At 37.0% G+C, this 111,638-nt stretch overlaps 1 protein-coding gene across 1 annotated transcript; it reads right to left on the bottom strand.

Annotated features, from left to right (window-relative positions):
* Window positions 1-10,383: 10,383 nt before the first annotated feature.
* BMT2 (base methyltransferase of 25S rRNA 2 homolog) lies at window positions 10,384-85,437 on the bottom strand. Its single transcript, XM_065939900.1, has 5 exons — window positions 85,148-85,437; window positions 69,549-69,690; window positions 55,008-55,178; window positions 21,676-21,790; window positions 10,384-13,613 (listed from the first exon to the last, which is right to left on the bottom strand). Exons 1-5 carry the CDS (start codon window positions 85,305-85,307, stop codon window positions 12,984-12,986), a joined length of 1,218 nt encoding a protein of 405 aa, XP_065795972.1. The 5' UTR covers window positions 85,308-85,437; the 3' UTR covers window positions 10,384-12,983.
* Window positions 85,438-111,638: the final 26,201 nt, after the last annotated feature.

Genomic DNA, 111,638 nt, shown 5'->3' with positions numbered 1-111,638 from the left:
GCGGACCTAGAGTGGACGGGGCACTGGTACCTGGAAGACCACGGAGGATCGGCCGCGTCCGTCAAGCTTCTAGGCCGCCGCCTCGGGTTGGACCGAAACTGGGGCAGGATGGGCAGGCCGACTACCCAAGGACAGTAACTACCGTAGGCGGCGTTGCTGCTCTTTAGTGTATATCGCATAATATATGGCTTTGTGTCCATGAGCGGCTACAAGCCCAAGCTCCTTAGTCTCGCCTTCAAAGCCCTTCTGGCTTCATTTTCTAATTAAAGCCTCCCTTTAGTCCACCGTCTCGGTCTTTATTCCGCCAACAACGCTGAGCTCCCCAGTCCTGGCCTGCCCCATTCCCCTTCTTCCCCAGTCTCTTACACGTTCACCCGCCCCACAGCCCGAGGGTCCTTCAGAGTGCAGGGCTGACTCTCTTTTGTATCTGAACTCTGAATAAACCTAAGGGGATAGTACTCAGAGGCAGCGTTTCACAACAGCTGTGGAGCTGATGATTTGCATTCTGGTTTTTCCTATTCGTGTGTGCGACCTCGGCTTTTCCATCTAAAAAATATTGTGAATATTCAGGGAAACTTTTTCCCCCTGGAATCATAAGGTACTCAGAAAGTATAAATCCCCCTCCCTTTCCAAGAAGCACTTCCTGTTTGTCAGTCTTCTGCCCCTACTATTATTTTCTACTGTTTATAGCTCTTGGTGGTGGCAGTTTAGTCGCTAAGTTCGTGTCGGACTCTTGAGACACCACGGACTGTAGCCTGCCAGGCTCCTCTGTTCACGGGCTTCTCCAGGGAGAGGTAACTATTTAACTTTAATCAGCACACTCCAGGGTGGGTAATTAGCATTTGAAAGATTAATCAGAACTCTTCAAAGTTGGAAGCACAAGTGCCTACAAAGCTCCTGCTGCTGCTAAGTGGCTTCAGCCGGGTCCGACTCTGTGCGACCCCATAGACGGCAGCCCACCAGGCTCCGCCTTCCCTGGGATTCTCCAGGCAAGAACACCGGAGTGGGTTGCCATTTCCTTCTCTAATGCATGAAAGTGAAGTCGCTCAGTCGTGTCCAACTCTTAGCGACCCCATAGACTGCAGCCTACCAGGTTCATCTGTCCATGGGGTTTTCCAGGCAAGAGTACTGGAGTGGGGTGCCATTGCCTTCTCCGAGTGCCTACAGTATCAGTAAGTAAATCTTCCCTAGAGGTGTGTTAATTAGAATAAAAGATTAGAATTTTTCATTGTGGAAAGAACTGATGGTCAGGATATGTGGCCGGCTAGACTATCGTACAGGCACTTCTGTCTTTGCATAAATGTGATATGTCTGTTGAGTCTAGCAGAGGGACACCCATCAGAGCGGCTCCTTTGGAGTCTAGACTTCTGTTTTGTACTTTGTCACAAAATATTGTCTGTGTGCTGTTATTTTGTGTGCCTGCTTGTTGATAAATATTTGTGTAGTACTATTCTGTCTGAGACTTGCTTTCATTGTAGGACACTATCTAGGGCCAAGGGAGGATATGAGTACCTCTCACCCATCTTCAGTTGTTGAAACCTGCCAGCATTTACTAAAAGGACCCGACGATTGTGAAGGCCAAGTGCTGCTTATATTCTTTCACCATATTTCTTTCATTTATCATTTCCTATCAACTTGCACTGCCACTCTCTGAGCTGAGGTATTGACCCTGAATTACTTTAGTAAACTTCAATGCTGGTCACCTCCCTGTCAGCCTCACCACAGCCTAACCCACCACACGGGGCCCCTGACAGATATACTTTGCAGACACTCTGTGCCACTTCTTGGATTAAAATCAATGAGTTATATAAACTAGAAAAATTAAGTCCAAACTTCCTAATCTGGCACCTGAGGCCCTGAGGGGTTTGTTCTAAGCCCCAACCCCTTGCCTGGTGCCATTTATCTTGAAACTACAAGTATTAGGGTCAGTTCTTGGACGTCTGCCACATGGATAGCCAAACACCTGGATATGAAACAGTCACCTGGGAACTATTTCAGTGACAGAATTCAAGCTGCAGTTACTGATGACAGTGTAATGATCCTAACTGGGACATCCATTCTTCCAACACTTGCTTCTCTGCAGGCAAGATCTGTGTGCTCCAGGCCAGGAATTTCACCAGAGGAGATACTTCAGATTAAGAACACCTGTTGAAAATAGAATCATAATTTTAAAAAAAAAGAGGAGGGGGCAGCACCTATGGCAGGGGAAATGTATGATCTTACCATTTCAGTCCTGTGTAGAAAGGGGGTCACAGATAGTTCCTACATTATTTCTAAGTTCTCTCTTATTTTTCTCCTACTTCTTTCAATTCTTCAATCCTGTTCTAGGGCTAAATCAACTCAGGTTTTCCATAAGCAATCTTCTTGGCCTGATTCTTTTTTATTTCTATGTATTACTTTGAGATTACAGTTATTTCACCTCAAACATATAATCAAATCTTTACAAAAACACAAGGATGTAAATCTTTTCATCACCATTCTATAGATAAAGTATCCAAGGTCCAGAGAAACTACACTGTCCCAGAGAAGGAACTTAAACCTCGGTCTTTGGGCTTGAAGTCCTAGGCCATCAAGTACAACTTTCTACCATTCCCCTCTACAGGAAACACAGTCTCATCGTTGCTGTTCAGATTAAGCAGGGAAGGATCACAGTGTTCAGTCCTGGTACACTTTCTGTAATCATCTGGAAGCTCTTTAGCCTACATACCCGTACGGTGCAGATCAATTAGGGTCACCTCTGCAGTGAGTCCCAGGTAGTGCGTTTTAAAAGACCCTCCCTTTCACCTCCCCAGTGATTCTAAAGTGAAGCATGAGTTGAGAACCACTGAGTTATTAATTCTGTTAGTGTAGTGATTCTCCAAGTGTTAGAAATGCAGATTATCAGGACCTACCCCCCAGGTCAACTGAATCAGAAACCCAAAGCGTAGAGCCCAGATTTCTGGATTATGTTCAGATGTATGTATGAGAAAGCTCATAACTAACTTCATAAGTAGGTGTTCCAGAGCAGATGTGGTGCTCCTCAGTGGTAAAGTTCCTGATTCCTTCCCCCTTGTTGCTCTTCTATTCAGGGCATAGCTCCCTCCTCAGTTCAAGATGGTTGCTTAATTTCCATCTCTCACTTCTGAATTCTCATCAACAAGAAGAAGGAAGTACAAGAGGCAAGGGTATTCCCCCTCACCCCTACTATAACGACACTTCTTGGAAGCTGTATAAGACACTTCGGCTTATGTCACACTGACCAGTATTTAGCATTTATAGAGTCTGGAAAATGTGCCATGTCTTTGAGTGGCCACATCCCTATCCAAAAACCAGAGTTGCCTTTCTGAGAAATAAGGGAGAAAAAATAATAGATGACAAGAAGCAGTCTTTTCCAGAGCTTAGCTAACTTAACTAACTTTGCATCGCCTGCCTCTCCTGCATTGCAGGCAAATTCTTTACCACTGAGTCACCAGGGAAGCCCTCTCTACTGTATCAATGATGGCAGATTTTTGATCATGTGCTTGAACCATGATTTAGTGAACATTTTCCTTAGTTTTAAAAGTTGAGGATGCATTTACTTTTTACTATTGAAAATATTACAATGGTTAGCACTTAAGCTCATTGCACTTGTGATATTATTACATTTCTGATTATTATTTTGAGATAGATTCCTAGATGTGTTAGAGAATATGAATGTTTTTAGGACTCTTAATTAATTCTGCTGATTTTCTTGCCAGAAAGGAATCATTTCTGTGCTACCGCTGCCAACGAACTATATTTTCAGCTGCAGAATGTTTTGTCTTTGAAAGTTTTTTGGGGGGGCTAATTTTCCTTTGACATTTAAAAAAAGTTATTTTATTTTTGTCTGTACTGGGTATTCATTGCTGCATGGGCTTTCTAATTTTGATAAGCAGGGGCTACTCTCTAGTTTTGGTGCGTGAGCTTCTCATTGCAGTGGCTTCTCATTGCAGAGCACAGGCTGTAGGGATTGCGGGCTTCAGTAATTGTGGCGCACAGTCTTAGTTGCTCTGCGACTTGTGGGATCTTCCTGGATCAGGGATCAAAACTTTGTCTCTTGCATTGGCAGATAAATTCTTTACCATTGAACCACAAGGGAAGCCACTTCTTTGACATTTTGGAAATAATGCAGGGACGGGCATCACTTACATTTGGTACTTCCATGATGAGAGATACCCATATTTAGGTAAATTGCATCTAAACTGGTTATGAACAGTGTGCCAGAATTTCATGAACAGATTTCATTGATATGTACCACTAGATGCAACAGTGCCAGGATATGCTATTCTTCAATTTTAAAATGTTTCTTTAAAGTTTTTCTTGCTTTATATTAATGCTAATGAATTTCTTTTCTTCAGTTACATTATCAGTCCTAAAGAGCACAGATATTTATTCCTTACAGTACTTACTCTAGTGTAATAGTGTAGTAATGAAGCTTCAATTGATGAATCAAGCAAGGCTAAGGAGAATGTTTGACATTCTAACTCCTATTATGTAGCTCATTCCAGTTGGCACCATTCTTCAGGTCACCGGGGTCCCTCCTACCTTGATAATATTTCTACTTACACAAGCTCAAGATCTTTTCCTCTCCATCAAAATATTATCTTCTTAACTTTCAAATTCCTGACTTCCTACTTTCCAAGTAACCTCCACTCTGGTACTTTGATCTGTACTCATATTTCAATGAAACTAAAAAACATGTAAGTTCCTTTTTACAATCAAGCCATTAGCCCCTCTGTCTTAAGACTGTTTCCTAAGCATCTTTCTACTTATAGGCAGGCTCCAGGGATTTAGCCTGCTTACTTCTCTTCTTTCCAGCAATCATGAATTTTTACTTCTAGGCCTGCTTTGGGAAACATGTTATCTACTAGATTCCTAGTGAAAAGCCCTGGGGTGATTTAAAAACTATAATTATTTCTGAATTACTTCATCTTTCCTACATGTTTCAGCATGTCTGGGCAAACTCACATCCAAACAGGGGACAGAAGTTTGAGGGAGAACTAAATTAATAATGGCCATGGCCATGTTTGTATTCTTTTTCCTTGGGAGAAGAGAATGGGAATAGCTAAAGTGACATTAGTTAACTGTAAGAAAGATTTGTAGGTCTAGGGTATAAATGTAAATAACTTAAATGGAGATCTGTAATAGCCTCAAGTGGAATATATCTCTGTGACAAGTCATTCTCCTCAATATCTGATTCTCCCCACACCAGCTCAAAGGTATATGGAAAAAATTCATAAGGAGACTATACTGATTTACTTGGTTGTGACTGCCCCTTCAACATGTTAGATATACATGCAATTCAAAGATGTATGTGTATTATCCTGGCTTTTCTCTGTGAAGAGTTGTAAATAGGCTGAGAGCCAAAAAACACTTTCAGGCATTGTATTGTCTTTTGGGTAGTGTTTCCTATTACTATTATGGTTTACATGGGCATTTGAATCCAACAATGAAAACAAATTTATGTTTTACAGTCTTCTAACTATTAATGACAAATTCAAGAGACAGTCCTGCAAGTCATCTGTTTTTGTTCAATGGCTCAGTCGTGTCCAACTCTTTGCGATCCCATGGACTGTAGCACTCCAAGCTTCCCTGTCCTTCACCATCTCCCAGAGTTTGCTAAAACTTAATTCCATTGAGTCACCGATGCCATCCAACCATCTCATCCTTTGTCGTCTCCTTCTCCTCCTGCCTTCAATCTTTCCCAGCATCAGGGTCTTTCCAATAAGTTGGCTCTTTGTATCAGGTGGCCAAAGTATTAGAGTTTCATTCAGCTTCAGCATCAGTCCTTCCAATGAATATTCAGGGTTGATTTCCTTTAGGATTGACTGGTTTGTTCTCCATGCAGTCCAAGGAACTTTTAAGAGTCTTCTCTGGCACCACAGTTTGAAGGCATCAGTTCTTCGTGCTCAGCCTTTTTATTGTCCATCTCTCACATTCATACATAACTACTGGAAAAATCAGACCTTTGACTATAGACCTTTGTAGGCAGAGTAACATCTCTGCTTTTTAATATGCTGTGTAGGTTTGTCATTGCTTTTCTTCCAAGTAGCAAGCATCTTTTAATTTCATGGCTTCAGTCACAATCTGCAGTGATTTTGGAACCCAAGAAAATAAAGTGTCACTGTTTCCATTGTTTTTCCATCTATTTGCCATGATCTTAGTTTTTTTGAATGTTGGGTTTTAAGCCAGCTTTTTCACTCTTCTCTTTCACCTTTATCCAGAGGCTCTTAAGTTCCTCTTCACTTTCTGCTATAAAGGTGGTGTCATCTGCATATCTGAGGTTATTGATATTTCTCCCTGCAATCTTGATTCCAGCTTGTGCTTCATCCAGTCCGAAATTTCGCATGATGTATTCTGCATATAAGCTTATGGCCTAATTCTTCATATTTTCTTTTAACTTCAAAAACAGGTTTCATTTTTGGTACTGCTGATAGGCCCAATCTTAGAAATTGTTAAAATATAATGCCTCCCCAGTGGCTCAGATAATAAAGAGTCTGCCTGCAATGCAGGAGACCCAGGTTCAATCCCTGGGTTGGGAAAATCTCCTGGAGAAGAAATTGGCAACCCATTCCAGTATTCTTGCCTGGAGAATTCCATGGACAGAGGAGCCTGGTGGGCTACAGACCCTAGGGTTACATATAGTCAGACACTACTGAGTGACTCACACACACACACACACACACGATGGAAAACAGTTACCAATATATTCAATTATTAAAGACAACCAGTGACATTAATAATAAATGTTTTATATTATTGCAAAAAGTGGAATAGCTTTCTATTAATTGAGCAAAGGTGTTATGTTTAAAAAGAAAATTCACAGTTGAACACTGCTTATATAGACTCAAAATTACTACTTAGTAGTGATTTTGTAACAAAATTCTTATTTGAAAAATACATGCTAAACTACCAAGCTCATTCTAAAACAAATCTGGGATGAACACACATTTAAATCCGACTTTAAAATAAATTGATTCCAATTGTTATTCCAATTGAATTTCTCTAAGACAAAATAATTCAAGGAATTAGATCTGGTAGACAGAGTGCCTGAAGAACTATGGACAGAGGTTTGTGACATTGTACAGAAGGCAGGGATCAAGACGATCCCCAAGGAAAAAAAATGCAAAAAGGCAAAATGGTTGTCTGAGGTGGCCTTACAAATAGCTGGGAAAAGAAGAGGAGTGAAAGGCAAAGGAGAAAAGGAAAGATATACCCATTTGAATGCAGAGTTCCAAAGAATAGCAAGGAGAGATAAGAAAACCTTCCTCAGTGATCAATGCAAAGAAATAAGGGAAAACAATAGAGTGGGAAAGACAGAGGTCTCTTCAAGAAAATTAGGGATACAAAAGGAACACTTCATGAAAAGATGGGCACAATAAAGGACAGAAATGGTATGGACCTAACAGAAGCAGACGATGTTAAGAAGAGATGGCAAGAATACACAGAACTATGCAAAAAAGATCTTCATGACCCAGATAATCAGAATGTTGTGATCCGTCACCTAGAGCCAGACATCCTGGAATGGTAAGTCAAGTGGGCCTTAGGAAGGACCACTAGGAACAAAGCTATTAGGGGTGATGGAATTCCAGTTGAACTATTTCAAATCTTGAAAGATGATGCTGTGAAAGTGCTGCACTCAATATGCTAGCAAATTTGGAAAACTCAGCAGTGGCCACAGGACTGGAAAAGGTCAGTTTTCATTCCAATCCCTAAGAAAGCAATGCTAAAGAATGCTCAAACTACCGCGCAATTGCTCTCTCACACGCTAGTAAAGTAATGCTCAAAATTGTCTAAGCCAGGCTTCAACAGTACGTGAATCATGAACTTGAACAGTTCAAGTTGGATTTAGAAAAGGCAGAGGAACCAGAGATCAAGTTGCCAACATTTGCTGGATCATCGAAAAAGCAAGAGATTTCCAGAAAAACATTTACTTCTACTTTATTGACTACATCAAAGCCTTTGACTGTGTGGATCACAACAAACTGGAAAGTCCTTCAAGAGATAGGAATACCAGATCACCTGACCTGCCTCTTGAGAAATCTATATGCAGGTCAGGAAGCAACAGTTAGAACTGCAGATGGACCAACAGACTGGTTCCCAATCGAGAAAGGAGTATGTCAAGGCTGTATATTGTCACCCTGCTTATTTAACTTATATGCAGAGTACATCATGAGAAATGCTGGGCTGGAAGAAGCACAAGCTGCAATCAAGATTGCCAGGAGAAATATCAATAAACTCAGATATGCAGATGACACCACCCTTATAGCAGAAAGTGAAGAACTAAAGAGCCTCTTGATGAAAGTGAAAGAGAATGAAAAAAATTGGCTTAAAACTCAACATTCAGAAAACTAAGATCATGGCATCTGGTCCCATCACTTCATGGCAAATAGATGGGGAAACAGTGGAAACAGTGACAGCCTCTTTTTTGGGGCTCCAAAATCACTGCAGATGGTGATTGCAGCCATGAAATTAAAAGACACTTGTTCCTTGGAAGAAAAGCTATGACCAAACTAGACAGCATATTAAAAAGCAGAAACATTACTTTGCCAACAAAGGCCTGTCTAGTGAAAGCTATGGGTTTTACAGTGGTCATGTATGGATGTGAGAGTTGGACCATAAAGAAAGCTGAGTGCTGAAGAATTGATGCTTCTGTGATATAGAACTGTGATGTAGAAGACTCTTTAAAGTCCCTTGGACAGCAAGAAGATCCAACCAGTTCATCCTAAATATCAGTCCTGAATATTCATTGGAAGGACTAATGTTGAAGCTGAAACTCCCAATACTGTGGCTACCTGATGAGAAGAACTGACTCATTTGAAAAGACCCTGATAAGATTGAAGGTGGGAGGAGAAGATGACAGAGGATGAGATGGTTCGATGGCATCACCGACTCAATGGACATGAGTTTGAATAAACTCCGGAAGTTGGTGATGGACAGGGAGGCCTGGCGTGCTGCAGTCCATAAGGCTGCAAAAAGTCAGACATGACTTGAGTGACTGAACTGAACTGAAGACAAAATAGGGTTTAGAAAACCTAATTATTTTTCTCCCTTGGTAATATCTAGAGGCCCTTAACTAAAATGTTAGCTATTGTAGCATGGTAGTTTGTTGGGGATTATGTAATTTGTGTATGTGTGGAGTGCTCACTCTCATCCGACTCTTGCAACCACATGGGCCACCACTAATAATCTTGGGGAGCTTTGTGTTCAGTGGATCGTGGATTTGAAGTTTTATTGTAAACTTTTATGGACGTTCTGGTTTTGAGGAAGAATAAAATTATCATGATACCAACATTCTTTGTAATAAACATTTGTATTATGCTTTTTTGGACTAGTCATTTAGAGGAATGTTTTTCACCTTTAAGTATGTTATTCGCTCAGTTGTGTCCAACTCTTTGTCCAACTATTGCCATCAGGCTCCTTTGTCCATAGAATTCTCCAGGCAAGAATACTAGAATGTGTTGCCATTCCCCTCTCCAGGGGGTCTTCCCAACCCAGGGATCAAACTAAGTCTCCTGCATTATAGGCAGTCTTTACCATCTGAGTCATTTGCTAATAATTTCCAACACCAAGAAGGACCCAAATCTTAAGTCTACATTTCTCTTACCTAGCATGTAAACTCTTGAAGAGGAATAGCATTGCAGCCCTGTGCTCAGAAAAGTGTGGGAAAATGGAGCAAAAACTCTGTTCTATCTTTTTCTTGCCTTTTACAATCAGAATTTTAGTTTGCACTCTTCTAGAGCGATGATGTTTGTGATTTGTTAAACCATTTTTCTTTTGTTTTACAACTTTTTTTTTAACCTTTTCAATTGTTATGAAACAAATTAATGGAGTTAAGCAGGGGCAAAGGTATAGGAGCAGTAGGCAATCATTCCTAGATACCGATATCAACTCCATGTAGAATGCCTGTCATCTTCATTAGATCATGTTCCATGAAAGCAGGGGGCTGTGAGCATACCAAGCCCTGCTGTTTCCCCAGCATACTGTACATGGTAGAATTCAAATGTTTCTTTCGTGAATAAAGAATTCCTTCACATCGTGAGAAACCCATCTGCTGCCCTAAAATAACTGATATACTTAGGTAATTTATCTTGGATGTAATTTTCAAGGAAAGTAGGATATGATATAGTTGACAAACAATGAACAAGAATTTATGTTGGTTGTTGTCCTCGCTCTTCGGTCCTTGCTCTATGACAATAGGGAGGTCACTTGAGCTCTCTGAATCTTGGTGAAGGAATTTATGAAATTAAGGGACTGGACTAGATGAAACCAGCTAGAAAAGTCTAAGTCATTTAAGTTTCAAATTGCTCCCTAAATCTGAAATCGCTTAGTGAGATTACGTCAAGACCACAAAACTTTCAATTTGTAAATAATAGACAATGAATATTAGAAAATTTAAAATTTTTAATAAATGTGCTTTGTTCACAAAATGTGAAAAAATACAACAAACACAAACATACATTTTCAGGTAAGCCACCTCCCACCACTTGGCAACTACCATATAAACCACTTGATCTAGTCATAATTCTGAAGAAACCAAGCAAATGACCATTTGTTTTTGAAACATCAAATTGTTTTGGAGAATACTGTTGTGAATGTGACAGGAGGCCCCTTAAATTTATATCCAAATGAAATCATTTTCAAGAGTACCCATACAGTATTAGAAGGCTCTATGGACTTCTCTTGTCATTATATAGAGAATCTGGCTCCAAGCCACAGGAATGCTTACATTTTAACATTTATATGTTAAATTGACTTTGGTGGATATTAATACATAGTAGTTTAAATCCTGCGCCAACCTAATTTTGAAGATGAATTTACAGTAACAAATGAGATTTATATATCCAAACTTATACTAAATCAGAGTATAGGTTTTTATAAAGAGATATTTCTTTAAAGTACTATTTAAAATACACCATGCACACTTTGGAGCATAAGCAGAATCAACATCTGTAAACAATCAGAAGATTTTATAGCACCAACATTTTAGCTGTAACACAAAGGCTAAATCCAAGGTCAAATACTTATACCAGCCTCTCAAAAGTATGGTTTTCATTTACTTTCAAAGCACTTTCGTTTCGTATGTTGTTTTTTTGCCCTTAAGATGGCATTTAGCCCAATCACAGAAAATGACTGTATGGTAAAGGGGGTACTACCAACACACATTTCTATGTTACCCTGAACACAGTACTTTTCTCCCCCTCCTTCTTTCAGGTGAATAAGATTTGACCTGTAGTGCTTAACTGGAAAGAAAGTCCTAATTTTTCTTTATAATTAACTAATCTTATGTTATTGAAAGTAAATGCAAAACTTCAAGTTACTTCTGGCACATTTGAGAAACCAATATTTATTGCATTTACTCAACTGACTTTTAGGTTAATTACAATCTTGTTACTTTCATTAATTTAGAATTTGAAATTTACTTTGAAATATTGGGTACACACACTTAGCCATTTATATCTTACAGGGTAAATTTTGTATTTCTAAATAAAGTTTGACATTCAAAGTTAACTACAGCAATTCACAATAAGCACAAAAACACTTTTACCAGAGTAAAGAAGTGCAGTTTATGAATTTAGGATCAACTATTGAAAATGCAAGTTTCCTTTAAAAACACACACACACAACATTAACCATGAAATCTGAAACTGTGATATTTCAGTGCAAAAACCTCAGTATGAGGTAATTTTAATGTAATAACCACTTGAAAAAAAAATCCACACAGTGGCACTCTTAAAAATGACAGTTTACATGACAATTGCTGGCTGACAAGACAACGTGGACTAAATGTTCTTAGCCATTTAAACATTTAAACTGATCTTGTCTTGTTGGACATATATTTCTCCTTAGTCATTTGCTTCTGATTCAGAAACACAGAAAGGCATTTATCAATGTGGAAAGGGAAAATTCCCACAGCCAACTAATGTTTATATATTCAAAGACAAATTTCTGCTAGGGCTTTAGATAGAAACTAGAATACCGAAAGGTCAAAACCATTTTATGAGATTACCAGCAGAGGGTTAATTTAAAAATTTTCTATATAGTTTCCAGACTTGTAGTGCAGCACCTCCTTAACAGAAAGGTGAGGACCCTACTAAGGTTGGTCTAGGTAGAACGTAAGCTCTCTTACAAGTGCAAACCCTTTCACAAAGGTGTGTTAGGTCAGTATCGAGTATTATATTGTTCCTTGCTTAAATAGAGAATTCTGTAATGAAACCTAAATTTAAAAAAGTAAAAGTGAATTCTCACAGTTAAATATACTCACCACCAATGCCCAAATCAAAAAGAAGGATATGGAAACTCTATTTTGGCAATGGTGTTTACTGTACTGTGCTAATCAAATTAGAATCCATACGTTGGGGGAAACAGATCCCCAATGTCTGATGTTGCCAAATGAGCAAGAAAGAAAAAGAGTCAGCATCAATTCCAAAAGGTCTAGGGAATGCTGAATCATCAGACAAAACTGAGCCAAAATGGCTTTCTATAACAGGTAACAATTTAGTTAGAAAAAAGGAATAAGATAAGTGCATCACAAAACTACTAAACCAATCTATCTCTCTCTGTCACATTTAACTTGTGAGTCATCAAAGTGCAATCTACAGCTTTCTACATACATATTTTAGTTTCTCATCGCAATGGTTTAAAGTCAACACTGAGAAGATGAAAACAAAAATACATAGCAAATTATGCTTCATTTTTCACAATAGCACTAAAGAGAAAAAGGTACCTTTCTATAATATCTTAGTGCTAAATGCTAAGTAACAGTGGTTTCTGCTAGGACAGGAGTCACTCTGCATGAAACATTAAGCTTTCTCTATAAGAATAAATTTTAAAATCCAGAAGTAGAAAAAAATAGCAAACTCTGTAAACCTTTGCATTTCTTCTATGCAAACCAGGTTTTAAGTACTGAGTTCATGTTAGTATTTCTAATTAGTGTAAGCAATTAAGTTTAGGAGTCTGGATTGAAAGGGTCTTTTGCTTTTACATTAACTTAAAAGTAATATGGGGTCTTCTAGCTCATAGAAAGGAATAGAGCTGGCTTGACTTTCTCCAGAATCTGAGTCATATGGAGCATCAGGGAGCTCTGTGAAACCACATGCTAGTTGTTCATCTTCTATATCTGATCGAACGTAGCAGGAAGGGTTAGAATATTCCTCATCTTCTATACTGTTGAAATCTTGAGGAATATATAACATCCCTGGGTAGTTCCTACTAACCAAGTCACTTGTGGTTTTTAGGGAGGTTTTTCTAAATGCCATCAGATGCATATGTGAAAATTTTGAATACTTGAAACGTTTAAAGCCCAGGGACTCTATAGCAATCTTCCAGCTTTTCATCATCATAGCATGACGGTTCTGATGGGAAGAATCAGGTGTGATGATAAGCAATAAACCATTTAACACTAACAGTTCATGGGCTTTTTTGCAGCAAATCCATCGCTGGTAAGGTGATGGAAAATAAGAAAGAAGAAGAGAGAAAACAACCACATGGAAAAGTTCTCCGGGAAGAGAATCAATAGGGTTTTTCAGCTGCTTCAAAAAGGCATCTATAGCATCTTGTGCAAGCTGGAGTGGTTGCTGAAGCTGCAAGTTCAAGAAGTCACATTTATATACACTCTGCAAAAAGGAAAAAACAAGGCATACTGAGAATTTTAAGATTACTTCCATCGAACTACACAAATTTTAAACCAAACTATTTCACAGCATTTCTATATAATTCAAGTTTTAAGTATGTACCTTTCATTTCTAAATTTTTCCACTTACAGAGACTTATTCAACCAAAACTTTTACTCAGAAAAGTCTCAGAGTAATTAAGGCTAGAGAATTTCTAGTCATCATTTTTAAAAAATGTATTTCTGAGAAACAATTAAAAATACTTTAAAAAATATATTTTTTAAAATATTAAGGCTTTGTTTGAAATTTAACTTGGATAAGAACTTATAGGGATGATTTATTTCTACACTTAGTCATACTTATGTTCATGTAAACATTTATAGTTACCTAAAACAGGCTAGTATAAAAATAACTTTAAACAAGAAACACTATGAAATGAAGATGAACCAAAGAAGTCAGAGGACAATGAAAGTGGATTTATAAATTCGTAAAAAAGCAAAATACCAAATCTTTTTAAAGTCATGTAAAGCATCTTTTCAATCCTTAACTTTAACTATCTCAAAAGTAGTTTTAATAATATATCTATTGAAATAAACTACATATTAAATTTAACTAACTGAGCCAAGTGACCGTGAGGTACACTACAAGTAAAGAAACAGCACTGCATCATTTGCTGAATATTAAAATTGTATGAAAATAATCCAGAGTAAGAAAGCAGTTTTAAAACTAGATAAAAGTAGCTATCCTTATATAAGACAATAGTTAATTGATTATCAAAGATATGAGCTAATACCTTAGTCCCTCATTAGTGTGTAGACAAGCTGGTCACATAAGCATCTGGACTATCTATCAAGAAAAGCAATACATAAAGTTCTATTATATGGGAAAAGATTGTTTTTCTTTTTTTGTTCCTTTTGGAGGGAAGACAGAGATAGCTCTATTGAAGTATAACTGACATACAACCTAAAGTAATAGCCGACACACATTTAAAGTGTACATTTTTAATAAGTTGTAATGTTTATACACTTTTGAAACCACTACTGTAATCAAATTAAGAACAGATCCAACACTCCCTAAAGTCTTCTTGTGCCCCTTACATAGCCCTTCCTTTTATCCTCCCTTCTTCCCTGTCACTAGGCAATCACGGATGTGATTTCTATCACTACAGATCAAGTGTGTATTTTCTAGAATTTAACATAAGTGGAATAGTATAGAATAATGTACTCTTATTTTGCCTGGCTTCCTTCATACAGCACAATTATTTTGAGATTCATTCTTTTTTTTTTGCATGTATTGATAGTTTATTCCTTTTTAATAGCTGAGGTATGATACCATATAAAAGATATACCACGGTTTGTTTTCCCATATACCTCTCATAGATAACTTGGTTGTTTCTAATTTTTGGCAGTAACAACTACAGCTGCTATGAGCATTCCTGTCTTTGCACAGACATGTTTTCTCTTTGAATGGACATGCTTCAATTGTCCTGGCAAGTATCAAGGAGAGTGGTGGCTGGATCATATAGCATGTGCATGTTTAACTTTTAAAGAAACTCCAAAACTATTTTCAAAAGTGCTTACACTGAATTTTACATTTCTACCAGGAGTTTATGGGAGTTCCAGTTTCTCCACCTCCTCCTCAACACTTGGAATGGCCAGCCTTTTAAATTTTAATCATAGTCATAGGTGTGTATTAGTATACTGAGGTTTGAATTTGGCTTTTCCTAGTAAGTAGTGATGTTTACCTGGGTATCTTCTTTGGTGAAGTATCTGTTCAACTTTTTACATGCTGAAAAATAACTGGGTTGTTAAAAACCTATTTTCTTATTGAATTTTGAGAGTTCTTTGTTATAGATCCAAGTTCTTAATCAGATATATTGCTTGAAAATATTTCTCTCAGATTATGTCTTTTCATTCGCTTAACAATGTATTTTTTCTTTTTTAGTTGTAGTATTATTGATTTACAATATTTTATTATTAGTAGTTTCAGATGTTTAGCATAGTGATTCAGTATTTTTATAGATTATATCCCATTAAAAGTTATTACAAAATAATAGTTATATTCCAGAATGTTGTACAATATAGTCTTGTTGCTTATCAATTTTATATATAGTAGTTTATATTTCCTCATCATATACTCTTATATTGCCCTTGTTCCCTTCCCTCTTCCCCAATGGTAACCACAAGTTTGTTTTCTATATCTGTGAGTTTATTTCTGTTTTACTATATACATTCATTTATCTTTTAGATTCTATATATGTGATAACATATAATATTTGTCTTTCTCTGTCTCACTGCTTCACTTAATCTGATAATCTCTAGGTCCATCCATGTTGCAACAAATGGCATTATTTCATTCTTTGTTACGGCTAAGAAATATTCCCATTGTGCATACATATATACCACATCTTCTTTATCCATTCATCTTGTTGATGGATGCTGAGGTTGCTTCCATATAAAGATATGGAAGTTGTAATAATACTGTTATGAACATTGGGGTGCATGTATGTTCTCTAATTAGAGTTTTCTCCAAATTCATGCCCCAGAGTGGGATTGCAGGGTCATACGGTAAGTCTAGTCTTAAGCCTTTTAAGGAACCTCCAACAGAGTAGGTGGGTTCCCTTTTTTCACACCCTCTCCCTCATTTATTTCTTGTAGACTTTTTAATAATGGCCATTCTGACTGGTGGGAGGAGATAGCTCATTGTAGTTTTGATTTGCATTTCTCTAATAATTAGTGATACTGAACATCTTTCCATGTGCCTGTTGGCCATCAGTATGTCTTCTTTGGAACAATGTCTATTTAGGTCTTCTGCTCATTTTCTGATTGGGTTTCTTAAAAAATATATAAAGTTGCATGAACTGTTTGTGTATTTTGGAAATTAATCCCTTTTCAGTAGAACTGTTTCCAAATATTTTCTCCCAGTCAGTAAGTTCTCTTTTGTTTCATTTATGGTTTCCTTTGCTGTGCAGAAGCTTTTAAGCTTAATTAGGTCCCATTTGTTTACTTTTGTTTCTATTTCCATTATTCTAGGAGATGGATTAAAAAAAAATTGTGATTTATGTCAGAGTGTTCTACCTATGTTTTTCTCTAGGAGTTTTATAATATCTGGTCTTGTATTTAGGTCTTTAATCCATTTTGAGTAGATTTTGTGTAAATGTTAGAGACTGAGCATTTTTTTGGACATTAAACCAGTCTTACACTCCTGGAATATGTCAAACTTTGCCATAAAGTATTATCCTTTTTGAAATATTGTTGGGTTCAATATGCTAAAATTTTGTGGAGAACTTTTGTGTTTATGTTCATGATGGATATGACCTATAGGTTTTTGTTGTTCTGTAATGTCTCTGGTTTTGGTATTGGGGTAGTGGCCTCACAGAATACGTTGGGAAGTGAAGTCATTTGAGCCTAGAATCTTCTTTATGGGGAAGTTTTAACTGCCAATTAAAATGTACTTAATACATTGTGAGCTATTAAGGTTATCTATTTCTTCATGAGTGAGCTCTGGTAGTATGTATCTTCCAATGAATTTGTCCATTTAATTTGTGGAATTTATTGGCATAAATTTTTTTTGCAATATTTATTATCCTTTAATATTAGTAAAATATGTAAGATGTCACATGTTTCTCTTTATTTCCTAATTGGTATGCATAGTGATTTAATAAATTTTATTGTTCTTCTCAAGCAGCATTTGCTTTCAATTTTTTCCCTACTATATTTCTAAAAGTTTTTTAATTCATTGATTTCTGCTATAATCTTATTATTTTCTTTCTTGTATTTTGGATTTAGTACGGGCTTTTTGTTTTTTTCTAGTTGAAAATTGATGTCATTGCTTTGAGACGTTTCTCATTTTATAATAAAGGTGTTTAGTATTGTGTAATTTCCTTTAAGTACAGTACTACTTTATTTTTAAATTTATTTTTTGGTTGCGCCACATGGCATGTGGGGTCAGTTCTCTGACCAGGGGTTGAACCCACACACCCTGGATTGGAATCATGGAGTCTTAACTGCTGGACTGCCAGGGGAGTCTCTCTAAGTACAGTTCAGTGATTTTAGAGGCATCCTATGCATACCTATGCTTTTGATAGCTTATGTTTTTATTTATCTTCATTCCAAAATATCTAATTTTTTTGGTGAGTTCTTCTTTCACTGATGTTCTAATTATTCCATCAGTTATTGAGAGAAAGTTGATTAAATCTTCAACTATAATTTTATAAATGTCTGTAATTGCTACTTTATCAGTTTTTGGCTTATGTATTTTGAAGCTTTTATTAGATGCATAAATGTTGAAGACTGTTTTGTACTCTTGATGAACTGATCTTTTATCATGATGAAATAAGCATCTTTATTGCTAGTGATATATTTTACTCTAACATCTACTTTGTCTGATTTTAATAGGGCCATTCTAAGCCTTTTGACCATCCTACTTGTGTGTATATAATTGAAGTGCATTTCCTATAGGCAATATATACTTGAGTCCTGTTTTTTAATCCAGTCTGACAATTTCTACCTTTTAATTGGGTATTTAAGCCATGTCTATTTAATGTGATTATTGGTAAACTTAAGTTTAAAGGTACAATCTTGCTACTTATTTTCTGTTTCCCATCTGTTCACTGTTTCCTCTTCTCTATATGCCATCTTTTGGATTAAAGAAATTTAATCCAATTTGATCCTATTTTATCTCCTTTGCTAACTTATTAGCTTTAACTCTTTATTTTACTAGTTGCTTTAGAATTTATAGTCTACATCTTTTACCTATCATAATATCTTACATCATTTTACCTTCACATAATACCTTACCACTTAATATGTAGCATAAAAACCTATTACTATACATATAGTATATTTCCCTTTTTCCCCTCTTGTGCTATTGTTATCATACATTTTTATATAAACTCCATTTTACAGTTGACTCTTGAACAAACACCATTAGTTTTCACTGCACAGGTCCAATCATACATGGATTTACTTTTAAGAAATATATAGTCAGTTCTCTGTATCTGTGGACACAGAACCCAGGGATATGAAGACCTGACTCTACAGGCCTGAGCATCCAGATTTTGACATCTGCGGCAGTGGTGGGGTGTCCAGAACCATTCCCCTGGGATGCTCAAGGCCAGTTCTTCTATTAGCTTTTATCAAATTTGGAAGAATTCTGACCATTATTTTATTTCTTTTATTCTCTTCTCCCCTTTTTGAGGGAACTCCAATTGTGCTTATATTTGGCCACTTGAAATTGACTCACTGTTTGCTGATGCTCTTCCATTAAAAAAAAAAAGTCTTTAATTTTGGGTAGTTTCAATTGTTATGTCTTCAGTTTAACTTCTGTAGTATCTAGTGTACTATTAATCCCATTTAGCACATGTTTCATATCATACATCATAGTATCAACCTTCAGAAGTTATATTTGGCTATTTTTAATTATCTCTCATGGCTCTACTTTTTATGCATATAGAATGTAGTTATAACATTCCCATCTTAATGTCCTTGTTTCCTAATTTTAACGTCTGTGTCAGTTCACAGTTGCTTTCTGTTGGAAGACTGATCTCATTGTGGGTCCTACTCTCTTGCTTACTTGGCTGATTACTTTTTTACTGGATATCAGGTATGGTGAATTTTACTTTGCTGTATACTGGATTACTCTATACTGTTATAAATATTCTAACTTTGTTCTGGGATGTATTAGTAGTTAAATTATCTGGAGACAGTTTGATTTTTTTGGTTCTTGTTTCAAGATTTGTTTCGTGGGACTAGAGCAGCCTTCAGTCGAAGGTTATTCTTCACTACCGAGGCAATTATTAATTATTCTCCACTACTGGGCTTCCCTTGTAGCTCAGTTGTTAAAGAATCTGCCTGCAATGCAGGAGACCTGGGTTCAATTCCTGAGTCAGGAAGACCCCCTGGAGAAGGACATGGCAACCCACTCCAGTATTCTTGCGGGGAGAATCCCATGAATGAGGAGCCTGGCAGGCTACAGTCTACGAGGTCGCAAAGAGTCGGACACAACTTAGCGACTAACCACCACCACTGAGGTAAGGCAGTTTTGTGTACTGTACCCAATGCACTGTGATTCCTGCGGTTTTTAGAGTGGCTGGTGGGAACAGGTACTGCTTTTCAGCCTGTGTGAGTGCACCAGACAACATAACGTAGACCTCTGAAGTGGTACTCCCCCAGGTTCATACAGTTTTCTCACAGAAATGTACTGATAAGTACTCAGTTGAGTACTCAAGAAGAATTCTTTGCAGACCCCTGGAATTTTCTCTTTGTGCAGCTCTCCCATCTTTGGTACTTTGTCCATGAACCGTAGCTGTCTTGATATCCCAGGTCTTTTATCTCTGCCTCCAGAATTCAGAGTTATCAGCTGTGCTCTGCTTGGGACCCCCTGTTTGTGCCACATACTGGAAACTCTCTGAAGGCTACATGCTGGTAAAACTGTATGCCTCATTTGTTTTTCCATTTCTTGGGAATCACTGTCCTTCATTACCTGATGTACAGTCTCTTGTATATTATTCTGAATATTTTGTCAACTTTTTAGTTGCTGCAGGAAGGAGGAAAGAGAATTAGACTGGTCCCTGTCACTCTATCTTGCTTGGAAGTATGTCTCTTCCTTTAGTTTTAAAATTAGTTATAGGGTTTGGGGAACTATAAAAGTCTGATTCTACTACTAAACTTATGTTCTTCTGCCTTCCTTAATGGCTTTACAGTTGAAAATTTACAGCCCTATCTATAAACAATTTAATATTTTAAGAATAAAATTTAAGCTTGAGATTTAGATTAAATGGTCCTCATGTCTTAGCAGTCACTGAAGGATATCTCTAATGTGTATCTTGAGGAAGGAAGGGGAGAGAATCCATGTGTAAATCCATCTGCACTTTAAACTATAGCTCTGGGACTTCCTCTGTGGTCCAGTGGCTAAGATTCCATGCTCCCAATACAGGGGGCCCAGGGAACTAGATCCCATGTGCTGCACGAAGACCTGGCACAGCCAAAAAAATAAATATTTAAAAGAAAATAAAATAAGACTAAAGCTTCTGATGGCACAGGAATTCTCTGCAAAGTATTTGTCTACCTTTAGAAAGTAGAGATAATAGTAAAGGTTTTTAGCATTTTCTTATTTGTCAATGTTAGTCATAAAGACTGTCAAGCTCATTAAAATTAAAGAATAAATTTATTTAAAAGTTGACGCTTCAGGCAGAATTTTTCAATTATAACAGCAAACATTTCTTCAGCACTTACTATATAACAGGCCCTTTGCTAGGTGCTTTAAGTACTTTTTCTCAAGTAAACATGATAATCTTATAGGTATGGTCCATTACAAACCTCAGACAGACAAAGTGAGGTTCAGACAGACAAAGTGAGGTTGAAAGCAAGATTACTTTCTCTTATTAAAGTACTTATTGAGTAATTAATAAGCCAGGTACTCTTCTAGATCCTGGGAGCGTAACAGTGGAGATAAAAAAAATCTCTGACCCTTAGAGTTTATACTCTTAACACATAATCTCTTTATAGCAATAAAAATTAGTAAAAAAATTCTTGTGCCTGGTGCCATATCAAAAGTTAAAACTGCAAAGTTATGAATTTATGTCACTGAGGGAAATAAATCTAATTTTAAAAGCAGAGGAAACATTCTTCATAAAGTTAAAGTAGTTTTATCTACTAAGTACAAATTTGGCAGTCTCCAAGACCCTGCTCTTTACTATTCCATAATAGCTCTACATCACAGTACATTTCAGAAAGAGATGCATTAAGAAAATCAAAATAAAAAATAAAAAGTCAAAATATTAAAACTATCTGGAAGCTTTGCAACCTACTACAATTTTTTGACTCCAACGACAGATGATAAACAAGAAACAAAATGACAAATATGGTATTGGTCAAATTGATATTAAAGAAATGCTCAAATTTTCATAGACTATACATTTATTTTTTAATAGAAAGAGCCTCTTATCAACTTGTATACAGGAAATATATTTGCTATTTTAGGAATGTAAAGATAGTGCTTTCCTTTGTATATATATATGTAAAATATTCAAGTCTCAGAACAAAACAAACAGAACTATGCATACCTCTACAGCAGGTACAATGTCTATGCCAACAGTTAGAAATTCTTCAAACTTCAGAAATGGGTTAAAGCAGCTGCCAACGTCAAGTAATCTGATCTTTCCTGAGGTTTGTAGCAACCTAAAAATAGATTATTTTCAGTATGCCTTTTATAATATAAGAAGTTGTAAGATAAATAAAATATATGAAAAATTCAAACGTTTGAGAATAAAAAAGACTGGCTTTTTGGTCTCAGGATCCCTTTACATGTTTAAAAATTACTGAGGGCCTTGAAGAACTCTTTCATTTATGCAGGTTACATCTACCAATAATACCATGTTTAAAACTAAAACTCAATGGTTTAAAAACATTAATTCATAATGAAAATCTAAATTAGAAAGGGAGTAAAAGTGAGTTATTGTTTTATATTTTTTCAAGTCTCTTTAATGCCTGGCTTAACAGAAGACGAATGGATTCTCTTTTATCTGCTTTTCACTCAAGCTGTTGTAATAGGACATGTCATGAAATTTCTAGAAAACTCAACCCTAGATTCAAGAGAGACTGAAAGTAGAAAAGGCAAATGACATTTTAGTATTATTATGAAAATAATTTCCTCCCCAAAGAGACCCTGGAAGGCTCTCAGATTCCTAGATTGCATTTTGAAAACTATAGATGAAAGAATTCATTCACAAATTAATTCTCAGTCGCCAATATAATGATGTCAATGACTTAAGGACGAAGAGAAAAGTTGTTACAGTATTTTTTAAGTAATGAAAAAATTTTACTTTGTGTGGGAGCATGCCTTATTTACAAAAGTAGTAGGAAAAAAGAAGGTAACCAAACTATACATGGTCATTAGTCAAATGCAGCTAATATGGGTCTGAAGAAGTGAAGTGAAGTTAAAGTCGCTCAGTCATGTCCAACTCTTTGCGACCCCATGGGCAGTCCATGGAATTCTCTAGGCCAGAATACTGGAGTGGATAGCCTTTCCCTTCTCCAGGGGATCTTCCCAACCCAGGTCTCCCACACTGCAGGTGGGTTCTTTGCCAGCTGAGCCACAAGGGAACCTCAATATGGATCTACATAGCAGCAAATAAGGATGAAGGAAAACAGTAGAATTTTGTTGGTCTGAAGCCCAGAGTTCTAGTTTTCAGATGGTAGAACAATAATGAAAACCAACTTCAGACATAAGCATTTTCACTGATATTTAGAAAATGTTTCTGAAAAAATTATGACTAGATACTGGAAACTTAAAGGAAAGAAATATAATGAAATAACTGAGTAAATAAATGGAATTATGGGTTCTTTAAAGTCTTTGGGCACAAAAAAATCTGCCCAGCTTCTGTTCCTTATACCTTGGCTAGTATACTGCCATAGGATCCATTAGAGAGGTGTTAATCTATACTAAGTTAAGCTCCTAGAAAAGGCACTGTAAGTCAAAATAATATAGAGTTTTTCTTCATAAAGGAATGCAATAAATAGGGGTATGTTTTTAACCAAGAGCCTGATGTCCTAACATTTTATAGAAATGACCATAATCACCATCTGATCATAAATAAACTGTATACCGGATCAGTCTGGTATAGGACATGGCAGGTTATAGTACTGTAAAAACAATATGAACAAATTAAAATATTTTTGTCAATAAAAGTTTATTTAAAAACTCATCTAAAGAGGGGGTTATGAGGGTATGAAGAAATAAAAGAATTAGCACTCTCAGCAAAAAGAGCTGCTCCTCGGGCTTTTCTTGTGTCGATTATTGTGTAGTCCGAGTGACATGTGTAACAATCATCTGTAAAGCTGAATTAAATTTAGTGATACTTGAAATATCACAATACACTAGCTCCAAGAAAGAGGGCGACAAATGAACTTCTGTGATATAGGTTGCAAGCTGTCAAATGGAGCAAAAGACTGAGTGGATAGAAACCATGGAAATGCCTGGCATATAGTTGACATTTACTGCTGAATTAACAAATATGAATACTCAAATCATAACCAGTTAGACTAAATGAGAACCTGTAACAATATGTAATGCTAAATACATCACTATATTGCCATTCCAATCCTTACTTGGGGCTATGGTTAAGAACAGGAGTTCTGGAATCAGAGAGACTTAAAAACTTGATCCACACAGTGAACAACAATGACAGTCACACTTAAAGAGTTGTTGCCAGGGTTAAATGAGATAATGCATTTATAATGTTTGACCTCGTATGTGGTACATGGTAAATGCTCCAAAAAGTGGTAGATATTGTTAGCTATTAATATCCTGTTATATTATAAAATCCTATGTGGTTTGTCCACTAATGATCTTCCTAAACATAGTAAAGCAGAATTTGCCTCACACTATTCTGATAGATCCTAGTAAACTGGGTAGAAAAAAGTTTCTAATAGTCTTTTAAAAGGTGCTTATAAACTTTCTACCTGAATAGAGTATTCTGAATCATTTAAGTTGATTCAACATTAAATGTGAAAGTGAAAGTCACTCAGTCATGTCAGATTCTTTGCTACCCCATGGACTATACAATCCATAGAATTCTCCAGGCCAGAATACTGGAGTGGGTAGACCTTCCCTTCTCCAGGGGATCTTCCCAACCCAGGGATCGAATCCAGGTCTCATGCATTGCAGGCGGTTTCTTTACCAGCTGAGCCACAAGAGGGGTTTCCCTGGTGGCTCCCAGTTGTGGTCAGTGCCCATGACACTGCGATAGACCACGAACAACCCACATCTCCACCAGAGACTCCTGGACACTCACGGGCAAGTCTGGCTCAGTCTCCTGTGGGGTCACTGCTCCCCTCTCCTGGGTCCTGGTGCACACAAGGTTTTGTCTGTGCCCTCCAAGTCTCTGTTTCCCTAGTCCTGTGTAAGTTCTGTGATCAGATCCCACTGGCCTTCAAGTTCCTTGGGGGTTCTGTCTCTGTGCCAAATCCTCAGGTTGGGAAGTCTGTGTGGAGCCTAGAACTTTCGCAGCAATAAGAGAACTTCTTTGGTATAATTGTTCTCCAGTTTGTCTCTTGCCCACCCAGTGGCTCTTCCCAGATAGTGGATGGTGCTAGTGGTAAAGGACCTGCTGACACAGGAGTCGTGGGTTCAATTCCTAGGTTGGGAAGATCCCCAGGAGAAGGAAATGGCAACCCAATCCAGAATTCTTGCCTTGTCCAAAATTCCATGGACAGAGTAGCCTGGCGGGCTGCAGTCCATGAAGCTGCAAAGAGACACTTTTTAATATAATTTAATATAATGGAATAACTTAATAACATTGTTGTACAGTTGTTAAGTCATGTCTGACTCTTTGTAACCCCATGGACTGCAACATGCCAGGCTTCCCTGTCCTTCACTGAGACAGTTCTCTTGGGAGTTTGCTCAAATTCATGTCCATTGAGTTGGTGATGCTACATAACCTTCTCATCCTTTGCTGCCCTTTTCTCCTTTCGCTTTCAATCTTTCCCAGCATCAGGGTCTTTTCCAGTGAGTTGTCTCTTCGCATCAGGTGGCCCAAGTATTGGAGCTTCAGCTTCAGAGTCAGTCCTTCCAAAGAATATTCAGGGTTGATTTCCTTTAGCACTGACTGGCTGGATCTCCTTGCAGTCCAAGGGACTCTCAAGAGTCTTCTCCAACACCACAATTTGAAAGCATCAGTTCTTCAGTGCTCAGCCTTCTTTATGGTTCAAATCTGTACCTGACTATTGGAAAAACCATAGCTTTGACTGTACAGATCTTTGTTGGCAAAGTGATGTCTTTGCTTTTTAATATGCTGTCTAGGTTTGTCAAAGCTTTCCTTCCAAAGAGCAAGAGTCTTTTAATTTCATGGCTACAGTCATTGTTTGCTGTGATCGTGGAGCCCAAGGTAAAAAAAACCCATCACTGCTTCTATTTTTTCTCCTTCTATTTGCCATGAAGTGATGAGACCAGATATCATATTCTTAAATTTTCTGAATGTTGAGTTTTAAGCCAGCTTTTTCACTCTCCTCTTTCACCCTCATCTAGAGGCTCTTTAGTTGCTCTTCACTTCCTGCTATTAGCATCTGCATATCTGAAGTTGTTGGTCTCAGTAATACACTTCATCCTTTTCAAATTTGTTTGGTTTAGCTCTGCAATTTTTTCTTTTTTTACATCAAACATATATTTACAGATTAAACACTAATTACACAGGGAAGAGAACATCCAAAGAAATACTACCCAGGGCAAGAAATAACACGCTGCATCCTAGAAACACAATCCTCCCTGACGACATCCCCTACCCATTCTGTAAAGGCAGCCACTGTCCTGATTTTAGTGATAAACATTCCCTTGATTTCCTTTTATAGTCTTCCCACCATGAACGTTTTCTGAGTAATACAGTTTCACACTACAAATTTGCTTTTGGGACTTTCTTCTTTCACTTAATATAAATTTGTGAAGGTCATCTGTGTTTGTATAATTTAATTCAGATTCATTACTGTGTGGTAGTACCTTTTACACAACACATCCCATTGTGATTTTGATGAAAATGGCACTGATCATTTGGGAAGAATTAACATCTTTACAATATCAAGTTTTCTAATGCATGGACATGCTATTGTTCTCCATCTACTTAGGTTTCTTTCATTGTCTCCAAATAGCTTTAACAATTTCTCTTAAAGGTCCCACATATATCTTATTGGGTTTATATTTCTTGTTAGCTCAATAAATTTCTTGTTAGCACCATTTTTTGATGCTATTACTGCATCCCCCCCTATGGATAAACCCTCTTATTTTTTTAAAATTTAATTTTTCATTGTTGGTTACAGAAATGCAACTCATTTTGTATAATGATTTGTATCCAGCAGCTTGACAAAGTTTCTGTTATCTCAACTGCTAATCTGTATATTATTTTGAGTATTCTAATCTAGGTACACAGTTATATGAAATCTGTGAAAAACAACATTTATTTTTTATTTTCTTGTCTATCCATCCACCCACCCACCCATCCATCTACTTTTTGCCTCATTGCTTTTCCCAGGACTTCTGTTGGTGTTCAGCTGCTAAGTCATGTCTGACTCTTTGTGACCCCATGGACTACAGCACACCAGGCTTTCCTGTCCTTCACTATCTCCCAGAGTTTGCTCAAACTTCAGGCTTCTAATACAGTACTAAACAGGACTAATACAAGCAGTTACTATTTTGTTTTCAGTCTCAGAAGAGACATTAAGTATAATGTTCACCATTAATATATAATTCACTATTAAACACAATGACTGCTGCAGGTTTTATATAGAAACCTTGATAAAGCTAAAGAAGCTCCTCTTATACTTTGCTAGTTCCTTTTGTAAAAAAACATTTTCACAGAAATACATGTTGGATTTTATGAAATGCACTTTACTCAGTAGCTTGTTTATGTGGTACAGTACACTCAATTCTGTAGTGTCAAATTAAGCCTGCCATTATTGGGAATAATCTGACTTGGTTTTGATAAATTATTCTTTTTATAAATTAAAGGATTTGTTTTATATATGTATATATAGCTGGTTCTGTCTGTGGTGGTTCTGGTCTATAAAGTCATCACAATCACTGAACCATGCTCTTAAGGGAAACAGAAAATTAGGCCTCTGATTACAATACTTTAATTATCAGATCAACATATAACTTGGATTTATGTGTATTTCTGTTTAAAAAGTGAAATCAATAAAAAGCGCAAAATATGTACTCTAGATAGACTGAAAAAAGGACATTTTTATACTTGAGAATTGAACAATAAGGAAGAGCTTCCCTTGCTCAACTTCAGCTAGGAAGGTGTATGTCAGATGACTTAAATTTTTTGCCACACTGAGCATGTCCACAAATGAGGCTGAAAATACCAAGGGTACTGATCTTGGAATTAAATTTTATTGATTAGGTGAATTTGAGGATAGGGAATTTTTGAATAATGAAGATAAACAGTGTACACACACACACACACACACACACACACACACACATTTGCATCTATGTTCTTAAGTGAGACCAGACTGATTAGGTGAATTTGAGGATAGGGAATTTTTGAATAATGAAGATAAACAGTGTACACACACACACACACACACACACACACACACACACACACACACTTGCATCTATGTTCTTAAGTGAGACCAGACTGATTAGGTGAATTTGAGGATAGGGAATTTTTGAATAATGAAGATAAACAGTGTACACACACACACACACACACACACACACACACACACACACACACTTGCATCTATGTTCTTAAGTGAGACCAGACTGATTAGGTGAATTTGAGGATAGGGAATTTTTGAATAATGAAGATAAACAGTGTACACACACACACACACACACACACACACACACACACACACACATTTGCATCTATGTTCTTAAGTGAGACCAGACTATATTTTGAATAATGAAGATAAACAGTGTACACACACACACACACACACACACACACACACACACACATTTGCATCTATGTTCTTAAGTGAGACCAGACTATAATTTTCCACTCTTGTACTGTCCACAGAGAGTTATCATGTCAAGGTTATGCTAGACTCTTTAGGGTGAGTGCAGGAGAATTCTTTTCATTCTATTTTTAAGAGTATGTGTAAGAATAGACTTCATTTTCCCTTTAATGCTTATTAGAACTTGCTGGTAAACCCATTTAGGCCTAGTCTTATTTATGAAAAGATTTTTAACCAGTAATTTAATTTCTTTAATATTATTAACATCCACAAAGTTATTCAGTATCCTTCTACTATCTTTTAAAAGTCTTCAGTATGTATTGCTATATTCACTCTTTTCAATATTGAGTGCCAAAGAATTGATGCTTTTGAACTGTGGTGTTGGAGAAGACTCTTGAGAGCCCCTTGGACTGCAAGGAGATCCAACCAGTCCATCCTAAAGGAGATCAGTCCTGGGTGTTCATTGGAAGGACTGATGCTAAAGCTGAAACTCCAATACTTTGGCCACCTCATGCGAAGAATTGACTCACTGGAAAAGACCCTGATGCTGGGAGGGATTGGGGGCAGGAGGAGAAGGGGACGACAGAGGATGAGATGGCTGGATGGCATCACTGACTTGATGAACTGTGAGTTTGAGTAAACTCCGGGAGTTGGTGATGAACAGGGAGGCCAGGCGTGCTGTGATTCATGGGGTCGCAAAGAGTCAGACACGACTGACTAAACTGAACTGAATACTGAAACCGGTTATTTGTGATTTTTGTTTTTTGGGATGTACCTCACCCAGAGATTTCCAATTTTAATGGTCATTATAAAATTCCAGCTTTTATATTTGTTGACTTTTTCTATCTTCCTGCTATTTACTTTTTTCACTTTTTTGGTGGGGAAGGAGCTTATTTTCTAAGTTATCTTTGACTTTTTTTTTTAACTCTTTAAAAATAATTTTATTTATTCACTTTTGGCTGTGCTGGGTCTTCACTGCTTTGCAGGCTTTTCTCTAGTTGCAGTGAGTAAGGGATCCTCTCTAGTTGTAGTATGCAGGATTCTCATTGTGGTAGCTTCTCTTGCGGCAGAGCATGGACTCTAGGTTGTGTGGGCTTCAGTAGTTGCAGCTCTTGGGGTATAGAGCACAGGCTCAATAGTCGTGGCTCATGAGCTTAGTTACTCTGTGGCATGTGGGATCTTCCCAGACCAGGGATCAGACCCGTGTTTTCTGCACTGGCAGGAGGATTCTTTACCACTGAGCCACCAGGGAAGCCCATCTTTAACTTCTTGAGATAGACTCTTAATTCATTAGTTTTCAGTTTTTCTTTACACTATATGCATTTAAGCTATACATTTTCGTTTCAGTGATGCTATAGCTATACCCAAAAGTTTTAATAAAAAGCATTTTTGTGACATTTTTTGACAAAAAATTCTTCACAAAAAATATTATTTAGTTGAAAATATTTTCTACTTTTTATTATAATTTTTCAGCTCATGAGTTTTTTGGAGAAGGTTATTTACTAATTTCTAAACCTTTGGGTACTTTCTAATTCCCATTTGGTACCAATTTCTTGCTTAATAGCATTGTCTGTATAATTCAACCCTTTGAGTCTTACTGCCATTTGCCTTATAAATTTTTATAAATTAATAACATTTTAAATATTTACTATAATTTTTAAATAACATTTTTGGTATATGTTAACTGTATAGCATAGTTGAAATGAATTATTTTGTAGTTTTGGGGTACACTATTCTATATATGGCTGTTAGGTTGTTAACTATGTTGTTCAAATATTCTACTTGCTCTCTGTTATTGAGAAGGTGTGTTAAAAATCTTAGAATTTTTTAAAGAAGCAGAAAAAATCTCTATAAATTGATAAAACAGCACCACCTTCATAGTGTATAAAGATTAAATGAGTTAACTACATACTATACATGAGGACAAGGAGTAAAGAAGGAATAATTACCAAAAGTTTGGTACAGTTAAAAAAGAAAAAAAAGGCTCTGGAGAGAGATAATCAATAGAACTCTATCTTTACTGGTACTTTACTACCAAGTGACCTTAGAAATTTTACTTACCCATTTTGTGTCTGTTTCCTCATCTGTAAAATGAAAGGTCATTCTAATTCTAATATCCTAGATCAGTTCTTGATAGAATAAAATATTACCCTCTTACTTATTTGAAATGTCTATATCAATATCTTGCTGAAAATAATCAAATAAACATAAGACTTAAAAAAATTACTACCTAGTGAATTTTCCTGAGGTCCAAATTTCATGAAAATCTATTCTGTCAGATTGTTAATGGACATCTAACAGCAGCAAAGCTCTAAGGGGCACTTTTTTCGATGTGTCATACATAGAATAAAAACTGGCTTAGTTATGGCACTCTGTCAGATACAATTCTTATGAACCAAAGTCTTTCACTGGAGGTAGAATGGAAAGGGACTCTTGTCACTTAGGATACCTCTGCTTGAGACTCTCTACCAGTAGTTCTTAATTTTGGGGGTAATGTACCTCTTTGAGTATCTGATGAAATTTATGGCCATTTCCCCCTAGAAAACAATACATATATGATACATAAGTCACACTTTGCTATTATTTAGGGTGGTTCACAGACTCTGCTTGGATTATTTGAGTTTCCACGTATAGGCAGTGATGATGAAGACAGGTTATATACAATCACTGTCTTGGTCTGGTACAGTTTAGTGGCAAGGAACAGAAACCACTTAAACTAGCTTAAGTAAAAGGCAAATTTATCTTAAATATGAAAAGATACCTCATGGAATTCAACTTCAAGAAGCACAGTTGGTCTTCATGGGAACAGAAAGGGTATCAAGGAGATACTTTTCTGTCTCCTCTTTCTTTTCAGAAAACTGCCTTAGTTGTCTACAAAACATTTCTGGACGTTGATGATTAAAATAGACATGGTTCTGTTAGGTAGTCAGAATAGGAAACAGGAGTCCTATTTTAGCTAAAAGACAACGGTGGCTAAAAGACAACAAAGGGAAAAGCCCGAGAAAATAGAACAAAGGAAGGTCCAAGGACCAGAGTGAGGACCTCAGGTAGAACAAACAGCACTCCTGGCTAGCCCAATTTACATAGGGCAGGCCTAGGGGGAGGGAAAAACATGTAAAAAGAGAAGCCAAAGGGCCGGGGCACCCTCCTTTCTTCTCTTCGTGTTTTTGGGTCGGCATGCCCTTGCACCTCGAGGATATTTTCCTGCTGCTGCTAAGTCGCTTCAGTCGTGTCCAACTCTGTGCGAACCCATAGACGGCAGCCCACCAGACTCCGCCGTCCCTCGTCCCTGGGATTCTCCAGGCAAGAAAACTGGAGTGGGTTTCCATTTCCTTCTCCAATGCGTGAAAGTGAAACGTGAAAGTGAAGTCGCTCAGTCATGTCCGACTCTTTGCGACCCCATGGTCTGCAGCCCACCAGGCTCCTCCGGCCATGGGATTTTCCAGGCAAGAGTACTGGAGTGGGGTGCCATTGCCTTCTCTGATTTTCCTGCTATTTTCTAAATAAAATTCAGCTGTAACATGGAACTGTAACACTGATCTGTTTAAGAGCTATAACACGGTCTGTCTGAGGCCTGAGAGCTATGACACACGGAGGGCTCTAACGTCCGTGGCTTCAAATTTTTGTTGACACAAGACAGAACCGAGGAGAATACACTCACGTGACAGTTCTGTACCCCTGAACTATACTACTAAAGTATAACTATCCTTCATTTCAGTTTAGAGTACCTAGTATTTATATACACAGTCAGGCTATGGGCTAGATTAATAAACAGCATCTGTGAACTACTCTCTGAGTTAATATTTAGCGTTCTTTGTTAGGATGTGCTCTTAAATTTCCTTCCAAGACACCTATGACTCTGAGATAGCCTTTCTCAGGTTATACTTTTCATGCTTTCTCTCTCTTTCCATTGCAACCTAGGACTTATTACAGCTATATCACTTTCTACTGAAACATCTCTCTGAAAATATACATCAAACTCAACCACAATATGCAATTTGCCACCATTAAGAATGTTGAAAGGAAATGTGATGTAGGCTCTGTAACTTCATTAAACAGTTGTAATCAATTCTGTGGTCTACAGCAGCACTGCTGGAATGTGTTAGTGTTCTCTGGAGACTACTCTGAGGCATTTGAACACATTTTTCCAAATGTAAACTAGGTTGTAGGAAGCAAGCCTTTTTTAGACACGCCAAATGTTATTCCAAAGAGACTGAGGAAAAACACAGTCATTATACCTTATGAGAAACAAAACAGAAAGAAATGGCTGAATTTACTAATGTTGGTAAGGTAAATATTTAGAAGATATTAGTTTTATCTGACCAGGAAAATCTATAGAACAGATCAACAGTCTGATGAGTCAGGAAATAACTGGTTTTCTACAGGACAGCTAATTGAAACACAGTTAGACCGGTTCCTAATTTCAATATATAGGAACCCTCTTCATTTACATTCTGTGAAGTGATAAAACAGTGATTAAAAGACAAAGTTTGGTTACAAAGTTTGTTATGGTTCCTCCACATTTTATCGCCTCTTTCAAATGTTCATTTACTCTCCTCAGTAAATTTTCACTTTGCTTTAGATAGATTTATGCAGAGAACCTTCAAACTGTATTATTTGGAAACATTTTTAAAATTTAAGAATTCAGTCTTCAACTTCACTTACAGTTTCTCAAAAGTGTTAAGTAAAAATCTTGCATGTAAAAATGTATAGGCTATTCATATGATAACTTTCTATTTAAATTTCTTTCCTATGTTGATTTTTACTCCATACTGCCTTTGTTCTCTTTTCTAAACCAGTTATAGTAAAAGACTGTATTTCTTTACTCCTGTCTGCCTAGGCTGTTCAAATGATAACTTTCTATTTAAATTTCCTATGTTGGGTTTTACTCAATATTACCTTTGTTCTCTTTTTCAAAACAGTTATAGTAAAAGATCATATTTCTTTATTCCCTCCCCCTCAACTCCCATCTTGTTGGTTAAGGAGCTTTATAAGGAAATACAGGATTTTATTTCCTACAAAATTTTCTATCTGGCATGCTGCCAGTGTCAACAACAGAATCTTGAATGCCTCAAGACATTTGAAGAGGGAGCTATAAACTCTAAGTAAAATGTTTTCCTTGCTGCATAAGAAAACCTGGCAATATTTACCCAAGTATACAGTTTAAAGCAGGTTCTCAAAGTGCTCTCTTCAAAGCCGTAGGTATTTTCCAGAGTTCATTCAAGGGTCAACAAAGGCAGACATGGGAGATATTGGGTGGTGACAACTTCTATACCCTTGGCCTGTACCACAGAATGTTTCCTCTGAAGAAAATATTCTGTGGCTAAAATGTTGAAATCAATAATCCAGGCCTTACTTATTACCCTACTGGTTTGATATAGAGGAATGGGAAATTAGATTTCCATATAGTATCTTCTTCAGGAGAAACAAAAGAAGAAAACGCCCTATTGAGAGTCAGTATGTAAAACAGCACTGTCACTCTGAATTCATGACAGTCATATATATGACAAATTTTTTTACAATCCAACTTTTAGGGGTGATAGATAACAAATAAGTGGGCAAAATTTATTACTAGATACCCTGGATCACAATAATAATTTAGTTCCACCCATCTTCCAGTCATAAGAATTTCTTCATGGAATAGCAGAAAAAATAGCTAAACAGAAAACTTCTGATTCTGATAGATGGTGTGGTTTATTATCATTTATTCCTATTGAGAGAATACCCAAACCAAGGACTGAACCTGGGTCTTCCACATTGCAGGCAGATTCTTTACAATCTAAGCTACCAGGGAAGTCCGGCATTTAGCAACTTGCTCTTAGGATTTCATATCAGTTCAGTTCAGTCGTTCAGTCATTCAGTCATGTCCGACTCAGTGACCCCATGAATCACAGCACACCAGGCCTCCCTATACATCACCAATTCCTGGAGTTTACTCAAACTCACGTTCATCGAGCCTGTGATGCCATCCAGCCATCTCATCCTCTGTCATCCCCTTCTCTTCCTGCCCTCAATACCTCCCAGCATCAGGGTCTTTTCCAATGAGTGCACTCTTCGCATGAGGTGGCCACAAAGTATTGGAGTTTCAGCTTCAGCATCAGTCCTTTCAATGAACACCCAGGACTGATCTCCTTTAGGATGGACTGGTTGGATCTCCTTGCAGTCCAAGGGACTCTCAAGAGTCTTCTCCAACACCATAGTTCAAAAGCATCAATTTTTCGGTGCTCAGCTTTCTTCACAGTTCAACTCTCGCATCCATACATGACCACTGAAAAAACCATAGCCTTGACTACACAGACCTTTGTTGGCAAAAATAATGTCTCTGCTTTTTAATATGCTGTCTAGGTTGGTCATAACTTTCCTTCCAAGGAGTAAGCATCTTTTAATTTCATGGCTGCAATCACCATCTGCAGTGATTTTGGAGCCCGCAAAAATAAAGTCTGACACTGTTTTCACTGTTTCCCCATCTATTTTCCATGAAGTATTGGGACCAGATGCCATGATCTTAGTTTTCTGAATGCTAAGATTTAAGCCAACTTTTTCACTCTCCTCTTTCACTTTCATCAAGAGGCTTTTGGTTCCTCTTCACTTTATGCCATAAGGGTGGTGTCATCTGCATATCTGAGCTTATTGATATTTCTCCCGGCAATCTTGATTTCAGCTAGTGCTTCTTCCAGCCCAGCGTTTCTCATGATGTACTCTGCATATAAGTTAAATAAGCAGGGTGATGATATACAGCCTTGACGTACTTCTTTTCCTATGTGGAACCAGTTTGTTGTTCCATGTCCAGTTCTAATTGTTGCTTCCTGACCTGCATACAGGTTTCTCAAGAGGTGGGTCAGGTGGTCTGGTATTCCCATCTCTTTCAGAATTTTCCACAGTTTATTGTGACCAACACAGTCAAAGGCTGTGGTATAGTCAATAAAACAGAAATAGATGTTTTTCTGGAACTCTCTTGCTTTTTCAATGATCCAGCGGATGTTGGCAATTTGATCTCTGGTTCCTCTGCCTTTTCTAAAACCAGCTTGAACATCTGGAAGTTCACAGTTCACATATTGCTGAAGCCTGGCTTGGAGAATTTTGAGCATTACTTAACTAGCGTGTGAGATGAGAGCAATTGTGTGGTAGTTTGAGCATTCTTTGGCATTGCCTTTCTTTGGGATTGGAATGAAAACTGACCTTTTCCAGTCCTGTGGCCACTGCTGAGTTTTCCAAATTTGCTGGCATATTGAGTGCAGCACTTTCACAGCATCATCTTTCAGGACTTGAAATAGCTCAACTGGAATTCCATCACCTCCACTAGCTTTGTTTGTAGTGATGCTTCCTAAGCCCACCTGACTTCACATTCCAGGATGTCTGGCTCTAGGTGAGTGATCACACTATCGTGATTATCTGGGTCATGAAGATCTTTTTTGTACAGTTCTTCTGTGTATTCTTGCCACCTCTTCTTAATATTTTCTCCTTCTGTTAGGTCCATACCATTTCTGTCCTTTATCAAAACCATTTTTGCATGAAATGTTTCCTTGGTATCTCTAACTTTCTTGAAGAGATCTCTAGTCGTTCCCAATCTCTTGTTTTCCTCTCTATTTATTTGCATTGGTCGCTGAGGAAGGCTTTCTTATCTCTCCTGGCTATTCTTTGGAACTCTACATTCAAATGGGAATATCTTTCCTTTTCACTTCTCTTCTTTTCACAGCTATTTGTAAGGCCTCCTCAGACAATCATTTTGCGTTTTCGCATTTCTTTTCCATGGGTATGGTCTTGATCCCTGTCTCCTGTACAACGTCACAAACCTCTGTCCACAGTTCATCAGGCACTCTGTCTATCAGATCTAGTCCCTTAAATCTATTTCTCACTTCTACTGTATATTCACAAGGGATTTGATTTAGGTAATACCTGAATGGTCTAGTGGTTTTCCCCACTTTCTTCAATTTAAGTCTGAATTTGGCAATAAGGAGTTCATGATCTGAACCACAGTCAGCTCCCGGTCTTGTTTTTGCTGACTGTATTGAGCTTCTCCATGTTTGGCTGCAAAGAAGATAATCAATCTGATTTTGGTGTTGACCACCTGGTGATGTCCATGTGTAGAGTCTTCTCTTGTGTTGTTGGAAGAGGGTGTTTGTATGACCAGTGCGTTCCCTTGGCAAAACTCTATTAGCCTTTGCCCTGCTTCATTCCGTACTCCAAGGCCAAATTTGCCTGTTACTCCGGGTGTTTCTTGACTTCCTACTTTTGCATTCCAGTGTCCTATAATGAAAAGGACATCTTTTTTGGGTGTTAGTTCTAAAAGGTCTTGTAGGTCTTCATAGAACTGTTCAACTGCAGCTTCTTCAGTGTTACTGGTTGGGGCATAGGCTTGGATTACTGTGATATGAATGGTTTGCCTTGGAAGCAAACAGAGATCATTCTGTCATTTTTGAGATTGCATCCAAGTATTGCATTTTGGACTGTTTTGTTGACCATGATGGTCACTCCATTTCTTCTAAGGGATTCTTGCCCACAGTAGTAGATATAATGGTCATCTGAGTTAAATTCACCCATTTCAGTCCATTTTAGTTAGCTGATTCCTAGAATGTCAACATTCACTCTTGCCATCTCCTGTTTGATCAGTTCCAATTTGCCTTGATTCGTGGACCTAACATTCCAGATTCCTATGCAATATTGCTCTTTACAGCATTGGACCTTGCTTCTATCACCAGTCCCATCCACAACTGGGTGTTGTTTTTGCTTTGGCTCCATCCCTTCATTTTTTCTGGAGTTATTTCTCTACTGATCTCCAGTAGCAATATTGGGCACCTACCGACCTGGGGAGTTCCTCTCTCAGTATCCTATCATTTTGCCTTCTCATACTGTTCATGGGGTTCTCAAGGTAAGAATACTGAAGTGGTTTGCCATTCCCTTCTCCAGTGGAGCACATTCTGTCAGCTTGATATAGTCTATTTCATTCCTATATGTATCATAAATCCTTGAAATGATTCTTAAACATTACTGATTTTGATGGCAATATATAAAGCCAGACAATAGCTTCTGCTTCACATTTTGGTAGTAAGAACAAAAAAATGTACTAGAAGGAGATTAAGTGTGTGAGCAAAGGTTTTTTATGGGCTACACAATCTGCACTATGTAGATGAAATCAGGCTTTAATAAAGATAAGTGTTAGCTCAGGGAGTTAATGATTTATATCTGAAGGACAGTTTTTCCCAAAGTGCATTTCACAAAATAGTTTTAGAAGATGCTTCTTTGTTGATAGGACAAATGAAAATATAGTCTCTTTTTTGAAGAGTTACAGCCATGTAACCATATAATAGCTCTCTAATTAAAAAACTCAACTTTAATGTCCAAATTTATTTTGTTGACAAACCCATTTTTAAATTATGTCTTACTCATTTTACAGAATTTGTCAGGGAAACAAAATTTTGAGACTGGCGATAAGGAATTCGTAAGAAAGGCGTGGATATCTAGTTTTTAAGGAAAACATATGAAAAAAACTGAAAGGATAACCCAGAAAATCCACATATAGAAATCACAGGCTTATGAAGAAGTGAAAAGATCTTAGCCATGGCTTCACATGAATGCCCAGATTGCTGCTTTTATTGACAACATTTTTTGTGTTGCATCATGGTGATCACTGTCATAACAATGGCCAGTATATCAGCAATGTAAAATTCTTATGAGTAGGTACTATTACTCTTATGTTACAGATGAGGGAATGTGGCTTAGAGAGGTTAAATACATGTTGAAGGTCATTTGCTAGTTAATGACTAGCAAACGGAATTAAAATGGAATTAAAATCTGACCTGTAGTCTGAGTTTTTAACAGTTATGCTCACTGTGTCTCCCACAGAAGGAAGTACCAGTTTGGATACAACTTAACAGTTGTCCATGCATAAAATAAACATGCTATGGAAATATTTACTATAAATGTAGGTCTGCATTCTAAAACCAAGTTAATCATATGTATTAGTTTTTATTATTATGTAATAGACTACCACAAAGTATCTCATCTGTGAAGAGATACCCACGTCCAAGGTAAGAGAAACCCAAGTAAGATGGTTGGTGTTGCGAGAGGGCATCAGAGGGCAGACACACTGAAACCATAATCACAGAAAACTAGCCAATCTGATCACAGGACCACACACTTGTCTAACTCAATGAAACTAGGCTATGCCATGTGGGGCCACCCAAGACGGTCGGGTCATGGTGGAGAGGTCTGACAGAATGTGGTCCACTGGAGAAGGGAATGGCAAACCACTTCAGTATTCTTGCCTTGAGAACCTCATGAACAGTAATGAGAAGGCAAAATGATAGGATACTGAGAGAGGAACTCCCCAGGTCGGTAGGTGCCCAATATTGCTACTGGAGATCAGTGGAGAAATAACTCCAGAAAAAATGAAGGGATGGAGCCAAAGCAAAAACAACACCCAGTTGTGGATGGGACTGGTGATAGAAGCAAGGTCCAATGCTGTAAAGAGCAATATTGCATAGGAATCTGGAATGTTAGGTCCACGAATCAAGGCAAATTGGAACTGATCAAACAGGAGATGGCAAGAGTGAATGTTGACATTCTAGGAATCAGCTAACTAAAATGGACTGAAATGGGTGAATTTAACTCAGATGACCATTATATCTACTACTGTGGGCAAGAATCCCTTAGAAGAAATGGAGTAGCCATCATGGTCAACAAAACAGTCCAAAATGCAATACTTGGATGCAATCTCAAAAATGACAGAATGATCTGTTTGCTTCCAAGGCAAACCATTCATATCACAGTAATCCAAGCCTATGCCCCAACCAGTAACACTGAAGAAGCTGCAGTTGAACAGTTCTATGAAGACCTACAAGAACTTTTAGAACTAACACCCAAAAAAGATGTCCTTTTCATTATAGGACACTGGAATGCAAAAGTAGGAAGTCAAGAAACACCCGGAGTAACAGGCAAATTTGGCCTTGGAGTACGGAATGAAGCAGGGCAAAGGCTAATAGAGTTTTGCCAAGAGAACGCACTGGTCATACAAACACCCTCTTCCAACAACACAAGAGAAGACTCTACACATGGACATCACCAGGTGGTCAACACCAAAATCAGATTGATTATCTTCTTTGCAGCCAAACATGGAGAAGCTCAATACAGTCAGCAAAAACAAGACCGGGAGCTGACTGTGGTTCAGATCATGAACTCCTTATTGCCAAATTCAGACTTAAATTGAAGAAAGTGGGGAAAACCACTAGACCATTCAGGTATTACCTAAATCAAATCCCTTGTGAATATACAGTAGAAGTGAGAAATAGATTTAAGGGACTAGATCTGATAGACAGAGTGCCTGATGAACTGTGGACGGAGGTTTGTGACGTTGTACAGGAGACAGGGATCAAGACCATACCCATGGAAAAGAAATGCAAAAAGGCAAAATGGTTGTCTGAGAAGACCTTAAAAATAGCTGTGAAATGAAGAAAAGCAAAAAGCAAAGTGAAAGATATTCCCATTTGAATGTAGAGTTCCAAAGAATAGCCAGGAGAGATAAGAAAGCCTTCCTCACTGATCAATACAAAGAAATAGAGGAAAACAGTAGAAAGGGAAAGAATAGAGTTATCTTCAAGAAAATTGGAGATACCAAGGGAACATTTCATGCAAAAATGGGCTCAATAAAGGACAGAAATGGTATGAACCTAACAGAAGCAGAACATATTAAGAAGAGGTGGCAAGAATACACAGAAGAACTGTACAAAAAAGATCTTCATGACCCAGATAATCACAATGGTGTGATTGCTCACCTAGAGCCAGACATCCTGGAATGTGAATTCAAGTGGGCCTTAGAAAGCATCACTATGAACAAAGCTAGCTAGTGGAGGTGATGGAATTCCAGTTGAGCTATTTCAAGTCCTGAAAGATGATGCTGTGAAAGTGCTGCACTCAATATGCCAGCAAATTTGGAAAACTCAGCAGTGGCCACAGGACTGGAAAAGGTCAGTTTTCATTTCAATCCCTAAGAAAGGCAATCCCAAAGAATGCTGAAACTACCGAAAAATTACACTCATCTCACACGCTAGTTAAGTAATGCTCAAAATTCTCCAAGCCAGGCTTCAGCAATATGTGAACCGAGAACTTCCAGATGTTCAAGCTGGTTTTGGAAAAGGCAGAGGAACCAGAGATCAAATTGCCAATATCCGCTGGATCATCGAAAAAGCAAGAGAGTTCCAGAAAAACATCTATTTCTGTTTTATTGACTACCCCAAAGCCTTTGACTGTGTGGATCACAATAAACTGTGGAAAATTCTGAAAGAGATGGGAATACCAGACCACCTGACCCACCTCTTGAGAAACCTGTATGCAGGTCAGGAAGCAACAATTAGAACTGGACATGGAACAACAAACTGGTTCCAAATAGGAAAAGGAGTACATCCAAGCTGTATATCATCACCCTACTTATTTAACTTATATGCAGAGTACATCATGAGAAACGCTGGGCTGGAAGAAGCACAAGCTGGAATCAAGATTGCCGGGAGAAATATCAATAAGCTCAGATATGCAGATGACACCACCCTTATGGCAGAAAGTGAAGAGGAACTAAAAAGCCTCTTGATGAAAATGAAAGAGGAGAGTGGAAAAGTTGGCTTAAATCTTAACATTCAGAAAACTAAGATCATGGCATCTGGTCCCATTACCTCATGGGAAATAGGTGGGGAGACATTTCAAACAGTGTCAGACTTTATTTTCTTGGGCTCCAAAATCACTGTAGATGGTGATTGCAGCCATGAAATTAAAAGACACTTAACTCCTTGGAAGGAAAGTTATGACCAACCTAGATAGCATATTAAAAAGCAGAGACATTACTTTGCCAACTAAGGTCCATCTAGTCAAGGCTATGGTTTTTCCAGTGGTCATAGATGATGTGAGAGTTGGACTGTGAAGAAAACTGAGCACTGAAACATTTATGCTTTTGAACTGTGGTGTTGGAGAAGACTCTTGAGAATCCCTTGGACTGCAAGGAGATCCAACCAGTCCATCCTAAAGGAGATAAGTCCTGGGTGTTCATTGGAAGGACTGATGCTGAAGCTGAAACTCCAATACTTCGGCCACCTCATGTGAAGAACTGACTCACTGGAAAAGTCCCTGATGCTGTGAGGGATTGAGGGCAGGAGGAGAAGGGGACAACAGAGGATGAAATGGCTGAATGGCACCACCGACTTGATGGGCATGAGTTTGAGTAGACTCTGGGAGTTTGTGATGGACAGGGAGGCCTGGTGTGCTGCGATTTTGGAGTCACAAAGAGTTGGACATGACTGAGCGACTGAACTAAACTGAACTGAACTGAAAGGCTTAGAGATTGTGTGAGGCAGACAATGTCATTCTGAAATACCTTACTACTCTACACTCATATTTATAGTTTAAAAGCTCTATGCTGTGACCTCTACTGCTAGGGGTTTAGATTAAAGTTAACATAGGTAACAATGTTTCTTTGAAGGCTAGAAACCACTGCATTGGCAAACTGAGGTAGAAAAGAATCCAGTTGGTTAAGGTTCTTCAAGAACTTACATATTTCAAAGAAGGCTTCCATCGGAGGTTCATATTATATCTATGGTCATGTTCTTAAGGCCACACTTTTAATTTTAAAATATTCTCCAGAAGTAAAGCAATTACTTTCATACTTTCTATATCATATTACTCAATTGTTTCCATATTTTTCTTTCACTTACTCAAATATATACTGCGTAATTACTGTATGCCAGGTATTCCATAGGTACTGATGATATAGTTATAAGGCAAAGTTACTGACCTTAAATTTACACAGCAGGAATATAATTTAGCTAACTGCTTATTAATAAAATATCACGAATTATTTTCACATACCTTTCTATAAGTAAAGTTGAACTGAGAATGGGAAATACACACAATATAATAAATATATAGTACTACATGAGGACTATCGCTTCAAAAAACATTATAAATAATATAAGATTTGGGAACTGAGGTATCTGTTTACTCCTCCATATACTGTTCTCAATATGACTAATTTGGCTATTATCAGTATAGTATGAATAAGCATAGTAACAATGTGTTATTAAATTTGGTACAGGGAAACATTCAGAACTCTGTGCAACCCTGGGACTAATCTAAAGATTCCAGCTGTCTATGGCAGATCCACGAGTAGGCAGTTTCCATGGGCCAAGTGAAGCAAGGAAATGGGTGAGAATCAGGGAAAACCTCTAGTGACCAGCAGCCTGTGGCTACAATAGCTATTGCCTGGTGAAACAGAAGTGGTCCGGCAGGACTGGGCTGAAACTCAAGAAGGCAGTTGTTTATTGATTACAGGGTTTCAGCTCCTATTTTATCTCTTTTAAACAGCAGCTTCCCCATAAGCTTCATGGTAGAAGGTTTAGAAAGTCAAAGACACTAACCCTCTTCTTCACCACAAATCCTGTCTAGGCCTAAGTACTAGATCTCAGAAGAATTTTATATTTCCTTTGTTTCACTTAATTAACAGCAGTCTTCCAATGTACCCATATTGTTTCCCCCTCTTAAATATGCTTTCAAACAATATTACAGCTATACTTTCTCCAAAGAATGAGAGTGTAAGCAAAGTAGGGAAACTGTTAAATAACACAAGATGAAGGTATTTAAAAATTGGGATTCATGTTTTTCCCTGCACATGCCATTATCAGTTATACCACTTATTGCACTATCTATTGTATTCATGAAAATAACTGAAAAATTAAAATAATACTGTGATAAGGAGCTTAGTTATCAGTCTTAGTACAATGGAGACAAAGATAAAATTCATTAAACCTGCTTAAAGCTGTGAATTTTCAACCTCCCAGTTTCATACTTAACTGGGTATGCAACAGAAAAGCTAAAATTAAACTGTGTACTCAATTTTATAATTATTAAAGAACATGTAAAACATACTGGAAATATATTATCACCAATGCTGATTAAAACATGAGGTATAATTATCTTATCTTTTAAGGGAATGGAAATGAAAGATCTCTTACAACTTTCCAACTTTCTCATATGAATCCACTTGACTCTTTTGAAAAGGAATTACCTGCCCACAAAGAGTTTATAAGTGTCTGCAGGTCCAATGCCATTGAGCACACTGAGAGTCTAAGTGAAATTAAATCTGTCCCACCTCTTTTCCCTTGCTCCTGTGTATTATTTTAATGTACCAAAACTTTGAAAAAAAATTAACACTCCTCCTTGGATAAATCATAAACAGGGTATACTGATTCTGAAAAGCACAGTATCTGTTTTTCTTATACTCAGCAAAAAAAGAACTGAATTTAAATTAAAATGCTAATAAGCCAACTACTGTGGTGATTTCATACTGTTAATATTTAAAAATAAGATATGAAAAACAAGTTGCTCTGGGAACACCCTATACTTTCTAACTACCAAGTAAACAACCAAGAGTAATAAATACAGAAATATGAAGTTGAAGAAGTAAACTAAGCCACCTACTACTTTTACATAGATTTACCTCCCTTGGTATTATGCTATGTTTTTTAAAACCTTACTTTTCCAAGTTATCTAGCACTGAGTTAGACATACAGTAGCATTTAATAAATATTACTTTTTTGAATAACTGAAAATATACCTGCTTAAGTGTTCTGGTTGCTGGGGCTACTTTATACTTCACCCTACTGGTCACTAGTTTTACCTTTCAAATACAGACTTTCTGACTGTGTGTAACAAAGTAAAAATTACAGTGCAAATTGAAGGTCAAACATTCCACCAGTTAAAATTTGTCTTAACTGACTTTCCCTCTTAATTACTGGCTATGATGCTTCTAAATAAGACAATGAAGAATCCAGCTATGTTCAATACACCTTATCATGAACTGTACTTTACTTTATCTGAAATCTCTGAAAATCACTATTATATGTTTAACAGTTAAAATCTGCAGAGTACTCTCCATGACTTACCACAGAAATATTTTGACATTTTCATATCAAAATGCTATGACAAAGAATGAGTTACACTTATAAAAATGCAAGTGATTTAAAAATGGCAAAGAAAACATAAGTACCATCACCCTCCAACACTCCATATAAAATTATTAAATAAAAAAAAAAATTAGTAAATGTTTTCTAAGATTTGATGCCAAAAGAGCAAGTCATTCTAATTTACTAGAAAAGATGGCATTAACCAATGAAAAATCCATTCTCTGAGTGTAATCAGTGATTTTAAAAATTTTGGACCAGAAAGACATATCTACAAAAGGAGGGGGGATAAGAACAAAGCTTTGAAGTAAAGCATTTCATCTGGAGATGAATGGAGGGGAGACTATAGAGGGGATTTTTATTAAGAAAGTGATTCTCCTGGAGATAAAGGGTAATGATTTAAAACTGAAGCAGAAACCACACAATTTACTCTTCAACCCACTCAATTCTATATATATACATATGCCTTCTGTTCCATAACTTTAGCCAATTGCCAGCATCTCTCCATTCTCTAATTTAGTTAATGCTGTTGTATTAGCATTAAAAATAAATTCAGTTAAATTCTATTTAGGTGATTCAAGATAATAAAAAAAAATTATAGACTTAACAAATACAAAATAATACATGTGTTGTAGTCATTTGGGAAAACTGAATTTCCTGAAAGACTCCTTATCCTATCTTAACCTTTTCACTTGCTACCATGGTTCTCTTAAGAGAAGAACATCTTCTCAATCTGTGTCCAATTAATGATTATCTTTAATGGGATAATCCATACTGAACTATTATGTTCATAATAGTTTTCTTTTCATCCCTATTATACATAAGCACTATCTAAAGTTCCATAACTAAGGTTTCTTTCTTTCTCTCCTACTTTACAGTTTTTCTCCAGACTGATTCAGGTGATATTCTGTATATTCAGATGATATCATGTACTTCCAACAGTCAAAATAATCCCAGATGCAGATTATATTTCTATATCTATTTTCTGGTTTTAAAAATTTTTATTAGCCTCAGACTCACATTTTCAATAATATGCAAGATAATAATAATAAATATATGCTGCTGAATTCATTTATTTAACTTAACAGATATCTATTGAGGACCTTATATGTGTTGGCACTATGCTAGGAGCTGAGTTGCAAGGCAGATGTGGACCTTACCTTCACAGGGTTTACAAAGTGGCCTAAGAGGCAAGATAAACCATAAATAGAATAAAAAAAAAATACAATGCATTGGAGCAGGGGTTTTCAAACTTTTTGGTCTCAAAATCCCTTTCCACTCTTAAGAGTTACTAAAGATCTCAAAGAACTTTTGTTCATACAGGTTATAGAAACAAGCTGAGAAAAAACATTTTTATTTAAAAAACAGCAAAAATAAAAATCATCATAGGTTAACATACATAGTATTTTTGAAAAAAAATTCTACTTTCTAAAATAAAAATGTTAATAAGAAAAGTGACATTGTTTAACATTTTTTATTGTTGTTGTTGCAAATCTGGCTAAACAGATAATAGCTTAACCATGCCATGATGTTTTAGTTTGCCTTTTGTACACTTCCCATTTCATCATATGACATAACAGAAAGATAATTACTCAAGAGTTAAGTTAAATACAATTTATAATTTTTATTATCTCATCACCAACAATCTTAAATTGAAATTGGCCTTTTTTTAAAAAAAATTGTGGGTCCATGATGAGGAATACAATGACTATTAATATAACTTGGTTTCACTGCCTTGATAATGCTTAGATGCCAGAAACTTTATCTACCACTGCTTCTGAACTATCAGTACAAAAGCAACATAGTAAAAAAGGCAAATAATATTTTAATATTAATATGAAATACTTTGAACTCACAGACCTCTCCAAAAGGACCTCAAAGACTCCCAGAGATTCATGGATCATACTTTGAGATCTGCTGTTAGAGAAGTATGTGGCTTTGTAGATGATACTGAACCTAGAGTAAAGGAAGTTCTTCCTCGAGTGTTGAATGTTTAAGACTATGTAAGGATTAAAAGGAAATTATGTAGGTGAAGGGGTTGAATGCTGGCTTGTGAGAGGGATGTTCTAGGCAGGAGGAAAAACACCAGGCAGAAGCGAGAATTTTATATGAATAAAAGGAAGATCAGTATTATTGAGTCGTATAGTTAAAAAGAAAAGGTACTAAGCAAATGAGGGACGCAAAGGTCAATAATGAAGGATTTTTTTATGTCATGCTAAGGAACCTGCATTTTATCTTAGAGCAAAAGAAAATCCCTGAATGGTTAGGAGAGTTTGCCAAGTGAGCATCAGGTTTATGTTTCAGATAAAATTCTCAGGTTGAACTGCGGAAAATGAATTGCAGTAAAACTGGAAATGGGAGTCTATTGTAATTGCCCTGGTGGGAGAAGACGACACAGAGGGGTAGGCAGACTGAAATGATATTGATAACTTGGAAACGATAATAGGACTTGGTGATAAACTAGATGTGGGAAGTGAGACAGGGAAGGAGTCAAGAATAAATCTTTAAGTTTCGACCTTTGGCATACAGAAGCATTTAGTGAAAAAGGGAACACTGGAAGAGGAACAAATTTTGGTGATTCAGTAGTAAAGGGGAAACTATTAGCTTGCTCATGATACAAAGGTATCTCACAGGTTTTGTTACAACAATAGGTAAATAACTCCATTGAAGTAACTCATTGATACAGTGAACTGTTGTTAAACTTGCACTGTGCTGTGCTTAGTCGCTCAGTCGTGTACAACTCTTTGTGACCCCATGGACTGCAGCCCACCAGGCTCCTCTGTCCATGCAGATTCTCCAGGCAAGAATACCAGAGTGGTTTGCCCTGTCCTCCTCCAGGGGATTTTCCCCACCCAGGAATCGAACCAGGGTCTCCTGCACTGCAGGCAGAATCTTTACCAGCTGAGCTACCAGGGAAGCCTTGAGATAGTGAAGGAGTCAAGAAAAAAATCTTTACGTTTCTCGCTTAGGCATATAAACACATTTAATGAACCAGGGAATACTGGAAGAGGAACAAATTTGGGTGATTCAGTAGAAAAGGGGAGAATATTAGCTTGCTCATGATGTAAAGGTATCTCACAGGCAAAAACACAACCAGAGAAGTTTACCAGGCACCTAGATATGTGAAGATCAGATCAGAGCTCTGAACTGGAAATACAGATTTGGTATCATCAGCATATACATGGTAACCAAAATCATGGAAATAAATTAAGCTGCCAAGGGATGATATGAAAATGAAGAGTAGAGAATACAGGAACCACATTTAAGAGGGAAAAAAGGGGATGCACTGCTATTAGGTTGGTGAAAAAGTAATTGTGCTTTCGGATGAAAAAGTAATTGTGCTTTTTGGACTTTGGATTTTAGATCATTATAACTAGGCTCAAACACATCTTTATTAATCAAAATAGGAACAATTACAGTCAACTAATTTTTGCCAATGAGAAATAAGTTTATTCCAACAGCATAAAAATCTGTCCTCTGGGATTCAATGAACTCTTAGAAAGCATTTTTGGGCTCCTGCTGGTTCTGGAAGCATGTTCCCTGAAAAAAGTTGTCAAAATGACTGAAGAAGTGGTAGTCAGCTGATGAGAGATCAGGTGAATATGGAGGATGAGGCTGAAATTTTCTTCACAGCCCCATTTGTTCAACTTTTGAAGCACTGGTTGTTGTCAGGCGGTTGGGCATGGTCATGGAGAAGAATGAGGCCCTTTTTGTTGACCAAAGCTGGCTGCAAGCTTTGCAGTTTTTGGTGCATCTCATTGATTTCCTGAACAACTTCTCAGATGTAATTGTTTCGCCGGGATTCAGAAAGCTGCGGTGAGTCAGAGGGGCAGGAGACCACTACACAATGACCCTGATCTTTTTTTGGTGCAAGTTTAGCTTTGGGAAGGGATTTGGAGCTTCTCGGTCTGATGACTGAGCTGGTTGTTGCCGGTTGTATAAAATCCACTTTTCATTGCACGTCACAATCCGATATTTGTTGCTGCACAGAATAAGAGAAGATGACACTTCAAAATGACAACTTTTTTGATTTGCAGTCAGCTCATGAGGCACCCACTTATCAAGCTTTTTCACATTTCCAATTTGCTTCAAATGAGGAATGACTCTAGAAAGATTGACGCTGAGTTCTTGGGCAACTTCTCATGTAGTTGTAAGATCAGCTTCGATGATCCTCTCAATTGGTTGTTGTCAATTTCCAGTAGATGACTACTACGCTTCTCATCTTCAAGGCTGTCATCTCCTTTGCAAAACTTCTTGAACCACCACTGCACTATATGTTTATTCGTTAGCAGTTTCTGGGCCAAATGTGCTGTTGATGTTAGGAGTTGTCTCCACTGCTTTACAACCCATTTTGAATTCTAATAAGAAAATCACTGGAATTTGCTTTTTGTCTAACATCATTTCCCTAGTCTAAAATAAATATAAAATAGACAGCAAGTAATAAGTCATTAGCAAAAAAACATAAAATGAGAAATGTGAACTAAAATGACATATAACACAATCACATTTATTTAAGAATGTATTCCAATATCACACAGCAAAGTTCAACAATGCAAAACCACAATTACTTTTGCACCAATCTAATATTAAGAATGGACAAGAAATGGACTGATAAAAGGACATGTCCTTATATAGTACATGTATTAAGATGAAGACTTTTTTTTAAAAGATAAAGAGAAGAAATGGAAGAAGTTGATTGTTCAGTTCAATTTAGTTCGGTAGCTCAGTTGTGTCCGACTCATTGCGATCCCATGAATCACAGCATGCCAGGCCTCCCTGTCCACCACCAACTCCTAGAGTTTACTCAAACTCATGCCCATCGAGTCGGTGATGCCATCCAGCCATCTCATCCTCTGTCGTCTCTTCTCCTCCTGCCCCCAACCCCTCCCAGCATCAGGGTCTTTTCCAATGAGTCAAGTCTTCGCATGAGGTGGCCAAAGTACTGGAGTTTCAGCTTCAGCATCAGTCCTTCCAATGAACACCTAGGACTTATCTCCTTTAGGATGGACTGGTTGGATCTTCTTGCAATCTAAGGGACTCTCAAGAGTCTTCTCCAACACCACAGTTGATTGTTAATAACCACTAAATTATCATTAAGAATTATAAAACAGGTAATAGGACATGCCTCTGCCACCCCCATAAAATGAATAACATTCACGGATATTTTAGGATGAGTTTTACTAGGTTTTCAGGTAACTCACTAGAAAATGGTAAATTGTTAGTTAAAATACCAAAGACCCTATTTTCTAAATTACTTTTCTGTAATTCGACATACGTCTAACTAGCTTTATATTTTTATTAGATCAAATTAGATTAAATTCTAATTACTAAGATAATAAAGAAATTGTTTTAGATAGTAAATTTTTAATTTACTATCTATTGAGGGCATAATATACAGAACTATAATAAAAATCTTATAAACTGAGTTTAACAGAATTTGGGGGGAATGCTTTATATCTTACCAACAGCACATTTAGTTGAAGAAGCCCTCCAAAAAGAATTTTTGGTCATCATTTTTATATATACAGTCATATCTATTTCATCTAAGTTATCAAATTTGTGGGCATAGTTATTTATAATATTTCTATATTATCCTTTAACTGTCCATGGTATCAGTAGTGATAGCTTTCTTTCATTTTTAATATTAGTAATTTGTCTTTTGTTTCTTGGTTAGTTTGACCAGAGGTTTATCAGTTTTACTGCCCTTCAAAGAACCAGCTTTCAGTTCCACTGATTTTCTCTGTGGTTTCCCTGTTTTCAGATTTCATTAATTTCTGTTCTAATTTTCATTATTTCTTTTCCTCTTACTTTAGATCTAATTTGGTCTTGTTTTCCTAGTTTCCTAAGATAGAAGCTTACACTACTGATTTTACATCTTTATTCTTTTCTAATATATGCATTCAATGTTAAAAATTTCCCTCTAAGCCTGCTTTCACTACAGCTCTTCAATTGTGATAAGAAGCATTTTCATTTAATCCAAAGTATCAATATTTAAAAATTTCTACTGTGACTTTTTATTTGACACATATGCTAATTAGATAGTCTACAAACATTTTGGGCCCTTCTAGCTCTCATTGTTATTGATTTATAGTTTAATTCTATTGTGGTCTGAGAGAATACCTTTAATAACTCAAATCTTTCTAAATTTGTTAAGGTGTGCTTTATAGCCCAGAATATGGTTTATTTGGTAAATGTTTTGAAAAAAACAACCAAACTTTTTAAAAGGCAACAAAGTACTTATTACATATCATTTACAAGTATATATGTACAAGATGAAGGAGGGTTGGGACACAGCTATCTTACTATTAGAAGGAACGGCAGTAATTGAGGCTTGGGATAAAATTCAAAAAGTAACATCTCAATTCTGAGCTATAGATGCTATTTTAAAAGTGACTCTAGCAATAATAAATTTTTGGTCTTCATAAAATGTAAGTGAAAAAAGATCAAAGGTATTTTTGCTATGTGAGAACTTATCTGAACCCAGAAATCAAAATGACTTTATTCTGGGATAAGACCGGGAAAAAGATAATCTTTGCTATCTACATTTGCAAGTAGCACAGTGATAAAGAGTCCACCTACTAATGCAGGAGACACAAGGGATGCGGGTTCAAGCCCTGGGTGGGGAAAATCCCTAGCAGGAGAAAATCCCAACCCATTCCAGTATTCTTGTCTGGAAAATTCCATGGACAGAGGAGCCTGGCTATAATCCATGGGGTCACAAAGAATCAGACACGACTGAGCACATCTACGCTTGCTATGAAAAATCACAAGTCAAACAGATTCAGATAGCAATAAATGCATATCATCCTACAATAATATCTATAAATAGAGTAAACATCTGATCTTTGACTATTTCATCTACCTCTCTGAAAGTGTTATGTATAAAAGAGCAGAGATTCTCTTTGGGAAAACTGAGTATTATTTTGTACTGAGTATCACTTTACATTTAGATGCATACAGTGGTAGATTATGATAAAATATAATGCAGAATGATTGTTTCAATAGCATAGGAAGAGCAGTTTACATAAAAATTTTTATACTATATGGTCTCTATTGTGTAAGAAATGAGGCCTATTAAAAGGACTGGAAAGAAATATAACCTAAATGTAACCAGAATTGAGTAATAATTTTTCCACATTTTCATACTGTGATCTTATTTCATTTGTAGTCAGAAAAATATACAATAATTACTTTAATTCAACCTGATACGTACTGCAATAGAGCTATAAAAAGGTTTGCTATTGGTACCAGAGTATCAATTCTTTTGAGAAGTTCAAGTTAAATTCTGAAATGGAAGATATTTCAAATATATCCTAATGCAATATAGCAATAGTTGATCAGAAAAAGGATACACTGCACTTGCAACTGCCAGTGAGACCAAGCATATACCACTAGGGAAATTTAAATAGTTCCATAATACTAGAATACAGGCTGCAATAAGAGTAAGAGGAATAGGAAGAATAAGTATAGTTGAACATACTGGGGCCAGATGCTGTATGAAATAGTTTCTAGAATGAAGAAAATCTAAACCTAGCCATCTTAGGCTAAGATGTTTCAATGCTTAACTTCAATAGTTAATCAATAGTTAAACAATGACATTAATAGTTAAACAAGGACGTATAAACAATCATATTTCTTTTGAATACTTAAAACTATTTTTTTTCCTTTAAAATTAAACCAGAGACTGAAATTTGACTATAGCAAGGGAGAGGCTGGCAAATATACTCTTCAAGAAACAACTATAACAAAGAACACAATCATGAAAAACAACCACTTGAGGGCTCAAACATACACAAACGTGTTGCTAAGTGTTAATTCATGAAAACTACCTGAATCTTGGTTAACAACAGTGGGGATTTGTAGTGCCTTTGCCTGAAGCCACTCTCATTACCTTCACCTTTTGCTCAGTTGGTATGGAAATTCTCTGAGGATAGGGCTGGCTGTGAAAAAGAGCAACTTCACTTCTGGAAGGGGTTAAAGGGGTTTTGAGTGAAGAGTGAAAAACACACACAGAATTAAGTATCAGACTTGGTAAGGAACAAACAGGGAATGTAAGCAGCTATGCTAGCTTCAGGTTGCAGTTTTGGTTGGCCTGAACTGTAGCCTGGAAGGCTGGTCAGAAATTCAGAAATTCCACAAAGGCTCTGGAAATGAGAGAGACACAGAAGGGCTACAGAAACTCTTCACATAGTCTTGGCTGGTTGGGAGGCTAGATGAACATATACGGGAGACCCATGACGGCCTGACGGAAAGCAAAAGGTGAGGCAGATTTGAAAACTGCTATAATTTTAAATGTACTCCCAAATCAACACACATTCACTGGCAAAGGCTGGAGGCCTCACAGGTTTAGAGAGGTGTTTGAGCACAACTTCTGACTTACCATCGACCCCTAATCTGTCTAGACACAGTTGAAACCCTAGCAAACCAGCCTAAAAAATTAAAAATAGTAATGTACAAACTACCAGGGAAACAGATCCCACAAACTAAGTGCAGGCAGACTACCAGAAAAACCATCACTACCCATCTTCCTTGAGGGAAAAATCCAAACAAGAGTTCCTATAACAAATTATCAAAAATATATTGGACAGTTTTCAACAAGACGTGATGAGACATGCAGGAAAAATAGGAAAGTGTAATCCAAATTCTAGAATAATGGCAGTAAATAGAAAGATTCTGAGTGAGCCCAAATGCTGTATTTAGCCAAGACCTCAAATCAGCTATTATAGAAATGCTCAAAAAATTCAAAGAAACCATGTTTAAAGAATTAAAGGAAAATATGACAACCATGTAACAAACAGGGTTATCTCAACAATGAAACAGAGCCTGTAATAAAGAACCATATAAAAATGCTAAGATTCATATTTTCCATATGTACCTGTTTTTTGGTAGTCATGTAACTATATAATTTCTCTCTCTCTCTTTTTTTTTTTGCCACATCATGTGGAATATGGGATCTTAGTTTCCCAACGAGGGATTGAACCCATGTCCCTTGTGTAGGAAGCATAAAGACTTAACCACTGGACCATGAGGAAGTCCCTATAATTTCTTATACTGGTCAATATTTTTCAAAATACTTAAGAATGAATACCTGAGGTACAAGCTGTTTAGCAACTCATTATGCTTTGTAAGCTTTGTAGTAACCTCTGAATAAAGGTAAAGATCTTTTCCTACAGAATTAATCAAACATATGTTAATTTTTTAGCGAAATTGTTTATACCTAACTGGGCTTTCCTGGTGGCTCAGATGGTAAAGAATTCACCTGCAGTGTGGGAGACCTGGGTCCAATCCCTGAGTTGAGAAGATCCCCTGGAGAAGGGCACAGCAACTCACTCCAGTATTCTTGTCTGGAGAATCACCATGGACAGACGAGCCTGGTGGGCTATAGTCCATGGGACTGCAAAGAATCACACGACTGAGCGACTAAGCAAAAAAAAAAACCCCAACTATATAATATTTCAACATGGTATAAAATCAAAATAACCAAAGGAAATGTTATGTTGATAATCACAGGTGTGTAACTGTTTTAAGAGGCTAATTTAATTTCCATGGTTAGCCTCCAGTGTCTGTCAGGAATGTTTCTAGAATTATTTTAAGGGAGTAATAAAATATTACTTGATTCCACAAACTTATTCTGATACTACAATATATAAATAATTTTAATATTATTAGTAATTAATTGTATTGAATACACAGTGAAATACTATTTAGCCATAAAAAAGGTGGGGGGATCTTGCCATTTTCAAGAATACAGATGGACCTTGGTCATTACACTAAGTGAAGTCAGACATGAAAAGATAAATACTATATGATCTTCTATGTAGAATCAAAGAAAATCAAGCTCATAGGAACAGAAATCAGATTTGTGATTGTCAAAGCTAAGGATTTGAAGGTAGGAGATTGGGTGAAAGGTATTTCCAATTAAGTTCTGGAGATATAATGTCCAGCATGGTGACTAACTGAATTAATGAAAGTTCTCATAAGGAAAAAAGGGTAATTAGGTGAGATAAGGTATGGTTAACTAAACTCACTGTGGTAATCCTTTTACATTATATACATATTAAATCATTTTGTTGTATGTCTTAAACAATGTTACATGTCGACTGGTGGTGGTGGTTTAGTTGCTAAGTCTTGTCTTGACTCTTGCAACCTCATGGACTGTAGCCTGTCAGGCTCCTCTGTCCGTGGGGTTTCCCAGGCAAAAATACTGGAGTTAGTTTGTCTATCCTTCTCCAGGGGATCTCCCAGACCCAGGGGTTGAACCCACATTTCTCCTGCATTGCAGGCGGATTCTTTACCATTGAGTCACCACAGAAGACCCTATGTGTTGATTATATCTCAATAAAACTGGGAAAATACTCATGTATTTATTAAGTAAAATTTGTGCCTATATGCATATATATTACCAGCAGGCAGGTTTTTATATTGACAATAAAATAATGGCAATTAATTCTATTAATAATCTATCTGTTAGTCACTCAATCATGTCCAACTCTTTGCAACCCCATGGACTGTGGCCTGCCAGGCTCTCCTGTCCATGGACTTCTCCAGGCAAGAATAATGGAGTGGGTAGACATTCCCTTCTCCAGGGCATCTTCCCAACCTAGGAATCGAACCTGGGTCTCTTGCATTGTAGGCAGATTCTTTACCAGCTGAACCAGCACAGAAGCCCAATCATCATCATCATCTATCAATTCTTTATTTGTGATTTCTTTGTACTGGACAGCCACTTTAAATTTAACTGGATTTTGCTGTTTTGATATTTCCTATTACCATAAAAATAATTATTATAACATTTAATGAATGATTCTTTCTCATTTTTAGTAAGACCAGTCTATGCTATGGAACTATTAGTTTTCCAGATGTCCCTTCAAAGTTTACGCTACTTTCCTATGTAACAGTATTACAAGTTTACATTTCTCAAGCTAACACTACCAGAGAAGCAAACTGCCCACTGCTTGCTGTAAACCATTATCTCACATTATTAGCACAGAGGTACTTACTCAGTTATAAACTCAGGGTTTGTAAAGCTGAGGTTGGTTAAAGGACCTTCAAGTTTAGAAGATTCGTGCGTGTTTAAGGCTGGAGTGGTCTTGGTGCTGAGTACAGCTCTTTTCTCATCTTTTTCAAGTGCTTTTCTCTTCCCACCATTTTGGAAATATTCTCTGCACACACTACAAAATAAAGTTATATTTTAAACAATAGGTATGGATGTAAAATTAAAATGGACAAATATTACCCTTTATTAATAAAAATGGGAAATTTTAAAATTATAGGTTCATATTTTTAAAATGTCACACAAAGGTTAAGTTTGAGTACCTGTAGCATTTTCAAATTTTTTAAATTACCATACAACAAAGCATGATCATAGATTATGTTTAATAAATTAGAAGTGTTTACCCAGAAGCATAATACCTATATGTTTTGCTGAACTTTATTCTTAGCTAAAACATAAGTTCCTCCAGAAAAGCTTAGATAACTCTGCTATACAATGACACATTCAAAAAGAACAGTAGTCACAGTTAATTCTGAACCAGCTCTGCTGGTAGCACAGCTGTTTTTCAGATCCCTCCTAGTTTATAAAAACAAAGTCACAAAATCAGGTTGCCAACATAGAAAGAAGAGCATAAAAATCTAGGTCAGGTAAAAATAGCATCATATTATAAAGGTATGCATTCAGAAAGATCAAAGGTTTGAATATAATAGTGATTTTTATAATACCTGGAAATTATTCCTACCCATCAAGAGACCATTACTGTTTGTCCCAATTTTTATAATATAAATGAATATTAAAATGCAGATTTTCCAAGATATATTGGAAAATATAAGCCCATTATCAGGTTGTTATCTAGAATCAGACACTAATGACTGGTATTAACATTAAATATTAAATGATTTTCTTCATACCTAATACAATTTTGGAGAAGGAAATGGCAACCCACTCCAGTATTCTTGCTTGGAGAATCCCGTGGACAGAGGAGCGTGGTGGGCTACTGTCCATGGGGTCGTAAAGAGTTAGACACGACTGAGTGACTAATACACAATACAATTTTAGTATGAATATAGTAGGGTACCATGCCTGGGTATGTAACAGGGCAATAAATATGAACCACAGAATCAACTCAAGATATTCACTAGCTATTAAAGACAAGAAACTTAAAGGAAAAAAAGACTGCTGTGATCTGCCTCTGGCCCTTGAGCTTATTACATGACAGGAGACACACAATTAAACAATTAACTGATATACTTATCAAAGTTTAAAGTGAATGTGAATGGAAGCTAAACAAATCTTTCTTTACAGAGTCTTAAAGGTGGCTCAGATGGTAAAGCATCTGCCTACAATGCTGGAGACCGGGGTTCAATCCCTGGGTCGGGAAGATCCCCTGGAGAAGGCAATGGCAACCCACTCCAGTATTCTTGCCTGGAAAATCCCATGGATGGAGGAGCCTGACAGGCTACAGTCCATGGGGTTGCAAAGAGTCAGACACGACTGAGCAACTTCATTTCACTTCACTTCAAACCATTATTACTCCATATAGTTCATTCTCTGAGCAAAGATGGACTATTTTTCTCCACAGACACTACCTGGTACAGTTCCATAAACACATGGCTAGAGAAGAACTGAAAAAGTACTTTAAAACTAATTTTTGCAAGTACAACTATGTTGTCTAAGGAAACAGTGCCCATTTCTCCTCACACTTAAAAAAATACTATTAACTCAATTTCGGTTTGCCTAAATATCTACTAAAGACGTCTTTAACTGATCCTATGGAGATTTAATTTTAACTCAAATTATATACAAGAGGTGAAACTCATTTATCATCAAACATTTATTAACTACCTATCATGTGCCAGGCACACAGGTGATGGGAAAGCAAATTGAAGAAGACATTGCTGCTTTCAAGGAGCTCAAACTAGTCAAGGAGACAGTTATATAATAAAGAAAATACAATTTATAAATACCTATCATTCAGTCTAAAATCAGTAGTATAAAAGCTGATTTTAGGAAGATGAGTAGGAATAAATCAGGCTAGGAAGAACGTTAGTTAAGGAGGAAAGTCCTTTCCTGGTAGAGAACAGCATGAGCAAAGTCAAGGAAGAGAAAAGCATCATGGATTCTGCAGAGACAGACATCACTTCAAGGCATGTGAAATTTAAAATGCCAGGCAGAAAATGCACTGATGGGACTCATAAATGAAAAGGCCAAAGAGAGCAATGATAGCCAGGTGACACGTGGAGAGATAAGCAAACTTCAGATCATGAAAGACTGACAGGCCAATGTAGGAATGTAGCCTTTAGAAATCTAACCTAATGACGGAAGTGATTTACTGGTTTCTTGGAGTGGGGGGTGAGGCTGACTACAAAGGTATATATTAGAGCATTTTAGAGTGATGGAAAAGTTTTATATCTTGACATGGTGGTGGTACATAAGTGTAAACAACTATCAGTACTCACTGAACTGTACACTAAAATGGGTGTATTTTATTGTATGTTAATTAAACCTCTGTAGGGCTAATTAAATGCAGCCTTAAAACCTTGGAATTAGTACTAAAAATAATACCTTTATCATATACACAAGGGTAAAAAGATTGCTTACCTTTCTATCAGGTGGAACCATACAGAATTGCTGATATTCAATAGTTCTTGATCCACAAACACTGCAAAACTGAACCAAATTTATATGGCTCAATCTCATAATTACCTAGAAGCTGGACTGCAAAATACTTAAAGGGCTAGGATTCCAGATGCTCACAGGATAATAACCACTGTCTAAATATCAGTCTCCATACACAAGTTCCAAAAAATATACAAATCATTAGGATAAGAGCACACACAGCTCATGCCTATGGCATAACTAGGAAATAGGAATAGTACCTAATTATATATGTAATTTGGAGATAGAAATCTGAGGTCAACTGAGTTGGCTTTGGAATTATCCAAGCACAGAGTCAGATGAGGACTACGTAAAAGAGGAAGGTATGGTGGGGTCCCTGAGGTGGCAAAAAAAAAAAAAAAAAAACCCAGATAATACCAGCTAAGGTTTACTACCAAGACAGTCCAACTCTGAGTGGAGAAACCTTAAGAATGCAGAATGCAGTGAAATAAAGCATTAGCCACAGGAAGGCCAAAAAGAAAAATTTTGAAAGGTGTATGAGAAGGGCTGTTGCCAAAGGTGAAAGCCTTGAGAAGGTGTTATTTCTGAGGGAGAAAGGAAACACCATGAAAAAAGGGGGTATCTCTGGAGGTGTTGATAAAGGGTGTTGATAAAGGGAAGGAATGAAGCAATGAAGAATAAAGAGTATACTGATATAAGTTATACCTATTAAAAAATCCATACATCAGCCAAAAGAGGACGGTATTTATTAAAGGAACTCCACTTGATTATTTATAGCAATCAAACAAGGCTCTATGGAATTAAGAAACCAAGTAAGTCACCCAAACCCCTAACTATACATCTAGAGACATATAGCCAAAACACATTAAAAAAAGGTCCAATAGACCCAGCAACCATACAAGTTTCTATTAGAAGGAAAGACAAATCGAAACTTTTCAGTAGATGAAAATTCTTAAAAACATAAAAAATAAAAACAACTATAAAAGAAGAAAATTGTAACATAATACTTCAATATTAATTCTATATAATCAAACATTTGCAGATATGAAAAAACATTTCAAATCGGAGATTAAATAAAACCTGAGGATAAAGAAGAACTAAATAAATAGCCAGATATTCCATGAATATGAATAGGAAGACTCAATACTGTCACTATGTTAGTTCTTCTCAAATTTATACATACAACACAATCCCAATCAGAAGCAGAGCAAAATACCATATCAACAAAACAAATGGCTTCTAAAGTTTACATGGATTGGCAGAAGATCCAAGACAGCCAACACAGTATTGAGGGAGAAGAACAAAGTTAGAGGACTGATGCATTCTGATTTCAAGACATAATATAAAGCTAATACTATACTATTACTACTAGTAATCAGGGACAGTATATTGTTGGCAAAACAATAGACAAATAGATCAATGGGAACAGGATAGAGAGCCCAGATATAGGTACATGTAAATACATTTAACCGATCTCTGACAAAGGAGCAAAGGCAACACAGTGCAGTAAAGGTAGTCTTTTAAACCAATAATGCTGAAACTGGACCAGTTCAGTTCAGTTCAGTTGCTCAGTTGTATCCGACTCTTTGCAACTCCATGAACCACAGCATGCCAGGCCTCCCTGTCCATCACCAACTCCTGGAGTCCACCCAAACCCATGTCCATCGAGTCGGTGATTCCATCCAACCATCTCATCCTGTCATCCCCTTCTCCTCCTGCCCTCACTCTTTCCCAGCATCAGGGTCTTTTCCAATGAGTCAGTTCTTCGCATCAGGTGGTCAAAGTACTGGAGTTTCAGCTTCAGCATCAGTTCTTCTAATGAATATTCAGGACTGATTTCCTTTAGGATGGACTGGCTGGATCTCCTTGCAGTCCAAGGGACTCTCAAGAGTTTCCTCCAACACCACAGTTCAAAAGCATGAAACTGGATACTAAATACCAAAAATGAACCTAGACACAGACAATACAACCTTCACAAAATTAACTCCAAATGGATTACAGACCTAAATGTAAAACACAAAACTATAAAACTCTTCAGAGAGTTTTATAAATTTCCAGGAGAAAATCTAGATGACTTTGGATGTTGTATCTAAAAAGTCATGGTCAAATGCAAGTCACAATCTATATAAGAAAAAAACTGAGAAGCTAGACTTCACTAAAATAAAAAAACTTCTGCTCTGCAAAAGACAGTGCCAAGAGAATGAGAAGACAAGTCATAGACTAGAAGAAAATATCTGCAAAAGATACATCTAATAAAGGACTGTTATCCAAAATATACAAAGAATTCTTGAAACTCAACATTAAAAACATAAACAACCTGATTAAAAAATGGGCAAAAGACCTAAACAGACACCACAGTAAAGAAGGTATATAAATTTCAAATAAGCTTAAGAAAAGATGCTCCATGTCATATATCATTGGAGAAATAAATGCAAATTAAAATAGCAGTGAGATACAATACCTTATTAGAATGACCAAAATCCAGAAAACTAACAACACCGAATGCTGGTGAAGATGTGGAACAAAACTCTCATTCACTGCTAGTGGGAACGCAAAACAGTAGTCACTTTGGAAGATAGTCGGTAGCTTCTTACAAACTAAATATATTCTTCCCATATAATCCAGCAATCAGGTTTTGTGGTATTTACCAAAAAAGGAACACTTATTTCCACACAACACCCTGCACATGAGCGTTTATTCATAATTGCCAAAATATGCAAGCAAACAAGATCTCCTTCAGTTGTTGAGGTTCAGTTCCTAAGTCATGTATGATTGCAACCCCATGGACTATAGCATGCCAGGCTCCTCTGTTGTCTGCTATCTCACAGAGTTTGTTCAAATTCATGTCCCTTACTCAGTGATGCTATCTAATCATCTCATCTTCTATCACCCCCTTCTCCCTTTGCCTTCAACCTTTCCCAGCATCAGGGTCTTTTCCAATGAGTTGGCTCTTTGCATCAGGTGGTCAAAATATTGGAGCTTCAGCAACAGTCCTTCCAATGAATATTCAGGGTTGATTTTCTTTAGGATTCCCTGGTTTTATTGCCCTGCAATACAAGGGACTCAAGAATCTTCTCCAACAACATACTTTGAAAGCAACAATTCTTTAGTGCTCAGCCTTCTTTATGGACCAACTCTCATATCCATGTATGACTACCGGAAAAACCGTAGCTTTCTCTATCCCAACCTTTGTCAGCAAAGTGATGTCTCTGCTTCTTAATACACTGTCTAGGTTTGTCATAGCTTTTCTTCCAAGGAATAAGCGTCTTTTAATGTCATGGCTGCAGTCACTGTCTGTAGTGGTCTTATTTTTTTGAATGCTGAGCTTCAAGCCAGCTTTTTCACTCTCCTTCTTTTACCCTCATTAAGAGACTCTGGTTCCTCTTCACTTTTGCCATTAGAGTGGAACCATCTGTATATCTGAGGTTGCTGATACTTCTCCTAGCAATCTTGATTCCAGCTTGTTGATTCTTTCAGCCCATACATCTGTATATCACATGATGTACTCTGCACAGGAGTTAAATAAGCAGAATGACAACTACAGCCTTGTGGTACTCCTTTTCCAATTTTAAACCAATCGTTGTTTCATGTCTGGTTCTAACTATTGCTTCTTGACCTGCATACAGGTTTCTCAGGAGACGGGTAAGGTGGTCTGGTATTCCCATCTCTTTAAGAATTTTTCCATAGTTTACTGTGATCCATACAAGGGCTTTAGTGTAGTCAATTAAGTAGAAGTAGATGTTTTTCTGGAACTCCCTTGCTTTCTTCATGATCACCGAATGTTGGCAATTGATCTCTGGTTCCTCTGTCTCTTCAATATCCTTCCGTAGCTGACTGGATAAACAAGCTGTGGTTCACCTAGACAATGGAAATACTATTCACCACTAAAAAGAAATAAGCTATCAAGCCAACAAAGACATGGTGGAACCGTAAATGCATATTATTAAAGGAAAGATGTCAATATGAAAAGCTTAAATACTGTAATTCCAAATATATACATTGTAGACAAGGCAGAACTATGGAGACAGTAAAAAAAACTAACTGGTTGTTCGGGGAGGGGGAGAATGGGAGTAGAATGAATTAAGAGCTGAAGCAGAGAGGATTTTTAGGGCAATGAATTATTCTGTATGATACTATAATGGTAGATACTTATCATTACATTTTTGTCAAAACCCATAAAATATATAACACCAAAAGTGAACCCTAATATAAACTATGAACTTTGGATTATAATGAGGTGTCAGTGTGGGTTCATCAACTGTAACAAAGGTAGCACTATATGTGGATTGTTGATAGCGGTGTGACTGCCCATATGTGGGGGCAGGGTGTATATGGGAACTACTTGAATTTTCTGTTCAATTTTGCTGTGAACCTAAAACTGCTTGAAAACAAAATCAAGACTATTTGAAAGAGAAAAAAAATGAACACAGAAGAGATATCATTTGCCTCCTGATAGCACCCTGAGAAGGATACAATGTCACCTATGTGATATTCTTACTAGTAATAAGCTTAATTTGAACCTAATTACAAAGAAACAACCACAGAAATCCAAACTGAGGGACAATGTATAATTTGACTTTACAAAATGTCCATGTCATAAAACACCAAAAAAGAAAAAAAATCCCAAACAATTCAAAACCCTAGAGAATTTTTCCTAGATTAAAGAAGAGCACATGGGTAACAACTAAGTGCAATAATACACCCTGAAGTATTCAGGAACAGAAGTATTGTGATTTCTACAACTGACTTGCAAATGGTTCAATACAGTGAAGGGGAAAGGAGACAGAATAGTGGAAGTGGGGAGAAAAAAGATACAAAATGAGACGAAAATAGCCCAACATTTTTTTCAAAACAGAAGGGAACAAAGTGAGTCAAAGGTTTTATATCTAGCCAAGCTATGCATCTTGTTAACAAAACTATAAAAAAAAATAGCTTTTGGTATGTAATAACTCATATAATATCATAATTATAAGATGTTTTGAAAGGATGAGCTTCATCTATGACTTCAGAGATGTTGGAGAAAAGGCTGGAGGCAAATAAAAAGCATTAAATGAATTTAAAAAGTTAGTTTATAATGCTGAAGGCCACAATTCCCAACGAAGCAATGTGCTATGTATCATAGCAGCCATCTTTACAAAGCAGAAACTCCATGAAATGCATGGAGAAACAGATACAACTAAAACAGGAACTTTAAACACACCATTGAGGTATTCTCATTTTTGCTGGTGGAATTAAATGATATAAGTTCTATGGAGGGTGATGTGGCAATATCCAACAAAATCACATATGTATTCACTCTCTTACTTTGTAGATGCAATTCCACATCTACAAAGATACAATGTCAAAAATACAAAATGAATATGCACAAGGCTATTCATTACAGCACTATTTGTAACAGAAAAAGCTTGTAAATAACATAAGATGAGTAAGATATCTATATACTGGTGATAGTCAATAGACTGGACTATGAGGTGCCTACATATCTGTCAAACATTCTGGGTGTTTCTGCAAGGATGCTTCTAGACAAGACGAACACTAAGTGGGCAGACTGAGTACAGATTTCTTTTTCACGAGGTGAGCTGCACCCAATCATGTAAAGGTCTCCATAAAGGAAAAACACTGACCCTCCCCAGAGCATGAGCTGCTTCTTGCCAAACTGCCTTTGGGCTGGAACACTGAATTTTTCCTGCCTTCAGACTCAAACTGAAACAGCAGCTCTTCCTGGGTCTCAAGCCTGCTGGCCTTAGAATTGGAAATATATCATTGGTTTGGTTCTCCTGGGTCTCTGGCATGTCAACTTATCCTGCAGATCTTGGGACTTGTCAGCCTTCACAAACATGAGCCGATTCTCTGGAGAATCCTCAATACAGTATCAAATAAGAGTGATCTCCGTGACATACTATTAAGTAAAAATGAAAGGTACAAAAGAGAATACATGAATGTACCATTTGCAGAGATAAGACAGGGTGGATCCATGTATACACATTGTATGAATTTGCTAATTTCTGCAAAAAGGAGAAAAAAGAAACAAAACAGAAGGGAGCCTCTTCTGAGTACACCTTTTTTTGTAAAGTTTTGACTTTTGAACCATGTAAATGCCTTATATTTCACCAAGTTAAAAGAAAATAAGAAAAAACCCCATAAAATAAAGTGAAACTAACTGCATAGTAAATTGGTAACATAATCATAAACAAAAGAACTGTTTAAAGTAACTTTCAAACAGAGTATACACAGTATTCTGACTTTTAGTAAGCTATGTTCTAAAGACAAAAGAACTAACTGCAAAGAAATCTTACACTTCACTCAGCTTATTGTTAGAAGTAAAACTGGTACTGTAATTTTGATACCATTTTACGTGAACTATAGAACAAAGCAAACATGTTAATGTTATTCAGAACTAAGTCCTTCAGCGTAACAGAAGAGATAAGATAAAATAAAGAAGTTAGGCAAAAAACCTATAATGTTACATTTGAATAGAAAATATCAGTTATGAATTTAAGACTATATGTATTTTTTAACTATGTTCACTGAAAAATTCTAGAAGAATGGACACCCCAGTAGTACATCTCCTGCCCAGATCTTAATTTATAATTACTATTTTCCACTACAAGAAATTAAGGCTCCTTGATTCTAGGTCTTGACTGGGAAAGTAAAGATTTATCTTGTCATAGCTACCAAGATAGTGCTCAAAGGTAATGTCAGAACACAGAAGCCAGCTTTGAAGATTCTCCCCCTGGCTAAATATGGAATAATGTAAACATAACACATTCACAGACAAATCAAAGACTGATGGAAAAAGCAAATAAATAACAATCCAGGAGGATGCAATAATATTCCAAAAACAAACAAAATTCACCAAAAACCAAACCAAACAAAAAAAGTCACAAAAAACTCACTTGTTACAATTGCAATCAACTACTATTGAAAATTGGTAATTAAACAGAAAGAATTACAAGTATATGTTTATTTTGACCTAGTCTTTCTATAATCATTCCCTGTTCATAAAGGAAGGTTTTTTTATTAACAGAAGAATGACTGCTAATAAATGCAAGGAATGATATGATGAAAAAAAAAATCATTTTGCAACTCCAAATGGAGTAATTTATTTAATAAAGAAAATAAACCTGTTACTTGAAAGACTGTTGAGAGACAGCATTGATCCACAAGTCAAAAATGCCAATCTACACATTACTTGCTAATTACAAAAGGAAAATATAAGTTGACAATGGAAAGATCTAGTAGTTACCACCTTAACCAAATGGCAAAATTTAGCATCTCTAACAGTGGAATAACCTGAATAAGAACTTGCTATCGTGATGCAATATGAAGTATGCAGTCCACCTAATAAATATTTTGGCAAAAATCTGAGACCTGAATCAACATTTTAGACTCAACTTTCACTTTAAAAGAAATAAAGGAGATTGAGCAAATAGCTAAATGGCACCATGAGAAAATAATCAAATAAATTCATAACAAAGACACAAAGCTAGTTTTGGATTAGGATACAGACAATCGCAAGAGGCCCCTGGTTGTACTATAACTAGGGGGAAAAAACCCCTATACAATCTAAAAAATAATGTATTAAAAAGAAACCAAGAGAACTGAGGATGCAAAGAAATCTAATGGAACTAAATTTCAAAAGGTGACAAGCCCTCCTAGGTGAAGTGATCCGAGGCACTTTGTGGATTTGCAGAAAGGGTGGGCGAGTGGTAAAGGATCAAGCCTTCCAAAGTAGAGGAATTTTATTTGCTTAAAGGAAAAGCAGCCAAGCTTTCAATGGCAGCTTAGAATGATGTGACAGATTGGAAACTTTAAGAAACTCAAATGTAGAGATTGTTTTCCCCATTCTCCTTTTCCCCTTAGGTCTTTTTGCAAGTAAGAAAAAGGTGGGGGAGAGAGGGGACTCACTGGAGACTTGGAGTGGGACTAAAAAGGCAAAATTCTCTGCACTCTTCCATGGGCATCTTCCCTGATAGCTCAGTTGGTAAAGAATCTGCCTGCAATACAGGAGACCCCGGTTCGATTCCTGGGTCAGGAAGATCCCCTGGAGAAGAGATAGGCTACCCACTCCAGTATTCTTGGGCTTTCCTTGTGGCTCAACTGGTAAAGAATCTGCCTGTAATGAGGGAGACCTGGGTTCAATCCCTGGGTTGGGAAGATCCCCTGGAGGAGGGAAAGGCTACCCACTCCAGTATTCTGGCCTGGAGAATTCCATGGACTATATAGTCTGTGGGGTTGCAAAGAGTCAGACATGACTGAGCGACTTTCACTTCACTTCACTTCACTTCCATGGATGTACATCCCAGAGACCTGCTAGAGGATGGCACCTGGAATATACACACAACAGGACTCACTCACTCTCATGGCATTTAAAGCCAGAAATGAACTGAAACTATCTAAAGAGGTAATCCAGTTTCAACCCAGCTTAACTCCTAATGAGTTCAAAGTATTCAATCTCTCATCTCACTTGCCTATCAGAAAAAAGCATGCCCTCTCTGGGTAAATAATATTTAAATATTTACCCCAGTCTCTTCTAAATACTAGGTTAGTATATTTATTTTTATGATTACCAGACGTACAATGAAGCAGGAAAAAATGATCCCTGACCAAAGAAGAAAATGGCCAAAAGAAACAGATTCACAGATTAACTTTACGTTGGAGTAAGCAGACAAGGACTTAAAATAATTATTATAAATTAAATTATATGGAGGAAAATATTAACTGATGAGATGAACACATGGAGAACTTTAATAGAAAAATGAAATCTTTAAAGAATAGCCAAATTATTATAGAAGAATCAAGAGAAGTCTTGAAAACATCTCTCTTGATAATAATAAAATAGAACAAAAAGCCAGAAAGAAAAATTGGTAAGGATATGTAGAATATTTGAAAAATGCCAGTAATCACTTTGAACTGACAATCAAAAAATACAGAATGTGGTGTATTTTACAAATCAACTGACATTTCTTTAAAAATTCAATGTTGGGAAAACAAAAACAAGAACCTAAAAAATCTAACCGCCAATACATGAGCCTTGATTTAGGGAAATTATTATAAAGAATGTTTTGGGGATAATACCAAAAATCTGAATTTATGGACTAGATATTTTAGGAAATTAGGAAATCACTGTTGATTGTCTTAATGTATTTAGAGTATTACGGTTATGTAAAAAATGGAGATGAAATAGCATGTTATCTGCAATTTACTTTCAAATGGTTCAGGAAATGGTATGTTTATAGTTTCCTCTGTGTGGAGAGTTAGAAAAGGGAAATTCTTTTATTAAAAACACAATTATAGTTTTATATCATGCTTTGTTTCCAACTTAAATACTTCATATCACAAATAAAATTTTACTCATTTTTAGAAGGAAATCTTAAGTATAAATTTCTTCAAGCTAAACAGTCATCAAAAATCTCAGCAGGGTAATGTCAGTAAGTCTTATTTCACATATCAAATTCCTCTTAAGTTTTAAGTATAAATACTTAAAAGCAAACTTTTATCAAACCTCTCTTAAAGGTCATCTTAGTTTTCAGACTGACACTGCCCTCAGAATCGTCAATAGGGAAAGGAAATACATATAACCCCAGTTAGAATGACAGGTAATTCATTTCAAAATTCTATACTGTTTGAAGTCTTTTTTCACTCCCAAGTTTTAAGTTTACAGTAAAGCCACTATAACCTCTTTTGTGTTTACTGCCCATAGTAAAATCTTTTTAGTATATTTTGCCACTGTTCTTTTTTGGCAGTTTGATCTAAATTCTTATTAATGTTTGTTTTTAGCAGTTTGACCTAAAAATGACCTCTTTCAGAATACATGGAGATACAGTAACTATTGATAAAAACACAAATCTGAGGAAGAAAAAGGAAGAGTGAAGTGTGAGGCAGATTCATTATTCAAGTGGAAGGTACAAGTAAATGCTCCTATGAGAATACCACAAATCAAAGTGGTATTTGAAATAAAGTCTAAAGCTTGCCTGAAGTACTGGAATACTAATTTAAAAACAGTGCGGCTAAGAGCAAAGAACGATGGTCTTCAGTAGTGATAGTACTGATTTCCTGATTAGATTACATTATTACTTTGTGTCACAAGGGAAATGACATGTCTCAAATCGCGTTTCTTAGCTTGAAGGAGAAAATGTACAGTCTGTAGAACAGTCAGATTTATAACCAGTTTCTGCTCTAGAAGAGGCAAAAAACCCAAAAAAACCCCAAACATTTTAATTCCAAGCATCTCATTTCTTATGATTCTGGCTCCTTCCTTTAGTTCCCCAATTCTGTAACTCTTTGGCTCCACAATCCATTCACAATACCAATCTTTTCACTCTTCCTCACCTACCTCCTATTTCCAGCTCCCTTCTTACACATCATCATGATCACCACAATGTAACATCAGCATCGCCCCTGCTCCTCTCTTAAGTCACTACACTCGTGTGAACTTTAATCCTACTACACCATCTGTCCTCACTCTCTCCCTCTCCAAGAAAACTGTTTCACTATAGCTCTGTGCCTTGATTATTGTAGTAGCTTCCTAACTGGTTTCCTTACTAACATCCTTGCCTTTTCTATAGTCTATCTTAACACTACAATTAATTCTTAAAAGATTCTTGACACATTTCTAAATATTAATAAGAGCCTGTTACTTCTTCTTAAAACATTTAATGACTTTTGATCTCATGCAGCATAAAGGTCACTGACTTTATAATGGTCCACAAGATCCTACAAAATCTAGCTATTTTTGCTATCTTATGTTCTACCACTCTCCCCTTTTCACCCTGGTCTCCTTGCTGTTTCTGAAACATGCCAGCGAGCTCCTGTTCCAAGATCTCTGGACTTGTTCAGGCTTGCTCTCTCACTTCCTTCATGTCTTTTACGCATCACTTCAGTGAGGCCTTCTTTGCTATTTACTTTATTTTATTTACTTATTATTTTTTTTGCTTTACTTCTCTCATAGCACTTACCACTTTCTGACCTGTATATATTTAGTTTATGAATTGTTTCTTGCTTCTAACTCCCACTAGCATTTAAGTTCCATGAGAGCAAGCATTTTATCTGTTTGGTTGATTGATGTACTTACAGTGCCTCTGATGTGACTGATACACAGTGGACAAACATTTAAATTATTTATTAAATGAATAAATAAAAGAACTAAGTAAAATACATATTTTTATCTGGGCTATCTGTTGAATGGATGATATAGGAATTATTATATAATTTTTAAATGATATTAAAACAAAAACTTTGAATAAAGAATAATTGGATTGAAATATAAACCTAAAGTTATCATAAACTTATTGTCCAAGCAGAAAGACAATGTTTTGCTTTCGAGAATTCATAATTCAGTCAACATACAAATCTGTTCTCATAATTTTACCCCTTGAGAGAAATGATCAGCAGTATTCCATTTTTTGATGTTTTTAACATTAGAAGCTTTGCTATGAGAAAATAAACATTATCCAAAGTCAATATAAAAGTTGGAATACCCTGAATCATATATAAAAATTCAGAAATTGGAAACTTTTACAGATATTTTCAGCTTTAAAGAATGGAAAATATTAATTTTTACTTGAATTCAAATATAATTATCTAAAGAAATTTCTATGCTATAACTTATGAATGATAACTCAACTGCTAATTAAATCTCGTATTTTAAATGTACCAATGTTTAAATATTTTAAATGTACTTAAAGGTATACTTCTAAAAAGTTGAAACAAAAAATTTTAAGTTATATCAAAGAAAAACAATTTGATTAGAAAAGATGAATGAAATAAACCTAGAGAAAGTAAGGCAAGGGGGAGAAACTATTTAAAAGACATCATCTGTTCTAAAAATTTCTATTTTGGTACAATGAATCATATACAGCATTACTTAGACTTAAGAATTTATATAAGACATCAGAAACCAAAAATGTTAGTTCATAAAAACACTCACCTACAACACCATTCAATACGACCTTCGCCCTCACAAGTTTTTGCCCAATGATTATCTGCCAAATTTTTCATTGCAACAGCATATTCACAAAGAGTTTCCTCATCCTCACAATGTTCTCTCCAGATCTTATCAAAATCTCCCACTAAAAACAAGGGAAAAAAAAAAGTTTACTTAAAATATGTCAAACTCTTAAGTTTCAGCATAATCTAAAATTATTATTTAAAGATGAATGTAAGCAAAGTTATGAAGCAAAATTTCATGAAATTTAAACTTTATAAATTTTGAAGCTTTTTTATGCAAACAGATTCACCATTTTAACCATGATGATTTGATAAGCAAATAAAATTTACCATTTTAAACAGATTTGTGACACTAGATCTCTACATATTTATCAGTGTCGTATATTAAAAAGGGTTGATAGGTGAGATGGCAACGTTTAGCATGCAGGTTAAACGTTTGCATTGATATACTTGGATTTGCTCTAGGAATACTACACTTTAAAAAATTATAATCCTAGGGCAAAATTTTCCTAGAGAAATTACCCTGGAAACCTCTCCAAGGTTTTGAATCTATATAAGATGAATAAAAATTGTAAGGTGACTACATTATCTGGCCACAGCATTACTTCCATCTACTACCTTTTTCCTTTTTAATTAAATCAGTGATCATATTTAACATGAAATTTGAAAAATCAATGTGAGTTCTAACAAAGGTATGAAAATGACACAGTCAAATAAATAACATTAAAACAATTACAAAGTTAAAAAAGTAAACAAAAATTATCAATGTGGCTTGAATCAATGCTCTTAGATATAATTTAGGATCTCTTGCCACTGTGTTCAAGTACAGGCAATTGTTTAGTGACACAATAAACTTAGAAACATAAATGTGACAACCAAATTTGGGGGGTGATAATTATATTAAGTTCTTTCCTCAGGTGAGACAATTAGTTTCAGTAAGACTTGGGTTTTTTTTTAATAGAAAAGGAATTATAACAGCTCAAATTTAACAGTACTTATCTATTCAAAATTTTCAAACCTTTATTGGTTATTTTAAGTACCCAGTTCAGCAGGTACAGAGTTGAAAACCAAACTATTAGCCTTCTAGTTTGACCAATACAGGAAAAAGCAATTAAGGGTGCAAACATGCCCTCACACACACACTGCTCAGTTAAGATGAATGTGTATCAGTCTCAAACTTGGTCTATATACACATTTTAAACCCACAAAGGATGAAAAGCTGTCTCTTTTCTGTGTGTGATTATGTTCTTATACAGTAATATTTTCATTAATCACTAATACTTTGTAGTAATAGGGCTCTCATTTGTTATATAGCAGACTGGCAATTACTGGCCATTAGAAACAATACTTGTGTAATAACAGGGCCCTCAATTTGTTATATAGCAAACTGGCAAAAACTAGCCATTAGAAACAAACAAGCAAACAAATTTTTCTAAATTCTCAAAGAAACACTCTCCAGTTTTAGTAACATCTTTCAGATGTACTTATTAAGTTTCTAAGTAGGACTACAGGAAGTAAAGTCTTTGAAACAAATATACTGATTAATGATTCTTCAATATATCTATTATGTTAATAAAACTACTCCTGACTTTACTCATCAGATTTAATGTCAAATGGTTCATTAAGGTACAGATTCATTTTCAAGGTGCTTTATCTTTACTTGAAATGGATATTGTCAATTCTTTTGCAATAACACAAGAGACGACTCTACATGTGGACATCACCAAATGGACAACACCGAAACCAGACTGATTACACTCTTTGCAGCCGAAGATGGAGAAGCTCTGTATAGTCAGCAAAAAAAAAAAAAGACCTGGAGCTGACTGTGGCTCAGATAATTAGCTCCTTATAGCAGAATTCAGGCTTAAACTAAAGAAAGTGGGGGAAATCATTAGGCCATTCAGATATGGCCTGAATCAAATCCCTTATGATTATACAGTAGAGGTGACAAATAGATTCAAGGGACTAGATCTGGTAGACAGAGTGCCTGAAGAACTATGAACAGAGGTTCATAACACTGTATAGAAGACAGTGACCAAAACCAAACCAAAGAAAAAGAAATGCTAGAGGGCAAAGTGGTTGTCTGAGGCAGCCTTATAAATAGCTGAAGAGAAAGAGAAGCAAAAAGCAAGGGAGAAAGGGAAAGATATATCCAACTGAATGCAGAGTTCCACAGAATAGCAAGAAGAGATAATAAAGCCTTCTTCAATAAAAAATGCAAAGAAATAGAGGAAAACAACAGAATGGGACAGACTAGAGATCTTTTCAAGAAAGCTGGAGGTATCAAAGGAACAGTTCATGCAAGGATGGGCACCATAAAGGACAGAAACAGTAAGGACTTAACAGATGCAGGAGAGATTAAGAAGAGGTGGCAAGAATACACAGAAGAACTATATAAAAAAAGATCTCAGTGACCCGGATAACCACGATGGTGTGGTCAACTCACCTAGAGCCAGACATTCTGGAGTGTAAAGTCAAGTAGGCCTTAGGAAACATTACTATGAACAAAGCTAGTAGAGGTGATGAAATTCCAGCTGAGCAATTTCAAATTCTAAAAGATGATGCTGTTATATTGCACTCAATATGTCAGCAAGTTTGGAAAACCCAGCAGTGGCCACAGGGCTGGGAAAGGTCAGTTTTCACTCCAGTCCCAAAGAAGGGCAGTGCTAAAGAATGTACAAACCACTAGACAATTGTGTTCACTTCCCATGCTAGTAAGGTTATGTTCCAAATCCTTCAAGCTAGGCTTTAGCAGTACTTGAACCGAGAACTTTCAGATGTAAAAGCTGGATTTAGAAAAGGCAGAGGTACCAGAGGTCAAACTGCCAACATTCACTGGATCATAGAGAAGGCAAGGGAATTCCAGAAAAACATCTACTTTTGCTTCATGGACTGCACGAAAGACTTTGACTGTGTGGATCACAGCAAACTGGAAAATTTTTCAAGAGATGGGAATACCAGATCATTTAACCTGTCTCCTGAGAAATCCGTATGTCGGTCAAGAAGCAACACTTAGAACTGGACATGGAACAACTGACTGGTTCAAAACTGGGAAAGGAGTACAGCAAGGCTGTATATTCTCACCCTGTTTATTTAACTTACATGCAGAATACATCATGTGAAATGTCAGGCTGGACAAATTACAAGCTGGAATCAGGAGAAATGTCAGCCACCTCAGATATGCAGATGATACCACTCTAATGGCAGAAAATGAAGAGGAACTAAAGAGCCTCTTGATGAAGGTGAAAGAGGAAAGTGAAAAAGCTGGCTTAAAACTCAACATTCAAAAACCTAAGATCGTGGCATCTGGTCCCATCACTTCACGGCAAATAGAAGGGGAAAAAGTGGAAGCAGTGACAGATTTTCTCTTCTTGGGCTCCAAAATCACTGCAAATAGTGACTGTAGCCATGAAATTAGAAGATGCTTGCTTCTTGGGAGGAAAGCTATGACAATGCCAGATAGCATATTTAAAAGTAAAGATACCGCTTTGCTGACAAAGGTCCATATAGTCAAAGCTATGATTTTTTTTTTTTTTCAAAGCTATGATTTTTCCAGTAGTCATGTAGGGATGTAAGAGCTGGACCATAAAGAAGGCTGAGCACTGAAGAATTGATGCTTTTGAACCCTGGTGCTGGAGAAGACTGTTGAGAGTTCCTTGGACAGCAAGGAGATCAAACCAATCAATCCTAAAGGAAATCAACCCTGAATACTCATTGAAAAGACTGATGCTGAAGCTGAAGCTCCAAAACTGTGGCCACCTGATGCAATGAGCCAATTCACTGGAAAAGCCTCTGATGCTGGGAAAGACTGAAGGCAAAAGGAGAAGGGAGCAGCAGAGGATGAGATGGTTAGATAGCATCACTGACTCAATGGACATAAGTCTGAGCAAACTCGAGAGATGGTGGAGAATAGGGAAGCCTGGCATGCTGCCATGGGTTCCAAAGAGTCAGACTTGACTTATCAACTAAAAAACAATTATCAATTCTAAAAGGCCCTTTGTTTGAACATGTAAGTTTCACTGTTCTATGTAATGTACATATTACAAGTAAATACATAAACTTACTACATTTCTGGTAATAGAAGTCATTCAAACAAAGGTTCTATGATCATATATGTTTGGGAAAATCTATGTTTAACTTAAAAAGATTTCCTTTTTTCAAGACTTAGTTTAAATTCTACAAAAGGTACAACTAAGGGAGCCCTAGGAAACAGGAGTGAGGGAGTTGGGGAGAACAAGTTAAGGGAGGAGAAAATGCTAACACAAGGGTGCATTGTTGAGGCTGTGGACAACACAGAAGCATAGAGTGTGCCTCAGGAATTGTGCGCCCAAAGGAAGGGAGGCTGGAGCATTTATTTTACAGTTACTATCCCCCAATAATTAAGAGTCGGAACAATCTGTGCTTCTACTCTACACTAAGGCACTGAAAAAGGGGATGCCCTTAGTGGGCTCCAGCAGTTTTGGAAAAAGTTGAAAAGCAGAAAAGAAAGTATCATTTAAATGGGGATTCTGTCAGGGCTAGTCCCTCTGAGCTCACAGTATCTGACCATCACACCCGAGGACCAATGTTATGTTACACACATGAGCTACCAAAGACATCTACTATAAATTCTCTGAGTCCTTACTATGTCATTGTATACTGTGAAACTATATTCAAAATTCTCTTTAAATACTGCCGACTTTTTATGAAGTTTTAAGGCTTACAATTAATATTTGCTCCACTAAAATTTTGAGGAAGGATTCAAATTTGTCTGTAAGCCTATAAACTCAAACTCTTTGCAAACTTCAATTTAATGTTTTCACTAACATTTAAGAGTCTCCAGATTCTCCAAGTATGCTGATACTGAGACTAATATGATTAATAGTATATTTAATATATAACTGAGACTAAATGCAATTGTACATACTTTTCATTTTCTTTAACAAATTTGCTGAAAAAATACTCTATGTTAAATACTACAGAGAATAATAAAGTCAATGAGCAAGCACTGGCATCAAACAAAAGGGAGAAGACATGTAATAAAATGTGGTATCTGTTCTCATAGAGATATAAACCTGACATATTCTCTATGGTTCACGTAAGCCATTCCAGACCCAGAAGTTTTAAATCATGAATTTATTCAAGTTACCAAACCCCAACTACTAGGTATAACACTATGCTGCATGTCTGGTGGTTACAAAGTTGAACAAAAAACATAGTTAGCCTTCAATTACTAGAAAATTCCACTTTCCAGAATACCCAAGAAAACTTATTTTTAAAATAAATTAATTTATTAAAAATTGATGTTCTGCAGCCTAACCTGAAATTAATCGTTAATAAACATTTTCTGCTGCTGCTGCTGCTGTTGCTAAGTCACTTCAGTCGTGTCCGACTCTGTGCAACCCCACAGACGGCAGCCCACCAGGATCCCCCGTCCCTGGGATTCTCCAGGCAAGAACACTGGAGTGGGTTGCCACTGCCTTCTCCAAAACATTTTCTAGTCAGACTAAAATAATAAATGTAGAGAAGACATCAGTATTCATTTGTTCAAATACATCATTTTAAGATCAAGTCAAAGCTCTGCCAAATCTTTAAAGTCCCCTGATTGTCACATAAAATTCTAAAATAAAGTTTGCATTAACAGGACTATATATTATATCCTTTCTTTACACTTAAACTTTAAAAGTTTAAAAGTTTAAATGTAAAGAAAGGATATCAAGCTGGTTTTAGAAAAGGCAGAGGAACCAGAGATTAAACTGCCAACATCCGCTGGATCACCGAAAAAGCAACAGAGTTCCAGAAAAACATCTATTTCTGCTTTATTGTCTATGCCAAAGCCTTTGACTGTGTGGATCACAATAAACTGTGGAAAATTCTGAAAGAGAAGGGAATACCAGACCACCTGACCTGCCTCTTGAGAAACCTATATGCATGCTGGTCAGGAAGCAACAGTTAGAACTGGACATGGAACAACAGACTGGTTCCAAATAGGAAAAGGAGAACGTCAAGGCTGTATATTGTCACCCTACTTATTTAACTGACATGTAGGGTACATCATGAGAAACGCTGGGCTGGAAGAAGCACAGGCTGGAATCAAGATTGCCGGGAGAAATTTCAATAACCTCAGATACGCAGATGATACCACGCTTATGGCAGAAAGTGAAGAGGAACTAAAAAGCCTCTTGATGAAAGTGAAAGAGGAGAGTGAAAAAGTTGCCTTAAAGCTCAACATTCAGAAAACTAAGATCATGGCATCTGGTCCCATCACTTCATGGGAAATAGATGGGGAAACAGTGGCTGACTTTTATTTTTCTGGGCTCCAAAATCACTGCAGATGGTGACGGCAGCCATGAAATTAAAAGGCGCTTACTCCCTGGAAGGCAAGTTATGACCAACCTAGACAGCATATTAAAAAGCAGAGACATTACTTTGCCAACAAAGGTCCGTCTAATCATGGCTATGGTTTTTCCAGTGGTCATGTATGGATGTGAGAGTTGGACTATGAAGAAAGCTGAGCACTGAAGAATTGATGCTTTTGAAATGGTGTTGGAGAAGACTCTTGAGAGTCCATTGGACTGCAAAGGAGATCCAACCGGTCCATCCTAAAGGAGATCAGTCCTGGGTGTTCATTGGAAGGACTGATGTTGAAGCTGAAACTTCAATACTTTGGCCACCTGATGTGAAGAGCTGACTCATTGGAAAAAACCCTGATGCTAGGAGGGATTGGGGGCAGGAGGAAAAGGGGACGACAGAGGATAAGATGGCTGGATGGCATCACCGACTTGATGAACTTGAGTTTGAGTAAACTCCGGGAGTTGGTGATGGACAGGGAGGCCTGGCGTGCTGCAATTCATGGGGTCGCAAAGAGTCGGACACGACTGAGCAACTGAACTGAACTGAAACTTTTAAAAACACTAATTAAAAAACTAATTAATAATTCAAAACACAAGTGATGCCAACTTAAAGTTGTGAAACCAAATTCAGCATGAAAATCAATGAATCAAATTATTTTAAAACTTGGTCCTACTCTCAGGATTAAACTATAATTTTTGACTAAACTCACCTTCATAAACCTATGCCACAACTAAATAATATTCAATATAAGTAACTGCCAATGAAAAGACAGTAACTAGGAAAAAATAGTACATTCATTAATTGATTAAAAGACAGAGTTCCATGGAATATAAGAAGAAAAAAAAAATCGAGCTCATAGATGCAGAGAACTGACTGGTAATTCCCAAGGACAGGGAGTTGGGGAGTGGGCAAAATAGGTGAAGAAGGTCAAAAGGTGCAAACTTTCAGTTATTAAATAAATATGTCACAGGAATATTTTTTTTAAGAAGAATTCCATTTTTAGTAATTTTGAGATTAGTTGAAGATATTATTACTTTGATTGCAATGATCTTTTTAAGAACCAAGTATAAGAAGCTAAGAACTTATTTCTTTTTGCTCTTACTCAATAACCTCACGAACAGCTAGATTATAGGTCCAAACTCGAGTGAACCAATGGAATCTCTATACTGTCTCTTTAGAATGGATACTATTCCTTCTTTCTGAATTAACTTCTCTCATGCCATCTAGAATAGAACCTTGCTTTCTTTCAAAACATAAAAGAATTCTCATACTCTTCAAGAAGGTTTACCTCCCTCCCACTGGATCTTCCCTGGTGTCTCAGATAGTAAAGAATCTGCCTGCAATGCGGGAGACCTGGGTTCAATCCCCAGGTTGGGAAGATCCCCTGGAGAAGGGGATGGTTACCCACTCCAGTGTTCTTGCCTGGAGAATTTCATGGACAGAGGAGCCAGGCTACAGTTCACGGGGTTGCAAAGAGTAGATCACAACTGACTATTAACAGAATAAACGAAGTAAGCCAAAAAACTCACAACCAGGTGGAAACAAGTTCAGCAACCATTACAAGACATTAAAACAAAGTGATCAGGAACAGATTATGTACAAACATAGTTAAAACACACACAGACCAGCTTTCTTAGTATTCTTGAGCGTTTGATATAGTAGCAAACCTAAAGATGGCACAAAAACATCTAAGATGTTTGATGTTGAAGCGTTCCTGAGAATCAAACAAAGGAACCACCTGAAAAACTTGCATATTACACCTAATGTGCTGCTACTAGTCATTTCTCTGATAAGGGGGAAAAATCCAATATTCTGATGTGCTAAAAAGGTTGAATCTTTCATATACAATGTTATTAACAGAAATATAAGCAGCAAAGGGGGCAAAAAAAAAAAAAAAAACCAGATAAAGAACAAAAGCTTCAGCAATCCTAATACTGAAGAAGACAATATAGAACAGTCTAGATAGAAATTCTAGGAACCATTCAATCTTCAATACCCTTAAATGCATCCAGGTGGTAGTTAAAATTACACCTTTTATTTTTAAAAGTATGTATTTAACACAAATAATGCTTTCTATATGCCAGATACTGTTTAAGTACCTTACAAATATTAACTCATTTAACTCTAATACCAGCCCATTTTGACAGATATTTTACTTTACAGATAAGGAAACTGAAGTACAGAAAGATTAAGTAACCCTCTCAAAGGTACACATCAAACCTGGCAGTCAAATGCCAAAGTCCATGCTCTTCACCACTGTACCACCTTGCTTCTAATAATGTGTTTCTAATTTATGAACTTTCATGGATATGAACAAAGCTTTGCACTAAAGCAAAGTACACTGACTCTACTAGCCACAAACAAATGGTTTTTTGTCAGTCAAATGCAATTATTTAGCCTCTAGGTGGTGGTGATTTAGCCTCTGCAACTGCATTATTTGTTAGATTCCTGGTAGCAATTTCAACTCTGGCTGCACAATGATTTCACCTAGACGTTTAATTTAATTGGTCTGAAGTGGGAACTGGTCATTTATTTTTACTGCTCCCCAAATGAATCCACTGTGCAGTCATGACTTAAAACCATGGGTTTATGGCAAGACTGTAAACTCAAAAGCCTGGTGAAATAATATACAGAGCAACTGAGGCTTGGGGCAAACTGAAGAGCCAAATTTAATTCAAAAACAAAACACTGCATGGATAAAAGTTCCCATTTATAAATATAATTTGACCCATGGTGCATTTTTTGTTTGTGGAGCACTCTCTTATTATAAACATATTTATGATGAAAAGTTAATTCAAACTGTAAAACTCTGAATACACCCTATACAAGAGATAGAAAGAATCAAGAAAAGTTAGAATCAGTATCTGTTATTCCCCTGTGAAACAACTTTACCTAAATGCATATCACCACACAGATCTCTTGTTTAGTGTAAACAAAGGATTTATGGAGAATCTTCTGGGACTTAATTTTTATGTAACTGGGAATAGGAATTTCCATATAAATAGAGGAATTTCTGTATAAATGAGAATAAGTAATACTCAGATGTCCCTCTAAAGGCATGGGGTTCTAAAATAACCTGTGCAGTGAGCATCAATGATTCTACACGTAAAGCACAATTAATTAGTACAGTTTACATCAGTGGTTCTCAGATGTTTAGATTTTAAAACCAGCACAAACTTCACCTCAAAAATATAGGAAATGAATATGGGGGTTGAAAAATTTTGTGTGTGAAGTTAGAGTATATTAAATAAATACAAAGACATATACAAAATTATTATCATACCAACACACACAGAGACACTTACACCACACACAACATCCTTATTAGTTCCCATTTTTTGAGAAAAAAAATTTTTTATCTATACTTACTCCTGACAGTTTTAATTTAAAAAGTGGATTGATGTTAATGATATATGAACCATTTCAAAAGGCTAAATTAATCTAATATACTCATTTAAGCTATGACCATAAATTCATTACACAAAATCTGTACTGAAAATTAAAATTTAAAAATTATGAATATAAAAAGATTAGATTCAAATCACAAGGACATATTCTATATCAGCTTCCTTCTTTTGTGTGTGTGCCTTAAATCTACAACGTAAGGTGCTAGATACTAGCGACACAAAGATAAAAAGGCAGAGTCTACTCAAGGAACTAAATTTAGTGGGAAAGACAGATAACTGAACTGGTAAGTCATAACTATTGGCTTCCCAAGTGGTTCAGTGGTAAAGAATCCACCTGCCAATGCAAGGAGATGCAGGAGTCGTGGTTTGATCCCTGGGTCAGGAAGGTTCCCCTGGAGGAGGAAATGGCAACCTGCTCTGGTATTCTTGCCCATGAAATTCCACGGGCAGAGGAGCCTGGTGGGCTACAGTCCAAGTGGCCGCAAAAGAGCTGGACATGACTGAGCACGCACGCAAGTGGTAACTACAATCAAGGAACGGTAATGGCATCTTGGGAGCATAAAGGAGCATACTTATTTACTTACGTAAAACCAGTAAGACACTACTGGTATCTTCCAAGAGTCTATCCTCTATTATACATTATCATCACTCCATTGGGCTGTTCATCTGCCCTCAAAACTTTAACAGAGGGCTTCCAATCCTTTACTACCAAGGGATACATCCGAATTAAATCATTACCATTACCCTATGACAAGCCAACGTGCCTATCTACTCTTTTCTCCATGCCCCCATCTCAACACACACATTTCTAAACTGGCTGGAAATGGCTATTTACATTTTTCCAGGCAAGAAATCTTGGCATCATCACTGACTCTTCCCTTTACTTTCACTAAAACTGTTCACTCTGACTTTCAAAAAGTATTTGACTTATCTTTCTCTGTTTTCATGAACACTACTTTTACTTATACTATTATTAACCTTTAAAAAATAGATTGGTGTAAGAGTCTCCTAGCTGATTTACTTTCATCTAGACTCCTTCCTACTTCAATCTATTGTACTTCACCTAGGTGTTCTTCAACTCCTTTGCCCACTGTATAATCTACAGTTTTAAAATAATACAGATGCCTGTGCTCCACAAAGTTCCACAGACGAAACTAATATGTAATCAAGGTTGATATCTACTGCATTTGTTGTTATATTCCCCCCCCCCAAAATCAAAGGATCTATACCAATACTCTTGATTTTTACTGTATCTTTTAAAATGTAAAAATTTCCTAAAAAGATACCTATTACAAGGTGACTAAAAATAACAAAATCGAATAGTTACTATGTGTCCCTCACTGAGTTTATTCATGTTCCCTGTATCTTCCAGTGTTACTGATTATTACATTTTTTTTCATTTTTCTTTCCCTGCTAGAAACGCAGTTCAAACTCTCCTAGCGCAATTAGGAGACTCTCCTTTCTGTGGACAGTTTTCAACTTACTCATTTGGTGATTGAGCAAAGATTCCATCACTAAAAAACAATGCTTTCAGATTTTGTATCAGAATCAGAAAAGAACATGTAAAGAAAAAGAGTTAAATGTCACTTGATTAAAAAAAAAAGTAAAACAAAGGGAATCTATTAAAGTGTCTTGGGGTCAAAGAGTTGGTCAGTAATTTAAAGGAGTATTGAAAGCCCCAAAGGAGAAAAAAAATTAGGAAATTTCAACTAAAAACACAGTCTGTTATTCTAATTTTAAAAGTAATTTCAAAACTTTGTTTCATGAAAAAACACTAACAATACCTTTATTCTTTCACTTTTAGACCTTTTGATTTTAGTTTAAAATTACTTCTAATTCAAAGGTTTTTCCCTTCCCCCTACAATGTATGCTAAGGAAAAATCAATCACAAATGAGCAGCATATCCTAAACTGCTGTTGCAGCACCCTTTGTCTTAAACAAGGAGAATAATTTGAATAATCAATAAGAATTAAACATCTAAACTAGGCTACTTAGTAGCTGACTCTTAAAATGCTGCTCACAGCTGTTAACCTTTGTAACACAATTTTTTTCCTGACTTAGTCTACAAAATCAACTTCTTCTGTGTTCTTCTCTTCTGTTTCAGTATCAGTAACCTATCCTATTTATTCTAATTACTTTTAAAATATTATCACTGCTACTAGTAACACTGATTTTTTTAAATGTAAAAAAGTATAATAAAGATCAACCATTAACCTATGCTTTGAGAATATCATTGTTAACAGGTTAACATGCATTTTAATTTTTTTCTGATTGATAACCTGCACCAGTCTATGTGACAAACTGTTTTAACTTGTTTTGGCATGCAGAAAAAGTAAATTCAGAGACAATTAAATTGATGAAAACTGCTAAAGACATCCACAAAATAGGTTAAAAAAATAAAGGTTTCCATTTATATAAACTCAATCCTTTATCTATAAATGACTGACACTAGAAACACTCCTTCTCATCTCCATTGCTAAACATTTCCTGACCATTTCCTTTTGGTAACTACTTCAGATATCAGCACTGCCTGGAACACTGACCTTTATCTCCAACTCTCACTTTACTCTTATACAAAGAGGCAAAGGATCTCTAAGTGCTGACAGAGGACAGGCAGTAAATTGGAGTAGAAAGGGGAAAAGTGTTAAAAGAAAAGAGTGCATTAACCTTAGCTGCTAGTCTTCACAATTTTATCCACTACCCCCTACCCCAAGCATGTTCATTGCCACAACAAGCATCAGTTTGGACAAATGCACTGGAAAAGGTGGAGAGAAATTTTTTTCTACCAACCTTATTTTCAATCTTATTCTTGCTTCATTTTCAATTCCACTATCAAAGAGAATGAAAGGGAAAACTTTATTATCCAACACTACACTCATTATCCAGGACTCACTCCTGTCTTTTACTATCTAGTGAATGTTTTGCCTCTTCCTTCATTCTACCCCAATTTATCTTCTTCTCTGCTGTCACTCCAGAAGAAACCCATGCTTCACATAGCTCTAACCCAGCAAATCATACCTATTATTCCATGGACTGCCCCATTCTCATCAATTTACATCCTTTTACCCAACACAAATTCTAGGGCTACTTCCTGCTTCTCATTTTCCCTCCCACTCCAAGAACATTTGGAGACACCATTAGGCTTTGAAATGGGGGGAAAAGAAAAAGAACACTCATCTCATAAAATCTGTTAAAATCTCATAAAATATGTTTGGTACTAATGATGAACTATCCGAACTTCAAGCAAGTTATTTTACTATTTTTAGGACTCAGCTCACTCATGTGTAAAAACGAAGGAAGTCATTTAGATTATCACTTGAAAATCTGGCTGACAAATTTCCGAGCACCATTGACAGGGGTTCTGAAACTGTATATCTGAGGTGGAATGGAGTAATTTTCTAAAAAGCACCCATATGAATCTACTGTTTATTCATGTTTGGGAATCACTAAAGTTCCTTCTAGTTTAACATTCAAAGATTCTATGCGGGAATTTTCACTGTATTTTCTGATAGGAATATTGTTATAAAAGGAGTACAGTTTCCATAATTATTGGTATTACAGTATAGGCATGTTACTGATGAAATAGGCCTTTGTAACCTGACCCAGTGCCATTTGTATTATTATTTTATAACCAAAGACCTGCAAACGACACTAATGACACTAAGACCTCAAAGTAAAGCACTAAATTAGTAAAGCATTAATTCTTTGGCATTATTATGTGAAAAATCAGACTTTTTCAGGTGGCTTTTTCACAGATTTTTGTCAAATCACAAGTCTTGACCTACATATCAGAAATAAAGATAGAAAGGGCATGCTTTTTAGGATCTTTTACTTTGCTAGTTCACTGATGGGGCTTTGTATATCATTAAAACCCAGAGAAGTCTAGATCATTGGTGGAATTCAGGGCATTAGAACACCTAAAGAACAGTCTCATTCATATGCTTACAAACTGCCAGGACTTTACCTGCCCTAAAGCAAACTGTATCATTCACTTATGAACTACATGTATCTCTATCCTAGCTCTGGTAACTTCCAAATACTAATTCTCGTTATAAACAAGCATTCCCTTGGTTAATATTCAGGCTTAGACACATGCTTCAACATTCGGGAACTAAGAGAGAATAAACAGCACTTTCTGAAGACATGATGACACTATAGTAGTATATTTACTAGAACCTAATTTTTGAATGAATTAACAATGGATAATCAAAGTATTATAAAAAGGTAAAAATGGAAAATGAATTATATGCTATTCATTTTTTTTCTTTAAAGAGGTACTTGCTTAAGTTTGTACAAAATACACGATAAAGTGTGTCCATTTATTTCTTCATTTTTCCAAACAACACAAGAACCTACTGAATGCCATTATGTAAGTGCATTCTCTGAATATCAAGAATGATGCAATCGTTGCTATGGTAACTACTCATTTTATTGAATAAATTGTGCGTTGGGGTTAAAGCATTCTTTTAAAAAAACAAATTTCAATGTCTCAATATGCCTGATAAGTCTCTATTGCTAACTATTAAACAATAACTACAGGCTATTTTTTAGGGTTACTTTTTAAGCAGCTATTTAAAAATCGAGCCTTGAGTTGTCAAGGGGAGAAAAACTTTAAAGTTTGAAAAATGAAACACATCACGTACATTCAAAAGAACAAAAGACACTTACTTATACTCTTCCAGAGTAACCGAAAAGTGTTTGTAACTCAAAAGTAACATTATCTTAGCTATCTGTTCCTTCCCACTGTCATAATTTTGCTTCTGATCCAAGCTTAACCAAGTATAAGACAACCACTACAAGACTGCTGACTTCTTAATATGCAATTAAGCTAAAGTCAGAAGAAAGTAAAAAAGTTATCTCTCGTTTTGATCTTTAGAAGAAATGTCTCCTGAGCACAGGAAAAAACTGGGAATTTTCACTGTCAGTTTCTTATAAAATAGCTCTGTTTAAAAAAGCCTGTATTTTAAAACACCAAGTATAACTGTAGATCCCAACTATAAACACTTCTCAGGCCCAAGCAAAAGCTACTATGGCTTCTCCTTTGCTCAAGATCTTCCATAAGATGGGTTCCCAGCGATGGCCTGTTTCGCGGGGTACCCTTAGGAGGCATACTATTCATATCTAAAGAATATTTTGAGAATCTGCCCCAGATCTCTCTCTCTCCCGCCTAAACAAACACTAAGATCCAGCATTTAAAGAACGGGATGGGGGGGCGGGGGGTAGCAAGGATGGAGCCCCTCCCCCTTTTAACAAGGTGAAGTCCAGTCAGCTAAAAGGCCTGCTGACTTCGCAGCCCTGGAAGCCAATGCGAGGAAGCTCCGGCCCGGGCTAAACCCGCAGGAATGAGGTAGTAAGAAGGGGGTCAAACGCGGCAACAAATCAAACAGGCTGATCAAAGCGCAGGGTGGTCAACTCGCGCTTCTTCCAGTCCATCTTTCTCGAATGGATTTCTACCTGACTTCGTGTTTGAGCTGCTAGTCTCTCGTAACGATCGATCTCCGCCTCCTGTGTGAGGGTCTGGGTGCTTGTGTGTGTGGTGACAACAATCTCAGCACCCAGGCTGGGGACAGGGGATGGGGGAGGTGGGGACTCGGCTCCTCCACAGGCCTGGAACTCTCATGAAGGGCCTTCGAAGAAAAGGGGGCGGGAGGAGGGCGCCAGAAGCCGACCCGAGGACTCGACCGAGAAGGGGGCGTCCTGGCCTGGGAGAGCGGCCTTGGCAGGGGCTGACGTGCAGCTCCTTCAGGTTGTAATGGTGGCCCCTTGGGGGAGGGGAGAGGTTGACAAGGGACCGGGGGCGACGAGGCCTCCCCTTCCCCCCGCTCCATTCGCTGTTTACCTTCCCGGTACTTCTTGCGGAGCCGCCGGTGGACGCTCTTTACCACTCCGGAGAGCTTCTCCTGCTCCAGCTTCCGCTCTTGCTCCCTTGGCGGCGGAGTGCTCGCGGGTCCGACCCCGTGCCCGCGAGCAGCGTTTCGGCCGCCGGGCCCCGGCTCCATATCGCTGCCGCCGCCGCCGCCGCCGCCCCTCGGGCCCCCGCAGACGCCCGCCTGACGGAGGAGGTGGGGAAGGAGGAGGCAGCAGCGGAGGCAGCAGCGGGAGGAGGCAGAGGAGTCAGAGCGGCTGCCTAGGAGGTGGCCACTTACTCAAACGCACAAGCTGATTGGTGGACTCTGGAGGGCTGGGAGGAAACGGAAAAGGCTAAAGGCCAATAGACGGAGAGCGCTAGGCCGCACCCGCTTGTTTGGGAAAGCGAGCAGCTGAAGGAGGCGGGGCTTGCAGCTGGGGTTGCTGAGGCAGTGGGAGCTCTAGGCCCGACAGCTCCTCTCCCTTCCCCGCCGCTCCAGGGATCCTGTGCGCAGGCGCTGTGATGAGGCCACGGGAGACGCGCTGCAAGCCATGCGCTTGCGCGACTGAGTTTGCTTAGGTTGGGCATCTTTCTACCTCCCAGCTTTCTCACGTCTTCTAGCCATTTTCCCCCCTGAGAGTTACATTCTGGTGTGATGCTGTCAGGGTCCTCTATCTGAGCCTCAGCTTCACCTTGTCAGTTGTTGGTTCCCTTTAGCTGCGTGGCCCTGAGAAGCGCTTAGGAGGTGACTTGGGAGCACGATAATTTTACATTTTAAGGAACCCAGGCATGGATGCTTTGGTGGGCACAAAAAGAGGTCTGGCTACCAAGTGCGTGCGTCCTGAGTTGTGCCCGGCTCCTTGCAACCCTATGGACTGTTGCCCGTCAGGCTCCTCTGTCCATGAAATTTTCCAGGCAAGAATGCTGGAGTGGGTTGCCATTTCCTACCTCAGGGGATCTTCCCGACACAGGGATCGAACCTAAGTCTTTGGTATTTACAGGTGTATTCTTTACCACTGTGTCACCTGGGAAGCCCAAGCACTGTTTAATTCAAGAGACAACAGTGAATGATGCCTGTAGAGCTAGGTTTGGGCAGAAAAACATGGGAACTGGGGAAAGGAGAGGGGCAATAAAAAGCAATATAAGATGGAGGAGGGGAAAGGAAAGCTAGAGAATCCATAACAGATGCCCTGGAGAACGTCTGTGGTGGCCCGGATGTCAGAGAAAGCCTGCCTTGGTCTAATTCGCATCAGAACTCTGAGCACTTTTAATGTTGGCATGGGTAACTTGACGCCTTTTAAATGGATAGGTTAATCTAGGCAGAGTGCCTAAGTGGATTTGGGCAACCTGTTCTATCTCCCTCCTCTTATCTCTTCTCATAGTAAGCTTATGGGGAATATGGTTACTGACTTCTGTCCCAGAAAGGTGGAACACTGCTTGAGAGAGAGAGAGAGAGAGAGAGAGAGAGAGAGAGAGAGAGAGAGAGAGAGAGAGAGAGAGAGAGAGAGAGAGCGCATTAGCTTTCAAGTGGTACAGAGGCTGCTGGAGTTTCAGAGATTCAACCAACCGAGGGCCCTTAATGAATTGTGTTAGGCTGTAGTGTTCCCATCCCACCCACCGCACTGCAGTTGTTGCTTACATGATGTTTGGAAATTGTTGCAGTAACAATCTGATCAGTAATTTTATAAATATAAATGAGGCCTGCATTGTGTAACCATTTTGTATGCCACCTTTTGAATAATGAAGATCTTGAAAAAGGTAGCATTATACTCTCTCCAGAAGACAGGAGGAGCGAGAGTGTGGAAGTGAAGGGAGAAGATTGGTGAAATTTAAGATGAAAAATATGTCCCTACCCTCAGTGAAGAAGAAGATCAAACAGAGATAAACTTCATAAGTAGTTATGAACTTAGTTATGAACTAAGTTATAACTCCTCATGTAGTTATGAGGAGAAATTGCACAGACATGCCTAATAAAATAATGCGTGCATGCTAAGTTGATTCGGTCATGTCAGAGACTTTGATTTGAGAACCTGAGGACCATAGCCCACCAGGCTTCTCTGTCCATGGGATTCTCCAGGCGAGAATAGTGAAGTGGGTTGTCATGCCCTTCTCCAAATAAAATGAGAACATGGTTTCTTATTTGGGGCGGGGGGAGATTTCATTTGGGAAAAAGAGGAACTTGAAAAGACAACATCGTTTCGCTCTTTCCGTATTTTAATATTTACTGAAAGCAGAAAGAGGTGCAAATATTTGAAAGTTATAATCATAGTAAAGAGAGCATTAAATTTCATTTATACTGAATTGGCTTCCCTGGTGGCTCAGACCACAGAGTCTTCCTGCAATGCAGGAGACCCAGGTTCAATCCCTGGGTTGGTTCAATCCCTTCTCCCCTGGAGAAGGGAATGGCAACCCACTCCAGTATTCTTGTCTGGAAAATTCCATGGACAGAGAAGCCTGGCGAGCTACAATTCATGGGGTCGCCAAGAGTCGGACACGAGTGAGCGACTAACACACACACAATCATAAAGAGAGTATTAAATTTCATTTGTACTGGACTGTAGTTAAAAGAATTTTTCCCTCCATGCTACTACTACCACATAAATTTGTCTGTTTGTATGTGCACTCAGTTGTGTCTGACTCTGCGACCTCATGGACTGTTAAGAGTCAGACACGACTGAGTGACTGAATTGAACTGAGTATAGGAAAATATCCTTGGCAAGAAAAATAACTTGTCTTCTTTGTTCAGTTAAGTTCAGTTGCTCAGTCATGTCCGACTCTTTGTGACCTCATGGACTACAGCATGCCAGGCCTACCTGTCCATCACCAACTCCCGAAGTTTACTCAAACTCATGTCCATTGAGTTGGTGATGCATCCAACCATCTCATCCTCTATCGTCCCCTTCTCCTCCTGCCTTCAATCTTTCCCAGCATCAGGGTTTGTTCAGATAAGTCAGTTCTTCACATCAGGTGGCTAAAGTATTAGAGTTTGAGCTTCAGCATCAGTCCTTCTAATGAACACCCAGAACTGATCTCCTTTAGGATGAACTGGTTGAATCTCCTTGCAGTCCAAGGAACTCTCAAGAGTCTTCTCCAACACCACAATTCAAGAGCATCAGTTCTTTGTCACTCAGCTTTCTTTATAGTCCAACCCTCACATCCATACATGACCACTGGAAAAACTGTAGCTTTGACTAGACAGACCTTTGTTGGCAAAGTCATGTCTCTGCTTTTTAATATGCTATCTAGGTTGGTCATAACTTTCCTTTCAAGGAATAAGCATCTTTTAATTGCATGGCTGCAGTCACCATCTGCAGCGATTTTGGAACCCCCCCCAAAATAAAGGGGGTTCTTGTGCCTTGAAAACCTCATGAACAGTATGTCTTCTTTGTAAGGAAACTAAAGTCCCATAGACAATGAGAAGAGTCAGCATGTAAAAATAAAGTGCATTCTATTTTCAGTATGAATTCAAAACATATTAATTGATGATGAAAAGTGAACTTGTAAAATCCATATCAAAATCTGGGTGGTGGCACTGAGCTAGCAAATGGAAAATTCTGGGCATACTTTGCAAAAGTGTTGTACTTTTCATTGCTACATTTATTGAGGTTTCCTGTAGGAGGGAGAAGGTGACACGATGGAATTAGGGTTCTTTATCGAAAGCATTAATCCTTGGTATTTTTTACTCCTCTTTGACCCTCCTTATCATTAAAATCTTAAAAGCAATTAGGTTTCAATGTATAATAGAAGTATTAGTATTAAATTTATATTTATAAAATTCACAATGCTGTACAATAGTGCAAAAGACTTGTTATTATTGAAGAAAGAGATATTCCAAGCTGGGCAAATATTCAGCTCATGGCTATTTAGAAATAGAATTTTTTTTTTTTAATATTATTTTATTAGTTGGAGGCCAATCACTTCACAACATTTCAGTGGGTTTCGTCATACATTGACATGAATCAGCCATATAGTTACACGTATTCCCCATCCCGATCCCCCCTCCCACCTCCCTCTCCACCCGACTCCTCAGGGTCCTCCCAGTGCACCAGGCCCGAGTACTTGACTCTTGCATCCCACCTGGGCTGGTGGTCTGATTCACCATAGATAATATACATGCTGTTCTTTCAAAACATCCCACCCTCACGTTCTCCCTTGGAGTTCAAAAGTCTGTTCTGTACTTCTGTGTCTCTTTTTCTGTTTTGCATATAGGGTTATCGCTACCATCTATCTAAATTCCATATATATGTGTTAGTATACTGTAATGTTCTTTATCTTTCTGGCTTACTTCACTCTGTATAATGGGCTCCAGTTTCATCCATCTCATTAGAACTGATTCAAATGAATTCTTTTTAATGGCTGAGTAATATTCCATGGTGTATATGTACCACAGCTTCCTTATCCATTCATCTGCTGATGGGCATCTAGGTTGCTTCCATGTCCTGGCTATTATAAACAGTGCTGCGATGAACATTGGGGTGCACGTGTCTCTTTCAGATCTGGATTCCTCAGTGTGTATGCCCAGAAGTGGTATTGCTGGGTCATATGGCAGTTCTATTTCCAGTTTTTTAAGAAATCTCCACACTGTTTTCCATAGTGGCTGTACTAGTTTGCATTCCCACCAACAGTGTAAGAGGGTTCCCTTTTCTCCACACCCTCTCCAGCATTTATTGCTTGTAGACTTTTGGATAGCAGCCATCCTGACTGGCGTGTAATGGTACCTCATTGTGGTTTTGATTTGCATTTCTCTGATAATGAGTGTGTGGAGCATCTTTTCATGTGTTTGTTAGCCATCTGTATGTCTTCTTTGGAGAAATGTCTGTTTAGTTCTTTGGCCCATTTTTTGATTGGGTCGTTTATTTTTCTGGAATTGAGCTTCAGGAGTTGCTTGTATATTTTTGAGATTAATCCTTTGTCTGTTTCCTCATTTGTTATTATTTTCTCCCAATCTGAGAGCTGTCTTTTCACCTTACTTATAGTTTCCTTTGTTGTGCAAAAGCTTTTAATTTTCATTAGGTCCCATTTGTTTATTTTTGCTTTTATTTCCAATATTCTGGGAGGTGGGTCATAGAAGATCTTGCTGTGATTTATGTCGGAGAGTGTTTTGCCTATGTTCTCCTCTGGGAGTTTTATAGTTTCTGGTCTTACATTTAGATCTTTAATCCATTTTGAGTTTATTTTTGTGTATGGTGTTAGGAAGTGTTCTAGTTTCATTCTTTTACAAGTGGTTGACCAGTTTTCCCAGCACCACTTGTTAAAGAGATTGTCTTTTTTCCATTGTATATCCTTGCCTCCTTTGTCAAAGATAAGCTGTCCATAGGTTCGTGGATTTATCTCTGGGCTTTCTATTCTGTTCCATTGATCTATATTTCTGTCTTTGTGCCAGTACCATACTGTCTTGATGACTGTGGCTTTGTAGTATAGTCTGAAGTCAGGCAGGTTGATTCCTCCAGCTCCATTCTTCTTTCTCAAGATTACTTTGGCTATTTGAGGTTTTTTGTATTTCCATACAAATTGTGAAATTATTTGTTCTAGTTCTGTGAAAAATACCGTTGGTAGCTTGATAGGGATTGCATTGAATCTATAGATTGCTTTGGGTAGAATAGCCTTTTGACAATATTGATTCTTCCAATCCATGAACACGGTATGTTTCTCCAACTGTTTGTGTCCTCTTTGATTTCTTTCATCAGTGTTTTATAGTTTTCTATGTATAGGTCTTTTGTTTCTTTAGGTAGATATACTCCCAAGTATTTTATTCTTTTTGTTGCAATGGTGAATGGTATTGTTTCCTTAATTTCTCTTTCTGTTTTTTCATTGTTAGTGTATAGGAATGCAAGGGATTTCTGTGTGTTAATTTTATATCCTGCAACTTTACTATATTCATTAATTAGCTCTAGTAATTTTCTGGAAGAGTCTTTAGGGTTTTCTATGTAGAGGATCATGTCATCTGCAAACAGCGAGAGTTTCACTTCTTCTTTTCCTATCTGGATTCCTTTTATGTCTTTTTCTGCTCTGATTGCTGTGGCCAAAACTTCCAACACTATGTTGAATAGTAGTGGTGAGAGTGGGCATCCTTGTCTTGTTCCTGATTTCAGAGGAAATGCTTTCAATTTTTCACCATTGAGGGTGATGCTTGCTGTGGGTGTGTCATATATAGCTTTTATTATGTTGAGGTATGTTCCTTTTATTCCTGCTTTCTGGAGAGTTTTAATCATAATTGAATGTTGAATTTTGTCAAAGGCTTTCTCTGCATCTATTGAGATAATCATATGGTTTTTATCTTTCAATTTGTTAATGTGGTGTATTACATTGATTGATTTGCAGATGTTAAAGAATCCTTGCATTCCTGGGATAAAGCCCACTTGGTCATGGTGTATGATTTTTTTAATATGTTGTTGGATTCTGTTTGCTAGAATTTTGTTAAGGATTTTTGCATCTATGTTCATCAGTGATATTGGCCTGTAGTTTTCTTTTTTTGTGGCATCTTTGTCTGGTTTTGGAATTACGGTGATGGTGGCCTCATAGAATGAGTTTGGAAGTTTACCTTCATCTGCAATTTTCTGGAAGAGTTTGAGTAAGATAGGTGTTAGCTCTTCTCTAAATTTTTGGTAGAATTCAGCTGTGAAGCCATCTGGTCCTGGGCTTTTGTTTGCTGGAAGATTTCTGATTACAGTTTCGATTTCCTTGCTTGTGATGGCTCTGTTAAGATTTTCTATTTCTTCCTGGTTCAGTTTTGGAAAGTTATACTTTTCTAAGAATTTGTCCATTTCATCCAAGTTGTCCATTTTATTGGCATAGAGCTGCTGGTAGTAGTCTCTTATGATCCTTTGGATTTCAGTGTTGTCTGTTGTGATCTCACCCTTTTCATTTCTGATTTTGTTAATTTGTTTCTTCTCTCTTTGTTTCTTAATGAGTCTTGCTAATGGTTTGTCAATTTTGTTTATTTTTTCAAAAAACCAGCTTTTATCTTTGTTGATTTTTGCTATGGTCTCTTTAGTTTCTTTTGCATTTATTTCTGCCCTAATTTTTAAGATTTCTTTCCTTCTGCTAACCCTGGGGTTCTTCATTTCTTCCTTCTCTAATTGCTTTAGGTGTAGATTTAGGTTATTTATTTGGCTTTTTTCTTGTTTCTTGATGTGCGCCTCTAATGCTATGAACCTTCCCCTTAGCACTGCTTTTACAGTGTCCCATAGGTTTTGGGTTGTTGTGTTTTCATTTTCATTTATTTCTATACATACTTTGATTTCTTTTTTGATTTCTTCTATGATTTGTTGGTTATTCAGAAGCGTGTTATTTAGCCTCCATATGTTGGAATTTTTAACAATTTTTTTCCTGTAATTGAGATCTAATCTTACTGCACTGTGATCAGAAAAGATGACTGGAATGATTTCAATTTTTTTGAATTTTCCAAGACCAGATTTATGGCCCAGGATGTGATCTATTCTGGAGAAGGTTCTGTGTGCACTTGAGAAAAAGGTGAAGTTGATTGTTTTGGGGTGAAATGTCCTATAGATATCAATTAGGTCTAGCTGGTCCATTGTATCATTTAAGGTTTGTGTTTCCTTGTTGATTTTCTGTTTAGTTGATCTATCCATAGTTGTGAGTGGGGTATTAAAGTCTCCCACTATTATTGTGTTACTATTAATTTCCTCTTTCATACTCGTTAGTGTTTGCCGTACATATTGCGGTGCTCCTATGTTGGGTGCATATATATTTATAATTGTTATATCTTCTTCTTGGATTGATCCTTTGATCATTATGTAGTGTCCTTCTTTAGAAATAGAATTTTTAGCAATTCAGTTGAAATAAGGACAAGAAAAATAAAAAGCTGTATTGTTAAAAATATTTATATATTATTTTTATAGCTTTTACCTATTAATATAAAAATACCCATGAAGTTAAGTATTTTTCTTCTAGTAATTTAAGCTTTCAAAATGTAGATGTATCATTAATTTGGCACATTTAGAGAAACTGTTGAAAAGCTCTTGCTTTTCATATTTCATTTCAAATCATAGAAACTTTTTTTTTGGAAAATGTATTTAATGTTTTGTTAGAAACAAACATAGCAGAGAACTGGCAAGAAAAAAGAAATTTCAGTGGTGTATTTTCCTTCAGCATGACAGATCATAACTTTTGATTTTTTTCCATTTATTGAAAACAAAATTATTTTCTTTAAATATTTGTTTATAGTTACTGATACACTGTCTTCCCTGCAATTAACATATCTGCCAACATAAAAATCTTTAAAATAACACAGATTAACTGTCTTTTCAGAGTTAATATGTAGAATATGTTGACTAGTATTAATTACAGCAAGTGGTAACCATTAACTATTGCCTCACAAATGCAACTATAAAGTTTACAATATTTTTGTGAGATACTAAATATAAAGTTCATTTAATTACCACAACAAGGCTAATGTAGGAGGAGATTTACCTAGGAAATGGGAAGTATTCTTCCAGGTGATAGATGTTGTCCTTATGTTAAGAGTAGGACCGAGAGATTTTCTGAATCTTGATTCCATCTTTACGTTAACTACCAGAGCAAGGTGCCTGATTTTCTGAGCCTTATTTTTTATCCTTTTAATGTAAATGAAAAAGTTGTGTTAGACTAGTATTTTTCAAGTTTTTATGTTCACCGTGACTCATAGTAAAAAATGCATCTTACATCAGGGCTTGGGATATATGTATATACACATATCCCAAGTCCTGATATAAAATGTGTATATATAAATATACACTGTATATACAAATATAAATATATATTATACATATGTATAAGTATATATATATTGTACATATACATATATAGAGACTCACATATATAATTAGGATGAATGTTTTGTCACCAGACAATACTTACCTTCCTTAAGTGCAATCCATGGTGATATTTACAATTCTATTTTAATTTTTAAAAGTTTGGAGCACACTCCATTGATTTTTATAGTGTTTTAATGAGTCATGGCTTAAAATTTGGAAAACACTGGCGATTTAAAAGATCCCTTTCAATCACAAACCACCGTAATTCTATGACTCACATTGATTTTAAGAATGCTTTGTGAGATGTACCTTGCCATGTTGAGGCTTCTCCGTGCCTTTTAAACATCATTTTCATGTCTGGGGAATTTCCACTATTATGAATGCAGGCCGAAATAAATGACTAGACTCTGCTAATCATATTCTCTGGAATGAACTGTCTGTTCAGAAAAGAGCAGAACAATGAAGCAGAAGCTACAGGGAAACTTTTGTTTTCTTGAGGGAGACTGTGCTGGTGTGGGTCTTTTAGGATAATAGCAACCAAAGTCCTATCTTCTACTGTCCAACATTTGCCCTTTAAGCCAAAAAACAGCATGGTGAGAGCTAACACATTAGTAGCTGACAGTGAGATCTGACCTAGCACATTAGTTCCTGGGTCTGACTTAGGTGTAGATCCAGGCTGGGTGGTCTGTAAGTCTTCCTCACTGGTCCTTCTGGAGGTTGAGGGGACAACTGACATCCTTTAAGAAGTGCCTTGTCTATTTGAACAGCTGGAGCCCTGTTTTTTGCATAGAAATGTCTAGTGAAGAAACATCTCGGAAGAGAATTAGTTGACCTGAAGGCAGTTTTCACTAGCCTTCACTGTGACTTTTGGTGATCTGTTCTCTATTGGGTTCCTCACCTTCCTCTGCTGCAATGATGGTGACTTGTTCTTACTTCACAGTTGTCTGAATAAAAGAAAATCATAAACTGAAAATGTTTTGAATAGTTTAAAAATCACAAAAGCAAATAAATTTAATAGGTATCATTTGTTTTTAAGGGAACTGATAAAATTTTCCTGGATGCTGGAAGCTAGATTTAGACTTTCTTTTATTGAATGTGCATCAGTCTCCCTTTAGATTTTAATAGCTTGTCACTGAATCATCTTTTGTTTTTCTTTTCCTAAAGGAAAGATCTTTAGAAAACACAGATCTCATCCATAGATCTAGTACACAGATCTCATACTAGATCTGAAATTACAAGATGTTATATATCAAAGAAGGAAGCAACCACAATACATTTCCCAAAGTCAACTGTATTTCCCCATAATTTTAAAAATACAATTAGAATTTTTTTTGGAAAGCCAAAAGTTCCAGCCATAACATTTTAATAAAAATGATATTTCTAATTTACCTAGAGTTCTGAAAATTCTTTATTCTAAAACTGAACTTCAACAATTCTTTTATTCAGTAAAGATGTATTCAGTCATAGGTCAAAAGTCTTAGTATTGCTAGGATGTCAATTTTCCCTAAATTGATATAAAGATTAAAGGTAACCCCAATCAAAGTCCAAGCCATTCTTTTGGTAGAAACTGACAAGTGATTCTAAAGTCCATATAGGGGGCGGGGGAGGGGGCAGAAACACAGCAAAAACCAGAAGATTCAAAACAACTTTGAAAATGGAGAACAAAGCTGGAGATCTCAAGACTTAGTATATGGCCAAAATATTCAAGAGTGTGTATTGGCTTAAAGAGAAACAAACAGATCAATGAAACAGGAAAGAACATTCAGAAATAGGCACATACATGTACAAATAACTGATTTTTCCACAAAGTTGCAAAGCTCACTTGGTGGAGAAAGGATAGTGTTTTTGACAAATGTTACTGGAAAAATTGGACATCCATGTGCAAAACAATGTCCTTCATCCCTACCTCATACCATTTATAAAAATTAACTGAAAATAGAACACAGACCTAAATATAAAACCTAACACCAAAACGTTTAGATAAAAATCTTTATGACCTTGAATTGGGCTAATAATTGGCAAAAAGTTCATGGAAAAGTGCTCAATATCATTGGTCATTCAGTTCAGTTTAGTTGCTCAGTCTTGTCTGACTCTTTGCGACCCTGTGGACTGCAGCACGCCAGGCCTCCCTGTCCATCACCAGCTCCTGGAGTCCACCCAAACTCATGTCCATTGAGTCAGTGATGCCATCCAACCATCTCATCCTCTGTCATCCCCTTTTCCACCTGCCCTCAATCTTTCTCAGTATCAGCATCTTTTCAAATGAGTCAACTCTTCACATCAGGTGGCCAAAGTATTGGAATTTCAGCTTCAACATCAGTCCTTCCAATGAACACCCAGGACTGATCTCCTTTAGGATGGACTGGTTGAATCTCCTTGCAGTCCAAGGGACTCTCAAGAGTCTTCTCCAACACCACAGTTCAAAAGCATCAATTTTTCAGCACTCAGCTTTCTTCACAGTCTGACTCTCACATCCATATATGACCACTGGAAAAACCATAGCTTTGACTAGACAGACCTTTGTTGGCAAAATAATGTCTCTGCTTTTTAATATGCTGTCTAGGTTGGTCATAATTTTCCTTCCAAAGAGTAAGCGTCTTTTAATTTCATGGCTGCAATCACCATCTGCAGTGATTTTGGAGCCCAAAATAATAAAATCAGCCCCTGTTTCCACTGTTTCCCCATCTGTTTGCCATGAAGTGATGGGACCAGATGCCATGATCTTAGTTTCCTGAATGTTGAGCTTTAAGGCAACTTTTTCACTCTCCTCATTCACTTTCATCAAGAGGCTCTTTAGTTCTTCACTTTCTGCCATAAGGGTGGTGTCATCTGCATATCTGAGGTTATTGATATTTCTCCCAGCAATCTTGATTGGTCATTAGGGGAAAGCAAGTTAAAATCACAGAGCTACCACTATACATCAATGCTAATGACTAAATTTTAAAAGTTTGCCCATACCGAGTATTGTCTTGAACATAGAGGACGGAGAATTCTCACACAATGCAGGTGGAAATGTTAAATGATGTGATTACTTTGGGAAATGGTTTGACACTCTCTTAAAGAACTATACATACACCTACCATATGACCCAGCCATACCACTCCTAAGTATTTATCCAAGAGAAATGAAAGCATGTATCTTTATAAAGACATACATGAATGTTCACAGAAGCTTTATGTGCAAGAGTCCCAAATGAAACAAATTATTTTTTTTGAGTGCTGTGTGTTTTTTTTTTTCCATTTATTTTTATTAGTTGGAGGCTAATTACTTTACAATATTGTAGTAGTTTTTACCATACATTGACATGAATCAGCCATGGATTTACATGTGTTCCCCATCCTGAACCCCCCTCCCAATTCCCTCCCTATCCCATCCCTCTGGGTCATCCCAGTGCACCAGCCCCGAGCACTTGTCTCATGCATCCAACCTGGACTGGCGATCTGTTTCACACTTGGTAATATACATGCTTCGATGCTGTTCTCTCAGATCATCCCACCCTCACCTTCTCCCAGAGTCCAAAAGTCTGTTCTGTACATCTGTGTCTCTTTTTCTGTCTTGCATATAGGGTTATTGTTACCATCTTTCTAAATTCCATATATATGCATTAGTATACTGTATTGGTGTTTATCTTTCTGGCTTACTTCACTCTGTATAATGGGCTCCAGTTTTATCCATCTCATTAGAACTGATTCAAATGTATTCTTTTTAATGGCTGAATAATATTCCATTGTGTATATGTACCACCGCTTTCTTATCCATTCGCCTGCTGATGGGCATCTAGCTTGCTTTCATGTCCTGGCTATAATAAACAGTGCTGCGATGAACACTGGGATGCACGTGTCTCTTTCAGATCTGGTTTCCTTGGTGTGTATGCCAAGGAGTGGGATTGCTGGGTCACATGACAATTCTGTTTCCAGTTTTTTAAGGAATCTCCACACTGTTCTCCATAGTGGCTGTACTAGTTTGCATTCCCACCAACAGTGTAAGAGGGTTCCCTTTTCTCCACACCCTCTCCAGCATTTATTGCTTGTAGACTTTTGGATAGCAGCCATTCTGACTGGCATGTTATGGTACCTCACTGAGGTTTTGATTTGCATTTCTCTGATAATGAGTGATGTTGAGCATCTTTTCATGTGTTTGTTAGCCATCTGTATGTCTTCTTTGGAGAAATGTCTGTTTAGATCTTTGGCTCATTTTTTGATTGGGGCAAATGAAACAAATTAAATGTCTCTCAACAGATGAAAGGATAAACAAACTGTGATTTAGCTATACAATAGAATACTAGTCAGCAGTAAAAAGAAATAACTATTGATTCACACAGCACAAATTAATCTCAAAATAATTAAGCTGAGTGAAAGAAGCTAGAGAGAAAACAAAGCACTTTATGGTTTCACTTACATAGGAATCTAGAAAATGCAAACTAATCCATAGTGACAGAAAGTGAATCAGTAGTCATGATAGGAGAGATTAAAAGGGAGCATAAAGAAACTTTTAAGGGCAATGGATATGTTTATTATCCTGATTTTGGTGATAGTTTTATGAGTCTATACAGATGTAAACATTTATCACACTATACACTTTAAATGCATGTTCTCTATTGTATATTCTGTTAAAAATAATATGTTTGGTACCTATTATATCCCAGACATTCTGCTAGATATTGTGTCTTCAGCTGCAAAAGAAGAGAGAGATTATATTTTCATAAAGTTTGCAATTACTAGTTATAGGATGCAAACCAGTGGAATTCTTATTTATGTACTATTTATAAAATAAAGCAAGTGGAAATTTGATACAAACTAGTTATTTATGTTGCTACCTAGATAAATTTAGTGTAAAAATAAAAAGGGCTTAGCATATCCATTAAATGAGAATATATATAAAAGTGAAAGAGATATCAAATAATTCTTGAATATGTCTCTTAAAAGTGCCTATGACTTTTAGATAGAAAATGACAGGCAGCATTTTAAATTCATGATTTGGATTAATTCCTAGAAGTCAATAGTGATAGAGACTGGATTTTTGTGTTGAATTAAAATATGTGCTAGTTAATTTTAGGAGAATATGTTTTCCTAAATGGAAAAAGAAAATTCCCATCAAAGAATCAGTCTAGTTAAAGATAACTAGTGATGGACTAGTTGAAGAGAAGTATGATAAATTTTTGTTTTACCCTCTTGTTCACTTTGCATGTTTTAGGAAAAGCATTAGATGGGGGAAATCTTTTGTTTGTTAATTATTTTAAAATATTCATCTAAGTTGATTTTAGTCTATAAAGATTGGCATTTGAGTTTTATAAAACAGTCATAGTTAGTAATTAACTTTGCTCAATTGAAAAAAAAGCTACAGTCAGTGACATAGCACTTTGAAGTACAGAAATTAAGCAAAGAAAAATTGTGAACTAGATCATCTAAAGCAATATAGTTTAAATTGGACATTTAAGGCTTTTATATGATGATTTTATACTTTTCCTTTTCTTTCTTTTTTATTACATTCCCACTCTACATCCTTTCCAGCCTTTACATCTTAAAGATATTCCTATCTTCCTTTATGGTAAATACCATTAGAAGGGACATTTTGACCTTTTAAAAAAATTAATTAACCAGGCATCATATGATATGGATTTTTAGGAAGACTAAATGCTATGTGATGGAGAAGACAAAGGTGGGAAAGTGAATAATAGTGAAGCCATTTTGTTTATTATAATTTTAACCCATAACAAGGAAAGAGGCAATGGTTCATTCCAAAATTTAATGATTTAAAATAGTATTAGTAAACTTTTGCTCAAAATTCCAAAAATTAGGCAGGGCTGAGGGATGGTATCAAGCAGGTAACTCAACTACTGGGAGAAAACCCACTTCCAAGATGACCTCACACATGTTCCTGGCAAATTGGTGGCTTCACCTGGGGCTTCTCACAGCATCATAGGTTCAGGGTGCGAATGTGTGTGCTAAGTTGCTTCAGTCATGTTTGTGACCCTATGGACTATAGATTACCAGCTCCTCTGTCTATGGGATTTTCCAGGCAAGAATACTGGAGCAGGTTGGGATCTTTCTAACCTAGGAATAGACCCGCATCTCTTATGTCTCCTGCATTGCCAGGCAGGTTCTTTACCACTAGCCCCACTGGGAAGCCCTAGGCTCATGGTAGTTAGACTTTATTCTTGGTTGCTACTTCCTCTAGAGCATAAAAGACACTTCCAGGCCTTCTTCAGGGTTGATTGGTCTCATATAATCTTGAGTAGTTCTACATCTCCTTTGGATCATTGTTTAAGCTATCTTCTCTGCCTGAAAGGCCTTCCCCATGCCTTTTTGCTAACCTATGTCTTATATTTCCTCCCATATCTTACACAAGAAGCACTCTCCTTTGTGAAACCTTTTCTAATTATTTCATATTGGTATGGTAAACCTTCCCTTTTGAAATCTGATAGCTCTTATAATCTGTAATATTCATTTGTCATTGAAAATATACTGTCTTATATTATTATTTACTTTCCTATGGATAACATATTCTTCCTCCTCAACACACTGGATAGTTCTTAAAAACACAAACCAAGATCTGTATCTCTATATCACAGTGCCCACCGTATAATATATACTAAGCGAAGATTTGATAGCAAGGACGGCTGAATACTGGGGCATTTTAGTTCTCAGTTCTTAGTTCTCAGTTCTAGTTCTAGTTTTCTTAGAACTCAGTTCTTAGTTCTCAGTTCTCAGTATTCTGCTCAAAGTGATGTAGTCTTGAACTTACATAGATGCTGTGTAAAAAATTCTATTTGATGAGATGTTTACTTGTACTACTAAAGAATATTTTTAATTACTTGTTAGATATAACGAGTTTGAACCATTTATTACCTTTTTTCAGTCTTTCTCTTTTCACTTCATGTCTCTTGGTTTTTCTCACTGATCCAAAGAAGCAATGATTATTAAGATGTTCAGCATCAGTGAGGTAAGCCTAGAAAATGCAAATATAAAACTAGTTAGCCTGCAAATAATGAGGAGAAATGTTTATTAACCCAATTGTCTTTAACTGGACAGAGGAATTTTAATAGGATACCTTTTCTGAACCACAGGCAAAGGTACAATCAGGCAGAGCTGTACTGATTTTGTCCTCTAGTAGAAGTAGTGAAGTCACTCAGTCGTGTCCAATTCTTCACAACCCCATGGACTGTAGCCTGTAGACTGTAATCAGGCTCCTCTGTCCATGGGATTTTCCAGGCAAGAATACTGGAGTGGGTTGCCATTTCCTTCTCCAAGAGATCTTCCCAACCCAGGTATCGAACCCGGGTCTCCCGCATTGTAGGCAGACACTTTACCGTCTGTCCTCTACTACTCCATATGTTTGTAACTGTTATGACTTCGAGAATAAAAAATGTACCGTTACAATGAGGAAGGAAAACCAGTGAATATAAGAACTTGACAAAGAATAAGTTGGATCTATAAAACAATGAATTCAATCCAAAAAATGTCTTGGTTTATAGATGTGTCAGCATCTTCAAAAGTAGCTTCTTTTCAGGACACTGCAGTGATTTCAGTTTGAAGAAGTTTCTGAACCTTTAACTCAAGGTAATGAGCCAGTTAATAGGAGACTGGGTTTTGTGTAGGAAGCAATTACCCCGATTGATAGGAAACTTGAGAAAATGAGCACAAGCTTTAATGAGATCGACAAAAAGGTCATGTGTCTGAGAGCTGAGATGGAGTAAAAAGGAATGATGACGGGAGAAATCATTAAAGAGGATGGCATGAAAACCAGTAAAAATAAAGATGAGATATAATATCATTGGATCTACCGCTCTAAAAGGCCACAGAATTAATTTATTTAAAGATAAAGTGATCTCTAGATATTTGGGAGGAAGGAGTTCATGGTTCAATTGTACCTTTGTCAATTATTTAGTTTTAATTCAACCCAGTATAGTGATAAAATAAGTATTAATAGAATAAATCATCCTATACTGATATATATTCTAGTTTATAGATGACTTTTGGAAAGAGCAGGTCATAAGCACTGCTTCCATTTCCTCTTCTCTCAGTCACTTCTCAACCCACTGCAATCTGGATTCCACCCCCACCAGTCTACTGAAATTGCTTTGAGAAAAGTTAGCAATCATGTGATCACCAAAGACTTTAGCCTCTTTTCAGCTCTCAGCCTATTTCTCCTTCCAGCAGAATTTGACGTTGTTGATCATTTTTCTTTCCTGTAAAGCTCTTTCTTAACTTCTCAGACACAATTATGTCTTATTTTTCCATTATGTTTCTGCCTCCTCTTTATTTTTCTCCTAGTTTCATCTCTTCTGCTGGAGTTTTCCAAAGGAACCGCTATCTTTTCTCACTTTACATGATCTTCCTGAGTGATATGCTGTTCTGGCGTTTCAAATATTATCTCTGTGTCTCTCAAATACTGATTTTTCAACCCTTTCTTGAATTTTGGATGTATCATTGGATTAACTATAACTCTTCAGGTTTCATATTGCCCTTTCAAAACCTGTTTTTTGTTGTTGTTATTGTTTGACTTTTGTGTTTTTTGGGGTTTTTTTTTTGTCTCAGTTATCGGCAATCATATTTACCCTATTGCCCAAGCTAGAAATCTTGTAATAATCTTTTCTTTTTTACCTTTCCTCACTACTTATATTAAAGTTTGATCCATTCCACCTCTTAAGGTTCCATACATGCCTTTCCATTGCTACTATTGCTATCCCAAGTCAGATTCATTTTATTTTTTTGCTTGGCATTTTTCTTGGTGTTTTCCTAACCGGACTTACCTCTTAATCTAACTTATCTCTGTTTCTATATATTCTCTATATTGCTGCCAGAGTTATCTTTTTAAATGATGGGTTTGATCATATTACTTCCATATTAAAAAAATCTTCACATATCTTGATGACTTGAAGGCTGTGTACTTCACTTCTAAAAACATTATCTTCTATGAGCTCAGCTATTGATCCACAAGAATGGGCCATGAGAAACTATATTTATTCAATAACACCCCACTCTCTAGTCATAGTTGACTGAAACAGGAGGAGTAGATACTTGAACTGGCTCAATCTCTCTCCCTCCTGTAGAAAGGTTATACTTATGAGCAATGGAGTCACCATATTCTAGTATGTGAAATGGAGAAGACATAAACTAGGAAAGAAAAGGAGAAATGAGTGATGATATACATGCTAAATTCCAGCCATTCCCGGGCTGTTACTGCTTTTCCAGTCTTGAATTCTCTAAGATATTTGTATCCTTATTTTTACATCCTTTTCATTATAGATATCACCCAAGTAGATATCTGTTATTTGCAACTCAAAGAGTCTTAATAATTACGGTTGTCAACAAATTAAGTTCTAATTCTTTGGAAGGCATGTAGTACTCTCCAAAAACTAGCTTTCAAGTTTCATCTCTTTTCACCGCCTCCACTTTCCATTATAGCCTCAGAAGTCAATACAACATTGGCTCAATCTTATGTCTCCATGGGATTGTCCTCTTCCTTTTCCAAGTATACTTCCTTCTAAGAAGGACAGATGTTCATTGATCTTTCTAGTTTTCTTTTTTGTTGTTGGCTTGTTTAGCTTTATCATACCGCAATCTCCTACTCTCCTCACTACCTTCCTTGTCCAACTTAGATTCCACAGGCCATCATTCTCTCAAGGGCTTCCTCAGTTACTATGCTTCCTTCTCAGACTTCCCCTTTAATACTTCCTCTTTCTCAGAACCATCAATTACTTTGTCTGAACTAGGACATCCCCATCACTGTACAAATATGCTCTCATATCTTACTTCTTGGAAGGAAACTTATGACCAACCTAGATAGCATATTAAAAAGCAGAGACATTACTTTGCCAACAAAGGTCCATCTTGTCAAGGCTATCGTTTTTCCAGTGGTCATGTATGGATGGGAGAGTTGGACTGTGAAGAAAGCTTAGCACCGAAAAATTGATGTTTTCGAACTGTGGTGTTGGAGAAGACTCTTGAGAGTCCATTGGACTGCAAGGAGATCCAACCAGTCCATCCTAAAGGAGATCAGTCCTGGGTGTTCATTGGAAGGACTGATGCTATAGATGAAACTCCAATACTTTGGCCATCTGATGTGAAGAGCTGACTCATTTGAAAAGACCCTGATGCTGGGAAAGATTGAGGGCGGGAGGAGAAGAGGACGACAGAAGATGAGATGGTTAGATGGCATCACTGACTCGATGGACATGAGTTTGGGTGGACTCCAGGAGTTGTTGATGGACAGGGAGGCCTGGCGTGCTGTGCAGAGAATCAACACGACTGAGCGACTGAACTGAACAGAACTGATCTCTTGATTCAATATATTCCTCCAACTTTCATTCCATTTTTCTGCTTCCCTTCAAAACTAAACTTCTTGAAAATGTTATCTACTCCTGCTTCTTTTTTTGCCTTAGCTAGTTAATGTTAGTCAGTCAGTCATGTCTAGCTCCTTGGGACTCTGTGGACCATAGCCCACTGGATTTCTCTCTCTAGGGGATTTCCCAGGCAAGAATACTGGAGTGGGCAGCCATTCCCTTCTCCAGGGGATCTTCCCAACCCAGGTATTGAACCTGGGTCTCCTGCACTGCAGGCAGATTCTTTACCATCTGAGCCAGGGGAAGCCCCTTGGGTGACCAGGGAAGCCCATGGTAGCCGGGCTACCAGAGAAGCCGGGCTACTCCTGGCTACCAGGGAAGCCCCTTCATTGCCTTATTTCCTATTTACTCTTCAGGGCTTCCCTGGTGGCACAGTGATAAGGAATTCACCTGCCATGGCAGGAGACACAGAGATGCAGGTTTGATCCCTGGGTTGGGAAGTTCCCCGGGAGTAGGAAATGGCAACCCACTCCAGTATTCTTGCCTGGAAAATTCAATGGACAGAGAGGAGCCTAGTGGGCAACAGTCCATGTGACTGCACACGACTGGGCACAACACCTCTTCCATCTGAATTTTGTTTCAGTAATTCTACTGAAATTGCTTTAGTCAAGATCACCAACAACTTTTGTTTTATAATATCCAGTGGATACTTCTCTGCCCTTAGCCCCATTGAACATATTTAATCACTTCTTCCTTCTTTAAATATGCTCCTCTTTTAGGGAGATTTTTAGATTCTGAGATACCTCATACTGTAGAACTCTCTGTTCCCTCTCTAGTTATTCCTTATTCCCCTTTGGTTCCTTTTCTACCTAAGCTTTAAATGTTGGAGTTGACCTATTCTTCCCCATCTATATAGTTATTTCCTCAATCCTCCTATTCTTGTAAATCTGAAACCTTTGGTCATTATTGATTCTTCCCTTTTGTTGCTTACATTTTAATTTTTCACCAATTCCTGTTAAGCCTCTCTTCAGATATATTCAGAGCAGCTCACTTTTATCCATCTGCCCCGGAACCTCTGTAATTCACTGTCTTTATAATTTCTCACCTGGACTTCTGTAAAAACTTCCTAACTAACCTTCAAGAAGCCTCTATTTTTGTCTACCTTCCAATCTATTTTACATTTGGAAAAAGAAATTCTTTTAATCTTTTAAACATATAAGTTGTATCATGCCATTTATTGTTTAAAACCATTTTATAGATTCAAATTGCCCTTAGAATAAAATTCAAACTTTCTACCATGACCTACCAGGCTGTGAATTTAGTAACATCTATTATTTCACTTTTAACTTGTTCCACTTTCCATTTATGCTCTAGCCATTGGGTTCTTTCAGGCCCTCGAACATGTCAAACTCTTTCCAACCCCAAGTATTTTGAACATATTTTCTCTGCTAGAAATTCTCTATGCATTTTGAAGTTTTGGCTTCTTCTCATCATTAAAGCTTCTCCCTAGAAAAGTATTTCCTGACCATCAAGTACAAAGCAGTGCCTTTTACCTGACCAAATTCCCTATCGCAGCATTATTATAATTTTCTTCATGATATTTGTCACCAAGTATATATTTACCCCTGTTTATTATCTTTCTCTTTCAGTAAATGGAAAGAGAATTATCATATTTGCTTTGTTTGCCACAGCATATCCTGGCACGTATGTGCATGGCGCATAGTAAGTGCTTAACCAGTATACTGAATTAATGAATACGTGGATGGACATTATTGTCCTAGACTTTCTCTTTACCACTAATCCCAAAAGACTGGGAGTTTCTCAAATGCAAGACTATGCCTTATTCACATTTGTATACCTTACCCTGTGCATAATTCCTGACACGTAGGGAATGCTCAGTAAATGCTTAGTAATTTTTAGCTAAAATGAGTACAAATCACCAGATATTTTTTAATAAAATAACTGCTTTACATTTCTGTGCTCTATATCATCTAGAAGAATCCTGCCATTATGAACAATACCAAGATTGTCCTTGGCTTATAATAACTAGTGTATCCTTCATCCGTACATCAAATATTGAGAGCATAACAGTGCCAGGCACTGTTCTAAGCTCTGGGATATAAGAATGAAAAAAACAAAGAAAACAATAAAAAAAGACTTTTCCCTCATGAAGTTTTTATTTCAGTGAGAATAATAACTCAAGGATTCTGCTTCAATTAGTGAGTCTTAAGTCTTGGTATTTAGTATTTTTAAATTAGTATTCTAATGTACAGCAGGAGTTAAGAACCATTGCTTTAGGATGAATACTCCTTATTGCTTTTTTTTTTTTCCCCTCACCATATACCTCTAGTGGCATTTTTTTCTATCAGAGTGTGAGTTTACTTTCCATGTGTCAATATTTGCTTTTTTTTTTTTTTTACTACTTGCTTTTTAACTTAAAATATTTTAGGATAAAACAAATATGCAAGATAAAGCACCATATTTTAATGAATTATTCTCCTTAGCTAGACACAGAATCCACTCCAGAGAAGTGGAGTAATTTGAATCTCTCCCACTTAGAATGTAAATTTGAATCATGAAAGCAAAAAGAATCTGAACAAGGAACAGAAAATATCTGGAGTTTCCCTTTCCCAAGTTAGCATTGTTTTGTAAGACTGGAAAATTTCTTGTTCCTTTTTTTTTTTCCTCATTGCTTTCTATATTTACTATTTCTATTTATTGCATGGAAAACTATATTCAGTGATAATTATTCATATATGATAATTAGATGCAACAGGTCCATGTTCTCTAATGCCATTGAGGACTTTAAATTTTGCAAGTGAACATGTAGTCTCCAGATACCTTCTGACACCTGTTTTTATTGAGAAAAATATACATACCCTTTGGTGAGTTATAATAGATGGATGCAGCCATGTAAACATCAATTCAAATAAAGCACAGAATGTTTTCATCATTCTAAGAAAATTACATTGTGCCCCTTCCAGTCAGTCTTCACTTCCCATGTACAACTGATGTCTGAATGTGCTCACATTCCTTTGCTGTGTCATCTTAGGAATATTTCTCCTGTCCTTCAGTTTCTTATAAAAGGAATCATACTGTAAATGTACCTTTGTGTCTGGCTTCTTTCAAATCAAGCCTCTACAAATTCATGCATATAAGCCAGTTACTTAATTGCTTAGTGACAAAAATTAACAGTTCTCAGAGAAATATAGTGAAATCTAGAGTCTTTACAATGTGTCACCCACAATATCCAGTGTTCAATCAAAAAGGAATAGACACACCAAGAAACAAAGAGTATAATCCCTAATCAAATGAAAAAAGAATCAATAGAAAGAGATCCCAAGTTGATCTGGATGTTAAAATTAGCTTTCAAATACTTTAAAGAAATATTTATGAAGATGTTCATGGTTTAGGAAACAGATGATCAAAATGAGTGAATAGATAAGCAAATCTCAGCAGAGAAGTGAAATGATATAAAAGAACCAAATGGAAATTCTATAACTAAAAAGTACAAGAAGCATATGAAAAGTGATCAATTTCATTAGTCATCAGGAAAATGCAAATTAAAAACACAATGAAATAATATTCATATCCCCAAATTGCCAACATTTAGAAGATGACAATCAAATGTCAATAAGGATATAGACCATCCTTCTGGGATATTACTGGTGGGAGTGTTAAATGATAAAACCACTTTGAAAAGTTTTGGCAGTTTCTTATAAAGTAAAATATGTACATCCTGTGACTTAGTATTTCTTTTTTTTTTTTTTTTTTTTTTTTAATATTATTTTATTAGTTGGAGGCCAATCACTTTACAACATTTCAGTGGGTTTTGTCATACATTGACATGAATCAGCCATATAGTTACACGTATTCCCCATCCCGATCCCCCCTCCCACCTCCCTCCCCACCCGACTCCTCAGGGTCCTCCCAGTGCACCAGGCAAGAGCACCTGACTCATGCATCCCACCTGGGCTGGTGGTCCGTTTCACCATAGATAGTATACATGCTGTTCTTTCAAAACATCCCACCCTCACGTTCTCCCCCAGAGTTCAAAAGTCTGTTCTGTACTTCTGTGTCTCTTTTTCTGTTTTGCATATAGGGTTATCGCCACCATCTATCTAAATTCCGTATATATGTGTTAGTATACTGTAATGTTCTTTATCTTTCTGGCTTACTTCACTCTGTATAATGGGCTCCAGTTTCATCCATCTCATTAGAACTGATTCAAATGAATTCTTTTTAACGGCTGAGTAATATTCCATGGTGTATATGTACCACAGCTTCCTTATCCATTCATCTGTTGATGGGCATCTGGGTTGCTTCCATGTCCTGGCTATTATAAACAGTGCTGCGATGAACATTGGAGTGCACGTGTCTCTTTCAGATCTGGATTCCTCAGTGTGTATGCCTAGAAGTGGTATTGCTGGGTCATATGGCAGTTCTATTTCCAGTTTTTTAAGAAATCTCCACACTGTTTTCCATAGTGGCTGTACTAGTTTGCATTCCCACCAACAGTGTAAGAGGGTTCCCTTTTCTCCACACCCTCTCCAGCATTTATTGCTTGTAGACTTTTGGATAGCAGCCATCCTGACTGGCGTGTAGTGGTACCTCATTGTGGTTTTGATTTGCATTTCTCTGATGATGAGTGATGTTGAGCATCTTTTCATGTGTTTGTTAGCCATCTGTATGTCTTCTTTGGAGAAATGTCTGTTTAGTTCTTTGGCCCATTTTTTGATTGGGTCGTTTATTTTTCTGGAATTGAGCTTCAGGAGTTGCTTGTATATTTTTGAGATTAATCCTTTGTCTGTTTCCTCATTTGTTATTATTTTCTCCCAATCTGAGGGCTGTCTTTTCACCTTACTTATAGTTTCCTTTGTTGTGCAAAAGCTTTTAATTTTCATTAGGTCCCATTTGTTTATTTTTGCTTTTATTTCCAATATTCTGGGAGGTGGGTCATAGAAGATCTTGCTGTGATTTATGTCAGAGAGTGTTTTACTTAGGAGTATATCTACCTAAAGAAACAAAAGACCTATACATAGAAAACTATAAAACACTGATGAAAGAAATCAAAGAGGACACAAACAGATGGAGAAACATACCGTGTTCATGGATTGGAAGAATCAATATTGTCAAAATGGCTATTCTACCCAAAGCAATCTATAGATTCAATGCAATCCCTATCAAGCTACCAACGGTATTTTTCACAGAACTAGAACAAATAATTTCACAATTTGTATGGAAATACAAAAAACCTCGAATAGCCAAAGTAATCTTGAGAAAGAAGAAAGGAACTGGAGGAATCAACCTGCCTGACTTCAGACTCTACTACAAAGCCACAGTCATCAAGACAGTATGGTACTGGCACAAAGACAGAAATATAGATCAATGGAACAGAATAGAAAGCCCAGAGATAAATCCACGAACCTATGGACACCTCATCTTTGACAAAGGAGGCAAGGATATACAATGGAAAAAAGACAATCTCTTTAACAAGTGGTGCTGGGAAAACTGGTCAACCACTTGTAAAAGAATGAAACTAGAACACTTTCTAACACCATACACAAAAATAAACTCAAAATGGATTAAAGATCTAAATGTAAGACCAGAAACTATAAAACTCCTAGAGGAGTATTTCTATTTCTAATTAATTAATCAAGAGAATGGAAACATAGTTAACCAAGTGAATGGAAACATGTCCATACAAATACTTAAAAACACATGTATTAATAGCAGAAACAATTCAAATGGCCAACAAGAGTTTAATAAGCTAATTATAATCTGTTTATACATTGGAATACTACCATTGGAAAAAGCAATAGGAAAAATGTATTAAAATGTATTTCCTCTAGATTGTGTTGTAATGCCTCTGTATTATTCTTCTGGGGGTAAAGGATAAAAGTCATAATATGAGAATACTGAGATGTTTCTTCTAACTGAGAATAAACTTCCTGTGATTGTCACAATTAATAGATGTCTCATGCCAATTATTGCTAGCTTGACCTTAAGTAGATAGATCAATATTTTGAGGGATTTCCAATGGATACCAGATATTAAAAACTAAGTCATGTTCCTACAAAATTCTTAGGTTACAAGCTTAACCCTCGGGGCCTTTCCTGGCGGTCCAGTGGTTAAGACTCCGAGCTTCCACTGCAGAGGGCACAGGTTCAGGGACATAAGATCCCACAAACCACAAGGTGTGGCCCAAAAGAAAAAGAAAAAAGCCTAACCCTCCATGTGACTGTACTTAGAGATACGCCTTTAAAGAGTGATTGTGGGTAAGTGAGGTCACAAGGGTGAGACCCTAGTCCAGCAGGACTGTGTCTTTACAGGAAGAGACGCCACAGCTTGTTCACCCTCCCTGCAGACACATGCCCAGAGGAAAGGCCATGTGAGGATACATGTAGAAGATGACGCTCAGCAAGTCAAACAAAGAGGTCTCACCAGAAAGCAAGACTTGCCAGTGCCTTGCTCCTGGACTTCTGTGAGAAAATGAATTGTTTAAGCCACCAGTGTGTGGTACTTTATTATGGTAGCCCAAGAGGTCTGATACATCAAGACTGAAACCTTCTTGGCTATTCATTATTAAACTCATGATGTTAATTCCTGGGGTTTCTAACTAGAAGCTATTTAGATTTCTCTGATCAGGTAATACTATCATTTTTCTTAAGTTTTCTTGTCCTCTCCCTGTTCTTTTTATTTTTAAATAATTCATATTCACAAATAAGAAGATAGGATCGATTCTTTAGAACTCCTGAATGATTCTGAAATTCTCTAGAAACATGGACTGACAGTAAAATGCAATATCTCACTGCATTTCAAAATGTGGCATCAAACTTACCTAGATTCATATAGTGTCATGTGTGCCACTCAAGATTATCTTCAGAGGTAGGCATCACTGAAATCCAAACATTACAGAATAAAGAATCTTTTACCATCATTCCTGTGTGTACTCTTGACGAAGGGAGGGGGGAGTTTTAGTTTCTCTTGTTTAGTTCACTTTCCTATATTGCTAGTATTGCTTAGCAAAATAAATATTTTACCATAAGTATCTATAACCCAATACTATAATTGTTTTTATACAATTTTATAATAGTAATATATGATGGTTTGCTTACTAAGTGTTTGTGTCTGCTCTGGGCTCAGTTGCTCAGTTGTGTCCGACTCTTTGCAACCCCACTGACTATAGCCTGCCAGGTTCCTCTGTCCATGGGATTATCCAGGCAAAAATACTGGAGTGAGTTGCCATTTCCTCCTTCAGGAGATCTTGACCCAGGGATCAAACCCACATCCCTGCGGTTTTCATGTTGACAGGTGGATTCTTTTCTGCTGAGCCCCCGGGGAAGCCCTGAGTGTTCCAGCATATGGGATAATGCTGATTTATTATCAGTTTTTTTTTTTTTTCCAGTTCTAACTACACAAAGGAAATAGTTCAAAAATC

This window comes from Muntiacus reevesi, chromosome 6 (genome assembly GCF_963930625.1).
Source record: "Muntiacus reevesi chromosome 6, mMunRee1.1, whole genome shotgun sequence".
In the NCBI taxonomy this organism is placed as follows: Eukaryota; Metazoa; Chordata; class Mammalia; order Artiodactyla; family Cervidae; genus Muntiacus; species Muntiacus reevesi.
Note: the sequence above shows the minus strand (reverse complement) of the source record. Positions and strands in the feature narration are given on the sequence as shown.

What these genes read in the sequence shown, in the direction of transcription:
- BMT2 (XM_065939900.1), bottom strand. Translation starts at nt 85,307, where the DNA reads ATGGAGCCGGGGCCCGGCGGCCGAAACGCTGCTCGCGGGCACGGGGTC. An exon ending in CGTATTGAATGGTGTTGTAG is followed by an intron (nt 55,179 to 69,548) that starts GTGAGTGTTTTT and finishes TTTATTTTGTAG; the next exon opens with TGTGTGCAGAGAATATTTCC. An exon ending in AACCCTGAGTTTATAACTGA is followed by an intron (nt 21,791 to 55,007) that starts GTAAGTACCTCT and finishes ATCTATTTTTAG; the next exon opens with GTTGCTACAAACCTCAGGAA.